The sequence below is a fragment of the Dermochelys coriacea genome, chromosome 24 (genome assembly GCF_009764565.3).
Source record: "Dermochelys coriacea isolate rDerCor1 chromosome 24, rDerCor1.pri.v4, whole genome shotgun sequence".
In the NCBI taxonomy this organism is placed as follows: domain Eukaryota; kingdom Metazoa; phylum Chordata; order Testudines; family Dermochelyidae; genus Dermochelys; species Dermochelys coriacea.
Genome location: NC_050091.1, coordinates 15,395,378 through 15,539,556, shown reverse-complemented (window position 1 = coordinate 15,539,556; position 144,179 = coordinate 15,395,378). Strand labels below are relative to the sequence as shown.

The 144,179-nt window shown below is 47.8% G+C and overlaps 2 protein-coding genes across 2 annotated transcripts; both read left to right on the top strand.

Moving 5' to 3' along the window:
* Positions 1-32,003: 32,003 nt before the first annotated feature.
* Positions 32,004-51,153, top strand: LOC122457433 (IgGFc-binding protein-like). Its single transcript, XM_043502308.1, has 11 exons — positions 32,004-32,028; positions 32,415-33,686; positions 35,130-35,470; positions 37,673-38,246; positions 39,490-40,067; positions 40,527-41,094; positions 41,773-42,368; positions 47,789-48,362; positions 48,643-48,836; positions 50,522-50,663; positions 51,068-51,153. The coding sequence occupies exons 1-11, from the start codon at positions 32,004-32,006 to the stop codon at positions 51,151-51,153; spliced, it is 4,950 nt and encodes a 1,649-aa protein (XP_043358243.1).
* Positions 51,154-51,429: 276 nt separating this feature from the next.
* Positions 51,430-134,487, top strand: LOC119847874 (IgGFc-binding protein-like). The gene is made up of 40 exons (XM_043502307.1): positions 51,430-51,714; positions 53,219-53,792; positions 56,303-56,880; positions 57,349-57,919; positions 58,613-59,208; positions 59,588-59,650; positions 61,053-61,626; positions 61,878-62,071; positions 62,635-62,776; positions 64,394-64,734; positions 68,394-68,967; positions 69,439-70,016; positions 72,986-73,556; positions 74,277-74,872; positions 76,745-77,318; positions 78,374-78,567; positions 80,316-80,457; positions 81,125-81,465; positions 83,988-84,561; positions 89,839-90,416; positions 90,898-91,468; positions 92,188-92,783; positions 96,044-96,202; positions 96,517-97,090; positions 97,326-97,516; positions 97,959-98,100; positions 99,985-100,313; positions 100,766-101,339; positions 109,804-110,132; positions 111,301-111,955; positions 113,014-113,342; positions 119,756-120,329; positions 121,463-122,061; positions 124,070-124,634; positions 125,720-126,315; positions 126,866-127,436; positions 127,628-127,838; positions 129,576-129,939; positions 132,288-132,574; positions 134,187-134,487. Exons 1-40 carry the CDS (start codon positions 51,430-51,432, stop codon positions 134,194-134,196), a joined length of 16,866 nt encoding a protein of 5,621 aa, XP_043358242.1. The 3' UTR covers positions 134,197-134,487.
* The last annotated feature ends 9,692 nt before the right edge of the window (positions 134,488-144,179 follow it).

Here is a 144,179-nt window from a genome sequence, read left to right as displayed (position 1 = left end):
ATTCAAGCCTAAGTTAATTGTATCCAGTTTGCAAATTAATTCCAATTCAGCAGTCTCTCGTTGGAGTCTGTTTCTGAAGCTTTTTTGTTGAAGGATAGCCACCCTCAGGTCTGTAATCGAGTGACCGGAGAGATTGAAGGGTTCTCCGACTGGTTTTTGAATGTTATAATTCTTGATGTCTGATTTGTGTCCATTCATCCTTTTACGTAGAGACTGTCCAGTTGGACCAATGTACATGGCAGAGGGGCATTGCTGGCACATGATGGCATATATCACATTGGTAGATGCACAGGTGAACGAGCCTCTGATAGTGTGGCTGATGTGATTAGGCCCTATGATGGTATCCCCTGAATAGATATGTGGACAGAGTTGGCAACGGGCTTTGTTGCAAGGATAGGTTCCTGGGTTAGTGGTTCTGTTGTGTGGTGTGTGGTTGCTGGTGAGTATTTGCTCCAGATTGGGGGGCTGTCTGTAAGCAAGGACTGGTCTGTCTCCCAAGATCTGAGAGAGTGATGGGTTGTCCCTCAGAATAGGTTGTAGATCCTTGATGATGCGTTGGAGAGGTTTTAGTTGGGGGCTGAAGGTGATGGCTAGTGACGTTCCGTTATTTTCTTTGTTGGGCCTGTCCTGTAGTAGATGACTTCTGGGTGATCTTCCTAAAAACACCATCCTAGCCACTATGGATGTAGAAGCCCTCTACACCAACATTCCACACAAAGATGGACTACAAGCCGTCAGGAACAGTATCCCCGATAATGTCACGGCTAACCTGGTGGCTGAACTTTGTGACTTTGTCCTCACCCATAACTATTTCACATTTGGGGACAATGTATACCTTCAAATCAGCGGCACTGCGATGGGTACCCGCGTGGCCCCACAGTATGCCAACATTTTTATGGCTGACTTAGAACAACGCTTCCTCAGCTCTCGTCTCCTAATGCCTCTACTCTACTTGTGCTACATTGATGACATCTTCATCATCTGGACCCATGGAAAAGAAACCCTTGAGGAATTCCACCATGATTTCAACAATTTCCATCCCACCATCAACCTCAGCCTGGACCAGTCCACACAAGAGATCCACTTCCTGGACACTACGGTGCTAATAAGCGATGGTCACATAAACACCACCCTATATCGGAAACCTACTGACCGCTATTCCTACCTACATGCCTCTAGCTTTCATCCAGATCATACCACACGATCCATTGTCTACAGCCAAGCTCTACCATATAACCGCATTTGCTCCAACCCCTCAGACAGAGACAAACACCTACAAGATCTCTATCATGCATTCCTACAACTACAATACCCACCTGCTGAAGTGAAGAAACAGATTGACAGAGCCAGAAGAGTACCCAGAAGTCACCTACTACAGGACAGGCCCAACAAAGAAAATAACGGAACGCCACTAGCCATCACCTTCAGCCCCCTACTAAAACCTCTCCAACGCATCATCAAGGATCTACAACCTATCCTGAAGGACGACCCATCACTCTCACAGATCTTGGGAGACAGGCCAGTCTTTGCTTACAGACAGCCCCCCAACCTTAAGCAAATACTCACCAGCAACCACACACCAGAACCACTAACCCAGGAACCTATCCTTGCAACAAAGCCCGTTGCCAACTCTGTCCACATATCTATTCAGGGGACACCATCATAGGGCCTAATCACATCAGCCACGCTATCAGAGGCTCATTCACCTGCGCATCTACCAATGTGATATATGCCATCATGTGCCAGCAATGCCCCTCTGCCATGTACATTGGCCAAACTGGACTGGTCTCTACATAAAAGAATAAATGGACACAAATCAGACGTCAAGAATTATAACATTCAAAAACCAGTTGGAGAACACTTCAGTCTCTCCGGTCACTCGATTACAGACCTGAGGGTGGCTATCCTTCAGCAAAAAAACTTCAAAAACAGACTCCAAGGAGAGATTGCTGAATTGGAATTAATTTGCAAACTGGATACAATTAACTTAGGCTTGAGTAGAGACTGGGAATGGATGAGTCATTACACAAAGTAAAACTATTTCCCCATGTTATTTCTCCCCCCCAACCCCACCCCACCCCCCACTGTTCCTCAGATGTTCTTGTTAACTGCTGGAAATAGCCTACCTTGCTTGTTACCATGAGAGGTTTTCCTCCTTCCCCCCCTCCCCCCGCTGCTGGTGATGGCTCATCTTAAGTGATCACTCTCCTTACCGTGGGTATGATAAAACTCATTGTTTCATGTTCTCTGTGTGTGTATATAAATCTCCCCACTGTATTTTCCACCAAATGCATCCGATGAAGTGAGCTGTAGCTCACGAAAGCTTATGCTCAAATAAATGTTAGTCTCTAAGGTGCCACAAGTACTCCTTTTCTTTTTGCGAATACAGACTAACACGGCTGCTACTCTGAAAGATAACCCTAACAATCCTTACCCAACAATCCACAAATGGAGCGACTATGTCCACAGTATGATGAATCCAGTGATATTGCTGAATATTTTCTCACCTTTGAGAGACGGTGCACACTCCATAAAATTCCTCAAGCTCACAAGATGACCACATTGGTCGCAAAATTGACTGGAAGAGCTCTGGACATATTCAATAAGATGTCTATTGATGAGGCTTCTGACTATACAATAAATTCAAGGATTTGGTTTTAAAGCAATTTCAAGTTACACCTGAAACTTACAGAATAAAATTTAGAGCCCTTAAGAGAGGATTTGGACTAAGTAATATGGCTTATTAAACCAGATGACAGATCTGTTTGATAAATGGCTCAATGGACGGGATGTAACTAGCTTTGGAGGAATGTGGGATTTGATGATACGGGAGCAATTCCTAAATATGTCTAAGGATGATATAAAACAGTGTTTATGGGATAAGAAAATGGACTCGGCAGGAAGTCTTGCTTTTTATGCTGATCAATACGAGCAGTCCCAGACCACCAGAGAGGTGGGGCAAACTGGAACAAAATGGGTGGAGGGAGGAGAGAGGAACAACCCTGGTTGCAATTGGAGTGGATACCAGAAGGGACAACCTCAGACCACACTCTACTACTGGGGGGCAGCCCAAGGCCCCAACTACACCCCAAGGAACACTCCAGACACCTTATCATCCCGCCACACCGTTCTCCAGAAACCCACCTCACCCCAGTGACCCGTCATCTGGATGATGTTTTAAATGTAACGAGCCAGGGCATGTAAAGGCCAACTGCCCCAAGAACCCCAACGGATTACAAAAAGAAAAGGTGCCACAAGTACTCCTTTTCTTTTTGCGAATACAGACTAACACGTATGCTACTCTGAAACAGATTACGTTCATTGCACCGGAATCACACCAGAGGTCCTCAGGCTCAGATACCTCCCAGATACCCTCAGAGTGGAGGGAAACTGTGAGTGTGGGCGGGAAGAAGGTCACCATGTGGAGGGACACTGGAGCACAAGTGTCGGCTATCCATGCTTCCTTAGTTGACCCCAATTTAATCGACCCAGAGGACCAAGTGACAATTCAACCCTTCAAGTCAAACTCTTTTGACTTGCCTACAGCCAAGTTGCCGGTCCAGTACAAGGGCTGGTCAGGAATGTGGACTTTTGCAGTCTATTATGATTATCCCATCCCCATGCTGTTGCAGGAAGAGTTGGCCAATCATGTGAAGCTAGCCAAGAGGGTGGGAATGGTCACCCACAGCCAGGCTAAGCAAGCTGTCATGCCTAGCTCTGTTCTGGAAACTTCTACCAAGACCCAGTCAGAGATAATGGAACTGGATCCCATGCCAACGTCTGCAACAGCAATAGTGGATCCAGTCAGAGAGACCCAGACAGAGCCAGTCCCAGAACCAGTGCCAGCACTGAATCCAGTGCTTGCAACACCAGAAGGCCCCATCGAACCTGCACAGGCAGCAGCAGACAACTCTACACAAGAGGCTCAGCTTGAGCCTGAACCCCAACATAGTGCACCAGCAGAGAACAGTTCACAGTCAACGGAAACAGCCCCATCACCTACATTGCTTCCAGAGGGACCAAGCCTAGGTCCACAATCCAATGAGGAATTGATGTCTCCAGCATCAAGGGAACAGTTCCAGACCGAACAGGAAGCAGATGAAAGCCTCCAGAGAGCTTGGATGGCGGCATGGAGCAACCCACCACCTCTCAGCTCTTCTAATCAATCCAGGTTGTAGTAGAAAGAGGACTTTTATACAAGGAAAATCTTTCTGGTGGACACCAGGAAGACTGGCATCCTCAGAGACAGTTTGTCGTTCCAACTAAGTACTGGGTAAAGCTATTAAGCTTAGCCCACGATCATCCTAGTGGTCATGCTGGGGTGAACAGGACCAAAGACAGTTTGGGAAAGTTCTTCCACTGGGAGGGAATGGGCAAGGATGTCTCTACCTATGTCCGGTCTTGTGAGGTGTGCCAAAGAGTGAGAAAACCCCAAGACCAGGTCAAAGCCCCTCTCCAGCCACTCCCCATCATTGATGTTCCATTTCAGCGAGTAGCTGTGGATATTCTGGGTCTTTTTCTGAAAAAGACACCCAGAGGAAAGCAGTACATACTGACTTTCATGGATTTTGCCACCCGATGGCCGGAAGCAGTAGCTCTAAGCAACACTAGGGCTAAAAGTGTGTCAGGCACTAACAGACAATTTTGCCAGTGTAGGTTGGCCTTCCGACATCCTCACAGATGCAGGAACTAATTTCCTGGCAGGAATTATGGAAAGCCTTTGGGAGCTCATGGGGTAAATCACTTGGTTGCCACCCCTTACCATCATCAAACAAATGACATGGTGGAGAAATTCAATGGAACTTTGGGGGCCATGATACTTAAATTCGTAAATGAGCATTCCAATGATTGGGACCTAGTGTTGCAGCAGTTGCTCTTTGCCTACAGAGCTGTACCCCATCCCAGTTTAGGGTTTTCACCATTTGAACTTGTATAGGGCCACGAGGTTAAGGGGCAATTACAGATGGGGAAGCAGCAATGGGAAGGGTTTACACCTTCTCCAGGAAGTAACATTCTGGACTTTGTAACCAACCTACAAAACAGCCTCCGAACCTCTTTAGCCCTTGCTAAAGAAAACCTACAGGATGCTCAAAAAGAGCAAAAAGCCTGGTATGATAAAATGCCAGAGAGCGTTCCTTCAAAGTAGGGGACCAGGTCATGGTCTTAAAGGGGCTCCAGGCCCATAAAATGGAAGCGTTATGGGAAGGGCCATTCATGGTCCAAGAGTGCCAGAGAGCTGTTAAGTATCTCATAGCATTCCCCACCTCAAACCGAAAGCCTAAGGTGTAACGTATTAATTTTCTAAAGCCCTTTTATTCCAGAGAATTAAAGGTTTGTCAGTTTACAGCCCAAGGTGGAGATGATGCTGAGTGGCTTGAAGGTGTCTACTATGAAGGGAAAAGTGCTGGTGGCGTAGAAGAGGTGAACCTCTCCAGAACCCTTGGGCATAGGCAGCAACAGCAGATCAAAGAGATGTGCACTAGCTACACGCCGACATTCTCAGCTACCCCAAGATTGATTTAACGGGCATACTACTCCATTGACACAGGTAATGCTCACCCAGTTAAAGCCCAATCTTACCGGGTGTCTCCTCAAGCTAAAGCTCCTATAGAATGGGAGATCCAGGATATACTACATATAGGTGTAATCCACCCCTCTGGGAGTGCATGGGCATCTCCAGTGGTTCTAGTTCCCAAACCAGATGGGGAAATATGTTTTTGCATGGACTACAGTAAGCTAAATGCTGTAACTCACCCAGACAACTATCCAATGCCATGTACAGATGAACTATTGGAGAAACTGGGATGGGCCCAGTTCATCTCTACCTTGGACTTAATCAAGGGGCACTGGCAGGTACTGCTAGATGAATCCGCCAAGGAAAGGTGAGCCTTCATCACACATGTTGGGCTGTATGAATTTAATGTGCTCCCTTTCGGGCTGTGGAATGCACCTGCCACCTTCCAAAGACTTGTAGATGGTCTCCTAGCAGGATTAGGAGAAGATGCAGTCACCTACCTTGACGATGTGGCCATATTTTCAGATTCCTGGGCAGAACACCTGGAATGTCTACGAAAAGTCTTCGAGCGCGTAAGAGAGGAAGGACTAACTGTTAAGGCTAAGAAGTGTCAAATAGGCCTAAACAGAGTGACTTACCTTGGACACCAGGCGGGTCAAGGAACTATCAACCCCCTACAGGCCAAAGTGGATGCTATCCAAAAGTGGCCTGTCCCAATGTCAAAGAAACAGGTCCAGTCCTTCTTAGGCTTGGCCAGATATTACAGGTGATTTGTACCGCAATACAGCCAAATCGCCGCCCCACTGACAGACCTAACCAAAAAGAAACAGCCAAATGCAGTTCAGTGGACTGAAGAGTGTCAGAAGGCCTTTAACCAGCTTAAAGCGACACTCATGTCTGACCCTGTGTTAAGGGCCCCAGACTTTGACAACCCATTCCTAGTAACCACACATGCGTCCAAGCGTGGTGTGGGAGCAGTCTTAATGCAGAAAGGACTGAAATAAGAGTTCCATCCTGTCGTGTTTCTCAGCAAGAAGCTGTCTGAGAGGGAAAGCCACTGGTCAGTCAGTGAAAAGAAATGTTACTCCATGTCTACGCTCTGGAAAAGCTACGCCCATACATTTGGGGATGACGTTTCCACCTGCAAACCGACCATGCTGCGCTACAGTGGCTTCATACCTCCAAGAGAAACAACAAAAAGCTTATTTGGTGGAGTTTAGCTCTCCAAGATTTTGATTTTGACATTCAACACATTTCAGGAGTTTCTAACAAAGTGGCTGATGCACTCTCCCGTGAAAGGTTTCAGAGTAGCAGCCGTGTTAGTCTGTATTCGCAAAAAGAAAAGGAGTACTTGTGGCACCTTAGAGACTAACATTTATTTGAGCATAAGCTTTCGTGAGCTACAGCTCACTTCATCGGATGCATTTGGTGGAAAAAACAGAGGGGAGATTGATATACACACACAGAGAACATGAAACAATGGGTTTATCATACACACTGTAAGGAGAGTGATCACTTAAGATAAGCCATCACCAGCAGCGGCGGGGGCGGGGGGAAAGAAGGAAAACCTTTCATGGTGACAAGCAAGGTAGGCTATTTCCAGCAGTTAACAAGAATATCTGAGGAACAGTGGGGGGTGGGGTGGGGTTGGGGGGGAGAAATAACATGGGGAAATAGTTTTACTTTGTGTAATGACTCCTCCATTCCCAGTCTCTACTCAAGCCTAAGTTAATTGTATCCAGTTTACAAATTAATTCCAATTCAGCAGTCTCTCCTTGGAGTCTGTTTTTGAAGCTTTTTTGTTGAAGGATAGCCACTCTTAGGTCTGTAATCGAGTGACCAGAGAGATTGAAGTGTTCTCCAACTGGTTTTTGAATGTTATAATTCTTGACGTCTGATTTGTGTCCCTTCATTCTTTTACGTAGACACTGTCCAGTTTGACCAATGTACATGGCAGAGGGGCATTGCTGGCACATGATGGCTTATATCACATTGGTAGATGCGCAGGTGAACGAGCCTCTGATAGTGTGGCTGATGTGATTAGGCCCTATGATGGTGTCCCCTGAATAGATATGTGGACAGAGTTGGCAACTGGCTTTGTTGCAAGGATAGGTTCCTGAGTTGGTGGTTCTGTTGTGTGGTGTGTGGTTGCTGGTGAGTATTTGCTTCAGTTTGGGGGGCTGTCTGTAAGCAAGGACTGGGCTGTCTCCCAAGATCTGTGAGAGTGATGGCTCGTCCTTCAGGATAGGTTGTAGATCCTTGATGATGCGTTGGAGAGGTTTTAGTTGGGGGCTGAAGGTGATGGCTAGTGGCGTTCTGTTATTTTCTTTGTTGGGCCTGTCCTGTAGTAGGTGACTTCTGGGTACTCTTCTGGCTCTGTCAATCTGTTTCTTCACTTCAGCAGGTGGGTATTGTAGTTGTAGGAATGCATGATAGAGATCTTGTAGGTGTTTGTCTCTGTCTGAGGGGTTGGAGCAAATGCGGTTATATGGTAGAGCTTAGCTGTAGACAATGGATCGTGTGGTATGATCTGGATGAAAGCTAGAGGCATGTAGGTAGGAATAACGGTCAGTAGGTTTCCGATATAGGGTGGTGTTTATGTGACCATCGCTTATTAGCACCGTAGTGTCCAGGAAGTGGATCTCTTGTGTGGACTGGTCCAGGCTGAGGTTGATGGTGGGATGGAAATTGTTGAAATCATGGTGGAATTCCTCAAGGGCTTCTTTTCCATGGGTCCAGATGATGAAGATGTCATCAATGTAGCGCAAGTAGAGTAGGGGCATTAGGGGACGAGAGCTGAGGAAGCGTTGTTCTAAGTCAGCCATAAAAATATTGGCATATTGTGGGGCCATGCAGGTACCCATCGCAGTGCCGCTGATTTGAAGGTATACATTGTCCCCAAATGTGAAATAGTTATGGGTGAGGACAAAGTCAAAGTTCAGCCACCAGGTTAGCCGTGACATTATCGGGGATACTGTTCCTGGCAGCTTGTAGCCCATCTTTGTGTGGAATGTTGGTGTAGCGGCTTCTACATCCATAGTGGCTAGGATGGTGTTTTTAGGAAGATCACCAATGGACTGTAGTTTCCTCAGGAAGTTAGTGGTGTCTCAAAGATAGCTGGGAGTGCTGGTAACGTAGGGCCTGAGGAGGGAGTCTACATAGCCAGACAATCCTGCTGTCAGGCTGCCAATGTCTGAGATGATGATGGGGCATCCAGGATTTCCAGGTTTATGGATCTTGGGTAGCAGATAGAATACCCCAGGTCGGGGCTCCACGGGTGTGTCTATGCGGATTTGTTCTTGTGCTTTTTCAGGGAGTTTCTTGAGCAAATGCTGTAGTTTCTTTTGGTAACTCTCAGTGGGATTAGAGGGTAATGGTTTGTAGAAAGTGGTGTTGGAGAGTTGCCTAGTAGCCTCTTGTTCATACTCCGACCTATTCATGATGACGACAGCACCTCCTTTGTCAGCCTTTTTGATTATGATGTCAGAGTTGTTTCTGAGGCTGTGGATGGCATTGTGTTCTGCATGGCTGAGGTTATGGGGCAAGCGATGCTGCTTTTCCACAATTTCAGCTCATGCACGTCGGCGGAAGCACTCTATGTAGAAGTCCAGGCTGCTGTTTTGACCTTCAGGAGGAATCCACCCAGAATTCTTCTTTTTGTAGTGTTGGTAGTAAGGTCTCTGTGGGTTAATATGTTGGTCAGAGGTGTGTTGGAAATATTCCTTGAGTCGGAGACGTCGAAAATGGGATTCTAGGTCACCACAGAACTGTATCATGTTCGTGGGGGTGGAGGGGCAAAAGGAGAGGTCCCGAGATAGGACAGATTCTTCTGCTGGGCTAAGAGTATAGTTGGATAGATTAACAATATTGCTGGGTGGGTTACGGGAACCACTATTGTGGCCTCTTGTGGCATGTAGTAGTTTAGATAGCTTAGTGTCCTTTTTCTTTTGTAGAGAAACAAAGTGTGTGTTGTAAAAGGCTTGTCTAGTTTTTGTAAAGTCCAGCCACGAGGAAGTTTGTGTGGAAGGTTGGCTCTTTATGAGAGTATCCAGTTTTGAGAGCTCATTCTTAATCTTTCCCTGTTTGCTGTAGAGGATGTTGATCAGGTGGTTCTGCAGTTTCTTTGAGAGCGTGTGGCACAAGCTGTCAGCATAGTCTGTGTGGTATGTAGATTGTAATGGATTTTTTACCTTCAGTCCTTTCGGTATGATGTCCATCTGTTTGCATTTGAAGAGGAAGATGATGTCTGTCTGTATCTGTACAAGTTTTTTCATGAAGTTGACAGATTTCCACTCTATATGGCTAAATTCAGTGCCTTGCATAATGACAGGTTTCAGAGTAGCAGCCGTGTTAGTCTGTATTCGCAAAAAGAAAAGTAGTACTTGTGGCACCTTAGAGACTAACAAATTTATTGGCTACAGCTCACTTCATCGGATGCGCCCGTTGCCAACTCTGTCCACATATCTATTCAGGGGACACCATCATAGGGCCTAATCACATAAGCCACACTATCAGAGGCTCGTTCACCTGTGCATCTACCAATGTGATATATGCCATCATGTGCCAGCAATGCCGCTCTGCCATGTACATTGGTCAAACTGGACAGTGTCTACGTAAAAGAATGAATGGACACAAATCAGACGTCAAGAACTATAACATTCAAAAACCAGTTGGAGAACACTTCAATCTCTCTGGTCACTCGATTACTGACCTAAGAGTGGCTATCCTTCAGCAAAAAAAGCTTCAAAAACAGACTCCAAGGAGAGATTGCTGAATTGGAATTAATTTGCAAACTGGATACAATTAACTTAGGCTTGAATAGACACTGGGAATGGATGAGTCATTACACAATGTAAAACTATTTCCCCATGTTATTTCTCCCCCCCAACCCCACCCCACCCCCCACTGTTCCTCAGATATTCTTGTTAACTGCTGGAAATAGCCTACCTTGCTTGTCACCATGAAAGGTTTTCCTTCTTTCCCCCCGCCCCCGCCGCTGCTGGTGATGGCTTATCTTAAGTGATCACTCTCCTTACAGTGTGTATGATAAACCCATTGTTTCATGTTCTCTGTGTGTGTATATCAATCTCCCCTCTGTTTTTTCCACCAAATGCATCCGATGAAGTGAGCTGTAGCTCACGAAAGCTTATGCTCTAATAAATTTGTTAGTCTCTAAGGTGCCACAAGTACTCCTTTTCTTCTCCCGTGAAAGTTTCCCAGAATCAACTGGTTAAAATAGTCCTTCAGATGTGGAAAATATTGTTAGTCTTTATATACTTGGTAGTATATTTAGAGATGCATGTGTCTTATTAAATCTGTTTTCTCCTAGAGCTCCAGGAAGAAATCACAGCCAGTGTTTTCACCCTATCTGTGATTTGCGGGGCATGCCATAAAAATAAAGGGAAAGGAAGGGTAACCATCCTTCTGTATACAGTGCTATAAAATGCCTCCTGGTCAGAGGCAAAACCCTTTCACCTGTAAAGGTTTAAGATGCTAAGATAACCTCACTGGCACCTGACCAAAATGACCAATGGGGAGACAAGATACTTTCAAATCTGGAAGGGGGGGGGAACAAAGGGTTTGTCTGTCTGTGTAATGCTTTTGCCAGGAACAGATCAGGAATGCAGACTCAGAACTTCTGTTAAGTTAGTAAGTAATCTGGTTAGAAATGCGTTACATTTCCTTTTTTTAATGGCTGGTAAAAAAGGTTGTGCTGGATGGAATGTATACTCCTGTTTTTGTGTCTTTTGTAATTTAAGGTTTTGCCTAGAGGGATTCTCTATGTTTTTTGAATCTGATTACCCTGTAAGGTATTTACCATCCTGATTTTACAGAGGTGATTCTTTTACCTTTTCTTTAATTTAAATTCTTCTTTTAAGAACCTGATTGATTTTTTCATTGTTCTTAAGATCCAAGGGTTTGGGTCTGTGTTCACCTGTACAAATTGGTGAGGATTTTTATCAAGCCTTCCCCAGGAAAGGGGGTGTAGGGCTTGGAGGGGATATTTTGGGGAAGATGTCTCCAAGTGGTCTCTTTCCCTGTTCTTTGTTTAACACGCTTGGTGGTGGCAGCATACGGTTCAAGGACAAGGCAAAGTTTGTACCTTGGGGAAGTTTTTAACCTAAGCTGGTAAGAATAAGCTTAGGGGGTCTTTCATGCAGGTCTCCACATCTGTACCCTAGAGTTCAGAGTAGGGAAGGAACCTTGACAACACAGGAAGCCAAAAGTAGCGGTGTGGTCATGGTCTAGGTGCCCACGTCCAATCCTGCCCAACCCCCCGGGTCAGTACTCTGGCAGCTAGCTCACTCCAGCACCCACCATGGCCATGCTGCTATTTTAGCAGAGCTAGCGTGTGCCCGTCTATCAGTGCCAGGAGTTGCATCTCTCTGTTGCTGTGTGGACATATCCTAAGTGACTTGCCTAAGGTCACAGAGGAAGTCTGTGGGAGGGCTGGTACATGAGTGTACTAAGACCCAGGCTAATACCCTAAGCACTGGAGCATCCTTCCTCTCAATAACCATGAAAAAAAATGTATTTCTTTTTATCACTCGTCAGTCTGTTGGTATTTGATTTCAAGGGTGTCCCCTTGTTACATTGGAAGGAGGAATAAATGGGAGCTACCAACAGACCCATGCATTATTTTATAGTTTTTCTGAAAGCTAAGGGTCTCTCAGTGATTAATATAACTCTCATACCTGCTGTGTAACAAGAGTAGCCACCTGAAAGCATCCCATGACCAGCATTCCCAAAGTTTTCCTAGATGCATTGGCTGACACTCAGCTAGACAGAGGCATGGTGGGTGAGGTGATATATTTTATTGGACCAACTTCTGTTGCTGGAAGGAACTAGCCTTACAGGAAGTGTAACCAGAGTATCCAAGCTAAATACAAGGAGGGAGAGACGGATAAGCATAAGGGGTTAACATGTGTTGCAAGAAACCACTTGAAATCAAGTAGACAATTACCACCTGGCAGGCATGGAACAAAGGAGAGTTGGTAAATTACAAATTGTTGTAATGAGCCATAAAACCAGTGTCTCTGAGTGTCTAGCGCAGGTATGGACTTAAATCCCCAGGCTCATTTTTTGAAGACGTTGTGCGGGTTTGCTTTGAGGACGAGGCCTGAGAGCTCAGTTTGGAGAAATCTTTCATGAATGGCCTCTTCTGGCCTTCAACCAACTCCCCAGCCTTGTCCAGTTCATCATCAGAAGCAAACTCCCCACGGAGCTGGACACTCCAACTCAACGTGGCACCAGCCTCTGCCAGAATAACAGATGCAAAACCTGCAGACATATCTCCACTACTATAATGATCAATAGAGCCCTGAAAATCTGTGGATATCATAGAATCATAGAATATTAGGGTTGGAAGAGACCTCAGGAGTCATCTAGTCCAATCCCCTGCTCAAAGCAGGACCAACACCAGTTAAATCATCCCAGTCAGGGCTTTGTCAAGCCGGGCCCTAAAAACCTCTATGGATGGGGATTCCACCACCTCCCTAGGTAACCCATTCCAGTGCTTCACCACCCTCCTGTTGAAATAGTATTTCCTAATATCCAACCTAGACCTCCCTCACTGCAACTTGAGACCATTGCTTCTTGTTCTGTCATCTGCCACCACTGAGAACAGCCTAGGTCCATCCTCTTTGGAACCCACCTTCAGGTTATTGAAAGCTGCTATCAAATTCCCCCCCCTCTTCTCTTCTGCAGACTAAATAACCCAAGTTCTTTCAGCCTCTCCTCGTAAGTCATGTGCTCCAGCCCCCTAATCATTTTCGTTTCCCTCAGCTGGACTCTCTCCAATTTGTCCACATATCTTCTGTAGTGGGGGGGATCAAAACTGGACACAATACTCCAGGTGTGGCCTCACTAGTGCCGAATAGAGGAGAATAATCACTTCCCTCAATCTGCTGGCAATGCTCCTACTAATACAGCCCAATATGCCATTGGGAACAAGGGCACACTGCTGACTCATATCCAGCTTCTTGTCCACTGTAATCCCCAGTCCTTTTCTTCAGAACGACTGCTTAGCCAATTGGTCCCCAGCCTGTAGCGGTGCATAGCATTCTTCCTTCCTAAGTGCAGGACTCTGCACTTGTCCTTGTTGAACCTCATCAGTTTTCTTTTGGCCCAATCCTCCAATTTTTCTAGGTCAGTGGGGACCCTATCCCAACCTTCCAGCATATCTACCTCTCCCCACAGCTTAGTGTCATCTGCGAACTTGCTCAGGGTACAACCTATCCCATCATCCGGATCATTGATAAAGATATTGAACAAAAGCGGCCCCAGGACCGACCCCTGGGGCACTTCACTTGATACTGGCTACCAAATAGACATCGAGCAGTTGATCACTACCTGTTGAGCCCAACAAGCTAGACAGCTTTCTATCCACCTTGTAGTCCATTCATCCAATGCATACTTTTTCAACTTGCTGGCAAGAATACTGTGGGAGACCGTATCAAAAGCTTTGCTAAAGTCAAGATATATCACATCCACTGCTTTCCCCATATCCACAGAGCTAGTTATCTCATCATAGAAGGCAATCAGGTTGGTCAGGCATGTCTTGCCCTTGGTGAATCCATGTTGACTGTTCCTGATCACCTTCCTCTCTTCCAAGTGCTTCAAAATGGATTCCTTGAGGACCTGCTCCATGATTTTGCTGGGGACTGAAGTGAGGCTGACCAGTCTGTAGTTCCCCGGGTTCTCTTTCTTCCCTTTTTAAAATATGGACACTATATTTGCTTTTTCCCAATCATCCGGGATCTCCCCCGATCGCCACAAATTTTCAAAGATAATGGCCAATGGCTCTGCAATCACATCGACCAACTCCCTCAGCACCCTTGGATGCATTAGATCTGGACCCATGGACTTGTGCACATCCAGCTTTTCTAAATAGTTCTTAATAGTAGTTAATATTAATAGTTCATTAACTATTAATACTTAATAGTTCTGTAGTTCTTAATAGTTCTTAACCACACTCTTTCACCACTGAGGGCTGCTCACCTCCTCCCCATACTGTGTTGCCCAGTGCAGCAGTCTGGAAGCTGACCTTATCTGTACTTCAGCTTTTTCCACAGCTTCTGTCACTGTGTTGCCTCCCCCATTCAGTAAGGGTTAGGGTTAGGGTTCAGTAAGGGTCCTACACTTTCCCTGACCACCTTCTTGTTGCTAACATACCTGTAGAAACCCTTCGTATTACCCATCACATCCCTTGCTAGCTGCAACTCCAATTTTTCCTTGGCCATCCTGATTACACTCCTGCATGCTCGAGCAATATTTTTATACTCCTCCCTAGTCATCTGTCCAAATTTCCACTTCTTGTAAGCTTCCTTTTTGAGTTTAAGCTTACCGAAGATTTCACTGTTAAGCCAAGCTGGTCGCCTGCCTTATTTGCTATTCTTTCTGCACTTCGGGATGGTTTGTTCCTGTACCCTCAGTAAGGCTTCTTTAAAATACAGCCAACTCTCCTGGACTCCTTGCCCCCTCATATTAGCTTCCCAAGGGATCCTGCCCATCAGTTCCCTAAGGGAGTCTAAGTCTGCTTTTCTGAAGTCCAGGGACTGTATTTTGCTACTCTCCTTTCTTCCTTTTGTGAGGATCCTGAACTCAACCATCTCATGGTCACTGCTGCCTAGGTTGCTACACACTTCTACTTCCCCTACCAATTCTTCCCTGTTTGTAAGCAGCAGGTCAAGAGGAGCATGGCCCCTAGTCGGTTGCTCCAGCACTTGTACCAGGAAGTTGTCCCAACACTCTCCAAAAACATCCTGGATTGTCTGTGCATTGCTGTATTGCTCTCCCACCAGATGTCAGGGTGATGGAAGTCCCCCATTAGTACTAGGTCCTGTGATCTGGAAACTTCAGTTAGTTGTCCGAAGAAAGCCTCGTCTACCTCATCCTTCTGATCCGGTGGTCTATAGCACACGCCCACCACAACATCACCCTTGTTGTTCTCGCTTCTAAACTTAACCCATATATCATCAATAGGCTTTTCTCCAGTTTCAAACTGGAGCTCTGAGCAATCATACTGTTCTCTTACATACAGTGCAACTCCTCCACCTTTCCTCCTATACCTGTCTTTCCTGAACAGTTTATACCCATCCATGACAGTGCTCCAGTCATGTGAACTGGCCCACCAAGTTTCTGTTAATCCAATTATGTCATAGTTCCTCGATTGTGCCAGGACTTCCACTTCTTCCTGCTTGTTTCCCAGGCTTCTTGCCTTTGTGTACATCCACCTAAGATAACTCGCCTATTGCCCTTCTCTCTCAGTATGAATCAGGAGGCTTTCCATCTTGTACCCTCCTCCTTGTGTTTCCTCCTGGTATCCCACTCCCCCACTTACCTCTGGGTTTAGGTCACCATTCCCCGGTGAACCTAGTTTAAAGCCCTGCTCACTAGGTTAGCCAGCCTGCCTGCAAAGATGCTTTTCCCTCTCTTCGTTAGGTGGATCCCGTCTCTGCCTAGCAATCCTTCTTCCCGGAACAACATCCCATGGTCGAAGAATCCAAAGCCCTCTCTCCAACACCACCTGTGTAGCCATGCATTTACTTCCACAATTTGACAGTCCCTTCCTGGGCCTTTTCCTTTACCAGGGAGGATGTACGAGAACACGACTTGCACCTCAAAGACCTTTATCCTTCTCCCTAGAGCCACGTAGTCTGCAGTGGGTGTGGATAACCACGGACCATTTTTGTGGTTAGTAGATCATAGAATCTCAGGGCTGAAGGGACCTCAGGAGGTCATCTAGTCCAATCCCCTGCTCAAAGCAGGACCAATCCCAACTAAATCCTGACCTTAAAAACCTCTAAGGAAGGTTCCACCACCACCCTAGGGAACCCATTCCAGTGTTTCACCACCCTCCTAGTGAAATTTTTTTCCCTAATATCCAACCTAAATCTCCCCCATTGCAACTTGAGACCATTACTCCTTGTTCTGTCATCTGTTACCACTGAGAGCAGTCTAGATCCATCCTCTTTGGAACCCCCTTTCAGGGTGTTGAAAGCAGCTATCAAATCCCCCCCATTCTTCTCTTCTGCAGACTAAACAATCCCAGTTCCCTCGGCCTCTCTGCATAAGTCATGTGCTCCAGCCCCCTAATCATTTTTGTTGCACTCCTCTGGACTCTTTCCAATTTTTCCACATCCTTCTTGTAGTGTGGGCCCCAAAACTGGACAAGGTACTCCAGATGAGGCCTCACCAGTGCCAAATAAAGGGGAATGATCACGTCCCTTGATCTACTGGCAATGCCCCTACTTATACAGCCCCAAATGCTGTTAGCCTTCTTGGCAACAAGGGCACACTGTTGACTCATATCCAGCTTCTCGTCCACTGTAACCCCTAGGTCCTTTTCTGCAAAGCTGCTGCCTAGCCGCTCAGTCCCTATTCTATAGTAATGCATGGGATTCTTCCGTCCTAAGTGCAGGACTCTACTCACTAGTAGTATATATTGGATATATATACACCCCTGTGCAGGGCTCTACTGACCAGCAGTGCCTGGCTCACAGCGTCCAGCTCGGGCAGCCTTTGGGGGGGTGCAATACGCTCAGGGCCAGCAGCAGCAGCCAGTGGCTGGGGCTGGGTGGCAGGTCAGAGTTGGGGCTGTCCAGCATCCGCTTGCCGCACTGCTTCCTGTCCAGCAGCTCGGGCCCTTGGGCAGCACCAGCATCCCCACCATGGCCCGGCTGTCAGCACTAGCCTCACTCCCAGTCCCGGATCTGGCCCGCCAGCTCCTGGGCAGTAGGGCCTGCCCCCAGACATGGGGCTTGGAGTGGGCAGGCCCCTGGCGCCCCACCCCTCTGCCCCACTGTGATGCAACACACACAGCTGCTGCCGTGTGCCTTCGCTTGCGAGACCCCGGGAACAGCATATGATATAACACCCCTTCTCCCCCAATTCCCCCTCCACGCTGCCCCTTCTCCTCAAGACCTTGACCCTGCACTGCCCCTTATCCCCAATCCCTACCCTCACGCTGCCTCTTCCCTGCAAGACCCCATCCTCCACTTGCTCTCTTCCCTCCTCTCCCCACTCTCCTCCCGTCGCTCACCCTTGTGAGATGGCTTGCTGCTGCAGGTGTGGATGCGCATACAGGTAAAAGATGGCTAGCAGATAGCAGGTCAGATTGTGGGCTGATCCTGGTGGATGCAATCCACATTTTTGTACCTGTGCAGGGCTCAAATGATCAACAGCCCGCACAACACACCTTTCAATTTTCATGGATCCTACACATGCCTATCACAACTGGTGGTGTACCAGAGGTGGATTAAGATTTATTGGGGCCCTGGGCACAAAGAACATTTTGACCCCCCACCCCACCCCCACACCAGGAGGCCCTACTCCTTGTCATAGATTCATAGATACTAAGGTCAGAAGGGACCATTCTGATCATCTAGTCCGACCTCCTGCACAGCGCAGGCCACAGAATCTCACCCACCCACTCCTACAAAAACCTCACCTATGTCTGAGCTATTGAAGTCCTTAAATCCAGGTTTAAAGACTTCAAGGAGCAGAGAAGCCTCCCTCAAGTCACCCATGCCCCATGCTACAGAGGAAGGCGAAAAACCTCCAGGGCCTCTCCAATCTGCCCTGGTTGAAAATTCCTTCCCGACCCCAAATATGGCGATCAGCTAAACCCTGAGCATATGGGCAAGATTCACCAGCCAGATACCCAGGAAAGAATTTTCTATAGTAACTCAGATCCCATCCATCTAATATCCCATCTCAGGGGATTAGTCCTATTTACCCTGAATATTAAAAAGATCAATTACTTACCAAAATCCCATTATTCCATCATACCATCTCCTCCAAAAACTTATCGAGTAGAATCTTAAAACTAGATAGATCTTTTGCCCCCACTGCTTCCCTTGGAAGGCTATTCCAAAACTTCACTCCTCTGATGGTTAGAAACCTTCATCTAGTTTCAAGTCTAAACTTCCTGGTGGCCAGTTTATACCCATTTGTTCTTGTGTCCACATTGGTGCTGAGCTTAAATAATTCCTCTCCCTCTCCTGTATTTATCCCTCTGATATATTTATAGAGAGCAATCCTATCTCCCCTCAACCTTCTTTTAGTTAGGCTAAACAAGCCAAGCTCCTTAAGTCTCCTTTCATAAGACAAGTTTTCCATTCCTCGGATCATCCTAGTAGCCCTTCTCTGTACCTGCTCCAGTTTGAATTCATCCTTTTTGAACATGGGAGACCAGAACTGCACACAGTATTCTAGGTGAGGTCTCACCAGTGCCTTGTATAACGGTACTAAAACCTCCTTATCCCTACTGGAAATGCTTCTCCTGATGCATCCCAAAACCGCATTAGCTTTTTTCACAGCCATATCACATTGGCAGCTCATAGTCATCCTATGATCAACCAATACTCCAAGGTCTTTCTCCTCTTCCGTTACTTCTAATTGATGCGTCCCCAACTTATAACTAAAATTCTTGTTATTAATCCCTAAATGCATAACCTTACACTTCTCACTATTAAATTTCATCCTATTACTATTACTCCAGTTTACAAGGTCATCCAGATCCTCCTGTATAATATCCCGATCCTTCTCTGAATTGGCAATACCTCCCAGCTTTGTATCATCTGCAAACTTTATTAGCACACTCCCACTTTTTGTGCCAAGGTCTGTAATAAAAAGATTAAATAAGATTGGTCCCAAAACCGATCCCTGAGGAACTCCACTGGTAACCTCCCTCCAACCTGACAGTTCGCCTTTCAGTAGGACCCGTTGCAGTCTCCCCTTTAACCAATTCCTTATCCACCTTTTGATGTTCATATTGATCCCCATCTTCTCCAATTTAACTAATAATTCCCCATGTGGCACGGTATCAAATGCCTTACTGAAATCTAGGTAAATTAGATCCACTGCATTTCCTTTATCTAAATAATCTGTTACTTTCTCAAAAAAGGAGATTAGGTTGGTTTGGCATGATCTATCTTTTGTAAAACCATGTTGTATTTTGTCCTATTTACCATTGACTTCAATGTCCTTAACTAATTTCTCCTTCAAAATTTTTTTCCAGGACCTTGCATACTACAGATGTCAAACTAACTGGCCTGTAGTTACCCAAATCACTTTTTTTCCCTTTCTTAAAAATAGGAACTATGTTAACAATTCTCCAATCATTCGGTACTACTCCTGAGTTTACAGATTCATTAAAAATTCTTGCTAATGGGCTTGCAATTTCAGGTGCCAATTCCTTTAATATTCTTAGATGAAGGTTATTTGGGCCCCCTGATTTAGTCCCATTAAGCTGTTTGAGTTTTGCTTCTACCTCAGATATGGTAATATCTACCTCCATATCCTCATTCCCATTTGTCATGCTACCATTATCCCTAAGATCCTCTTTAGCCTTATTAAAGCCTGAGGCAAAGTATTTGTTTAGATATTGGGCCATGCCTAGATTATCTTTAACCTCCACTCCATCCTCAGTGTTTAGTGGCCCCACTTCTTCTTTCTTAGTTTTCTTCTTATTTATATGGCTATAGAACCTTTTACTATTGGTTTTAATTCCCTTTGCAAGGTCCAACTCTACTCGACTTTTAGCCTGTCTCACTTTATCCCTCCATGTTCTGACCTCAATTAGGTAGCTTTCCTTGCTGATCTCTCCAATCTTCCACTCCCTGTATGCTTTCTGCTTCTTCTTAATCACCTCTCTAAGATGCTTGCTCATCCAACTTGGTCTACAACCCCTTCCTATGAATTTTTTCCCCTTTCTTGGGATCCAGGCTTCCGATAGCTTCTGCAGCTTTGATTTAAAGGAATGCCAGGCCTCCTGTAACTTTAGATCCATAAGTTCTTCAGTCCAATCCACTTCCCTAACTAATTTCCTTAATTTTTGAAAGTCAGCCCTTTTGAAATCAAAAACCCTAGTTGCAGATTTATTTTTGTTAATCCTTCCATTTAGTTTGAACTGAATTAGATCATGATCACTTGAGCCAAGATTGTCCCCTACAACCATTTCTTCTATGAGGTCCTCACTACTCACCAAAATTAAATCTAAAATGGCATCCCCTCTAGTCAGTTCAGCAACTACCTGATAAAGGAATCCATCAGCTATTGCATCTAGGAAAATCTGAGCCCTATTATTATTACTAGCACTGGTCCTCCAGTCTATATCTGGGAAGTTAAAGTCTCCCATGATCACGCAGTTTCCATTAGTATTTACTTTATTAAAAACATTAAAAAGGGCTTTATCCATATCCAAATTAGATCCCAGAGGTCTATAGCACACCCCAAGCACTATCGTAGGAGAGGCTTTACTAGTTATCTTCCCCAATGTAATTTTTGCCTAGACGGACTCTGTCTTATCCATTGCATCGCTTCTTATTTCTTTACATTCTACCTCATCATTGATATACAATGCTACTCCACCACCTTTACCTTTGTTTCTGTCTTTCCTAAACCGCACATACCCTTCAATACCTGTAGTCCAGTCATGACGACTATTCCACCATGTTTCTGTTATCCCTATGATATCTGGTTTCACTTCCTGCACCAGTAGCTCTAGTTCCTCCATTTTGTTACCTAGGATCCTCGCATTGGTGTACAAACATCTTAATTTTTGCTGTTTGGCCTCGCTCACATTTTGTACCCTATTAGGCACAGTCATTCTACAGCCAGTATAACCTATTAGACTAGTATCCACACCGCCCTCACTCCTTATATACATTCTCCTACCCACGGCTGTATCCTTTCTTACTTCGTCTTCTTCCCTCTCAATGCAAAAATCTGGCGTGGAGATTTTCTGGACATCTCCCAACCATCTCCCCCTAATTCCTAATTTAAAGCTCTCTTTATCAGTTGTGCCAGCCTCCATCCTAGAAGTCTATTTCCTTCCCTACTCAGATGAAGTCCATCCCGAGAGAACTGTCCTCTGTCCGTGAATGCCTCCCAGTGGCCATACATCCCAAAGCCCTCCTTATAGCACCACTGCCTAAGCCATCTGTTGACAGTCATAATCTTTTCACACCTTTGTTGCCCTTCTCTAGGAACAGGAAGGATCCCACTAAAGATCACCTGAGCCTCAATTTCCTTAAGCGTCTTCCCCAGCCTAGCATAGTCTCCCTGAATACTTTCCAGTGAGAATCTAGCCGTATCATTTGTTCCCACATGAAGGATAATTAGGGGATTCTTTCCTGCTCCCTTTAGGATCCTTTTCAACCTCAGATCTACATCCCGTATCTTAGCACCCGGAAGACAGCACACCCTTCTATTCTCTGGATCAGCTCTAGTTACAGGCCTGTCTATTCTTCTCAATAAAGAGTCCCCGATCACATAGACCTGCCTTTTCCTGGTGACAGTGCTATTCTCCAGTCTCTTCCCTATTCCCTCTGGCTGCAAGTTCTTTCCATTCCTATTTTCCCTTATAATGCTCTTCACCACATCCTGTATCCTCCTGGGGCTCATATTTGGTGTAGTCTCCATTGACTCTTCCACTTTTCCTATAGGACTAGCCGCTCTTCTCTTCTTCCTTGCCCTTCCACCTTCAACAAGTACCTGCTGAGCCCCTTCTTCATTTTCCAACTCTGCAAACGTGTTCCTAAGCTTCATTTCTCGTTCACTAGCCCGTCTTTTCCTCTGCCTGGTTCTTTTAGTCACATGCTTCCACTGACCACTTTCCTCACCCAGTCTCCCCTCAAAATTCCCCAGCCCTGCTTCCATCCATGAGTCTGAGCTTTTCCCTTCAGATACCTCATGTCTTTGCTCCATCGTCTGCTCAAACCCCTTCCTAAACTCAACCAGACTTTCCACCTGCATCTCCAACCCTCGGATCTTTTCCTCCATCAGCTCTATCAGACGGCATTTCATGCAGACAAAACTCTTACCGGTTCCCCCCTCCAGGATCATGTACATACCACAGCTTCCACATCCGTCATCCTCAATGTGTCTTCCACTACAGGAGTCACTCCCACAGCTGCCTCCGTATCTGTCATCGCCTTCCCACCTCAGTCCTTTTAATCTGGGAAACACAAACTACACAAAAAGACCACCCCCCACAGCAAAAGCAAACCCCAAACAAACACCACCATACAAATGCCCCTTGCAAACTCCCACTCAAGCTCCCCTGTTTACAGCTCTGTTTGCTAGCTCCTGTGCCACTGCAGCTGTCTGTGCCGCTGCCTGACTGGCTGGCTACCTTTATAGGACTTCTAGTCAGAAGCCCCACACCCTAAGCAGGGCTCAGCTGCTCTCCCAGCACAAAGCCCCTACACACACACACACACACACACACACACACACACACACACACACACACACTAAAAAATACAAAACCAAGTACAACTACCTTCTCCTCCAACAGAACTCCCACTCAAACTCCCCTGTTTACTCCTTGTCCATCCCTTACTCCCCCAAAGCCCCATCCCCTGGCCTGGCTGGAAGCCGGGCACTCTGGGGAGTCTGGGACCCTCCACTTGCCCTGGGTGGCACACTCTGGAGGGCAGGGACATGGGCTGGGGGCTGCTCTTGGACACTCCCGCCCCTCACCGAGGGCAGATGGTGGGTCCGGGGCTCTCCACAGCTGCAGGCTCCCAGAGTGGCTCTTACTACAGCCTAGAGTGACTATACATCTGGTTTTGGCTGGGACAGTACCCTTTTTAAGCCCTTCCCCGGATATCCTCTTTTTTTTTGGCAAACTGGGCATTTGTCCCATTTGCTCTTGCCAATTGATCATCAGTTGGCAAGAGCAAATGGCACAAATGCCCAGTTTTGCCAAAGGGGGCTGGTGGGGTGAGCAGGGGATGGGCCTGGGGCTTGGGCAAGCAGCTGAGCCTTGGTCAGTCCCACGCGGGGGCAGAGGGGGGCTCGGGGCAGCTCTGCATGGGAGAGAGGAGAGGGAAGAGGCGCTCAGGCCAGCTCCATGTGGTGGGGGAGAGGGACTTGGTCCAGCTCCGTGTGTGTGGGGGGAAGGAGGCTCGGTCCAGCTCCATGGGGGCAAGAGGGGCTCGGACTAGCTCCAAGGGGGGGAGAGGGCTTGGGCCAGTGGCTTGGCCACCTCCATACAGGGGGACAGTGGGGGAATATAGTCACAGGGCTCCAGCTTTCAGACTGGCCAAGACGTGGGGCCTCATGGGGAAGAGGAGGATCAGGGCGGCAGGGCCCCAGGGGAAGAGGAGGAGCAGGGGGTGGAGCCCCCTAAACCTAGTATGGTATTGTTATAAGCGCCTTGATTATAAAGTACTTGTAGATGTATCTTAATATTCAGTAAAGGTGCAAACAACCTAATAAAACAGTTATAAGAATTTTATGAATATCTGTTTGTATCTCAATGTTGAGGTCTCTCCTCTACACCACTAACCTACACTATTGCTGTGTGATATAATTGTTGGAACACTTCTGTCAACATTTCACAAATGTGACACAAAATGTGTTTGTGTTCTAAATTAATTGCTTTAAAAAATACCTAAGGTAATTCCCACCAAAATCTTTGTTAAGCTATTTCAGTGGTGACAGACAGATAACAAACATATTTAACCAACATTATTGGTGGAGCTGGTTATAATTGTTTTTAAATTCCAAATGTTTATGTATTTCATGATTTTTTTTCAACCAACTTCAGTGATTAGAATGTTATAGTTATGAATGAGCCGGTGAAAGATTTACTCACTCAGAGAGTCACTATGCTGCACTCTTTGTATATAATGCACAGGCCTGGAAGCTTCTGTTCACATTTCACAACAGTACACAAAATGTAGCTGTGTTCTTAATTAATTTCTGATGTATTTTCATTCTGTTTTTAGCCATGGGGGTCGCAAATATCATCCTGCACCTCTGGGCCTGGATATTCATGCTATGGAGTGAGTATTCAACAATATCACAGATATTTGTACGTCTTTCCATATAAATTATCTCTGCATGAAGCTCAGCCTTTTCATGTCATTTATCCCTCCTGAGTTTTGCGATGAAGCAACTGGAACTTACAATTAACCCAAATCTTAAAGCAAAGCTCACCCAGAGCCATAGATTTTGCCTTGCCACTTTCCACATGATATCACAAATTGGCTAAAACTCATAGAAATTCATCACAGATAGGACTAGACATAAGAACAGCCATACTGGGTTAGATCAGTGGTCCCTCTAGCTCAGTATCCTCTCTTCTGACAGTAGCCGGTGCCAGATACTTCAGAGGGAGTAACAGAACAGGATGATTCATGAGTGATCCATCCCCTGCCATTCAATCCCAGCTTCTGGCAGTCAGAGGTTTAGGGACACCCAGAGCACAGGGTTGAGTCCCTGACTATCTTGGCTAGTAGCCACTGAGGGACCTCTGACATTGCACCCCATAATGCTTTATAGAAATATGCTTATAAGTGTAAATATGACATAACTGGAATGTTTTATGCTAGATATGCCATGTAATATATCTTTGCAAAAGTTATGTTCTACTGCATGTATTCATCCTATTCGTGTGCATGTTTCTTTTTTATATCTGAAGTTATGAGCATTGGCTTTATGCTTGTATTTAAAGTGTTTGCTGTAGAAAGCACCTAAGACAGATTTGGTCAACATAGTGTGAAAGGGCTATTCAAATAAATGGAAGTACTTGGCTAACAATGGACCTTGATCGATGCCAGTCCACATCTGAGTTTTCCTGGAAATGTTCTTGTAGAGAACTGAGTCATGCATGGACATGTGACTTGCCCATGTAACTCCAAAACTCCATCTTGTAGCTGTGATTCTACACAGGGGGAGAGAGGGGTTTCCACCCACAAGAGAGAGACTTCAGAGTAGCAGCCTGTATCAGACTCTGGGAAACCCCTCCATTTTGTCTTCAGCTGGCACAAAAGATAGCCTCTCCACCCCAAGGAGATGCTTGAAAGAACTGGAACAAAGGACAGTAACTACAGGGGTGTGAGTGATTGCTGGACCCAGAGTAGGAGGAAGTCTAGTCTGTAAAAGAGTCTTGGAACATCTCTGAGGGTGAGATTTTAACTGTAATCAGTTTTCTTACTGTATTATCCTTATGCTTGTGTGATTTATTTTATTTTGCTTGGTAACTCACTTTGTTCTGTCTGTCATTACTTGGAGCCATTTAAATCCTACTTTTTATATTCAATAAAATCACTTTTTACATATTGATTAACCCAGAGCAAGTATTAATACCTGGGGGAGCAGACAGTTGTGCATATCTCTCTATCAGCGTTATAGAGGATGAACAATTTATGAGTTTACCCTGTATAAACTTTATACAGAGTAAAATGGATTTATTTGGGGTTTGGATCCCATTGGGAACTGGGTATCTGGGTGTTGGAGACAGGAGCACTTCTTAATCTGTTTTCAGTTAAGCCTGCAGCTTTTGGGGGACGTGGTAGAAGTAGATATAAGAGTCATCAACACAGCAGGGACAGAAAAGACCCTGGGAGCAGAGGATATCACCCAAGGGTGTGCCTATTTTCTCAGACACCATGGCAGTGCTCTGAGGCCTTGGTGACAGGCATTCGTATAGTCATCTTGACCCATATTTGCAACACCTAACTTTTTTAGGAGCCTAAATCTCATTTTCCAAAGCAATTTAGGCACTGAGGGGGCCGAAATCCCATTGACAGTTGATGAGTTCCTAAGTCCTTAGATCTCTAGGCAATGCTTAAATTTCACATGTAAAAACCTGAACCTTAGAGAGCGGAGGGGGAAAATGAAGGTGACCAAAGACACACCCCTGTGGAGCAGCAACAGAGAAGTGGAGGGAAGTGGCAAATAATCCATTGAAGATAATGCCTGATGGAGTGGCCCACAAGGGAGCAAACAAAGAAAGGGTAAAATCATGAATAAGAAGGTCTCAGGAAGAACCTGTCCCTTGGGTCCTGGTTTCTTTCCAAGGTGGCACTCCTCTCATTGGAGATGTTGTCAGCTGCTGATTAAAGAACTGCTGTGTACATTTCCTTTTGTTACATGTAGAGGGGATTTGACCGAACCCTTAGACTAGCCTTGCTGCCGAGAGAAGGAAGAGTGATTGTAGATGATTTGATGGAGGATGCTTGTGAAAGAGGCAAAATTGAGAAAACAGGGACAGTGACTCTGATGGGGGTGGGGAAAAATGGGACCCAGTTGGGGCCACCACTCTGCACAGCACCCCATGGGTCCAGAACTGTGCAGAAGAGAAACCCCTCCCATTCTGGGGGCAGTAGATGGTGCCTCCTTTCCCCCCTTGTCCCAATTGCCAGAGACTCCAGTTGGTAGGAGCAGCTGCAGAAGTAGATAAAGGAACCTTGGGCCAGTAGCTTTGCAGGTGATCTGGTCTCTATTTCCAGAGTTGTCATTGACTGTCTGAGTGATCATAGATAAGATACTGAGGTCAACATTTCAGGGGCTAAGGGAATGGGATACTGGGCCTCTCGCTTCTAGGGTGCTGGTTCCAACTTGGCCCCAGATTGGTGGGTTGGATTGGCTGGCTCAGGGAATGGAATATGGGGACTTTCACCTTGAGGGCAACATTTTCAGTCTGGCCCCAGGCTCAGGGAACTGGCTGGATCGGAGACAAGATAAAGGGCCTTTCACCTTTCTTGGGCATGATTTCAAATCTAGCCGTGTGTGTGTGTGTGTGTGTGTGTGTGTGTGTGTGTGTGTGTAGGGGGCTGACTGGCTCAGAGGGGTAGGGGAATGGGATTTGCACAAATAACAGCAGCCATATATGCAGGTAGTTGATGGAGGGGGTCAAACCTTAGACCTTCAGCTAGGGTAGCCACTGAGCATCCCCAGAAATGACATGGGCTGCTCCTGCTGCCATGACCTGTCATGCATGGTGCATGCGAGTTCATGCTGGCAGGGATGGACTGGTGTGCTCTTCAAAATGGCATCCCCAGTCCGTCATACTGGAGAAAACCATATTCGGTTTTGCCTCAGTACCGGACAGAGGACAAGCCCCAGAGAAACAGAACTGTCTGGCTTAAAACTGGACAATGGCCTGTTTACCTTCCGTATCAAGACCATAGGCCTGTACCACTTGAACTCCTTTAGCTGTGAGACAGTAACAGGTCCTGTAGCCTCTGTGACACTAGACAGAGTAATGAGCATGCATGTTAGGCTAGTCTTATTCTACTCAACTTTGTGAGACATTGGAAATTTGTGAACATTCTCATGAATGCGAGGCAGTCGTCTGAATACTCCAGGAAAAAGAACAATGTTAATGGACTGATTAGGGCAGAGTGAATGTGATACTTTTAATCATGGAAATATCCAAGAGTCAAATGGTTTCATTTTTAACCCGCTCTAGCCTCTATCAACACACCCATGCAGAAGAGTATTTGACAGGTTTCTTAAGACCCAGCTACTGAAATCAATGAATTATAGGAGAATCTCAGCTTCCATTTAAAAAAAGTGGTTGTGAATAAAACATTGGAAAAAGTGTGACCTCAGGTTCAGAAAACAGAAGGCAGAGAAACAGAGCACTAAAATTATTTAAAAACAAACCAACTAAGGATTTGAAGCCAAATCTCATGATTTTTTTGGCAGATGACTCCATGATTTTTGCATATTTAGGGTTGGAATACTGCTGTAATAAAGTCTCCATAATAAAATTGATACTGAATAAAAACAGAGTGTCTCATAAGGTGGGAGTGGACAGAATTGGGAAAGGGTTTTATGCCTATCTCCTCCATCTTTCTGTCTCTACAGGTGTTTCTAATATCTCCATCACAGTATCATTTGTAGAAATTCCAGATCCCTCTTGTTCAGGCCCCCAAGGGACAGAATTTATCACAGTGTTCATGCAGAACCACTTACCAAGTTATGGCAGTAAAGACTTCAGGTTGTTCATCACTGGTTACACTCCTGGGACGTTCGTCACCATTTCCGTGAACAAAGCAGGTGTTAGGTTCAATGTCCGGGCAAATCTGGGAGAGACAACATGGATACAAATCCCAGAATTTGTAGAGCTGGCAGGAAGCAACATATTTGACCACACAGTCATCGTCCGGGCTGACCATGAGATCGCCATCCTTGCTCTGAACTATAAGACTTATACGGCTGATACCACTGTAGTGTACCCTGTGGAGAAGCTCGGGACAGAGTACTATGTGGTGACTCCAATGGGGAACAGAGATGGTCTCAATAAGCAATTTGCTGTAGTAGCCTGGAAGGATCCCACCATTGTTGAAGTTTACCTCAAAGGGGCTGTCACTTTCCAAGGAGAAACCTACAGAGCAGGGACAAAACTGGTCATCCCACTTGGAGCTTACCAGGCCGTCCAGCTGCAAAGCCGTGATGACTTATCTGGCACCAGGATCGTGTCCCAGAATCCCGTTGCCGTCTATAGCGGACACGTATGTGTTGCAAAGCACACCAAATGTGACTACGTGAGTGACCAGCTCCTGCCGGTGTCTGGCTGGGGCACCTCGTTCATTGTACCGCCCTTATTCTTCCAGCCAAAATTTGACCTGGTGTATGTGGCTGCTTCCCAACACACACACCTTGATTATCAGTCTGGGAGGGTGAGAGCCTCTAAGGACCTGGTTGCTGGGCAAGTTGTGACATTTGAAATCAAATTCCCTAGTCCCTTGTACATCTCTGCTAGTGCTGGGATCCAAGTCGCCTTCTTCTGCACTGGTGGGAGCAAAGGGAAAATCGTGTACGATCCCTTCTTCCTGATGATCCCAGATGTCTCTGGCTATTGCCAGACCTATAACATCCATGGACAGGACCTGTTTGAGAACTATGCCGTGATTGTAGCCAAGACGGCCGAGACTGCTGCTGTTACCATTGATGTGGAACCACTACGTGTTACTCTGTGGAGGCCTATTCCAGGCACAGCATATTCTTGGACTACATACAACTTGAGAAGTGGGTTTAGCAACCACAACATAGAGAACCCCAGTTCCCCATTTGGTGTCCTGAGTGTTGGGATTACAGACAAGGCTGGATATGGCTCGGCAGCTATTGGTGGTAAGTACGGTATATTTGATAGTCTTTCTCACCCTCCCAGCCTGCCTTCCACCATCTTTCCCTGTTCCCTTCCTTCCCAGCCCCTCCATTGGACAACACTCCCACTCGGAGTCAAAGGACAGAACCCAAGAGACCTGCCTTTCAGTCCTCATGCTCTGAGCACTAGATCACTAAAAAATAGATATCAAATGTATATTTTGATACGTAACTGAAATATGATTTCTCTGTCCTCTGCTCCAAGTGTATTTTGAACCTGCAGGGGGTGTCTGGTAAACAAATTCCCTGTAAAGCAGGAGGGAACTGATCCCTCTTCTCTGCCATGGAGATGCATCAATAAGGATCACAAATAAGAATCATTAAAAGGATATGGACCGAACCGCCCAGACAGTAGCTCCAACCATTCACCTAGATTGCCCAAACTGGTTGTACCACTTTATACCGGTATAGCTAAAGAAACAAAACCTCCCTAGTGCGGATACAGTATCATAGAATATCAGGGTTGGAAGGGACCTCAGGAGGTCATCTAGTCCAACCCCTTGCTCAAAGCAGGGCCAATCCCCAATTTTTGCACCAGATCCCTAAATGGCCCCCTCAAGGATTGAACTCACAACCCTGGGTTTAGCAAAACAAATGCTCAAACCACCGAGCTATCCCTCCCTGCATAAAGGTGCTTATCCTAGTTTCTTGTCAGGGACAGGGAATAAGTGCATGAACTTGTCTACATTACAGCGCCTTGACGAGTATAGCTGTGTTGGAAGAGCCCCCTAGTGGTAACGCAACAGAAAGATCTGTTTTACCACTTTTCTGAATAACATTAGCTATGCAAACAGAAGCACAACTCTATTGGCATAGTTGTAACTCTACACCAGGCGTTTTGTTAGCATAGGTCGGATAAGTGGTATGATTTTTTTTCACACTTCTCACTGACAGCTATGCTGGCAAAACTTTGTAATATAGACGAGGAGTAAGATACCTTCACGTTGAAAGAACTGTGTCCACGTTAGGGGTTGGTATGACTAATTTGGCATAACAACTCTAATCAACATAGTTATCAGTACAAAATCTGTGTGTAGAACAGGGCTTGGATGAAAAGTGGTATTCTGGTGTGTACATTCATCATCAAAACATTCAATGACCAATCTATGAAGGGGGCAGAGTTTAGGGCATACACATGATGCCACATGATGCAGGAATTATTGTGTGGATATTTCTGGCCTGTAGTATTCTGCTATTTCTATACAGGAAAGGGAATAAGCTATACTGGTCTGAAGCAACTTTTTACAGCTATAACAGTGACGCACACAAAGGGCTGTACGTATCTGGGCAAAAAATAAGCTTTACTAGCATAAGGATTTGTCTACACAGGATTTTTTTGGTATAATCTGAGGTTTGAATATAAACCAATAAAGTTATACTAATATAATCCCCTGAATAGACACTCTTAGGCAAGGTCCACACTAGGGGCACTTTGCTGGTATAGCTGTACCAATATGCTATACTAGTGAAGAACTCCTTGGATGGACCTGGATTATACCAACAAAACAGTGCTTTTGCCAATATAGCTTGTTGCAGACTAGCCTTCGGGCTACTGGACAACAAAAGATTTTTCGGTGCAGTTTTGCCAGTATAGACAGACTGGCAAACCCTCTAGTGGTGATGCCATTTATATTGGCATCAGTAGTTCTTTTGTTGGTTTAGTTAAACCACCTTCCTGAGCAACATAAGCTATTCAGGCAAAAGGAGTCTTGCCAGTAAAAAGTGTGTCTACATCAGGGTTTTTGCTGGCATAGCTAGATCAATTAGGAGTGTTATTTTTGTACACTTGAAGCTGATACACTTATACCAGCAATACTCTACACTTTAAACTCTGATCTCCACACTACACTCAGCTATGTGGCACAGTGTAGATCAACAACAATGGGAGGGGTTCTCCCACTGTTATCAACCTAGCACTGCCTACACAGGGACTTAGGTTGGCTTAAGTATGTTGCTCAGGGGTGTGGATTTTTCATACCCCTGAGACACATAGCTGGGTCAATCTAATTTTCTAGTGTAGACCAACCATAGTAGTGTAAATCAGGCCCAAGTGAAATAGCCTGTACCAGCAAAAGTGCAGTTTTGTTGGCATAAACTGTATCTATACTAGAGGCTTTTTCTGGCATAACTATATTCGTCAAGTATGACACCTCTTCCTACTCCTGACTAACACAGCTATGCAGGCTGAAATCTGTATTGTAGACATGGCCTTATATAGCACCCTTTTTTGGATTATCTAATGTTGCTTGGGAATGGGTGCAAATGAAACTGAAAGAAGACACTTATTTTAGAATACAGGTGTCCACACTGGCAGGTTACACCAGTAAAATAATACTCGTATAACTATCTTGTACAACTGGTAAAACTTTCTCATGTAGACAGGACCTTAGTCATCTTTATATAAATATAACTGGCTCCAAACAGGGATTATATGCATATAACTCTATTTGTATAAAATCACCCCCCTAACCAAAATAGTTATACTGGGACAACCACTGTGTGTAGACTCGGTTGAAGTCTGGTTGCCCAGGAAAATCAGTTGAGGTTGGGGGAAATGCACTTCTCAGGAGAAATGTGGATGGACCCCGAGACAAAAGGTAAGACACGCCCAGGCCTGGTCTATGCTAGAGAGTTAGGCCAGTTTAACTATGTGAGTCAGGGTTGTGAAAAATCCTCCCTCCTGAGTCTCATAGGTAAGCTGACCTAAATCCCCGTGTAGACAGCGCTAGGTCTCATATTCATCTGGGGGGTGAATATGAGAGAAGAGAGGAAGAGATGGAGGTACAGTTGACCTTGTAAAATGTACCAATGACATTCACTCCCAGAGCCAGGGTTAGAAGCCAGGAGTCCCGACTCCCATTCCTGTGTCCGTGCTCCTTGTTATCAGTTCTAGGAAGGCTGGCACCAAACGACAAGAGCAGCTCTCATAAAATGTTGGTGTCCTGGTTTGTGATGCTCTCTTGTATTTGTCTCCTCTATCTAGGCATTTCTAGGGCTGCCCCTACTATTCAACCTCCAGATCTTCCCAGTACCTCTTGCTCAGGCCCCCAAGGGACAGAATTTATCACAGTCTTCATGCAGAATCACTTACCAAATTATGACAGTAAAGACTTCAAGTTATTCATCACTGGCTACATCCCTGAGACGTTTGTCACCATCTCAATAAATAAAGCAGATTTTTTGGTCACTATCACTGCAAATCCCGAACAGACAGTATCTGTGATGATCCCAGCGTTTGTGGAGCTGGCTGGAAGCAACAAATTTGACCACACGGTCATCATCCGTGCTGATCATGAGATCTCCATCCTCGCTCTGAACTATAAGACCTATACGGCTGATACCACTGTAGTGTACCCCGTGCAGAGGCTCGGGACAGAGTACTATGTGGTGACTCCACTGGGCAAGCCTGATGGTCTCGATAAGCAATTTGCTGTAGTAGCCTGGAAGGATCCCACCATTGTTGAAGTTTACCTCAAAGGGGCTGTCACTTTCCAAAGAAAAGCCTACATAGCAGGGACAAAACTGGTCATCCCACTTGGAGCTTACCAGGCCGTCCAGCTGCAAAGCCGTGATGACTTATCTGGCACCAGGATCGTGTCCCAGAATCCCGTGGCCGTCTATAGTGGACATGTATGTGTTGCAAAGCACACCAAATGTGACTACGTGAGTGAGCAGCTCCTGCCAGTGTCTGTCTGGGGCACCACATTCATTGTACCACCCTTATCCTTCCAGCCAAAATTTGACCTGGTGTATGTGGCTGCTTCCCAACACACACACCTTGATTATCAGTCTGGGAGGTCGAGAGCCTCTAAGGACCTGGTTGCTGGGCAAGTTGTGACATTTGAAATCAAATTCCCTAGTCCCTTGTACATCTCTGCTAGTGCTGGGATCCAAGTCGCCTTCTTCTGCGCTGGTGGAAGCAAAGGAAAAATCATGTATGATCCCTTCTTCCTGATCATCCCAGATGTCTCTGGCTACTGCCAGACCTATAACATCCATGGACAGGACCTGTTTGAGAACTACGCAATGATAACAGCCAAAACATCAGAATCTGGTGGTATCACCATTGATAAGGAACCCTTGGGAAACATTGCATGGAGGCCAATTCCAGGCACAGGGTTCTCTTGGGCTGAATACAAACTTGGCAACGGGTTTAAGAGAGAAACCATGGAGCACTCCAGATCTCCTTTTGGGCTTCTGAGCATTGGGATTGCATCCAAATCTGGGTATGGCTCACCGGCTATTGGTGCAAGCAGTGAGTAAAGTAGTTTTTGTTATGTCTTTTCCCACTTCTCACTCTCTTGCCACTTTTATTTAGCCTTGAACCCCAACCCATAATATTACAGAATCTCAGCTTGAAAGATGGAAAGACTTGTTGAGTCAGCGTCTCGGCACTGTTGAGCTTCAGATGTGCATAGCTGCATAAGGTGGGCAGCTTACAGGGAGCTGATCACACTCCGACATCTTCTCCTGGGTGTAGCCTGGGGCTGCTCTAAATTGAGTCCACTGACTGTGGTCCCCTATGGGTCATAAGTCTGCTGAGCACTGTCAGAGCCCATCACATCCCAGCCACTCTCCTTGCCTGCTCTGTGCTGCCCGTGACATGCCCCTCTCTGCTCCACCACCTGCATTGGGTGTTGCGGGGACAGAGATGTAGGAACTTGTTCTGCTGGCTGTAAGCCTGCTATTGTCCCACCCATGCCAGTGATTTCCTAGCAGGGGACTAGTCAGAGGTTTCTGTTTCCTTCATGCCACCCGTGAAGGATGGTCTAGATAATATGTAGTCCTGTCTTGAGTGCAGGGGGCTGAACTAGAAGACCTCTCGAGGTCCCTTCCAGTCCTACAATTCTATGATTCTATGAATGGTGCAAAGGGCGTATGGGGCTAGATAGATGTTTGTGTGTTGATAGATCAATATAGAGGGTGTGGTAGGTGATCAGTGGATAGACAGATATAAAGGCAGTTGGCAGATAGATATAGATGGACAGATACAGAGAGGGTGACAGAAAGATATAGTAAGTGATGTGGGGGGACAGATGGACAGATAGTTATAGAGGGGACACTAGATATTTAGATAGGTGTGAGGGGATAGATAGATGTGTGGTGGGGAATAGATACATAGATATAGAGGGAAGATGTGGGGATAGATAGGCAGTATAGAGGGGATTGTGAGGGACAGATAGATTGCATCTTCACTCCACAACTACCCATCTTACCTTCTTCATCCCAGCCCTGTCCCCCTCATCGCTTTCTCTTCACTTTTCATACAGCTGATCCCTCCTGTAAACCCACTGAAATAAAATAATAATTAATATCAATAATAAAAATCATGGCACTGACATGCTGTTATTCACTCTGCTTGTACATTATCCCTCATTCCTCTCCCAGTGTCTGTCTTGTCTATTTCAATTGTAAGCCCTTTGGGGCAGGGACTGTGTGCTGCTCTGGGTTTGCACAGCACCTAGCACAGTGGGGTCCAATTCTCAGTTGGGCCTTAGGCACTACCCTAATAACCATGATTTAAAAAAAGGAAAGGAAAGTATGATCGATTATCTCGTCCGTTTCACAGGCAGGCTGTGGGATTCTGTTGAGACTCCATTTCATTCCAATTTTTTCCACTGTCCCTCAGCCCTTTTCTGCTTGTAAATGTAACTGATTAATCTGGTGTTTCTTGTCTTTCAATTGTCTTTCCGGCTAGATATTCCGACACCATCCTGCAGTGTGGTCCTCTGCAAGGAAGGAACCGTTTGTAAGATGATAGATGGGGAGCCAGAGTGTTTGCCAGTTTCTGCGGCCACGTGCTGGGCTGGGGGTTACTTGCATTACCACACCTTCGATGACCGGCTGTATGACATCCATGGAACCTGCACTTACACCGTGGCCAAGACCTGTGGGTGTGACTGCGGCCCGCACTCCTTTGACATCACGGCTGAGAGTGGGAACAGGGGGAACACACAGGTCTCATACATTGCGTTGGTGACCATCCAGGTAGATGGAATTACCATCACAGTGGCCAGGGCAGAAGTCGGCTTTGTGAGGGTAAGTGCTGGGCGCACATCTCTACCCCGCTACTACTCACAATTGCCCAGTTTGGCGCTAGCGGGTGCTGTGTTGCAGGGAGTGGCGTGGGGGGGGGTCAGTCGGGGGCGCTGTCCCCTCAGAGTTGCACTGAGCCCAATCCCTCAGTATGGCGCCTCAAGCTCCTGCACTGAGGGGAGAGAAGTGGGTGACTCGGTGTGGGGAGCTGTCTGCTCTGTCAGAAGCACACGGGATCTGCTGTACAACTCCAGATAAATTGTAGACCCGAGGACTTTGGGCATTACGTCTCCCTTGGCGCATCATAGAGGAGCAGGGCCGGTACCCCAGCTATTGTGGGCAAATCCCAGCTCCGCTGAGTCCATCCTTCTGTAAGTTCCCTGGTAATTTCTAATGTAACAGGGATCACTGAGACCCCACCTGAGGAGAATCCCCACTCCTGAATCCAGAAAGATGTTGACTCAGCTCTAAGATATGGGGAAACTGAGGCACATCTAGGCAGGTCAGGACTCTGCTTTACAGAGCCTGCTCTAACTGAGGTGCCTCAGGGGCCCCGGAACATTTTAGACATCTCCTTGAGTCCTCTTGCCCCTCAAGTGCTGCTCCTAACGGCTCTAACTGACATGGCCCCCTCCTCACGGGAGCTGCTCCCCAATGCCGTTAACTAGCGCGGCCCCCTCCCCCACAGGAGCTGCTCCCTAACGGCTCTAGCTGACACAGGCCCAGCATTGCCAGTCTTGTGGCTTTTTCACAAGTGCCAGGGTTTTGCGGGGGCTGGGGTTCGTCTGGTGATGGCGTGAGAAGCTCCAGCCTCATGGTGAAGTCCAGCCCCGCTGGTAGCCAGCAAAGTCGCTCCTCTCCACCCACCACTATGATTTGCGGGGGGGGGGGACGGGAAGTAAAGATCCCAGCTGCCCAGGGTGACTCCACTCCTTCCCTTCCCCTGTCCCATGAGCAACGTGACGGGACAGCTCCTATGCCCTTCCGCCCTGCAGCACCCACCCTGGGAAGGGACAAATGGGGGTGAAGAGCCTCAGGAGCTGCCCCCATCCCTTTGCAGCCCTCTCTGGGACTTGGGGTGTGTGTGTGAAGAATCCCAGAGGAGAGGCTGTGGGGGGCTGAATTGAGTAGGTGGGGGCAGGGGCTGGGACTGAACTGAGAGGGGATTGATTGATGGAGGTGAGGGCTGGGGTGCTGAACTGAGGGGAGCTGTACTGATAGGGTGGAGAATGGGGAGCTGAACTGGGGGAGTGGGCTGGGGGCTGGACCGATGGAGGGTGGGCAATGCGGGGGTTACTGAGGTGGCTGAACTGATGGGGTGGGTGGGAAATGAGTGCAGAGAGAATAGAAGGGGGGACTGGGAGACAAGATTAATTACTGCACAGTGGTCAGGCAAATGTGGGGGTGACAGCTCCTGCAACAGGGACCAAAATCCTCTTCCCCTATAAATTTAGGAGAGTGAGCAACACGAATTGTCACAGACACTCACTGAAATGGGCAGGGAGAGTTCTAACATCAAAAGACAATCCGAAAATCACAGTGTAGTCCTTCTTAAAAAAGCTCTTTATGTCTAGGGACCGATCTCATGAGTTTTCGAGTCTGACTCCTGATTTTTGACCTCTTGAAATTGGCAATACGGTAGACCCACGGGGCGGCTCCTAAAAGTTCTAACCCGCGCCGTCCCCCTCCCCCATGGTTGGCCTCACCAATTCCTAGCCTTAGTCCTTCCGAAATCCCAATGAAATCAGTTTTCTTCAGTAGTTGCCAATTTGTCACAATCAAAAGGCTTTGAAGAGATGGTCCAACTTCAATGATGTTCTGATGGAAACCATACAAATTCCAAAACCCACCTGCTCTTCTCCCAGATTGCCGGCCTGGATCTTTGGCATCTTGCCAAGAGGACTGCCTCAGAGCTGGGTCTCCGTTTCCCTTCGGAGACAATTTTGCAATTGATTAGATTTATTCTAAATTGTGACGGAACCAATTTCTGAAATATTGAAATCCTCCACCATAAAGAATTACTTTTCTCCAGCCAGTTCTATCCAACATGATGCTATAAACTATTTCTGGCTCCGATTTGGGACCAGATTCACTGAAAATTTTGGATGGGGCCCATTGCTAATCTGAGCAGAGGTCAGAATGAAATGTAAATGACAGACTAGTGCCATCAATTGTGACCTGTGCCCTTTCTTTCTCACCATGAAGGTGAATAACACCAGGGCCCACTTACCCATCTCCTTGAACAATGGGGCCCTTCGGCTCTATCAGAGCGGCACCTCCCTTGTCCTCCGCACCGACTTCAACCTCAGGGTGTCCTATGACTGGAACAACCACCTGAGGGTCACCGTCCCTAATGACTTCTCCAACAGCCTGTGCGGCCTGTGCGGCAACTATAATGGGGACCCCTCCGATGACTTCTGGACCCCAGCCGAGGATCCGGATCCCAGTGTCATTCTTCAGGAGCAAAGCTGGGCAGTGGAAGATGAGGATCAGTTTTGCTGGCACGATTGCATTGGAGGTTGCAAGCCCTGTGCTACCAGCATAGCCACAAAGTACAAGGAGGAGGCCTCGTGTGGCCTGATAGCCAAGGTCTCAGATGGGCCCTTCAGCCAGTGCCACACCAAGGTGGATCCTACAGTCTACTTGGACAATTGCGTGTACGATCTGTGCCACAACGACGGCTACAGGACAGCCCTGTGTGAGGCCCTGAAGGCCTACGCAGATGCCTGCCAGCTGGAGGGGGTCAGGATTGGGGAATGGAGGCAGCTGGCCAGATGCCGTGAGTACAGATTTGAACGCCAACATTATATAAACGGGTCTGGGGGTCAGCACTCCTGCATTCTATTCTTCTCCTTAGGCGGGAGTGTGGCCTAGTGCTTTGAGCAGTGGTTGGAATATGAGGACTCTTGGTGTACTGTACCTACAATGTCTCTGCCTCTGTCTATGGTATTTCTACGGAGGCTCTCACTTATTGTGAGATGTGAATTATATAACATCTGCTGATGATGCCAAATTTTAAGTCAATCCCTTTATGGGCCTGATCCTTTAAGGTGCTAGGCACCTCCTGCAATGTGATGATCATCATTGACTCTTCTTGAGGTGAGTTGTCAGGGTTCCCTCTCCACTCTGAACTCTGGGGTACAGATGTGGGGACCCACAAGAAAGAGCCCCTAAGCTTATATTCCACCAGCTTAGGTTAAAAACTTCCCCAAGGCACAAATTCCTTTCCTTGGATGGTATTGCTGCCACCACCAAGTGATTTAAACAAATATTCAGGGAGGGGCCACTTGCAGCTCTATTCCTCCTCCCCCCCCCGAAATATCCCCTCAAGCCCCTTCACCTCCTTTCCTGGGGAGGCTTGAGAATAATATACCAACCAAATAGGTAAACAAGGTGAGCACAAACCAGACCCTTGGGTTTTTAGGACACTAAAAACCAATCAAGTTTTTAAAAGCAGAACTTTATTAGAAAGAAAAAAAGTAAAAGAAGCACCTCTGTAAAATCAAGATTGAAGGTAATTTTACAGGGTAATAAAAAGATTTAAAACAAGAGGACTCCCCTCTGGACTTAACTTTACAGTTACAAAAAACAGGAATAAAACTCCCTCTTAGCACAGGGAAAATTCACAAGCTAAAACAAAAGATAATTAACACATTTCCTTGCTATTACTTACAATTTCTGGAGCTGGTTTCTTACTTGCTTGGTCTCTCTCTCTTTGTCTCAAGAGGGAACACACAAAGAGCACAAACAAAACCTTCCACATCCACCCCCGCAGATTTGAAAATATCTTCTTTCCCCATTGGTCCTTCTGGTCAGGTGCCAACTAGATTAATTGAATTGATTAACCCCTTACAGGTAAGAGATTCTGTACCTCTGGCCAGGAGGGATTTGATGTTACTGCATACAGAAAGATGTTACCCTTCCCTTTATATTTATGACATGAGTGGGATTGGATATATATTAAATACTGCTTTTTCATGGAGAGGGTTTGCTACTAAATCTGTGAGTCCTTCACTCCCCAGCCATGGAGTGCTCCCTGGAGAACAGCCAGTACCAGCTCTGTGGAACAGCCTGCCCAGCCACATGTGTGGACCAGTCAGCCCCCAGCAACTGCCAAGACCTCTGTGTGGAAAGCTGCCAATGCAAGGATGGTTTTGTGCTGAGCCAGGGCAAATGCATCCCCAAGGGTGGCTGTGGGTGCGTGTTCGAGGGCCGCCCCTTTGCCCCCAACGAGAGCTTCTGGGTCGACGAGGCATGTGGGACACGGTGCATGTGCAATGCAGCCACTAGAGAAGTCGAATGCGTGGCTGCTACGTGCAAACACTCGGAGAGGTGCGGGCTAGTGAATGACATGCGGGATTGTTACCCCTCCAGCTATGCCACCTGCTCTGTGACACAGAATCTGCACTACACCACCTTTGATGGACAGAGATACAACTTCAAAGGCACCTGCCGCTATCAGCTTACAGCCCTGTGGAAGAAGGCAGAGGGACTGGTGGACTTTGAAGTCTATTTCCAGGAGAACAGTACTGCTCCTGTACAGACCAAGGTTTATGAGACCGACATCAGGGTCAGCAATCAATTCCCTGGCAAAATCATGGTGAGTTTCAGAAATCACATCTAGTCTCTAAAACATTTCTGGAAAGTCGCCTTTGTGATCAGAACTCGGTTGCAGAAAGGGCATAGAAGGATTTTGAAAAACAGGTGAAATATTAACTGGATTCTGATGTGAATGGACAGTAAGTGGAGAAGATAGAGGGTTGCAGTGATGTGGTTACACTTCATCTGTGTGAGAAGGTGTCAATAGCATCCAGTATGTGTGGGAACCTCGGGAGCTGGGGCTCAGATAACACAGAGAGGAGGGAACTGCAACAGCCAATGCCAGAGGAAATGAAAGTCTGGTGGGAGGATCCTTCCTAATCTGGAGAGCAGGGATTCAGGCAGGCCTGATTCAAGAGGTAGATTATTATTATAGCCATGGGCTGTAGCTCTGTGCTGGGGTGAGAGGTTTCACCACAGGCGAGCGATTTTTCATATCCCATATGTCTTGCTTTTACAGGTGAATGGTTTCCTGATTAATCTTCCCTTCAACCTTGATAAGAAAATCACTGTGTATAGAAAGAGCTGGGCCACAGTGATCCAGACAGACTTTGGCTTCAGCGTTACCTATGCCAGGTGGTCAGGACGCACCACAGTGACTCTGCCAGTTACCTACGCGGGAGCCATGTGTGGTCTGTGTGGCAATTTTAACATGGACAGGGAGGACGACATGCTCATGAGGGATGGCACGCTGGCACCAAACCCCATCAGCTTTGGCCAGAGCTGGAAGGTGGGAGACCTCCCAGGATGCTCTGCAGTAACGATACCACCATGCGCAAGTGTAGAGGCTATTGAAAAACAACAACGAGGTAGCAGAGGGCAGTGTGGGCTCATCTTATATAAGAGTGGCCCTTTCAGAGGATGTCACAGCAAAGTGGACCCCCATGGATACTTTGTAGACTGTGTGTACGGCTATTGTGTCCTCAGTGGGCGGGAGAGTAACATTTGTCATGCTGTTGCTGCGTATGCTGAGGCATGTCAGGAAGCTGGAGCTATACTGCATCCCTGGAGGACTACGAAATTCTGCTGTGAGTCCCCCGTGTTCACTACTGATTGCCCCATGGGGATTGTTAATTCTTGTTGGCTGGTAAATGTTGATTGAAACACTAGCTTATCCTGTTCTGCAGAACATTTTTTTAAAGATGTCCTCTCTGCAAAGGATGGGTACAACACAGGTAGTGGCCACTGGAGCTGTCCCCACTACATGCGCCATCAGTGTGGTGTACCTGGGAGAAATACTGTCTAGCGATGTAGTGTACTTCATGGCCTGTCTAGTCCCGGGCTTCCCTGCTGAGACTGGGACTTCATAAGAGCCTGGACTGGGTGGCTTGGAATTGTGACGTTTTTCCATTAGGAACTGGGCTGGGAACCCACCAACTCATCCCACACAAGCCATCTGTTGGGAATGAATTTTAACCACTACTGACCTGGATTCAAAACAAAAAGCTAGTAGTGAAACCATGAATCCAAGACCCAAACTAGAACCTTAGGCCTTCGAGAGAGATTGTCTGTATCCCATCATCTGATCTCTTGGAGGCAACCAGTCCTTCAGAACTGGGGCTGCACTGCAGATGGTGCCTTCAATTATTTCACTAAACCAAGGAAATAGAATATTAGGAGCCGGAATGAAGTTGCATTTCCTCATGATGGTTCATTGTGCACAATGCTAATGCGCTATGTGAGCTAACTCTTTTTTCTAATTACAGATCTGTCCTGTCCCCTGAACAGTCACTACGAATTATGCAGCAGCAGCTGCGATCTGACATGCAGCAACCTCTATGCCCCGGTGCAATGCACGACCCAGTGTAAGGAAGGCTGCGTGTGTGATGAGGGCTTTGTTCTCAGTGGTGACCACTGCGTCCCCATTTCCCAGTGTGGATGCCTCCACAGAGGACTTTACTACCAGGCCTTGGAGACGTTCCACCCAAGCGATTCATGCAAAGAGCAGTGCATGTGTCAGGCTGGTGGGGAGGTTGTGTGTAAGGCATTCTCCTGCGGCGCTGGTGAGCAATGCAGAGTGGTGGACGGTGTCCAGAAATGTCACCCATTTGGATCTGCGACCTGTTCTGCCTCTGGCCATCCCCACTACCTCTCTTTCGATGGGGTCTCCTTTGACTTCCAAGGCACCTGCACCTACATCCTGGCCAAGACCTGCACCGATGTCAGCCACTTGACACCATTCACTATCAGTGTAGAGAAAGAATCCTGGGGTAGTGGGAATGTCTCCATGGCCAAGTTGGTGTCCATTCAGGTGTATGGGATCACAGTTACCCTGCTGCCGAACAAACAGGGGCTCATCATGGTAAGGCCTTCTCCAGATCCTGTCTTTTACTTCATGGGGGTAAGGCCAAATGGCTAGTGTCGACATAATTGTCTTTGCCTCTGGGACAGTGTTGCCTAGTGGTCAGAGTGAATTTGGCTGCCCTTGCCTTTGGGGCTAGAAGACCTGATGGTAAGGGTTGATACGGATGCCCTCTCTCTCAATGGCCAGAGTCAATAGGACTGCCATGCCTCTCAGGGCTGTGCCACCCAATGGCCAGAGTCAGAGACGTGCCCTCACTTGCGGGGCAATAAGGCCTTGTGGCTAGAGTCGGTAATGTTGTTCTTACCCATAGGATGGTAAGGCCTTGTGGCCAGAGCCAATGGGGTTGCCCTTATCCACAGGGAAGTAAGGACTAGTGGCCAGAGCCAATGGGGTTGCCCTTATCCACAGGGCAGTGAGGCCTAGCAGCCAGATCCACTGGGCAACCATCTGTGGGGTGGAGTACCAGGGTAGGAGGACCCAGGCCCACCCTGCTCCACCGGGTCCCGGCCCAGGGCCCTAACAGGGCCATTGAGTCAGTGGGGCTCCAACTGAAACATGCCAACTTCCCACAGGACTACAGCTAGTCCTCCCTGGGCCACTTCCTTCAGTGTTTCTCGGAGCAGTAGTCAGGGTGTTGTCCGGGTTTCTGGGCTTTTCGGCACATGCAGTTCCAGTGACTCCGATCCCTCTTGGGCGTTGGTAGGTATCCAGGCATCTGTCTGGGTCTTGGCGCCTCTGGCTTCCACGGCCAGGGGCTCCAGCTGCTCCCAGACTGGAACCTGAGAGGTGTGTCCTTCCCTGTCAGCGATCAGCCCCGACTGAGCTGCTCTCTTTTATACTAGTGCTGCACTTGGAGCATGCCCAGCAGGGACATGGGATCCTGGTTTCTTTAGCCCACAATGAGGAGTTAACCCTTCCCCATCCAGTGCGGGGTGAGTGCACTCCATCACACAAGGTCATAGAAATGCACTTTGAGCAGAAGGTTGTGGTGTCAGTGATGGTCCTTAATTCCTGTGGGTGTTCATTCTCCAGGCTTGGGCTGGCCTCCAAGAAAGCTCTGTTTCCTGCACAGACAAGCCTTACCCTTAATCATAGATGTGTGGAACTGAAAGAGACTTCAATAGGTCATCTGGTCCAGTCCCCTGCACTCAGGCCAGACTATGTAATAACTAGATCATTCCTGACAAGCATATGTCTAACCTGTTCTTAAAAACCTCCAGTGCTGGAGATTTCATTACCTCCCTAGGCAATTTATTCCAGTGCTTAACCACCCTGAGAGTTAGGAAGTTTTTCCTTAATGTCCAACCTAAACCTCCCTTACTGCAATTTAAGCCCATTGCTTTTTGTCCTATCCTCAGAGGTTAATGAGAACAATTTGTCACCCTCCTCCTTGTAACAACCTTTTATGTTCTTGAAAACTGTTACCATGTCCCCTCTCAGTCTTCTCTTCTCCAGACTAAACAAACCCAATTTTTTCAATCTTTCCTCATAGGTCATGTTTTCTAGACCTATATTTGTTGTTATTGCTCTCCTCTGGGCTTTTTCCAGTTATTCACATTTTTCTTGAAATGTGGCCCCCCAGAACTGGACAAAATATGCCACTTGAGGCCTTTTCAGCATGGAATAGAGCGTAAGAATTACTTCTCATATCTTGCTTACAACACTCCTGCTAATATATCCCAGAGTGATGTTTGCTTTTTTTGCAACAGTGATACACTGTTGACTCATATTTAGCTTGTGATCCACCATAGCCCCCAGATCCCTTTCCACAGTACTCCTTCCTCGGCAGTCATTTCCCATTTGTAGAAAGTGAAAGTCCAGTTGTGCCAGAGGAGCAAAGCTGTTGATCACAGACGTCATCCTGAAGCTTTTATCAATCTTTAATATATCCTCTACTTCAAGGATCAGCAACACTTGAGTGTGATTTTAGATGATGGTGGGGACTTGACCACTCTGGCTTGTACCAAATATCCATATCTCCTCAAATTAAAGGCATCTCAGAGGAAATGACTAGTTGTATAAGATAAAGGCCAACTGGACCCCTAACTATCAACATAAATGACTGTCACCAAGAATAAATTTGATAACCTTTATGGCCGCTGAGAGTTTCTATTGATGGCATTAACCTTGTCACGGATGTCATGATCGCTGGAGAAGTGGCCATTGTGGCAGTGTCACAGGGTGCTCTACTCACTGCAGTTGGTGCCTCCTTCTGACTGTTCTGGGAATTAGCTCTCTTCCATGTCTAATGTCTCCCCTTGTGGTCTCTCCTTGTCTCTCACTCCGGGGCCCCTCTCTTGCTCCAGGAGCTGCAGCTTCCTCTTTGTGACTCATCCTCTGGCCAGGTCACTATGTGGTTTCTCCTTCCAGGGTATAGGGTCTCCCTGGACCCGCTGTCCAGGCAATGCCACTCTGTCAGTGGCTGGTAGGAGAACCTGGGCCTTCCCACTACTCTGGGTTCTGGCTCATGGACTCTACAACATGCAGCCATAGTCTAATCAGTCCCCAGCCTTGCTGCTGTCTCCCTGGGCTGTTTCCTCCTCTGCCTCCCACAATCTTTCTTCTCCATCCTTCTCTCTTCCCTCAGGGCCAGGCTCCCAGGGTTCAACTCCTTCCCTGGGTTCCCTCCTTCCCTCTCTAATGCACAAACTTTCTCACTGCCACTCTTTCTGTTGCCAGCTTCCTGGTTTTATACTAGCCCAGGTCACACCCACTCATCTGAATTTCATCCTCCAGTCAGAGGTTGCTCCTCCAGCTTAATCCTCTCAAGTGTGGCCTATCACACTAATTGGTTCCTTACTCAGCTTTCTTTGCCCTTTTGGGGCTGGTGTGGCTAGAGCACCCCATCACAGGCAGGCTATGGTGATGGTGGCAAAGGTTATGCTCAAGCCTTGAGGAGCTTTGGAACAAGGGTCTTTGTCATGGAAATTGATCCAATTAATTAAGTAGTATTGCCCCTTGTTGGAAGGCAGTTGAATATATTGAAGATAAGGACTGAGACCTTGAATGGGATTTGATGTTCTGCGGGGGGCCAATGTAGCGAGTGGAGGAGAGGTGTGATGTGTTCACAGTGGACAGTGCTTCTGAGGAGATAAACTCCAGCATTCTTCACCAGCTGGAGTGGGAGCTGAAGGCTCTTTCCACACCTATATCACTTGTTGCAGTCCAGCCGAGAGGCGACAAAGGCGTAAATAACTGAAGCCAGGTCATCCTCTGCCAGGATGGGATGGAATCTCACAGCCAACTGGTACTGTAGGCGAATTCTGCAGTGTAGTGGCTCGGTGCGGGGGGTCCTCCCACTCTGGGTCCTCGAGATGCCACTCCGCCTCACTACTTTACTGATATGTTGGCCGCTGTGGGGAATGAAGCGGTCTCCGCTTGCAGCTGGGGCCCAGGCCTGTGCTCAGGCTGGGCAAGAAACAAACAGTCAGGTAGCCCAGGCCCTGGATCAAGGCGGGGCAGCAAAGAGTCTGAAGCTCAGACTTTTGGTCTGAAGAAGGGGAGACTGCCCCCCCCGGCTTGGGGTGGCAGGGGGGACACAGGCCCACCTGCTCCACTGAGTCCCAGTCCAGGGCCCTGACAGTGACAAAGCGCCTTGTCACTGGGTCAGCGAGGATCCACGCAGCAACATGCTGACTCACCCTCTGTCAGCGTTGCAGCCAGACAGGGGTCTACTACTGCTGGGCCACTTCCATATCCCCTTCTTGGTGTACCTGTTGCTGTGAGGAGGGGTTGAGGTCGATGGCGGTTTCCGGGACCACGAGCAAGTCCTCGGGGATCTGGTCCATCGGTGGTCCGGGCCAGTCGTCCTCTCCTTCCAGGGTCAGGGCTGACAGTGGTCTGGGTGGTCGGGGCAGTTGTCTGCTTCCTCCAGGTCTGAATCAGCTAGCAGCCCCAGTGGCCCAGGCCAGTCCTCTGCTCCTTCGGCACCCTCTGCTGCTTCCCAGCTCAGGAGGCCACAGGAAGCATCTGGTCTCTCAGGTGGTTGCCTCCCCACTAAGCTTTCTGGGCCACCTTTTAACCTTCCTGCTCCTTGCATACGCTTCCTGGAGGAGGGGCAACTAGGCCTTGGTTCCACCCACCAGGGCTCAATGCAGGGGTCCTCCCACTCTGGGTCCTCGGGAGGCCATCCCACCTCACTACATGTGCCAAAAAATTAAAAATTGTGAACACAATATTTTATAATCTTGCAAAATTCTGCATATTTATTTGTCAAAATAACACTATATACTCATGCCAATTTCAATTATTTTGGTGGTTTATTTCAAAATACCGGTCAGCAAGTATGTCTGTAACCCCACACACATACAAATTCCACCAGGAGTACAGAGTTAAAAAAACCCCTACGACAATCCAGTATCCTGTTTCTCTCCCCCAACCCAGACACCCGCTCCTCTTAGCCCTTAGAGCCCAGGGATCCAGAGGGAGAACCAGCCTGATGCTGGGTTCCGGACTTGTATGGAGTTTCCTGCACACCTCCTTCCTCCAGGGCCTGCTGAGAACTGGGAACCCTGCAGCTCCCTTCCTCTCCCGCTGGTCTTCTTCTTTTTGTGAGCTGGGCTCTGCTGGGTCCAGTGGTCCCTAGTGGCAGCCAGCAGCTCTGCAGCCCATTTCGGGGGGAGGAAGGAAATTCTGCGCGCACATTAATTTCTGCAGAAATTCTGCAGTGCGAGTGGCGCAGAATTCCCGCAGCAGTAAACCGGAGATGGTAGAAAGCATTACTCATGGATGTTGCTATGTGAGAGCTTCTGTTCGGCAAGCTCAGCGTCCTGCAGCTCAGATGCATCTTCTTAGCCTCTCTTCTTGATTCATACCGCATATTTATTAATATTAATTATTTGGGAACCCCCTCTACATACCTTATATTTTGCAAACATGGGATGAAATTCCTCCCCATGGGAACTCCATTGGCCCCTCTGTTGAAGAATCTATCTCAGGATCAGTTCCCCTGAGAGACCTGTAGTTTACCTTGGAACAAATAGAACTTGACATACAGGAAATTGGTCCAGACAGGAGAGGGAGGGAAGTGATGAATGGAGACGGATTCATGAGAAAAGTGGGGTTTAGGAGAGAAGGGGAGATGGAAAAGAAGTGAGAAACTATTCTGAGTGCAGGAGTTGTCATGATAAGGAGGTGTGGGCCAAACATGGATGGAGGAGATAGGGATGGAAAAGAGAGAGGATCAGGAGGGAGGCAGGTGGGTGGATAGGGAGGTGAGAGAAGAGATGTAGGCCAGGGTAATAAAGTCAAAAGCTTGGAAGATGAGGATAAGTCATTCCAAAATGAAATCTGGAGTCATGGGTCATTCTGGGTTTACTCCATGGTGTAAGCGAGAGCAGAATCTGAAAACGCGTTGTCCCCGCCCCTGCCCAGTATCCACTCCCCCTTCTCACAGGGGCATGCTCTGTCTTGGACAGGTGAATGGGGTGTTCCACAACCTCCCGGTGATCACGGCCAACAGGCGGCTCCAAGCATATCAGCATGGTACTAACATCCTGGTGCAAACTGACTTTGGCCTCATTGTGAGTTACGACCTGGTTTACCAGGCCAGAGTCACCGTTCCACAGCGATACCAGGGCCACATGTGTGGCCTGTGCGGGAACTACAATGGATGGCAGGACAGCAAGTTCCTGCTCCCCAATGGCAGGACAGCCTCTGATGTGGCAGTATTTGGCTCTGCTTGGGAAGTCCAGGTCCCAGGAGCATCATGTGCAGACAGATGCCATGGGAACAGCTGTCCAGTTTGTGAGGAGAGGAAGAAGGATGTCTTCAAACAGCACCACTACTGCGGGTTGCTCACAGACCCCGATGGCCCCTTCACTTCCTGCCATGGCATGGTCAGCCCCAGTGTGTATCTGAGCAACTGCTTGTACGATATGTGCCTGGGAAACGGGGACTCCCAGGTCCTGTGCCAGAGCATCCACAGTTACGTGACATCCTGCCAAGAGGCCAAGGTTACCATCCCGCCCTGGAGGAGCCCCTCCTTCTGCCGTAAGTCCATGATATTGGTAGAGCTCAGGGAACAAAGGTGTGCTGGGTGTGGGACAAAAGTGGAGAGGGAGACAGCATTTATGGGAACAAAATTGCAGACTTCTGGGATTCTTCATAGACTCTTTCAGTGTGAACCAACAACCTCAGGTGTCCTTGTCCTCTCCTTCCTGTGCTGTTCTCCTCTCCTTTATGTCTCCTCCCTCTAGCCTGTGATATGAGATCTGACCAGCCAGTGGTATGAGATTTGTCCAGCCAATAATTATTCCTCTCTCCATTTAAGCTGTGAGCTGCCCTGCCAACAGCCACTATGAGGTCTGTGCTGACCTCTGCACTATCACCTGTGCTGGCAACATCATTAACTGCCCGGAGACCTGTGCCGAAGGCTGCCAATGTGACGATGGCTTCTTCTTTGACGGCCAGGGCTGTGTGACTCAGGAGAGCTGTGGATGCTTCGAACAGGGGAGATACTACAAGGTACAGCCTCAAGTGATCTGGGTCTGATTTAATTTTTGCTTTATACACATTTTAAATCCTACACTAGTCAGGGATAGGGTTTTCTATAATGGATCAGAGCACTGTCCCATCCAACCTCGCATCCCAGCTCTGCTAGTACTCAGTTCCCAAAGTTCCAGAAAAGGCAAGAAGATTAAACACACTTTGCTTGTTATGGAGCAACTGAGGTACCGCAAGGGGCAATCACTTGCTCATGGCCACACACTGAGCCACGAGCAAATGGCAGGATAGAACCTAGACTTTGTTTGTAGCCCTCAGACCAGCACTTAACCCATTAGAACAATAGAATCATAGGGCTAGAAGGGACCTTCAGAGGTCATCTAGTCCAGTCCCTTGCACTTATGGAAGGACTAAGTATTATCTAGGCCATCCCTGACAGTAGTTTGTCTAACCTGTTCTTAAAAATCTCAAATGATGGAGATTCCACAATCTCCCTAGGCAATTTATTCCACCATGACAGTTAGGAAGTTTTTCTTAATATCCAACCTAAACCTCTCTGGCTGCAATTTACGCCCATTGCTTCTTGTCCTATCCTCAGAGGTTAAGAAGAACATTTTTTCCCTTCCTCCTTGTAACAACCTTTTTTATGTACTTGAAAACTGTTATCTTGTCCCCTCTCAGTCATCTCTTTTCCAGACTAAACAAACCCAGTTTTTTGAATCATCCCTCATAGGTCATTTTTTCTAGACCTTTAATAATTTTTGTTGCTCTTCTCTAAACTTTTTCCAATTTGTCCACATCTTTCCTGAAATGTGGTGCCCAGAACTGGACACAATACTCCAGTTGAGGCCTAATGAGTGTGGAGTAGAGTGGAAGTATTACTTCTCGTGTCTTACTTACAACACTCCTACTAATGAATCCCAGAATGGTGTTAGCTCATTTTGTTACAGTGTTACACTGTTGACTCATATTTAGCTTTTGGTCCAGATCCCACCAGATCCCTAACCACCAGATCCCTTTCCATAGTACTCCTTCCTAGGCAGTCATTTCCCATTTTGTATGTGTGCAGTTGATTGTTCCTTCCTAAGTGGAGTAGTTTGCATTTGTTCTTATTGAATTTCATCCTATTTACCTCATACCATTTCTCCAGTTTGTCCAGATCATTTTGAATTACAATCCTATCCTCCAAAGCATTTTCAACCCTTCCCAGCCTGGTATTGTCCGTAAACTTTATAAGTATACTCTCTATGCCATTATCTAAATCATTGATGAAGACATTGAACAGAACCGGACCCAGAACTGATCCCTGTGGAACCCCACTCATTATGCCCTTCCAGCATGACTGTGAACCATTGATAACTACACTTTGGGAACGATTTTCTGACCAGTAATGCACCCTCCTTATTGTAGCTCCACCTAGGTTGTGTTTCCCTAGTTTGTCTATGAGAAGGTCATGCTAGACGGTATCAAAAGCCTTACTAAAGTCAAGATATACCACATCTACTGCTTCCTGGCTATCCACAAGTCTTGTTACCCTGTCAAAGAAAGCGATCAGACAGCCTTTAGACAGAGAAATAATATTATGACACAATATGCACATTCACACACCTCACCACATAGCTCTGGGTTTAGCACTGCCAGAAATATTATAAATAGTTGTTTTCAGTTCCATTGCATTATTTCCCTTTTTCCAAACATCCCCTTAGCCCAGTGAGGTGGTCCTGATGAACGAGTGCCAGCAAAGATGCACCTGTATTCCCACCCGAGGGGTGACCTGCGAAGCCCACAGCTGCTCCATAGGAAAAACCTGCCAGATCAGAGATGGCGTCATGGACTGCATCAGCCAAGGTAAAGGACAGTCACTGATTACAACATGCCTGAGGGGTGATTGCTCAAGCAATGAATAAAGTAGTTGTGATTATGTCTCCTCACCCTTTTCCTTTATTTAACAATGAACCCTGAGCCATAATATTACACAATTTCGACTTGAAAGATGAAAAGCCTTGTTAGGTCAGAGTGTCTGCTGTGTCCTGCTTCTGGCATACACAGTGGGAGTAGGGTGGGCAGCTGTCAAGGAGCTGATTAAAACCTGGGGGCTGCTCAAAATGGAGCCTATTGACTATAGCACCATAGGGCCATCAGTCAGCTGGACACTGTCAGAGCCCATCACATCCCAGGCACTCTATTTTGCTTGCTCAGTGCTGCCCACAACAAGTCCCTCTGAGTTGTACCACCTCTGCCGGGCATTGCAGGGAGGGAGACACAGGAGACCACTTTGCTGGCTGTACACCAGGAAAGTCTCACCCACACAGGGATTTCCCCAGTAAAGGACTGCTGAGAGATTTGTGAAGGGTGCATGGGAGTAAATAGATAGATAGATAGATAGATAGACCAATTGATCATTTGGTCCATTTCACAAACAGGCTATATTAAGCAGTAGGATTCCAAGGACACTAAATTTCATCCTGGTTTTCACACCACCCTCAGCCCCCTCTCTGCTCTCATATATAACTGATTAGTCTGGTGTTTCTTGTCTTTCTATTGTCTTTCCCCATTAGTTATTCCAAAGCCATCCTGCAGTGTGGTCCGCTGCAGAGAAGGAACTATTTGCAAAATGATAAATGGGCAGCCAGAGTGTGTGCCTGTCTCTCGGGGCACATGCTGGGCTGGAGGATACTTTCATTACCACACCTTCGATGGACGGGTGTATGGTTTCCATGGCACCTGCAACTACACGGTGGCTAAGACCTGCAGGGATGACTCTGTCCTGCCCTCCTTCCACGTCTTGGCCAAGAGCGAGAACAGTGGGAACACACAGGTTTTCTACATTGCGTCGGTGACTGTCCAGGTGGATGGAGTCACTGTCACAGCAGCCAGGGCTGAGGTCGGCTTTGTGTGGGTGAGTGCTTGGCACACATGTCACCTTGCTCCTCTACTCACCCTGTAGGCTTTACTAAATAGAGGGCAGGAAACTACACTCCCAACCTCCGCGTAGAATTGCAAGCTAGACAATATCTGGCATGGTCGGTACATAAATAGGCTACCTTGAAAAAAATACCCCAAGGTGTTGATTTAATAGGTGCTCTGCCACTGTATCTGTGCTGTCACCCACATACCAGCACTTTGATAGGGGACACTGTACTATTTAGATATGTAGGTGTCAGTAGCAGGACCTTTCTCCCGAGTTAATATTAAGCCCAATGCTCAGCAGGGCATTGGTGAGAGTTCTGCGGTAGGGAGCGGTCTGGGTACCAAGTACAGAGCACTCTCCCCTTGCAGTTAGTGCTGACCCCAATGCCCATCATGGCTCTAGCGGGTGCTGTGTGGCAGGAAGTGGTGTGGGGGGTCAGTTGGGGGTGCTGTCCCGTCAGAGTTGCACTGATCCCAATCTGGCGCTAGGCGATGCTGTGCTGAGGGGAGCAGATTGGGTGGCTCAGTGTAGGGAGCTGTCAGCTCTCTCACAAGCACATAGGATCTATACACCAGATAAAGTGTAGATGTGAACATTTGGTCATTACATATCCCACAGCATGTCGTGCAGGAGCAGGGCAAATCCCAGCTCCACTGAGTCCATCCTTCCGCAAATTCCCCAGCAGTTTCTAATATAACAGGGATTCCTCTGAGAGCCCACCTGAGGAGAATCCCCACTATTGGATCCAGGAGGACATGCCTGAGCTCTAAGATATGGGGAAACTCTGAGGCACATCTAGGCAGCTCAGGGCCTTTGAACTACAGAGCCCTCTCCAGCCTGAGGTACCTCAGGAGCCCCGGAACATTGTAGTCAGCTCCTAGAGACCTCTCGTCCCTCAAGTGATGCTGCTAATAGCTGTCACCAACGCAGCCCCTTCTTTCAGTGGAACCGCTACTTAACTGCTCTAACTAATGCAGTCCCTGTCTTTTACAGCAGCTGCCAGCAATTCTTGTCGCCAGCCCTTTCATCTACAATGGGCTATATTGAAATTACGGGTCCAATATTGGAATTGTTTGGAAAAATTCCAATCAATAGCAATGGAACCAACTCATAATTTTCAATGAATCTGGACCCAAATCTGACCCAAATTATAGCATCATACTAGATAGAGGTGGCTAGAAAAAGTTAATGCCATTTGGGAGAGGATTTCAATCATTTGAAAATTAGTTTCATTCCAATATGGAATGAAAACCAAAAATTACTAAATTTTCTGGGAAGGGGAATGGAGTCCTGGCTCCAGGTCAGTCTTTGAAATCTGTTTGGTTTCCATCAAAAAGTCATTGAAAAGGAACTATTTCCTGAAAATGTTTGGATTTTGAAGAATAGGCAAATAAATACTAGTGAAAAATTGTATCTGAGAAGAGGTCACTTTGTATATGAAAGACCCTGTGCACTCAATTGTGACCTTTGCCCTTTCTTTCTCACTGGGAAGGTGAATAACACCAGGGCCCACTTACCCATCTCCCTGAACAATGGGACTCTTCGGCTCTATCAGAGCGGCACCTCCCTCGTCCTCCGCACTGACTTCAACCTCAGGGTGTCCTATGACTGGAACAACCACCTGAGGGTCACCGTCCCTAATGACTTCTCCAACAGCCTGTGTGGCCTGTGCGGCAACTATAATGGGGACCCCTCCGATGACTTCCGGACCCCAGACGGGGACCTGGCTCCCAGTGTCGCTGCCCTGGGGAAAAGCTGGGCAGTGGAAGATGAGGATCAGTTTTGCTGGCACGATTGCATTGGAGGTTGCAGGCCCTGTGCCGCCAGCATAGCCAGAAAGTACAAGGAGGAGGCCTTGTGTGGCCTGATAGCCAAGGTCTCAGATGGGCCCTTCAGCCAGTGCCACACCAAGGTGGATCCTACAGTCTACTTGGACAACTGCGTGTACGATCTATGCCACAACGACGGCTACAGGACAGCCCTGTGTGAGGCCCTGAAGGCCTATGCAGATGCCTGCCAGCTGGAGGGGGTCAGGATTGGGGAATGGAGGCAGCTGGCCAGATGCCGTGAGTACAGATTTGAATGCCAAGGTCTATGGTCTGCTGGTTAGATCAGGGAGCCTGGGGCTCAGCACTCTTGAGATGTACCCCTGTTGTTGGGAGTAGGGTTGCCAACTTTCTAATCACAGAAAACCGAACACCCTTGCCCCGCCTCCTGCCCTACCCCTTCTCCGAGGCCCCACCCTCTGCTCACTCCATTCCCCCCACCAACGTCACTTGTTCTCCCCAACCCTTGCTCACTCGCTCATTTTCACCAGCCTGGGGCGGGGGTTGGAGTGCAGGAGCGGGAGGGGGTAAGAGCTCTGGAGTGGGTCCAGAAATTAAGTTTTCAGAGGGCGGGAGGGGGCTCTGTGCTGGGGCGGGGGTTGGGGTGCAGGAGGGGGCTCTGGGCTGGAGCAGGGAGTGTGGGTGTGGGATGGAGTGCATGGTGCAGGCTCTGGGAGGGAGTTTGGGTGAGGGAGGAGGTTCAGGGCTGGGGCATGGGGTTGGGGCACGGGAGGGGATGCAGGGTGCAGCCTCTGGGTAGTGCTTACCTCAGGCAGCTACTTGAATCGAAAAGGGACCCTGGCAGCTCTGGTCAGCACCACTGACTGAACCATTATAATTCTGGTTGGTGGCACAATGGGGCTGGCAGGCTCTCTACTTGGCTCCATATGACTCCTGGGAAGTAGCAATATGTCCCTTTTGCTCGGAGGTGGCCACAGGGCTCTGCACACTGCTCCTGCCCCCACGTGCTGCCCCTGTAGCTCCCATTTGCCATTCCTGGCCAGTGGGAGGTGTGGAGCCGGCACTCGGGGTGGGGGCATTGCATTGAGCCCCTGTGGCCGCCCCTGAGCCAGAGGGACAGCTGCTTCCCAGGATCCGCATGGAGCCGGGTAGAGAGCCTGCCAGCCCCACTGTGCCAGCAATCAGAATTTTAACGGGTCAGTCAGCAGTGCTGACTGGAGATGCCAGGGTCCCTTTTCCACTGGGTGTTCTTGTCGAAAACCAAACACCCAGACACCCTATTTGGGAGGGAGTGTGCTCAAGTGATTTGGAATTGAGCAATGATTGAGAAATCAGAGCTTCTGGATTCTATTGTACCTACAGTACTTGTCTGTCCACGGTATTGCTAAGGAGCCCGTGTAGATTTGTGTGTAGATTTGCCCTAATTATGTGATGTACAGCCACAGCAGTAACTGAATTGGTTTTACATGTCTACACTCTACTCCTTGTGTCAGCGGTGCACATCCTCATCAGGAGCGCTTGCACCAATTTAACTGTCAGTGTGGGGCATTGTGGGAAGGCTTCTGAAAAACAGCAACAGTCGGTGTAATCAATGCACCGTCTACACAGATTCTGCATCAACCTAATTACATCGACCTAAGTGCTATGTCTTCCGCGGAGGTGGAGTTATTAAGTCAGTGCAGTAGGTGAGTTACAGAGGTGGGAGCTAAATTTTAGTGTAGACTCCTACAGAATTAGGTTGACATAAGCTGCCCTACATCCATCTAACTCTATAGTGTAGACCAGGTCTCTGTCTGAGCTCTTTGGTCAGACTCCAGGTGAGAGCCCCGACTCCTGCCAGCAGCCAACCCTTATTTCCCCACATTACGTTTCCCAGTCCTTTCTTCTTGAGCTGGGGGATTTTTGCTCCACCTCTCTGCTGAGAGGCAAGGAAATCCATCACCTCAGAGTCGTTTATTGCTAAGTGTCAGTGTCCTTGTGACTGCATTTGCCATGATCTTCTGGATTCTCCACTGATATGGGGTCCCTCTCAGCCAGTCCTTTTTAATGACCCATCCAGCTGAGACAGCTCGGCAACATTCATACCGATGTTTCTTACATGTCTACACTAGCAAGCTTAGAGCGGCACAGCTGCACCGATACACCTGTGCTGCTGTAAGATCGCTCGTGTAGCTGCGTTATGCTGATGGGAGAGAGCTCTCCCATCAGCATAATAAAACCAGCTCAACGAGTGGCAGTAGCTCTGCTGGCAGGAGAGCATCGCCCGTCAACATAGCGCTCTGCACACAAGTGCTTATGCCAGCAAAACTTGTGTTGCTCGGGGGAGGTGTTGTTTTTCACACCCCTGAGTGACAAAATTTTTGCTGATATAAGTGCTCGTGTAGACATGGCCTTAGCTTGCCCTGGGAGCAAACAGTCATTTTGGACACACTGGGTAACACAGAAGGCATATGGGAAAACTGAGGCACACATAGAGATTATAAAAATAGTACATACAATCCCCACTTCATCACAGCCTGTCACTTTGAGTATCTAACATCGACTGATAACACATGGATGGTTGAGGTGAAATGATGGCTGTTTTTAAGTGACTCTTCCTACTATGGGCCTGATCCTGTAAGGGGCTAAGCACCTTCTACAACATACTGAGCACCCTCAGCCAATGTTGAGGTCACTGGGATTTGAGGTCTCTCAGAGCCCCACAAGATACATCCCTTTCTGTCTATTTTAAATATTGCTTTTGCGTGGAGAGGGTTTGCTGTTAAATCTGTGGGTCCTTCACTCCCCAGTCATGGAGTGCTCCCTGGAGAACAGCCAGTACCAGCTGTGTGGAACAGCCTGCCCAGCCACGTGCGTGGACCAGTCAGCCCCCAGCAGCTGCCAAGACCCCTGCGTGGAAAGCTGCCAGTGCAAAGATGGTTTTGTGCTGAGCCAGGGCAAATGCATCCCCAAGGGCAGCTGTGGGTGCCTCTTTGAGGGACGCCCCTATGCCCCCAATGAGAGTTTCTGGGTTGATGAGGCATGTGGGACACGGTGCATGTGCAACGCAGCCACTAGACAAGTTGAATGCGTGGCCGCTACATGCAAACACTCGGAGAGGTGCGGGCTAGTGAACGGCATACGGGGCTGTTACCCCTCCAGCTATGCCACTTGCTCTGTGACACGGAATCTGCACTACACCACCTTTGATGGACAGAGATACGACTTCCAAGGCACCTGCCGCTACCAGCTAACTATCCTATGCAAGAAGGGAGAGGGACTGGTGGACTTTGAAGTCTACTTCCAGGAAAGCAATGCTGCTCCTGTGCAGATCAAGGTCTATGAGACCGACATCAGGGTCAGCAATCAATTCCCTGGGAAAATCATGGTGAGTTTCAGAAATCACATCTAGTCTCTAAAACCTTTCTTGAAAGTCGCCTGTGAAATCAGAAGTCGGTTGCAGAAAGTGCATGGAAGGATTTTAGAAAACAGATTAAATATTAACTGGACTCTGATGTGAATGGGAAGCCAGTGGAGAAGTTAGAGGGTTGGGATGATGTGGTTACACTTCATCTGTGTGAGAAGGTGTCAATAGCCCCCAGCATATGTGGGAACTTGGAGAGCTGGGGATCACAGAGGAGGGAATAGCAATAACCAATGTCAGAGAAAAGGAAAATCTGGTTGGAGGATCCTGCCCAGTCTGGGAAGCTGGGACTCAGGCAGGCTGTAGAGGAGGGAGCAGGTCAACCTGGATGAAGATTTCAGCAGCAGTAGATGGGCCAGAGCTCTGTGCTGGAGACAGAGGTTCCACCACGAGCGAGCAATGTTTCATATCCCATATGTCTTGCTTTTACAGGTGAACAGTTTCCTGATTACCCTTCCCTTCAACCTCAATGATAAGAAAATCACTATGTATAAAAAGGGTTGGGCCACAATGATCCAGACAGACTTTGGTCTCACCGTTACCTATGCCAGGTGGTCAGGACGTACCACAATCACTCTGCCAGTCACCTATGCGGGAGCTGTGTGTGGTCTGTGTGGCAGTTTCAACAGGGACAGGGAGGACGACATGCTCATGAGGGATGGTACACTGGCACCAAACCCCATCAGCTTTGGCCAGAGCTGGAAGGTGGGAGACCTCCCAGGATGCACTGCAGTAACGATACCACCATGCACAAGTATAGAGGCTATTGAAAAACAACAACGAGGTAGCAGAGGGCAGTGTGGGCTCATCTTATACAAGAGTGGCCCTTTCAGAGGATGTCACAGCAAGGTGGACCCCCATGGATACTTCGTAGACTGCGTGTACGGCTATTGCGTCCTTAATGGGCAGGAGAGTAACGTCTGCCAGGCCGTTGCTGGCTATTCTGAGGCATGTCAGGAAGCTGGAGCTATGGTGCGTCCCTGGAGGACTCCGAAATTCTGCTGTGAGTCCCCCGTGTTCACCGCTGCCTGCCCCTTGGGGATCGTTAATTCTTGTTGGCTGGTAGATGTGGATCTAAACACTGCAGAACATTTTTAACAGACAATGGTCTCTCTCAGCAGGCAGCTGCACCCTAGCCCAGGGTGCAGCAGCCAAGGCCACTATGAGTGCTGAACCCACAGCACTCGTAGTGGCCTTGGCAGCTGCACCCTGGGCTAGGGAAACACTGCTAGGAATGTAGTGTGCTCTCCATGGCCAGTCCAGTCCTTGCCTTCCCTTCTGAGACTGGGACATAATCAGAGCTGGGACTCAAGGTGGCTACTAATTGGGGTGTTTGTCCATTAGAAACTGGGCTGGGAACCCACCAACTCATCCCATACAAGCCATCAGTTGGGAATGAATTTTAACCGCTATTGACCTGCATTCAAAACAAAAAGCTAGAAGTGAAACCATGAAACAATAAACCAAATTAGAAGCCTCATTGTAGGAGAGAGATTGTCTGTATCCTATCTCCTGGCCTCTGTGAAGCAGCCAGTTCATCAGACCTGGGACCCCATTACAGATGGTGCCTTTCGTTAATTAACCAAACCAAGGAAATAGAAAATTAGGAGCTTAAATGAAATTGCATCTTCTAGTAATGTTCCTTTTTACACATTGCTAACGCACTATATGAGCTAACTCTTTGTTCTAATTACAGCTCCGTCCTGTCCCGCGAACAGTCACTATGAATTCTGCAGCAGCAGCTGCGATCTGACATGCAGCAACCTCTATGCCCCGGTGCAATGCACAACCCAGTGTAAGGAAGGCTGCGTGTGTGATGAGGGCTTTGTTCTCAGTGATGACTGCTGCGTCCCCATTTCCCAGTGCGGATGCCTCCACAGGAGACTTTACTACCAGGCCGGGGAGACCTTCCACCCGAGCGGTTCATGCAAGGAGCAGTGCGTGTGTCAGGCTGGTGGGGAGGTTGTGTGTAAGGCATTCTCCTGTGGTGCTGGTGAGGAATGTGGGGTGGTGGACGGTGTCCAAAAATGCCACCCATTTGGATCTGCAACCTGTTCTGCCTCTGGTCATTCCCACTACCTCTCTTTCGATGGAGTCTCCTTTGACTTCCAAGGCACCTGCACCTACCTCCTGGCCAAGACCTCCACCAATGCCAGTCATCTTACACCATTTACTATCAGCATAGAGAAAGAAGATTGGGGCCCAAGGAACATGTCTGTGGCCAAACTGTTATCCATTAAGGTGTATGGGATCACACTCACCCTGCTGCAAAACAAACAAGGGCTCATCATGGTAAGTACTCCACAGTCTCATGGACAGAGATTTTATTCTATTCTACACAGGTTTGTTTGCAGTTTGCCCATCTCTCTAATGCCCCCTCGGGGCAAAGGTTGCGCTGCAGGTAGTCTGCCTCAGCTTCCCGTCTTGGGCTCCTCAGTAGCTCAGAAGACAAGCTAAATAACAACTGCCCTCCTTAAGGTCTGGATTATTAAATTAGCAAACATGAAAAATAAAGTTTTCAAGTCCATCCATTTTTCTCCATACCAGGTCACTCTGAGTTCTTTCCTGTCTGTATTCGTGCTCTCCAAATTTCAAGTTTCCCTGCTAGAGTCTATTTGCTCCCATCAACCTCTTGATTCTCTTCTGTTCTCCCTGAGAACTCTCTCTGCAGGGCCAGCCTCCCATCTTCCTCCTGCTGCTCTTGCAGGGGAATCAGGTGATTCGTGCTCCTCAGGTATGCCTCCTTAGTAATCAGGGTTGGCTGGCCCACTGGCCTTAAATGACAAGCCACCCTCTTACTAATTCTTATAACGTGCGCATCCATGTAGTATTTCCCAGCAACACACTAAGTAACTTAACCAACTCCCTCATCCTATCCCCAGGAGGATATGTGCGTGCAGGGGATAGTTTTGTATTTGATTTACTTTTAAAAGATATAAATGTGCACACATCTTGCCTTCTATATATGTGGCTGTGTGTGTTTGAGACAGCAGGTCAGAGAAATGCACCTTGCACTTGGGGCGGAAGTGGTGAGGTTTGTCAGGGTCCTTTGTTCCTGAGTCATTCCCCAGTCTCGAACTGGTCACCAGTAAAGCTCCATCTCCTGCACAGGCAAACTTTACCCTTATTGTTCCAGAAGAAGGAAATGGTCAGCTATGATCTTCATCCTGGAGGTTTAATTGATCTTTTAGATACCCAGGGCCCAGGCCATTGAGCGCCTTGAAGATAAGGTCTGAGAACTTGAACTGGATTCAGTGTTCTCTTTGGAAGGCAGAAGAGGGAGCAGAGGACAGTTTTGATGTGTTCTCAGTAGCCAGTGCTGGTGAGGAGACGCTTCTGTACCTGATAGAGATTCTGGAGTGCTGAAGGGTTCATGGTATATCACATTACTGAAGTCCAGAAGAGAGGTGACGAAGGCATGAAATAATTGATGCCAGATCATCATCCATCAGGATGGAAAAGAGTCTCCTGGCCAACTGGAGATGGTAGGAAGTATTGCTCATGGATGCTGCTATGTCAGAGCTTCGTTTGGGCAAGTTGAGCATCTTCCTAGCTCAACTCAATCTTCTTTGCCTCCCTTCTTGGTTTATACACCATGTTTCTGGGAATTAATGATTTGGGGAACTCTCTACACCTAATTCATATTTTTGCAAACATGGAATAAACTTCCTCCCCATTTTAACTCCATTGGTTCTTTGTTGAAGAATTTCTCCCATGATGCATTCCCCTGAGAAGTCTTCAGTCTAACTTGGGACAAATACAACATGTGGTAAATTGGTGGAGATAGGAGAAGAAGGCAAGGGGTGAAGGAAAGAGGGTCTTTAGGGGAGAAGGGGAGATAGACAAGAAGTAGGAGAATGTTCTGTGTGCAGGACTTTGCATGAAAAGGAAGTGCAAGCCAAACATGGTTGGAGAAAATAGCAATGGTAAAGAGAGAGAACTGGGAGGGAGCTGAGGTGATGTGGAGAGGAGAGAAGAGATGTAGGGCGGCAATGTGAAGACCTTGGAAGGTGAGAACAAGTCATCCCAAAGTGAAATCTGGAGTCATTCTGATTTATGCCATGTGTCAGTGAGAGCAGAATCTTGTCTATGTCCCTGCTTCCCCGTGCTCACAGGGAATGTTCTCTCTCTTCCAGGTGAACGGGGTGTCCCACAACCTGCCAGTAATCATGGCTGATGGGCAACTTAGAGCATATCAACATGGCAGAAACATTCTGGTGCAAACCAACTTCGGCCTCATTGTGAGCTATGACCTGGTTTACCAGGCCAGGGTCACCGTCCCAGAAAGCTACGAGGGCCAGACGTGTGGCCTGTGCGGGAACTACAATGGACAGGAAGACGAGGAGTTTCTGCTCCCCGATGGCAGGACAGCCCCTGATGAGGCAGCATTTGGGTCTGCTTGGGAAGTCCAGATCCCAGGAGCATCCTGTATAGACAGATGTGCTGGAAACAGCTGTCCAGTTTGTGAAGAGAAGAAGAAGGATGTCTTCAAAGGGCACAACTACTGTGGGCTGCTCACAGACCCCGACGGCCCCTTCGCGGCCTGCCACGGCGCAGTCAGCCCCAGCGTGTATCAGAGGAACTGCCTGTATGATCTGTGCCTGGGCAACAGGGACTCCCAGGTCCTGTGCCAGAGCATCCATAGCTATGTAACGGCCTGCCAAGAGGCCGGGGCCCCCATCCAGCCATGGAGGAGCGCCTCCTTTTGCCGTAAGTGCGCGGACAGTGTAGGAACTCTGAGATGCACAGGGGGTGGGGTCAATATTGCTGAGCATCTTGTTCCAGGCCTCTGGGCTTCTTCTGAAACTCTTCTCAGTAGGAACCAACAATCTCATGTTCCTTTCTAAAGGTGCCCTGTTCCTCTCCTCCCTGTCCTGCTCTCCTCTCCTTTTGTGTCTGTCTCTCTGTGCTGTGGTGTGAGATCTTTCCAGGCAACATTTATTTCTCTCTCTCTATTTAAGCTGTGAGCTGCCCAGCCAACAGCCACTACGAAGTCTGCGCTGACCTCTGTACCACCACCTGCTCTGGAGACATCATGGACTGCCCAGAGACCTGTGCTGAAGGCTGCCAGTGTGACGACGGCTTCTTCTTCGATGGCCAGGGCTGTGTGACTCTGCAGAGCTGTGGGTGCTTTGAGCATGGGAGATATTACAAGGTACCACCCCCTGCTGGAGCATCTGGGTCTGATCTAATTTTTGCTCTGTCCCCATCTTAATCCCTACACAGGTCAAGAATATAGGGTTTGCTATATTGGATCAGAACACTAATCCATCCAGGCTGGCTTCCCTCTCTGCTAGTATCTAATGCTCAAAGCGCCAAAAAAGGCCAGAAGATTTAATGCCCAGATGGGCGCAGTGACTTGCTCAAGGCCACCTAGGGAATGAGTAGCAGATGGGAGGTTAAAACCTAGGAGTTGTTCCTGGCTTTAAGCCCAGTCCTTAGCCTATTAGACAGCCTTTATCTCTAAAGGCAAGAGGAAATAATATTATGACACAATGGACATTTTTATAGATACATAGATTCTAAGGCCAGAAGGGTCCATTGTGATCATCTAGTCTGCCCTCCTGTATAACACAGGCCAGAGAGCTGCCCCAATATCATTCTGAGAGCACATCTGTTAGAAAAACACATCCACAGCTCTGGGTTTAGCGCTATCAAAATTATTTTAAATAATCCAGTTACATTCTGTTGTTTCCTGTTTTCGAAATGTTCCATCAGCCCAATGAGACAGTCCTGATGAACGAATGCCAGCAAAGCTGCACATGTGTTCCTGCCCGAGGGGTGACCTGTAAAGGCCATGGCTGCTCCCGAGAAGAAATCTGCCAGATTAGAGATGGCGTCAGGGCCTGCATCAGCATAGGTACAGGACAGTCACTGTTTGAAATGTACCCTTAAGGGTTATTGTACAGGAGCAAGTAAGTAGCTGGGGTTATGTCTCCTCACCCTTCTCACTCTCCCCCTTCATTTAGCCTGGAACTTTGACCCATAATATTGCAGAATTTCGACTGGAAGGATGGGAAGACTTGTTGGGTCTCTCCAGCAGAGCTGGGTGGGCAGCTGTCAGGGATCTATGCACATTCCATGATTCTCTCCTTGGGCGCAGCCTGGGGGCTGCTATAAACAGAAAACCCTGGCTACAGACCCATAGGGGCCATCAGTCATCTGGGTAGTGTCGGAGCCCATCACCTCTCACCACTCTCCTTGTCTGCTCCACGCTAGAGGTCTGCTTGGGCCTAATTTCTGAGGAGCCCAAGCCCAAGAAGGTCAGGTCATTTTCCGACCCAGCCTGACTCTTCCAATGAAAGTGAATGAGTGCTATGGCCACCTCCCGCCCATGGGGTTGGCACGACCATGGCTATGTACCCTGTTCCTGCCATCCGCCATCCCTGGCAGCAGTGTGTGCGCTCTGGGGCAGCTCCCTCACTCCACAGGACACATAAGGCAGCCAGGTGGCAGTGCTAGTAGGAGCTGCGCATGCACCCACCTCCGCGCTCATCCCACAGGTAGGGTGGCCAACTGTCCCATTTGTGAAAACTGAACACTGAGCACAGGAACCTCCCCTGCTCCACTTCTTCCCCCAAGGCCCTGTCCCCTGTTCCTCTTTCCCCATCCACTGTCACTCACTGCTCTCTCCACCACCGTGCCCCTGATAGCTGAGCAGGGCTCTAGGGGTGGAAGGGTGACTGGGGTAGGATGTTGGAGAGAGAGCAGGGCTCTGAGGGTGATGGGGTGACTGAGGCAGGGTGGGGGAGGGAGAGGCATGCTCAAGGCAGGATGGGGAGCTGCTGGTATGCCGGTACCTTTCTCCGCCGGAGCTGTTGCTGAGTGCTTCTCCAGGCTCCAGCAGCAGCTTTTGCTCTCCCCCTTCCCTGGGTGGCGGAGGCCGGTTACTGTAGGTAACTGGACTTTTAATGTTTGGTCAGCAGTGATGACCGGACACTGCCAAGTTCCCTTTTCGACCAGACTTTCCAGGCAAAAAATGGACACCTGGCAACCCTACCCACAGGCAGAAGGAGAACAGCTTACTTGACCCAAGCCCAAGAGGGTCCCGTTGATTTCCTACTCAACCTGACCCAGACCTGACACTTGCTGTCAGCTCCCGTCAGGTTTGGGTTGCATTGCAGGGCTCTGCTCCATATTACCTGTCATGTGGCCCTCTGTGTTCACCAGCTGCACTAGAGGCTGTGGGGAGGGTGATATAGGAGGTGGCTCTGCTGGCTCAAAGACTGCTGTGGTCTCACCCCAGCAGAGGACTTGTGGGAGCTTTGGGAACTGTCCAAGGGAAATATGTATGGGGATGGATGGCTAGATAGATTGATCATTTGCTCCATTTCACAAACAGGCTAGATTAAGAAGTAGGATTACAATGACACTAAATATCATCCCAATTTTCACACCACCCTCAGCCCCCTCTCCACTCTCATATATAACTGATTAGTCTGGTGTCTCTTGTCTTTCTATTGTCTTTCCCCATTAGTTATTCCAAAGCCATCCTGCAGTGTGGTCCGCTGCAGAGAAGGAACTATTTGCAAGATGATAAATGGGCAGCCAGAGTGTGTGCCAGTCTCCCAGGCCACGTGCTGGGCTGGGGGTTATTTGCATTACCACACCTTCGATGGACGGGTGTATGATTTCCACGGCACCTGCAACTACACAATGGCCAAGACCTGCAGGGATGCCTCCAGCCTGCCCTCCTTCCATGTCATAGCCAAGAGCGAGAACAGTGGGAACACACAGGTCTTCTACATTGGGTCGGTGACTGTCCAGGTGGATGGAGTCACCGTCACAGCAGCCAGGGCTGAGGTCGGCTTTGTGGGGGTAAGTGCTGGGCATGGTCAGTACGTTGATAGGATACTTTGAAAATATTTACCCAAGGTGTTGCAGGGGGTAGAATTGTTTAAGTAGTAGAGGGTGCTCTCCTCCTGAATTGGTGCTGTCCTGAAGCCATGGCACTGTACTACGTTCAGATGTACAGATATGCCAGTAGGGCGCACTCTCCCCTTGGAGTCAGTGCTGACCTCAATTCCCATCATGGCAATACCAGTCATGAATAAGGCAAGCGGCCAGCAGGGGGCACTGACACAATTCCAAAGCTCTGTGCTTGGGGCTACTGTCAGCAACTGAGACATGGGCGGTCAGACCTCCTGGCTGGAGTAGTGGCAGTCAGGGCTAGTAGCCAGATCTGGAGTCAGGAACCAGGAGTCAGAGACAAGGGTCTAAACTAGGGTGACCAGATGAAACAGACAAAATATTGGAACACATGGGGGGGAGGGAGAAAAAGCGGCCGAAGTGGCCAAAGCCGCAATATCGGGACAAATGTCCCACGCATCGGTCGGGATGCAGGACAAAGAACTAAAAACCGGGACAGTCCCGATTTTATCGGGACATCTGGTCACCCTAATCAAAACAACCGCCCGTCACTCGCCAATGGCTCTAATTGACACAGCCCCTCCCCTGCAGGAGCCGCTCCCTGACGGCTCTAACTGACGCGCTCTGGGTGCCAGGCGTCCGGTTTTCAATCTGAACACCCAGTCGAAAAGGGACTCTGGCGGCTCCAGTCAGCACAGCTGACTGGACTGCTAAAAGTCTGGTTGGCCGCAGAGGGGCAGGCAGGCACCGTGCCCAGCTCAGCTCAGCACAGCTCCCGGGAAGCAGCCCAGCATGTCCCTCGAGCTCCTATGCGGAGGGGCAGCAAGGGGGCTCCGCGCACTGCCCCTGCCTGCAGGCGCCGCCCTGAACACTGGCTCTGCAGCTCCCTTTGACAGAGAACTGTGGCCAATGGGAGCTGCGGGGGCAGCGCCTGCAGGTGGGGGCAGCACACAGAGCCCGTGACATGCCACCATTTCCCGGGAGTCACGCGGACTTCCTCCATCCCTGGGAAATGCCAGGGCCGCCTGAGGTCAGCACCGCCCGGAGCCCACACCCCGAACTCCCTCCCCCACTCCAATCCCCTGCCCTGGCCCTGAGCCCCATCCCACACCCAAATTCCCTCCTGGTACCCGTACCCCACAACCCCTCCTGCATCCCAACCCCCTGCCCCATCCCTGAGCCCCCTCCTGCACCAAACTGCCTCTCTGTGCCTGCACCCTGCACCCCCTCCCACACCCCAATCCCCTGCCCCAGCCTGAAGCCCCATCCTGCACCCTGAACCCCTCATTTCTGACCCCATCCCAAAGCCTACACCTGAGACCAGAGCCCGTACCTCCTCCAACACCCCAACCCCCTGCCCCAGCCCGGAGCCCCCTTCCACACTCCAGACCCCCGGCCCCACCCCCAGCCCAGAGCCACCTCCTGCAGCCTAAACCTCTCATCCCTGGCCCCACCCCAGAATACTCACTCCCAGCTGGAGTCCTCACCCTCTCCTGCACCCCAACCTCCTGCCCCAGCCCAGAGCCCCCTCCCACACTCCAAAACCTTTGGCCCCAGCCCAGAGCCCCTCCTGCATCCCAAATCCCTCATCCCCAGATCCACCCCAGAATCCTCCCCCCAGCCGGAGCTCTCACCCCCTCTGCATCCCAACCCCCTTCTGCAGCCCTGAGCCCCCTCCCACACTCCAAACCCCTTGGCCCCAACCTGGAGCCCGCTCCTACCCCCAAACCCGCAGCCCACAGCCTTCACCACCTCCTGCACCCTAACCCCCTGCCCCAGCCGGATGAAAATGAGTGAGTGAGCGAGGATGGGAGAGAGCGAGCAACAGAGGGAGGGGGGATGGAGTGAATGGAGGCGGGGCCTCTGAGAAGGGGTGGGGCCACAGGGCAGGGAGCAGAGCAAGGGTGTTTGGTTTTCTGCAATTTAGAAAGTTGACAACCCTAGACGTGGCCCTCTCCCCTGCAGGAGCCGCTCCCTAATGGCTCTAGGTGACACAGCTTCCTCCCTGTAGCCACTTCCTAATGGCTTTAACTGATGCAGCCCCCTCGCCCTCAAAATTCCAACTTTTGAACGGTTTGCTCTGTCATGGTGGCCGTGCTGGTCCCAGGGACAAGGTGGGAGAGATAATGTCTTTTTTTATTGGACCAGCTTCTGTTGGTGAAAGGGACAAGTCATCCAGCTACCCAGAGCTCTTCTTCAGGTCTGGGAATGGTACTCAGGGCTGGTCTATGCGAGAGAATTAGATTGACTCGGGGGGTGCCCCAACCCCTCTCCACCTCTTTCCACCCCCCTCTCCACCACTTTCCCCAAGCCCCTGTCCCCTCTGCACCCCTTCTTGCCCCCGCTCCTCTCCCTCACCCCAGCACCCCCTGCACACTGCAGAACAGCTGATGGCACTGGGCAGGAGGCACTGGGAGGGAGGTGGAGGAGTTGATCCATAGGGCTTCCAGAGGGTGCTCAGCACCCACTATTTGTTTTTTGTGTGTGCTCCAGCCTATTCGGGGGTGTGAAAAGTCCATACTCCAAGCAATGTAATTAAGTCATCGTAAGGGCTTGTCTACCCTTACAGAGCTGCACCAGTGCAGCTGCCGAGCTGTAGCACCTAGTGAAGATGTTACCTAGGCTGACAGAACACCTTCTCTTGTTGGCATAGGTACTCCACGCAGTCCACACTACAGTGCTAGGTCAATGCAAAGCAGTTGACCTTGACCAAGTGTCTACAGTAAAATTTCGCTCTTGAACATAATAGTCCCTGCTACATCGAGAGGTTGTCCCTGCTCATCCCTCCATGAGAGGTTTAGAGTCAATGTCAATGTAGTTAGGTCAATGCAATATCAATGTAGATATTGTGTTGATTACTGTTACTGGCTTTCAGAAGCCATCCCACAATGCCCCACACTGACAATACAATCGGTACAAGCGCTCCTGGTGATGATGCACATCGCACAGACACAAGGAGCAAAGAGTAGACATGCACAAGTGATGTAATCACTGAAGTGGCTTTATCCTGATGTAAATCAGGTCAACTTAATTGTGTAGTGTGGCCATGCCCTGATGGGTGGTACCTATGTCAACAGGTGATGCCCTCCTGTCAACATAGCGCTACTTGCACCGGGGAGTAGGTCAGTATAACTGTGTTGCTCAGGGGTTTGGATTTTCCACAGCTGTAGATTTCCAAATATAGACAAGCCCAGAGCATCATAGCTAAATAGAAGGTGGAAGAGATTGTTTAGCATAAGTGGTTAAACCCACTGACATCATAGGACAAAAAGGGTGGGTTATTGAGTTACAGATTGCTGTAATAATCTATAACTCCAGTGTCTTTATAAAACCATGATTTTTACTGTGCAGCAAAGTTAAGAATTTAGGATCCCAGTCTCGACTTTTGAAAGTGTGGTTCCATTATTAAACAACTTTCAAAACATTGAAATCCTCCAAAAACAATTACATTTCTCCACCTAGCTCTATTTAATATGATGTTTTAAAGTAATTCTGGTTCAGATTTGGGTCCAGGTTGCACTGCTTGTTAATCTGAATAGGGGCCTCTTTGCAAATGACAGACTAGTGCACTCAATTGTGACCTTTGCCCTTTCTTTCTCACCATGAAGGTGAATAACACCAGGGCCCACTTACCCATCTCACTGAACAATGGGACTCTTCGGCTCTATCAGAGCGGCACCTCCCTCGTCCTCCACACCGACTTCAACCTCAGGGTGTCCTATGACTGGAATAACCACCTGAGGGTCACTGTTCCTAGAGTCTTTTTGAACAGCCTGTGTGGCCTGTGTGGCAACTATAATGGGGACCCCTCCGATGACTTCCGGACCCCAGACGGGGACCTGGCTCCCAGTGTCGCCGCCCTGGGGAAAAGCTGGGCAGTGGAAGATGAAGATCAGTTTTGCTGGCACGATTGCATTGGAGGTTGTAGGCCCTGTGCCGCCAGCATAGTCAGAAAGTGCAAGGAGGAGGCCTCGTGTGGCCTGATAGCCAAGGTCTCAGATGGGCCCTTCAGCCAGTGCCACACCAAGGTGGATCCGACAGTCTACTTGGACAACTGTGTGTACGATCTATGCCACAACGACGGCTACAGGACGGCCCTGTGTGAGGCCCTGAAGGCCTATGCAGATGCCTGCCAGCTGGAGGGGGTCAGGATTGGGGAATGGAGGCAGCTGGCCAGATGCCGTGAGTACAGATTTGAATGCCAAGGTCTATGGTCTGCTAGTTAGACTGGGGAGCCTGGGGCTCAGCACTCTTGAATTGTAACCCTGGTGTTGGGAGGGGGCGTGATCGAGTGGTTTGGGATTGAGCAGTGATTGGGACATCAGGACTCCTGGGTTCTATTGTACTCACAGTATTTCTCACTGGAATTGCTAAGGTGTCTGTCACTTGGAGTATCTAACATCAACTAATAACACATGGATAGTTGGGGTAAAATGATGCCTGTTTTTAAGTCACTCTTCCCACCATGAACCTGATCCTGTAAGGTGCAAATCACCTTCGGCAGTGTGCTGAGCACCCTAACCTCCTGTTCAGGTCACTGGGGTTTGAGGGCTCTCAGACCCCACAAGATACATCCCCTCTGTCTATTTTTTAAATACGGTTTTTGCATGGAGAGAGACTTGCTGCTAAATCTGTGCGTCCTTCACTCCCCAGCCATGGAGTGCCCCCTGGAGAACAGCCAGTACCAGCTGTGTGGAACAGCCTGCCCAGCCACGTGTGTGGACCAGTCAGCCCCCAGCAGCTGCAAAGACCCCTGCGTGGAAAGTTGCCAGTGTACGGATGGTTTTGTGCTGAGCCAGGCCAAATGCATCCCTAAGGGGGGCTGTGGGTGCCAGTTTGAGGGGCGCCCCTATGCCCCCAATGAGAGTTTCTGGGTCGACGAGGAATGTGGGACACAGTGCATGTGCAATGCAGCCACTAGACAAGTCAAATGCGTGGCTGCTACGTGCAAACACTTGGAGAGGTGCGGGCTAGTGAACGGCATACGGGGCTGTTACCCCTCCAGCTATGCCACCTGCTCTTTGACAAGGAATCTGCACTATACCACCTTTGATGGACAGAGATATGACTTCCAAGGCACCTGCCGCTACCAGTTCACAGCCCTGTGCGAGAAGGCAGAGGGGCTGGTGGACTTTGAAGTTAACTTCCAGGCAAACAATACTGCTCCTCTACAGATCAAGGTTTATCAGACCAACCTCAGGATCAGCAATCAGTTCCCTGGGAAAGTCCTGGTGAGTTTCTCAAATTGTCTCTAATCTCTCTAAAATATTTGTGGAAAGTCACCTGCATGATCCAGAAAAGTTGCAGACAGTGCATGGAAGGATTTTGAAATATAGGGTGAATTGTAACCACATTCTTCCATAAACAGGGAGCCAATGGAGATATTTAAGGATTGGGGTGATGTGGTTACACTTCGGATGTGTGAGAAGGTGTCTGAATCATAGAATCGTAGGGCTGGAAAGTACCTTGAGAGGTCATCTAGTCAAGTCCCCTGCTCTCATGGCAAGATTAAGTATTACCTAGACCATCCCTGACAGGTTTTTGTCTAACCTGCTCTTAAAAATCTCCAATGATGGATATTCCACAACCTTCCTAGGCAATTTATTCCAGTGATTAACTCACCTGACAATTAGGAAGTTTTTTCCTAACGTCCAACCTAAACCTCCCTTGCTGCAATTTAAGCCCATCGCTTTTTGTACTATCCTCGGAGGTTAAGGAGAATTTTTTTTCACCCTCCTCCTTGTAACTACCTTTTATATACTTGGAAATTGTCATCATGTCCCCTCTCAGTCTTCTCTTCTCCATCCTAAAAAAGCCCATTTTTTCAGGCTTTCCTCATAGGTCATGTTTTCTAGACCTTTAATTATGTTTGTTGCTCCTCTCTGGACTTTCTCCAATTTGACCACATCTTTCCTGAAATGTGGCACCCAGAACTGCACAAAATACTCCAACTGAGTGCTAATCAGCACAGAGAAGAGCAGAAGAATTACTTCTTGTGCCTTGCTTACAACACTCCTGATAATACATCCCAGAGTGATGTTTGCTTTTTTTGCAACAGTGTTACACTGTTCAGTCATATTTAGCTTGTGATCCATTATGACCCCCAAATCCCTTTGTACAGGACTCCTTCCTAGGCAGTCATTTCCCATTTTCTATGTGTGCAACTGATTGTTCTTTCCTAAATGGAGCACTTTGCATTTGTTACTCCTGGGGAAATTCTCTCATAATTAGAAAAGGAGGACTTGTGGCACCTTAGAGACTAACACATTTATTTGAGCATAAGCTTTCATGAGCTACAGCTCACTTCATCGTATTTTATCAATGTATTTTATGGGGGAAAATACTAAATTCTAAGCCCAGTGCTTCAGAATTGCCCCATGAGCAGCACCTTTCCCATGGAGCCAATTTAGGACAGAGTGGGGCACACAGGGCTGCTGGGGCGGGTCACAGGCTGGGGTTCAGAATTACTTGTGGGGGAGACAGACTGGAGCATGGGCTCAGGAGCTAGTTGAGTGACAGAGTTGAGCCTGGGGATGTGGGAGAGAGGCAGCAGAGACCCATGGGGATGAGGAGTGTGGGGACAGGGGCAGACATGCCTGGCTGAATGGGAGAGGCTTGGGGTCATCCAGGATCTTCATGGGAGAGGCTTCCCAATACCCTAATAAACTCACCCCCCACAAAGAAAAACTTCCCACCCACACCCAACACCCTCCAGGGTCACTCCTAGGCTCCTTCTCTCTCCCTGAGGTCCTCCATTACCCCTGACTCCCCCAAGTCTTTGCATTGCTTCTGACAGGTGCAGAAAATACAGTTCTGTATTGTAATTTAAATGAATTACACAGAGTTCTGTACGAATATGCCTAGTAAGGAATCTATTTGTCAAAAAATAATTTACCAGAATCCTTTTTTAGCACTTTCAATCCCTCCCAACTTGGTATCATCCGAAACTTTATACGTGTATTCTCTATGCCATTATCTAAATCACTGACGAAGATATTGAATAGAACCAGACCAAAAACTGATCCTTGAAGGATCCCTCTTGATATGCCCTTCCAGCTTGACAGTGATCCACTGTTATCTATTCTCTGGGAATGGTTTTCCAACCAGTTATGCACCCACCTTTTAGTAGCTCCATCTAGGTAGTATTTTCCTAGTTTGTTTGAGAAGGTCATGTGAGACAGTATCAAAAGTCTTACTAATGTCAAGATATACCACATCTACCTCTTCCCTCCCATCCACAAGTGTCCACACTTTCACAGTGTGCTCTCATCCCCAATGGGGCACCTCCTTGTGGCCGCAGCTTGGAATTAGCTCTGCCTTTCTGAAGCCCCACTTGTGAGTGCTCACTCTGATACTCACTCTCTCTCTACCCGGACTCGATGGCGCCCTCCTTTGGCTTGGCCCTCCGGCTGGGTCACAGTAGTTTCTCCTTTCTGGGAGGTCTGTGTACCAAGTGTCACCAACTCTCCCAGGCAGTCTTCCAATTCACTGCCCCTCAATGGTGCCACATACCCAGTGGCTGGTAGAGGTACATGGGCTCACCCTCATCTTTGGGTTCCAGCCCAGGGACCCTAAAACCAGCAGCTAAGGTCTACCCTGTCCCATGCCTTGTTTCTGTTTCCTTGGATTGCTTTCTACATTGCCTCTATCAGTCTCCTTCTCTATCCTTCTCCGGGTACACCCTTTCCTCCTGGCCAAGTCCCCTCTCTCCCTAGCCTCAGAGAGTGACTGAAGACCTCCTCCCTGCCGCACCCTTCTGCCCTCAGCTACCTTGCTTTATACCAGCCCACCTGTTCCTGTTCAGGTGAGCTTCAGCCTTTAGTTAGTTCTCATTGCTCCCTGGCTCCTCCTCTAGATGCATCTTAGATGCTTAATTGGCCTGTCTAGCCACCTTAACCCTTTCAAGGGCAGGTGTGGGGTGAGCACTCCTTCACAGTGACAATAGCATCCAGCAGAGGTGTGAACCTGGGGCACTGGGGGACAGAGAGGAGGGAACTGCAATAGCTAATGCCAGGGGAAATACAAGTGTGGTTAAAGCTTGGATTCAGGCAAGCTGTAGGGAAGGAAGCAGGCCAGACTGAATGAAGGTTTGAACATAGATGGATTATTATTGTAATCATGGGTCAGAGCTCTGTGCTGGGGTGAGAGGTTCCACCACAGGCGAGCAATGTTTCATATCTCATGTGTCTTGCTTTAACAGGTGAACAGTTTTCTGATGAATCTTCCCTTCAACCTCATTGATAAGAAAATCACTGTGTATAGAAAGGGCTGGGCCACAGTGATCCAGGCAGACTTTGGTCTCACCGTTACCTATGCCGGGTGGTCAGGACGCATCACGGTGACTCTGCCCGTTACCTACGCAGGAGCCGTGTGTGGTCTGTGTGGCAACTTCAACAGTGACAGGGATGATGACATGCTCATGAGGGATGGCATGCTGGCACCAAGCCCCATCAGCTTTGGCCAGAGCTGGAAGGTGGGCAACCTCCCAGGATGCTCTGCAGTAATGATACTACCATGTGCAAGTGTAGATGCTATTGAAAAACAGCAACGAGGTAGCAGAGGGCAGTGTGGGCTCATCCTCCATAAGAGTGGCCCTTTCAGAGGATGTCACAGCAAAGTGGACCCCCATGGATACTTCGTAGACTGCGTGTATGGCTATTGCGTCCTTAGTGGGCAGGAAAGTAACGTCTGCCAGGCTGTTGCTGGCTATTCCGAGGCATGTCAGGAAGCTGGAGCTGTGGTGCATCCCTGGAGGACTACGAAATTCTGCTGTGAGTCCCCCGTGTTCATCGCTGCCTGCCCCTTGGGGATCACTGTTCCAAGTTGTCTGGTAGATGTTGGTTTAAATGCTGAGCTCATCAAGTGATGTAGAACATTTCTTAATTATCAAAGGAGCCCAAACTATGGGTACAGCACAGGCAGTGGCCATAGAAGCTGCCCCCTCACCGTGCCCTATTAATGTGCTGCACCCCAGGCCAGAGAGGCACTGGTGGTGCCCTTCATAGCCCATCTAGTTCTTGGCTTATGTGCTGAGACTGGGACATAATTAGAGCTGGGACATGGTAGTGACTCACTAATTGAGATGTCTGTCCACTAGGAACAGGTCGGGAACCCACCAACTCATCTCCCATAAACCATCATCTGGGAATGAGTTTTAGGCACTACTGACCTATATTCTAAACAAAAAGCTAGTGGTGAAAAGCTTTGCAGAACACTCCCAGGTCCATGGGCCCTCCACTTCCCACACCTTGACGTTGATCCAAATTGGAAGCCTAGCTTTAGGAAAGAGATTATCTGTATCCCACTGCCTGGTTTCTTTGGAGCAACCAGTTAACCAGACCTGGAACTGGATTACACATGCTGCCTTTTATTAATTAACCAAACCAAGGAAATAGAAAATTAGGAGCTTAAATGAAATTGCATGTTCTGTGATGGTTCGTTGTGCACATTGCTAATGCACTATGTGAGTTAACTCTTTGTTCTAATTACAGCTCCGTCCTGTCCCCTGAACAGTCACTATGAATTCTGCAGCAGCAGCTGCGATCTGACATGCAGCAACCTCTATGCCCCGGTGCAATGTACGACCCAGTGTAAGGAAGGCTGCGTGTGTGACAAGGGCTTTGTTCTCAGTGGCGAGCGCTGTGTCCCCATTTCCCAGTGCGGATGCCTCCATAAGGGATTTTACTACCAGCCCTGGGAGACCTTCCACCTGAGTGGCTCATGTAAGGAGCAGTGTGTATGTCAGGCTGGTGGGGAAGTTGTATGTAAGGCTTTCTCCTGCGGCGCTGGTGAGGAATGCAGGGTGGTGGACGGCATCCAGAAATGCCACCCATTTGGATTTGTGACCTGTTCTGCCTCTGGCCATCCCCACTACGTCTCTTTCGATGGGGTCCCCTTTGACTTCCAAGGCACCTGCACCTACATCCTGGCCAAGACCTGCACCGATTCCAGCCACCTTACACCATTCACTATCAGCATAGAGAAAGAATCCTGGGGCAGTGAGAATGTGTCCATGGCCAAGCTGGTATCCATCCAGGTGTATGGGATCACACTCACGCTGCTGCAGAGCAAACAGGGGCTCATCATGGTAAGTCCTTCTCCGGATCCTCATTTAGATCATTCTGAGTGTCCCTTTGTGGCCAGAGGTTTCTGCATGTGGCCTGCCTCAGCTTCCGCTCTTGGACTCAACAACTCACAAAAGGTTTTTAGAAGTCCAATGGCAACAGCCCTCCTAAGGGTCTCATTCAAATAGGAGTTTTCACATACAGCCAATCACCGCCTTATCTGGTCATTCCCAGGCATTGCCTGAGTGCCGTCTCACTCCCCTACTTTCAGGTTTCTCTGAAGGAGCCTACTCACTGCAATAGCCTCTCTATTCCCCTCTTTCTTCCTGACAACTCTTTGCTGGACCAGGAGCCTGGCTTCTTCCTGCTTTTCTTTCAGGGGACACATATGATTCCTGCTCAGATGTGCCTACGTAGTAATAAGGGTTGGCTGGCCCCAGGCGGCGAGTCACTGAGAGGCAGGCCACGATGCTACAAGGTTCATATACCAGGCTCATTCACGTGGTATTTGAGCCTCTCCCAGAAATACATTAAGCAACGTGACTAACATCTGCCACGTTTGTTCTCTCCTCCTCTCCCCAGGAAAGATGTGTGTGCAATGGGGTGTTTTGTTGTGGATTTTTTTATAATGATAAATGTATACGCATGTTGCCATATATATGTTGGAGAAAGGTGGTCGAAGAACGCATCTTGCACCTGGAAAGGAGGATGGCCAGGTTTGTGAGAGTCCTTAGTTCCTGAGACGGTTCATTCCCCAGACTTGGACCAAACTCCTAATAAAGCTTTGTCTCTGGCAGAGACAAAGGTTATCCTTATTGATGTGATTTATATTGTGCCAATGGAAGAAAGTTGTCAACCACAGTCTTCAATCTGGGGGTTTAATTCATCTTTTAGATAGCCTGGGCCCAGGCCATTGAGCGCCTTGGGATAAGGACTGAGAACTGGAACTGGATTCCTTGTTCTGTGGGAAGCCAGGGTGGGGAGCAGAGGACAGGTTTGATGTGTACAGCAGCCAGTGTTGCTGATGAGGCATGCTGCAGAGTTGTTAGCACTTGACTATTCCTAAGTGCTGAATGCTTCATGCCCGGGTATGCTACCTTGGAATATAGTCCAGCTGGGAAACGACAAAGCCACGAATGGTTGAAGCCAGGTCATCTTCTGTCAGAATGGGATGGAGTCTCCTACCCAGCTAGAAATGGTAGAAAGTGCTACTCATGGATGCTGCTATGCCAAAGTTTCTCTTGGGTGAGATGAGCATCCTCCAGCTCAGCTCCATCTTTGCCTCCCTTGTTGGTTATACCCATATTTATGAGTATTAATTATTTGGTGAACCCCTTTCCCATTTTCCAAACATGGGGTAAAATTCCTCCCCATTATATCTCCATTGGCCTCTGTGTTGAAGAATCTGTCCCATGGCATAGTGCCCTGTGAAGACTGCAGTCTAATTTGGGGCAAATTGAACACAACGCATAGGAAATTGTTTGAGATAGGAGCGGGAGAGAAGGGCTGAAGGAAGGAGGTGTCACCAGGGAAGTGGGTTTTTAGGGGCCAGGGGTGGGAGATGGAGAAGAAGTAGGAGACTGTTCTGAGTCCAGGAGTTGGCATGAGAAGGAGCAGGCCAAACATGGGTTGAGGAGTTGGGGAAGATAGAGAGAGAGGATCAGGAGGGAGGGAGGTGCCTGGGAGATGAGATCAGAAGTGTAGGTCAGGGTGACAATATCAAGAGCTTGAAAGGTGAGGATAAACCATTTCAAAGTGAAATCAGGAGTCATGAGTCATTCTGGATTTAACCCATGGTGTCAGTGAGAACTGAATCTCAAAACTTGTCCATAGCCCCTACCCACGATGCAGTGTCCATCCTACCTGCTCATAGGGGAATGTGCTGTCTTTTCCAGGTGGACGGGGTATCCCACAATCTCCCCGTGATAATGGTCAATGGGCAGCTCCGAGCATATCAGCATGGCACTAATGTCCTGGTTCAAGCCGACTTTGGCCTCACTGTGAGCTATGACCTGGTTTACCAGGCCAGAGTCACCATCCCAGGGACCTACCAGGGCCAGATGTGTGGCCTGTGCGGGAACTACAATGGACAGCAGGACGAGGAGTTCGTGCTCCCCAGTGGCAGGACAGCCCCTAATGTGGCAGCATTTGGCTCTGCTTGGGAAGTCGAGATCCCAGGAGCATCCTGTACAGACAGATGTGCTGGAAACAGCTGTCCAGTTTGTGAAGAGAAGAAGAAGGACGTCTTCAAAGGGCGCAACTATTGTGGGCTGCTCACAGACCCCGACGGCCCCTTTGTGGCCTGCCACAATGTGGTCAGCCCCAGCGTATATCAGAGCAACTGCCTGTATGATCTGTGCCTGGGCAACGGGGATGCACAGGTCCTGTGCCAGAACATCCACAGCTACGTGACAGCCTGCCAAGAGGCTAAGGTCTTCATCCAGCCCTGGAGGAGCGCATCCTTCTGCGGTAAATGCACTGACAGTTGTCAAGGTTCCTTCCCCACTCTGAACTCTAGGGTACAGACAAGGGGACCTGCATGAAAGCCTCCTAAGCTTACTTTTACCAGCTTAGGTTAAAACTTCCGCAAGGTACAAACTCTTTTACCCTTTGCCCTTGGACTTCCACTGCCACCACCAAACATTTGACTGGGTTTACTGGGAAAACGTTGTTTGGGAACGTCTTTCCCCCCAAAATCCTCACCAAAACCTTGCACCCCCCTGCTTGGGGAAGGTTTGATAAAAATCCTCATCAATTTGCATAGGTGATGACAGACCCAAACCCTTGGATCTTAAGAACAATGAAAAAAAGCATTCAGTTTCTTACAAGAAGAATTTTAATAGAAGAAAAGGTAAAAAGAATCACCTCTGTAAAATCAGGATGGTAAATACCTTACAGGGTAATTAGATTCAAAACATAGAGAATCCCTCTAGGCAAAACCTTAAGTTACAAGAAAGACACAAAGACAAGAATATTTATTCTATTCAGCATAGTCTAATTTCTGAGCCATTTAAAGAAACCATAATCTAACGCATCTCTAGCTAGATTACTTACTAAATTCTAAGACTCCATTCCTGTTCTGTCCCCAGCAAAAGCATCACCCAGACAGACCCAGACCCTTTTTTTCTCCCTCCTTCCAGCTTTGAAAGTATCTTGTCTCCTCATTGTGGTCAGGTGCCAGCGAGGTTATCCTAGCTTTTTAACCCTTTACAGGTGAAAGCATTTTTCCTCTGGCCAGGAGGGATTTTAAAGGTGTTTATCCTTCCCTTTATATTTATGACAACAGTGTAGGAGTTCTGGGACGCACTGGGAAAGGGAGAGGGTCAGTGTTACTGGGCATCTTGTTCCAGGCCTCTGGGCTGCTTCTGGAACTCTTCTGGGTGGGAGCCAACAATCTCATGTTCCCTTTACAAAGGTGCCCTGTTCCTCTCCTCCCTGTCCTGCTCTCCTCTCCTTCATGTCTGTCCCTCTAGGCCATGGAGTGAGATCTTTTCATCCATCTGTTATTTCTCTCTCTATTTAAGCTGTGAGCTGCCCGGTTAACAGCCATTACGGGGTCTGCGCTGACCTCTGTACCACCACCTGCACTGGAGACATCATGGACTGCCCAGAGACCTGTGCTGAAGGCTGCCAGTGTGACGACGGCTTCTTCTTCGATGGCCAGGGCTGTGTAACTCTGCAGAGCTGTGGGTGCTTCGAACAGGGGAGATACTACAAGGTACCACCTCAAGCAGTCTGGGTCTGATCTAAATTTTTTTCTCACATATCTTAATCCCTACACTAGTCAGGAATAGGGTTTGCTATAGTGGATCAGAATATTGGCCTATCCTGCCTGGCATCCCCACTCTGTTAATGCCCAAAGCACCAAGAAAAGCAAGAAGATTTGATTCCCTTTGTCCGTTGTGGGGAAACTGAGGCACAGAGAGGGGCTGCTCATTAGATAGCCTCTCTCTTTCATGTTAAGAGAAATAATATTATGAAACAATAGTTTTTCACACACCTCACCACACAGCTATGAGTTCAGCACTGCCAGAAATTATTATAAAAACATTTCCAGTTATATTTCCAGTCAGTCTCACTTCAGTCTCTGGAAAAATCAAGGAGCAGGTCCTCAAGGATTCAATTTTGAAGCACTTAGAGGAGAGGAAAGTGATCAGGAACAGACAGCATGGATTCACCAAGGGCAAGTCATGCTTGACTAACCTAATTGACTTCTATGATGAGATAACTGGCTCTGTGGATAAGGGGAAAGCAGTGGACATGTTATTCCTTGATTTTAGCAAAGTTTTTGATACAGTCTCCCAGAGTAGACTTGCCAGCAAGTTAAAGTAGTATGGGCTGGAAGAATGGACTATTAGGTGGACAGAAAGCTGGCTAGATCATCAGGCTCAATGGGTAGTGATCAATGGCTCCATCTCTAGTTAGCAGCTGGTATCAAGCAGAGTTCCCCAAGGGTTGGTCCTGGGGTTGGTTTTGTTCAGTATCTTCATTAATGATCTGGAAGATGGCGTGGATTGCACCTTCAGCAAGCTTGCAGATGACACTAAACTGGGAGGAGTAGTAGATACACTGGAGGGTACGGATAGGATACAGAGGGGCCTAGACAAATTAGAGGATTGGGCCAAAAGAAATCTGATGAGGTTCAACAAGGACAAGTGCAGAGTCCTGCATTTAGGATGGAAGAATCCCATGCACTGCTACAGACTAGGGGCCAACTGGGTAGGCAGCAGTTTTGCAGAAAAGGACCTAGGGGTTACAGTGGACGAGAAGCTGGATTTGAGTCAGCAGTGTGCCCTTGTTGCCAAGAAGGCTAACAGCATTTTGGGCCGTATAAATAGGAGCATTGCCAGCAGATCGAGGGACGTGATCATTCCCCTCTATTCGGCATTAGTGAGGCCTCATCTGGAGTATTGTGTCCAGTTTTGGGCCCCACATTACAAGAAGGATGTGTAAAAATTTGGAAAGAGTCCAGTGGAGGGCAACAAAAATGATTAGGGGACTGGAGCACATAATTTATTAGGAGCGGCTGAGGGAACTGGGATTATTTAGTCCGCAGAAGAGAAGAATTGGGGGGGGGGAGGGGGATTTGATAGCTGCTTTCAACTACCTGAAAGGAGATTCCAAAGAGGATGGAGCTTAGCTGTTCTCAGTGGTAGCAGATGGCAGAACAAGGAGCAATGGTCTCAAGTTGCAGTGGAGGTGGTTTAGGTTGCATATTAGGAAAAACCTTTTCACTAGGAGGGTGGTGAAGCTCTGGAATGGTTTCCTAAGGAGGTGGTGGAATCTCCTTCCTTAGAGGTTTTTAAGGTCAGGCTTGACAAAGCCCTGGGTGGGATGATTTAGTTGGGGATTAGGTCCTGCTTTGAGCAGGGGGTTGGACTAGATGACCTCCTGAGCTCCATTCCAACTCTGATATTCTATCATTCTATGATTGCGTAATTTCTTCCTTCCCAAACATCCCGTCAGCCCAGTGAGACAGTCCTGAGAAATGAGTGCCAGCAAAACTGCACTTGCGTTCCTGCCCGAGGGGTGACTTGCAAAGCTCACAGCTGCACCAGTGGAGAAGAATGCCAGATCAGAGACGGCCTCATGGACTGCATCAGCCAAGGTAAAGGAGAGTCACTGATTGAAACATGACCCGAGGGGTTATTGCACAAGGGGTGAGTAAAGTCATTTCAATTATGTCTCCTCACCCTTCTCACTCTCTCTCTCCTCTTTTATTTAGCCCATAATATTACAGAATTTTGACGTGAAAGATAGAAACGCTTGTTGGAAACACTCATCTCTGCTGCATCCATCTTCTGATGTGCACAGCAGAGCCAAGTGGGCAGCTATCAGAGAGCTGATCACACTCTTAGATCTTCTCCCTGGCTGTAGCCTAGGAGCTGCTCTAAATTGGAGCCCACTGGCGGTGGGGGCCATCAGTCAGCTGGGCACTATCAGTGTCCATCACATCCCAGCCACAATCCTTTGCCTGATCAATGCTGGCAACATACACATAGGTGTTGCACCACCTCTGCCACGCACTGCGGGGAAGGAGACACAGGATCTGGTTTTGCTGTTGTCGCACACATGCAGAGATTCCTCAGCATGGGACTTGCGGGAGGTTTGTGAATGATGCAAAGGAAGTGTGTATGGGGATAGAATAAGAGAGACAGAGGAGTGCATGGTGATAGATAAATATAACAATGAGTGTGGGGGGAGAGATAGAAAGATAGACAGATGTTACTGATTAGTCTGCTGTTTCTTGTCTTTCTATTGTCTTTCCCCACTAGTTATTCCAAAGCCATCCTGCAGTGTGGTCTGCTGCAGCGAGGGAACTATTTGCAAGATGATAAATGAGCAGCCAAAGTGTGTGCCAGTCTCTCGGGGCACGTGCAGGGCCAGTGGATACTTTCATTACCACACCTTCGATGGACGGGTGTATGATTTCCATGGCAACTGCACCTACACAGTGGCCAAGACTTGCAGGGATGCCTCCGGCCTGCCCTTTTTCCATGTCACGGCCAAGAGCGAGAACAGTGGGAACACACAGGTCTTCTACATTGGGTCGGTGACCGTCCAGGTGGATGGAGTCACTGTCACAGCAGCCAGGGCTGAAGCCAGCTTTGTGTGGGTAAGTGCTGGGTGTGCACGTCCACCCTACTCCTATATCAACCCTGTAGGCTTTGTTAAATAGAGGGCAGGAAATTACAGCCCACATCACGGATGGGGCATGTTGTGGGTAGGACAGAACAGGCAAAGGAGAGTGGCTGGAAGTTGATGGACTCTCACAGTACCCAGCTAATGCCCCCTATGGGTCCACAGCCAGTGGGGTCCATTTAAAGCAGCCCCAGGCTACGCCCAATGTAGACAAGGCCCAGCGTGGTCAGTAGTTAGGCTGCCTTTCCAATGAAGTAATCCAAGGCATTGCAGTGGGGAGTCTTGTTGAAGTAGTAGAATGTGCTCTGCTGCTGAATCAGTGCTGTTCCTTAAGTCCCAACACTGTGCTAGTGGATGGGTAGGCTTCCTAATAGAGGGCACCCGCTGCTCAGAGTCAGTGCTGACACCAGTAACCAGCAGGCACTGTGGTGAGCTGCAGGGAGCGGGGTGGGCGACCTAAAAGGGAACATTCTCCTAGCAAGTCAGTGCTGACCCCAATGCCTGATTAGCACGTGCTGTGTGGCAGGGAGTGATGTGGGGGGGGGGGGTCAGTCGAGGGCACCCTCCCTCAGGGTTACAGCATGGCGCTACAGGGTGCTGTACTGAAGGGTTTGGGGTGCATGACTCGGTGTGGGGAGCTGTCAGCTCTGTCTCAAGCACATGGGATCTGCAGGCCAGATAAAGTGTAGCCCTGAGCATGTGGTCATTACCTATCCCTGGCGTATCATGCAGAAGCAGGGCCAGTATTTCAGCTATTGTGGGCAAATCCCAGCACCGCTAGGTCCATCCTACCACAAATTCCCCAGCAGTTTCTAATGTAACAGGGATCCCTCTGAGACCCCACTTGAGGAGAATCCCCACTCCTGGATCCGGGAGGACATTGCCTGAACTCTAAGATATGGGGAAACTGAGGCACATATAGGCAGCTCAGGGCTCTGCCTACAGAGCCTGCTCCAACCTGACATACCTCAGGGGCCCTGGAACATTGTAGACAGCTCCTTGAGACCTCTTGCCCCTCAAGTGCTCCTCCTAAGGGCTCTCACCCACTCAGCACTGTCCCCACATGATCTGCTCCCTAATGGTTCTAACCAATGCAGCCCCCATCCCCTAGAGTAGCTCCCACTTATTCTTGTCCTCAGTTCATTTGTCTAAAACAGGCTACACCACAATCATGGATATAATATATGACCTGGTTGGAAAAATCCTATGAATAGCAATGGGGCCTGTCATAAACATAGAGATAAGGGTAACATAAAATCCCTCCTGGGAAGCTGTACTAAATCGCTTTACCTGTAAGGGGTTAAAAAGCTCAAATAACCTGGTTTTCAGCTGACCAAAAGGACCAATAAGAAAAGAAGATACTTTCAAATCTGGGAGTGGGGGGATGTTGTTTGTGCTCTCTTTTTCTGTTCCCTCTCTGGACGGAGAGAGAGACCAGGCACATAAAACATCTCCTGAAAACGTACCTAAAATGATTCATCTAAGATTACAAAAATTGTAAGTAAGACAAGGAAATGCATTAGATTATTTTTTGTTTTAGCTTGTGAATTTTCCCTATGCTAAGAGGTAGTTTCATTCCTGTTTTGTAACTGTGAAGCAGTGTTAGAGGGGAATCCTCTGTATTTTAAATCTTTTTATTTACCCTGTAAAGTTACCTTCCATCCTGACTTTGCAGGTGTGATTCTTTTACTTTATATATAAATAAAATTCTTCTTCTAAGAACCTGATTGATTTCAGGGCCTGAAGTCAAGGGGTCTGGTCTGTGCTCACATTACTAAGGTAACTGGTTGGTATTTATTTCTCAGTCCTCCCCAGGAAAGGGGGTGAAGGGGCTTGGGGGGATATTTTGGGGGAATAGGCACTCCAAGTGACCCTTTCCTGACTTTCTGTGTAAATCACTTGGTGGTGGCAGCAATATCATCCAAGGACAAGGTAAGGAATTTGTGCCTTGGGGAAGTTTTTAACCTAAGGTGGTAGCATATAAGCTTAGAGGGTCTTTCATGCGGATCCCCACATCTGTATCCCAGAGTTCAGAGTGGGGAGGGAACCCTGACAGGGCCAAATCACAATTTCCGGTGAATCTGGACACAAACTGTAACCAAATTTGGATTAAAACATCACATTAGATAGAGCTGGCCTGACAAAGCTAATTCCATTGGCAGAAAGATTTCAATATTTTGAAAATTAGCTTCATTCCAATATGTAACAAAACTCATAAATTACTACATTTTCTATGAAGATGAATGGAGCTCCAGCTCCAGTTCAGTCCACCTGGCAGGCTGCCGAGGAGCTGGTGACAGGAAAAAGAGACAGGTTTGAAATTAGCCTTGTTTCCATTAGAACTCCTTGGAAAAGGAACAATATTCTCAACCCCCTTTTGATGTTGATGAATTGGAAAATACTAGTGGAAAAACTATATCAGAGTAGAGCTCAGTAGATAAATGACAGACCTGTGCACTCGATTGTGACCTTTGCCCTTTCTTTCTCACCATGAAGGTGAATAACACCAGGGCCCACTTACCCATCTCCCTGAACAATGGGGCCCTTCGGCTCTATCAGAGCGGCACCTCCCTCGTCCTCCGCACCGACTTCAACCTCAGAGTGTCCTATGACTGGAACAACCACCTGAGGGTCACTGTCCCTAATGACTTCTCCAACAGCCTGTGCGGCCTGTGCGGCAACTATAATGGGGACCCCTCCGATGACTTCTGGACCCCAGACAGGGACCTGGCTCCCAGTGTCGCTGCCCTGGGGAAAAGCTGGGCAGTAGAAGATAAGGATCAGTTTTGCTGGCACGATTGCATTGGAGGTTGCAGGCCCTGTGCCGCCAGCATAGCCAGAAAGTACAAGGAGGAGGCCTCATGTGGCCTGATAGCCAAGGTCTCAGATGGGCCCTTCAGCCAGTGCCATACCAAGGTGGATCCTACAGTCTACTTGGACAACTGTGTGTACGATCTGTGCCACAACGACAGCTACAGGACGGCCCTGTGTGAGGCCCTGAAGGCCTATGCAGATGCCTGCCAGCTGGAGGGGGTCAGGATTGGGGAATGGAGGCAGCTGGCCAGATGCCGTGAGTACAGATTTGAACGCCAAGGTCTATGGTCTGCTGGTTAGATCAGGGAGCCTGGGGCTCAGCACTCTTGAGTTCTAACCCTGGTGTTGGGAGGGGGTGTGATCAAGTGGTTTGGGATTGAGCAGTGATTGGGAAATCAGGACTCTGGGGTCTATTGTACCCACAGTACTTGTCTGTCTGGAATTGCTAAACTGCCTGTCACTTGGAGTATCTAACGTCCACTGATAACACATGGGAGCTGGGATAAGATGGTGACAGTTTAAGACATTCATAGAATCATAGATTCTAAGCCAGTGGTTCTCAACCTATTTACTATTGTGGGCCGCATATGCAGTTCTCTAGGTGTTATATGTGCTGCATCCACACAATATATATACTACCTGTATGGCCCACAGGATGTCCCATGGGTCACAGCAACCTGTGGACCTTGGGTTGAGAACCACTGCTCTAAGGTCCGAAGGGGCCATCGTGTTAATGTAGTCTGACCTCTTGCACATTGCAGCCCACAGAACCTTGCCCACCCACTCTTGTATCAGACCCCTAACCTCTGGCTGAGTTACTGATGTCCTCAAATCTTGATTTAAAGACTTCAAGTTATAGAATCTGCCATTTACACTTGTTTAAATCACCAAGTGACCTGTGGCTCAAGATGCAGCAGAAGGCAAATAATCCCTAGGGTCTCTGCCAATCTGACTGGGGGTGGAAATTCCTTCCTGACCTCAAATATGGCAATCAGCTGGACCCTGATCATGTGGGTGAGACCCACCAGTCAGACACCTGGGAAAGAATTCTCTGTTGTAACTCAGAACCCTCCTCATCTACGGTCCCATCACTGGCTGTCGGAGACATTGCTGCTACCACTCGCAGATCAGCTACATGCTATTGTGGGCAGTCTCATCATACCATCGCTCCATAAACTTATCAAGCTCAGTCTGGAAGCCAGTAAGGTGTTTTGCCCTTATTGCTCCCCTTGGAATGCTGTTCCAGAACTTCACTCCTGTGATGGGTATCATCTAATTTCAAGGCTAAACTTGTTGATGACCAGTTGATGTCCATTTGTTTTTGTGTCAACATTGGCGCTTAATTTAAGTAACTCCTCTCCCTCTCTGGTGTTTTTCCCTCTTATGTATTTATAGAGAGCAATTATATCTCCCTTCAGCCTTCTTTTGGTTAGGTTAAACAAGCCAAGCTCTTTGAGTCTTGTCTCATAAGGTAGGTTTTCCATTCCTTGGATCATCCTAGTCTCCCTTCTCTGCATGTGTTCTAGTTTTGTATTAATTTTTCTTAAACATGGGAGACCAGAATTGCACACACTATTCCAGATGAGGTCTCACTGGTGCCTTGTATAATGGTACTAACACTTCCCTGTCTCTGTTGGCAATACCTCTCCTGATGCATCCTAGGACTGCATAGCCTTTTTTTCACAGCTGCATCACACTGGTGGCTCTTAGCTGTCCTGTGATCAACCAATACACCCAGGTCTCTCTCCTCTGTCACTTCCAACTGATAGATCCCCAGCTTATAACAAAAATTCTTGTTGTTAGTTCCTAAATGCATGACCTTGCACTTTCCACTATTAAATTTCATCCTATTTCTATTACTCCAGTTTTCAAGGTCATCCAGATTTTCTCGTATGATATTCCGGTCCTCCTCCATATTGATAATACCTCCCAACTCTGTGTCATCTGCAAATTTTGTTAGCACACTCCTACTTTTTGTGCCAATGTCATTAATAAAAATGTTAAATAAGATTGATCTGAAGACCCGTCCCTGAGGAACTCCATTATTAACCTTCCTCCAGCCTGACAATTCACTTTTCAATATGGCCTGTTGAGTCTCTCCTTTAACCAGTTGCTTATCCACCTTAGAATTCTCATATTAATCCCCATCTTCTCCAATTTAACTAATAATTTCCCATGTGGAACTGTATCAAATGCCTTACTGAAATTCAGGTACGTAAGATCTCCTGCATTTCCTTAGTCTAAAAAATCAGTTCTCCTCAAAGAAGGAGATCAGGTTGGTTGGGCACGATCTACATTTTGTAAAACCATGTATTTTATCCCAATCACCATTTACCTCTGTTTCCTTAACTGCTTTCTCTTTCAAAGACCCACATACAACTGAGGTCAAACTAACAGGCCTGTGGTTTCCTAGATCACTTTTCTCCCTTTCTTAAAAATAGGACCAATATTAGAAATTCTCCCCCAAGTTTACGGATTCATTAAAAATCCTTGCTATTGGGCTTGCAATTTCATGTGCCAGTTGCCTTAATATTCTTCGATGGAGATTATCCAGGCCCCATGATTTAGTCCCATTAAGCTCTTTGAGGTGCTTTCCACCTCAGATACCATAATTTCTACTTCCATATACTTGTTCACATTAGCTACCCTGCCACTACCCCTAAACTCTTCATTACTCTTACTAAAAACTGAGGCAAAATATTCTTTTAGCTGTTGGGCCATACCTGGATTATCTTTAATCTCCACCCCATCCTCAGTGCTTAGTGGTCCCACTTTTGTGTCCAATTTTGGGCCCCCCACTACAGAAATGATGTGGGCAAATTGGAGAGTGTCCAGCAGAGGGCAATGAAAATGATCAGGGAGCTGGGGCACATGACTTATGAGGAGAGGCTGAGGGAACTGGCTTGTTTAGTCTGCAGAAGAAAACAGTGAGGGGGGATTTGATAGCAGCCTTCAACTACCTGAAGGAGGGTTCTAAAAAGGATGGAGCTTGGCTGTTCTCAGTGGTGGCAGATGACAGAACAGGGAGCAATGGTCTCAAGTTGCAGTGCAGGAAGTCTAGGTTGGATATTAGGAAACGCTTTCACTAGGAGGGTGGTGAAGCACTGGAATGGGTTCCCTAGGGAGGTGGTGGAATCTCCATCCCTGGAGGTTTTTAAGGCCCGGTTTGACAAAGTCCTGGCTGGGATGATTTAGTTGGTGTTGGTCCTGCGTGGAGCAGGGGATTAGACTAGATGACCTCCTGAGGTCTCTTTCAATGCTAATCTTCTATGAGTCTATTCTTCTTCTTTTCTTTTTATTTATATGGCTATAGAAAATTTTACTCTTGGTTTTAATTTCCTTTGCAAGGTCCAACTTTGCTTGGCTTTTGGCAATTCTCATTTTATCCCTACACCTTCTGACCTTCAAGAGGTAGCTTTCCTTCCTGATCCATCCCTTCTTCCATTCCTTGTCGGCTTTCCGCTTTCTCTTAATCACCTGTTTGAGATGTTTACTCATCCAGCTTGGTCTGTAACCCTTCCCTATGAATTTTTTCCCCCTTGCTTGGAATGCAGGCTTCAGATTGTTTCTGAAACTCCAAGCCTCCTCCACATTTAATCCTTGAGTTCTTCAGTCCAGTCTACTTCCTGGACCCTAACTAATTCCCTTATTTTTTTTTAAGGTTTGCCCTTTTGAAATCAAGGATCCTAGTTGCAGATCTATTTTTGTTTATTCTTCCACTTAAACTGAATTAGTTCATTATCACTTGAACCCAGGTTGTCTCCTACCACCAGTTCTTCTACAAGGTCCTCATTATTCACCACATCTAAAATGGCATCACATCTTGTTGGTTCACTGAGTATTTGGTGAAGAAATCTGTCAGCTATCCCATCCAGGAAAATCTGGGCCATACTGTTTTTGGTAGCATTTTTCCTCCAATCTATATCTGGGAAGTTAAAATCTCCCGTAATCACACAATTCCCAATAGTATTTGTGACAAGTTTAGTCACAGAGATCCCCTTGGGACTGTCACCTGATATGCTGAAATTACCTCTGAGTCCATTTTCCCTACCATCTTGGGACTCCATAACCCTGCCTTGTTGAGCCAGACATGCTAGCCTGCTGCAACACAGACCCAGGGTCTGGGCCATGCCCCCAAAGCTGCACACTTTAACTAAAAACAGCTCAACAGATTACCTGTCTCCAGCAGCCAAATACCCAGCTCCCAATGGGATCCAAACCCCAAATAAATCTGTTTTACTCTGTATACAACTTATACAGGGTAAATTTGTAAATTGTTCACTCTCTATATCACTGATAGAGAGATATGCACAGCTGTTTGCTCCCCCAGGTATTACTCACTCACTCTGGGTTTATTAATATACAAATATTATTTTTATTAGGAATAAAAAGTATGATTTAAGTGGTTTCAAGTAATAGACAGAACAAAGTAAGTGAGAAAGCAAATAAAACAAAAAAAACGCAAGCCTAAACCTAATACATTAAGAAACTGATTACTGGTAATCTCACTCTCAAAGATGTTCCAGCAAGCTTCTTTCACTGATTACACTCCTTCCTAGTATGGGCCCAATCCTTTCCACTGGTACAGTCTTTGTTAGATCCAGCAGACATCTCAGGTCATCAGCAGTGGTTTTCTCATGACTGGTACTCTTTGTCCTGCTCCACCCCCGTTTATAGCTTTGGCACAAGGCAGGAATCTTTTGTCTCTCTGGGTCCCCACCCCTCGTTCTAAATGGAAAAGTACCAGATTTAAGATGGATTTCATTATCAGGTGACATGGTCACAAGTCACTGTAAGACCCCTAGTACCCATTCCCCATGGGCTGGCTCACAGATACACAAGAAGGCTTTCAAGTAACTAAGGTCATTTACAACTGATTGTTTCTGGAGCACCCTTAATGGCCTCCACTTAATATGTTTACATCAGGTTTCAGAGTAGCAGCCATGTTAGTCTGTATTTGCAAAAAGAAAAGGAGTACTTGTGGCACCTTAGAGACTAACAAATTTATTAGAGCATAAGCTTTCGTGAGCTACAGCTAAATTTGTTAGTCTCTAAGGTGCCACAAGTACTCCTTTTCTTTTTATGTTTACATCAGTGACACAAGTTTATATTTTATTCTCCTAACTCCAGATATAGAAATAATACAGGCAAACAATTAGGATGAACACACTTAGTAGATTACAAGCATTCTAATGATACCATACAAGGGGCATTTAGCATACAGCATATTCCAGTTATGTCATATTCATAAGCACACTTCCATAAAGCATACAGAGTGTAACGTCACAGTATTTATTTAAATAAACACATTAAAGAGGTCTCTGTCCAATAGACACTCTTCTTAAAATGGACCTGACCCTGCAAGGTGCTAAGCACCTCCTGCAACGTGCTGAGCACCCTCTGTTCCTGTTGAAGTCACTGGAATTCAAGGGCTCTCACAGCCCCACAAGATGCATCCCCCTCTGTCTATTTTAAATACTGTTTTTGCTTGGAGAGAATTTGCTGCTAAATCTGTGGGTCCTTCACTCCCCAGCCATGGAGTGCCCCCTGGAGAACAGCCAGTACCAGCTGTGTGGAACAGCCTGCCCAGCCACGTGTGTGGATCAGTCAGCCCCCAGCAGCTGCCAAGACCCCTGTGTGGAAAGCTGCCAGTGCAAGGACGGTTTTGTGCTGAGCCAGGGCAAATGCATCCCCAGGAGCAGCTGTGGGTGCCAGTTTGAAGGGCGCCCCTATGCCCCAAATGAGAGTTTCTGGGTCGATGAGGATTGTGGGACACAGTGCATGTGCAATGCAGCCACTAGACAAGTCGAATGCATGGCCTCTACATGCAAACACTTGGAGAGGTGCGGGCTAGTGAACGGCGTACGGGGCTGTTACCCCTCCAGTTATGCCACCTGCTCTGTCACAAGGAATCTGCACTACACCACCCTTGATGGACAGAGATATGACTTCCAAGGCACCTGCCGCTACCAGCTCATGGCCCTGTGCAAGAAGGCGGAGGGACTGGTGGACTTTGAGGTCTACTTCCAGGAGAACAATACCGCTCCTCTACAGATCAAGGTTTATCAGACCAACCTCAGGGTCAGCAATCAATTCCCTGAGAAAGTGCTGGTGAGTGTCTCAAATTATCTCTAATCTCTCTAAAATATTTCTAAAAAGTCAGCTGTGTCATCAATACAGGTTACAGACAGTGCATGGAAGGATTGTGAAATATAGAATAAATGGGAACTGGATTCTTCTATGAATAGGGAGCCGATGGAGATATTTAAAGATCGGGGCGCTGCCATTTCACTTGAGATGGGTCAGAAAGTGTCAGCAGCATCCAGCGTATGTGGGAACCTGGGGAGCTGAGGCTCAGGTAGAACAGAGAGGAGGGAACTGCAATAGCCAAAGCCAGAGGTAATGAAAGTCTGGTTGGAGGATCCTGCCCAGTCTGGAGAGCTGAGATTCAGGCAGGTTGTAGGGAAGGGAGCAGGGCAGACTGGAGAAAGAGTTGAACTGAGTTGGATTTTTATTATAATTATGTGCTGGAGCGAGAGGCTGGAGCCATGAGTGAGCAATGTTTCATATACTGAATGATTTGCTCTTACAGATGAACGGTTTCCTGATTAACCTTCCTGTCAACCTCATTGATAAGAAAATCACTGTGTATAGAAAGGGCTGGGCCACAATGATCCAGACAGACTTTGGTCTCACTGTTAGCTTTGCCAGGTGGTCAGGACGCATCACTGTCACTCTGCCAATCACCTACACGGGAGCTGTGTGTGGTCTGTGTGGCAACTTCAACAGGGACAGGGAGGACGACTTGCTCATGAGGGATGGAACGCTGGCACGAAGCCCAGTCAGCTTTGGCCAGAGCTGGAAGGTGGGCGACCTCACAGGATGCTCTGCAGTAACAATACCACCATGTGCAAGTGTAGAGGCTATTGAAAAACAACAAAAAGGTAGCAGAGGGCAGTGTGGGATCATCCTAGACAAGGGTGGCCCCTTCAGAGGATGTCACAGCAAAGTCGACCCCCGTGGATACTTCGTAGACTGTGTGTACGGCTATTGCATCCTCAGTGGGCAGGAAAGTAACATCTGTCAGGCTGTTGCTGGCTATTCCGAGGCATGTCAGGAAGCTGGTGCTACGGTGCATCCCTGGAGGACAACAAAATTCTGCTGTGAGTCGCCTCTGTTCACTACTGATTGCCCCATGGGGCTTGTTAATTTTTGTTGGCTGGTAGATGTTGATCTAAATGCTCAGCATATCCTATTCTGCAGAATGTTTCTTAAGTGACAAAGAAGCCCTCTCTCCAAACTATGGGTGCAGTCATTGGAGCTGGCCCCTCACCGTGCCCTATCAATGTGCTGCACCCCAGGCCAAGAGGCACTGTCTGGGGATGTAGTAGTTCCCTCCATGGTCCATCCAGTCCTTGGCTTCCCTGCTGAGACTGGACATAATCAGAGCTGGGAGTCAGTGGAGTCTTAGTAATTGAGATGTCTGTCCATTAGGAACTGGTGTGGGAAGCCACCAACTCATTTCCCATAAGCCATCATCTGGGAATGAGTTTTAGGCACTAGTGTCCTGGACTCAAAGCAAAAAGCTAGCGGTGAAAAACTCTACAGAACAATTCCAGGCCCATGAGCCCTCCACTCCCTAATCTTGGACCAGATTAGAAGCCTAATCCTTGGAGAGAGATTGTCTATATCCCATTACCTGGTGTCTCTGGGGCACCCAGTCCCCAGACCTGGGACCAAATTAGAGAGGTTGCCCTTATATTAATTAACCAAACTAAGGAAATAGAAAATTAGGAGATTGAATGAAATTGCATGTTCTGTGATGGTTCATTGTGCACATTGCTAATGCACTACGTGAGCTAACTCTTTGTTCTAATTACAGCTCCATCCTGTCCCCTGAACAGTCACTACGAATTATGCAGCAGCAGTTGCGATCTGACATGCAGCAATCTCTATGCCCCGGTGCAATGCACGAGCCAGTGTAAGGAAGGCTGCATGTGTGATGAGGGCTTTGTTCTCAGTGGTGACCACTGCGTCCCCTTTTCCCAGTGTGGATGCCTCCACTGGGGACTTTACTACCAGGCTGGGGAGACCTTCCACCCAAATGGTTCATGTGAGGAGCAGTGCGTGTGTCAGGCTGGTGGGGAGATTGTGTGTAAGGCATTCTCCTGCAGTTCTGGTGAGGAATGCAGGATAGTGGATGGCATCCAGAAATGCCACCCATTTGGATCTGCGACCTGTTCTGCCTCTGGCCATCCCCACTACCTCTCTTTCGACGGGGTCTCCTTTGACTTCCAAGGCACCTGCACCTACATCCTGGCCAAGACCTGCACTGATGCCAGTCACCTTACACCATTCACTGTCAGCTTAGAGAAAGAAGATTGGGGCACCAGGAATGTGTCCATGGCCAAGCTGGTGTCCATTCAGGTGTATGGCATCACCCTCACCCTGCTGCAGAGCAAACAGGGACTCATCATGGTAAGTCCTTCTTCAGATCCTCATTTAGATCATTTTTTATTCCTTTTGACCAGGAGAGATTCTCTTCTGTTCTATACTGGTTTGTCCCCTCATGGCCAGAGGTCACTCTACAGGTGAGCTGCCTCAGTTTACCCTCTTGGACCTCTGAATATAGCTTACAAATTCTAATAATAGCAGCCCTCCTAGGGGTCTGGTTTATTAAATTAACACATATTATGAATAAAGTTTTCACATCCACCCATTTACCTCTTTATCTGGTCACTCCCAGGCTTTTCCTGCCTGTCTTCTCACTTCCCAAGTTCCAGGTTTCCCTGCTGGAGCGTAGTGGTCTGCAGCAGCCTCTGGACTCCCTTCTTTTTTCCCTGAGAACTCTTTGTGCTGGGCCATCAGCCTGGCCTCCACCAGCTGCTCTTTTAGGAGAATCATGTGATTGGTGGTCAGGTGTGCATACTTAGTAATAAGGGTTGGCTGGCCTCAAGCCACTAGCCCTTAAGAGGCAAGCCACTCTGTTACAAGGTTCTTATTCCATGCTCATCACTGGAGTATTTGAGCTTCTTCCAGTAATACACTAAGCAATGTGACTCACTTCTGTCTCCTATTTGTTGTCTTCTTCTCCTCTCCCCAGGGGAAGTTCTGTGTTCAATGGGGTGTTTTGTTGTGGATTTTTCTTAATAATGATAAATGTACACTTATGTTGCTATATATACATGTTGGAGAAGGCAGGACAAAGAAATGCATCTTGCATTTGGAGCAGAAGGTGGGGAGATTTACAATGGTTCTTAGTTCCAGGTGCAGTCCATTCCCCAGTCTTGGACAAGCTCCTAATAATGCTCTGTCATGTGCAGAGACAAAGTTTAACCTTATTGCAGAGATTTCCATCGTCCCTTAGGAACGAAGTTGTCAGCCATGTTTAGCCCTTCTGCCAGATGGAGTGGGCAGCAGTAAGGGCCAGGTTCAATATCTAGGGGTTTCTCCTAACAATACAAAACAGAACCTGCTTGAGCCCCTGCCCAGTGACCAGGGAAAATTAAACCCCACCCCTGAGTACATCTAAGAGGCAATACTTCCCCTCTGACAAATAAAAAGGGAAAAGGACCCAGCATGTATTTGGAAAACACACAAGCACTATTTGAAAGCATGTGACCATGAGCAAACACCCATCCCAAAGTACATTGGGCAGTGCATTTTGCCTCAGTTTTTCACCTTTTAGTGTTTAAGTAAGACAACAAATGTTCCTTTTTTAACACATCACTCCCTTGTCCCTCCACTGTGCCCCACTCACAGTCGCTGTCCTTGGTCAGTGAAGACCCAGAGTTCAGAGGTGTGTCCACATGAGTTCACCTCCCCCTGAGGGGGGAAAGTGCCCATCAATACCTCCACTGCTGCAGCCGCTGTGGCTCACAGTTGCTGCCATTCACTGTGCCACCATTGGCTGCTGCTGCCACCGCACCCTGTACCTGCTGCGAAAGCACATTCTGAGCTCCCACCACTGGACCCAGCTCTCCGTGATTTCAGAGGATACCAGGGAACCTCACTGCTAGGGCAGGATGTACAGTCTCCTACACTGCAACACTGTCTGACGCACAGGGGCCAATTTTTCAAAGTGCCCCAGGCTCCGCCCCCACTCCACCTCTTCCCAAAGGCCCCACCCCCACCCCACCTCTTTGCACCCAGATCCACTCCCTCCCCCCAAGCATTCTGCATCCTCTCTCCTCCCTCCCAGCCTCCTGCACACCACACAACAGCTGTTCGCGGCGGGCGGCTGGCACGTGGAGAGAGGGGGAGGCACTGATCTGTGGGGCCTGCCAATGGAAGGGAGGCACTGGGGGAGAGAGGGAATTTGGCTGCCAGTGGGTCCTAAGCACCCACCATTTTTTTCCCATGGGCACTCCAGCCTCGGAGCACCCACGGAGTCGGCACCTATGGTCCCACACTAGAGCTAAGGCTCAGCTTCTGGTTACCAGTGATTTCAGCTCTAGCTATTATTGAACAATACAGCGGAGAGTCAAATGCTGTCTAGGACTCCCTATTCAGCACCACCATCATTATTCTTTCATTTGGATCTGGCCTCTCTACCCCCTGCTTAGCAAGTGAGTTTCAGTTTAGGGGAAACTCCTCAATCAGTCAGGCCTGGGTAAGTACCGTTCTGCTCATACAATCAGGATAACATTTCATTACCCCTCCACTCAAATTTAAAAAATAATATTATTAAAGCAGATGTTAAAAATATATATATAATACACTGGTTAAGAAAAGAGCGTCTGTACAAGTGATTTGTAACCCAACAACAGCCAAAATTGAGCACTATGGCAAAGCAGCCCCCACTGCTGAATACCTAGGCAAAGTAGGTGTGTTTATGCAAATACCATGTGTTCCTGGAGATCTTTTCCCCAAGCTCATTCAGACCCTGCTTACACATGGTTTTCATCCCTGAAGTGTAGCTGATCTTTTAGATACCCTGGGCTCAGGCCATTGAGCACTTTAAAGATAAGGACAGAGAACTTCAGTGCTCTCTGGAAAGCCAGTGTAGGGACAGGTTTGATATCTTCACAGCAGCCGGTATTGCTGAGGAGATGTGTTGCAGAGGAGTGTACCAGCAGAAATGCCAAGGGCTTCATGTCTGGTTATAGCCTACTGCTGTAATCCTGTCAAGTGTTGACAAAAGCATGAGTAACTGAGGACAAGTCACCATCCAGGCCGATGGGACTGGTCTCATAGCCAACAGGAGATGGTAGAAAGCATTACCCATAGATGCTGCTATGTGAGAGCTTCTCGTGGGCACAGGGAGCTTCCTCCAGCTCAGCTCCATCTTCTCTGCTTCCATTCCTGGTTCATAACTCATGGGTTTTTAGGGGAGGGAGGACATGGACAAGAAGTAGGAGATAGTTCTGAGTGTACGTGTGGGTATGAAGCAGAGCTGCAGGCCAAATGTGGGTGGAGGAGATGGAGATGGTAAAGAGAGGATCAGGGAGGACCTGGGTGGTTAGCAAAAGGGGAGCAGAGAGGTAGGTCAGGGTGACGAGCTTGGAACATATGGACAAGAAGTTTCCCCTTGAAGATTTGCCTTCATTTTTTCTAACCTGGGTATTGACTTTGAACCTGAACTCTCCTCCTCCTCCTCCTAAACCTCCTCTTGCTGCAAATCTGCCTGTCGGCAATGGCATCATTATCCTTTTCTGCCACTGTTTGTACTCAGCCTGTGCTGAAACCCTCCCTCGGGCCTCCATCTCCTCTCCCCTTGACTCTGTGGGTCTCATCAGCGCAGCAGGATGGGAACAGATCGGTGGGGAGTGATTCGAGTGGGAATAGCGGTGCTGATGATCTCTGAGGACCTAACAAAAATCACATTACATTTGCCCAAGGGGAACAGCTGGGATGTGGTGAAGTCAGCTCCCAAACAGGTGCAGACGAAGAGCCGGGTAAGGAAATGGAGGGAGTGGGAAAGAGAAAGGATCAGGAGGGAGGTGAGGGCCAGAGGGAGATGTGGGCCAGAATCATCATGTGATACAGTGATCAGGGCTTTTACTGCCTAATTTATTGCAGGCCTGGAACCAGATTCTGATCTCAGTGGCACAGGCATAAATCTGGAGTTATTCTAAAGTGAGATCTGGAGTCATACTGGATTTACGCTACAAGTGTCAGTGAGAACAGAATCTCAAAACTCACTGCACATAACCCAAACCCTACAGTTTCCACTCCCCACAGCTCACACAGGATGCTCTGTCTCTCCCAGGTGGATGGGGTGTCCCACAACCTGCCTGTGATCGTGGCCGATGGGCGACTCTGGGCATATCAGCACGGCAGGAACGTCTTGGTGCAAACTGACTTTGGCCTCACTGTGATCTACGACCTGGTTTACCATGCCAGAGTCACTGTCCCAGGGAGCTACCATGGCCGGATGTGCGGCCTATGCGGGAACTACAAAGGGCAGCAGGATGACAAGTTCCTGCTCCCTGATGGCAGGGTGGCCCCCGACACTGCATCCTTCGGGTCTGCCTGGGAAGTTCAGACCCCAGAGGCATCCTGTACAGACAAATGTGCTGGGAACAGCTGTCCGGTCTGTGAGGAGGAGAGGAAAGATGTCTTCAAAGAGCACAACTACTGCGGACTGCTCATAGCCCTTGACGGCCCTTTTGCCACCTGCCATGGCACGGTCAGCCCCAGCGTGTATTTCAACAACTGCCTGTATGATTTGTGCCTGGGCAACGGGAACTCCCAGGTCCTGTGCCAGAGCATCCACAGCTACGTGACGGCCTGCCAAGAGGCCAAGGTCACCATCCAGCCCTGGAGGAGCGCCTCCTTCTGCCGTAAGTTCTGTGATGCTGATGGAGCTCTGGGATGCACTGGGGAGGGTCATAATTTCAAGGCATCTCATTCCAAACCTCTGGGTTTCTTCAGAAACTCTTCTAGATGGAAACCAACCTTAAATAAGTGTCCTGGTCCTCTCCTCCCAGCCCAGCTCTCCTCCCCTTCATGTCTCTGTACCTCTGGTTCATGGTGTGAGATCTTTTCTGCCCTAAATTAATCCTCTCTCTATTTAAGCTCTGACCTGCCCAGCCAACAGCCACTATGAGGTCTGTGCTGACCTCTGCACCACCTGCACTGGAGACATCATGGACTGCCCGGAGACCTGTGCTGAAGGCTGCCAGTGTGACGAGGGCTTCTTCTTCAACGGCCAGGGCTGCGTGACTTTGGAGAGCTGTGGGTGCTTTGAGCATGGAAGATACTACAAGGTACCACCACATCTTAATCCCTGCATGAGCCAGGAATAAGGTTAGCTACAGTGGATCAGAGCTTTGGCCCATCCACCCTGGCATCCCCACTCTGCTAGTACCCAATACCCAAAGCTCCAAGAAAGGCAAGATTATTTAATTCCCTTTGTCCGTTGTAGGGAAACTGAGGCACAGAGAGGGGCAGTGACTTGCTCATGGACACATAGTGAGTCAGGAGCAGATGGGAGGTTAAAACCTAGATGCTATTTCTGGCCCTTGGCCCAGTGCTGAGCGCACAAGACAGCCTTTCTCTTTAACATTAAGAGCAAATAATAATATAACAGAACAGATATTTTAACACACATCACCCCACATCTCTAGGCTAAGCACTGCCAGAAGTTATTATAAATAATATTTTCCCCATTACATTGTTTTATTTCCCCTTTTCCAAATGTCCCTTCAGCCCAGCGAGACGATGCTGACGAATGAGTGCCAGCAGAGCTGCACCTGCGTTCCTGCCCGAGGGGTGACCTGCAAAGCCCACAATTGCACCAGAGAAGAAACCTGTCAGATCAGAGACGGTATCATGGGCTGCATCAGCAAAGGTGAAGGAGAGTCACTGAGGGGTTACTGTGGGTGGAATAACTGAGGTAGGGATGGGAGAAACCAGTTTATAACAGATTATTTATTAAGCTTATTTTTCCTCAAGAAATACCCTTCTGCTAACTAATCAGCCTGATTCTGCTTAGCTAATCATAGACAGAGATAGCCAATTTGCAATTCAGCAAGAAGTATGATTGTTCCAGAGCTTCCCAGGGTGCAGCCTGGACTGTGGGACTGCTGAGCCCTCTGTCCAACCTGGGGTATCCCTCTCACTGTGTTGTTGGCAAGCTACAAACCTCTGGCAGGTACTACACTTGCACAGACATCCACAGGTAGGTGCACACCCAACCGAGTTACATGAATGCTTCTCCGAGCCTTTCATGAACCAACAATAGGGAGGCTCCAGCCTATTCCCCCCAGATCCCCAGAACTGTGCCATCTTGCCTTGGTCAGAAATCTGACCAGTGTAAGTTCATTACTCTGTCTGCCCCTCCTTCGACGTGGAGAGGACACACACTCTCCTTTATAAACTGAGCTGGTGGACTTCAGCGTGAAGCAGCACAAGAACTTAGTTGTGGGGAGTTAGGGGGGAGGGAAATCTCTGAGATGAACTTTTCCTCCCATGGGAGTCACAGGCGCTTAGCACCACTTAGCATTTGACCATTAGCACCTGCAGATCTCACTGATTTATGGACTGAATTCCCTCTCCCGGTGGAATCACTGGGAGTTAGCCAATGACAGGGGTGCTGGAACAGTTTTTACAGTGGGGATGCTGAGAGCCATTGAACCAAACTGTAAACGTTACATACACTGGAATTCACTTCAAGCCAGGAGGTGCAGCAGTACCCCCAGCACTCCTAGTTCCAGTACCTACAGCTAATGACTTCAGTGCCATAGCAATGCGTTATTGAGGGTGCTCAGCATTTTGCTGGATCAGAGCCATAGGCATTTGTGCATATGCATAACTTTAAGCATGTGTGTAGCCTCATTGATTTCAACTGAACTCACTTGATTAAGTGTTTCGATAGAGTGGAACCATAGCTTCCAGCAAACCAAGTGCCGTTGAGTATCCCAGGCTTCCCAACTTCTCAATGTCCTCTGGCTAGTGTGACAAAGTTCCTCCTCTACCTTGGTGGGTCTTGCGCTTATTGGCGGATTTGCTTGCCTTGGAGCTTCACGGCAGCCCTTAGTTTGGCCGTTTTCATGAACCCACAGTCCAGGTCAGCTCCTCATGGAGTCTGACCAGGAGTTGGGAGGTTTGGGGGGAACCCAGGCCTGCCCTCTACTCTGGGTTCCAGCCCAGGGCCCTGTGGAATGCAGCTGTCCAGAGTGCCTCCTGGAACAGCTGTGCGACAACTACAACTCCCTGGGCTACTTCTCCATGGCTTTCTCCCAACACCTTCTTTATCCTCACCATAGGACCTTCCTTCTGGTGTCTGATAATGCTTGTACTCCTCAGTCCTCCAACAGTATGCTGTTCTCACTCTCAGCTCCTAGCACCTCTTGCTCCCAGCTCCTTACACGCGCACCACAAACTGAAGTGAGCTCCCTTTTAAACCCAGGTGCCCTGATTAGCCTGCCTTAATTGATTCTAGCAGCTTCTTGATTGGCTGCAGGTGTTCTAATAAGTCTTAATTGTCTCCAGAAGGTTTCTGATTATTCTGGAACCTTCCCTGTTACCTTACCCAGGGAAAAGGGACCTACTTAACCTGGGGCTAATATATCTGTCTTCTATTACTCTCCTGTAGCCATCTGTTCCAACCGTGTCACACTAGCTCAGCTGGTTCTGCATGAATGCTGTGCCCATGACAGGGCTGGATCTCCCAGCCTAGACACTGGACTTGAGTTCCCTACCCTGTTGATATGACTGGGTTTTCTCCTTTCAGATCCCTGCAAAACCCTAGAATGCCGGATCAAGGAGACATGCAAAATTGACGATGGCCAAGAGGCATGTGTTCCTGACCTCACTGGAATTTGCCTGGGTGCAGGGGATGCACAGTACCAAACCTTTGATGGCCTGAAGTTTGACTTGCAGGGCACCTGCAAGTACACCATCGCTAAGTACTGTGGCAGCGACCCTACCCTGGAGCCCTTCACCATTAATGAGAAGAACAACGACAGGGGGAACCAGGATATCTCCTTTTGGCAGGTGACGAATATTTACGTCTATGGGTACAACATCTCCATCTACAAGAGGGAAGTTGGCAAAGTCCGGGTGAGTTTCCCAGCTCAGGACTCTGTGCCTTTTCTACTTATAACAAACAGTATTTTTTGTCATGTATCAGTGGGTAGACGTGTTAGTCTGTATCCACAAAAGCAACGAGGAGTGTAGTGTCTCTCACACAAATGGAATCCTAGATAAAGGCGACATAAGCTGAATATATCATATGGGCAATACAAGTACATAAATGCAATTCGTCTTGTGTGTTTAACATGGTTGTGATAGATAGATAGAGAATTTTGCAGACAAATAGAAACTGGTAGATAAATACTGTGTTTATTCAGGGAAAGTCACATTGATTTCAGTGATTCTTTTACATGCCACTGGTTACAAGTGACAATGATTTACAGTCGAAATGAGTGACAAGGTGACAGTTGCAATAAGAACAAGTGAGGATGAAAGAGCAATAACACCTATCATACCTCCCCCGTCCTCTCTGTCTCTAGCTGAACAGTGTGATCACCAGTCTCCCAGTGACACTGAAAGACGGTAAAATCAGACTGTACCAGAAAGACCTCAGTACCGTCCTGCAGACGGACTTCGGCCTCCAGATTACATATGACAAAAATTGGCATGTAGTGATCACCCTCCCCAGCAGCTATTATGGGGCCACGTGCGGCCTATGTGGGAACTTCAACCAGAATCCAGAAGATGACATGACATCATCCAATGGCACCAGAGTCTCCTCCATTGTGGGCTGGGCTGCCAGTTGGAAAGTCCAAGACCGGGATCCCATTTGCTGGGATTATTGCCAAGACACTTGTCCAATGTGTGATGAGAGCAAGAGAGATCTGTATGGGGATGACAGTCACTGTGGGTTGATCAGTAAAGCACCGGGAGGGCCCTTCAGAGAGTGTCACTCCAGGGTGAGCGCCGATGACTTCTTTGACAGCTGCGTTTATGACATGTGTCTGAATGAGGGGGACAAGAGCATTCTGTGTGAGGCGCTGGAGTCCTATGCGAATGCCTGCAGGAAGCATGGGGTCACTGTCGATGACTGGAGGATGCCGTCCAGTTGTGGTGAGTCTGGAAGCTTGGTTTCTTATTGACCACGGTAATGGTAGTCAATTTGTTTATCTTGTTGATGAGCATGGGGATGAAATATCCAGGATCCCTCGGGTACTGGGGTCAGCACTGACTCTTAGGGTAGAGCTCCCTCTAGCAGTCATTCAGCCAAGAGCTAACCCGCCTGGCCCTGTTAGTTAATGAGATCTAAACCAATCACCTATTCAGGTGCCTAGGGTACATGTACACAGCAGTTGGGAGGCATAATTCTCAGCCCAGGTGGACATTCACACACTCACTCGGCTTGAGATAGATATCTAAAAATATCAGTGTGGATGCAATATCACAGGTGACAGTGTAGGCTAGCTGCCCAAGTCTCCTATATACATATACCCTATAAGTGTGATGTATCTGGCAAGCCGACTGTGACGGTTTGGGTCACAGAGATCCCTTGGGGCTGTCACCTGATGTGCTGAGACTAGCTTTGAGCCTGTTTTTCCTGCCAGCTTGGGACTTCAGTACCCTGTCTTGTTGAGCCAGACATGCTAGCCTGCTGCAAACACAGACCCAGGTCTCAAACACATCCCCTAAAAGCTGCAGGCTTAGCTGAAAACAGCTTAAGTCGTGCTCCTGTCTCTAGCACCCAGACATCTAGTTTCCAATGGGATCCAAACCCCAAATAAATCAGTTTTACTCTGTATAAAGCTTTTACGGGGTAAACTCATAAATTGTCCGCCCTCTATAATACTGATAGAGATGCACAGCTGTTTGCTTCCCCAGGAATTACTTCTCTGGGTTAATGAATAAGCAGAAGTGACTTTATTAAGTACAAAAAGTAGGATTTAAATGATTCCAAGTAATAGCAGACAGAACAAAGTAAATTACCTAGCAAAATAAAACAAAAACACGCAAATCTAAGCCTAATACAGTAAGAAACTGAATACAGGTAAATCTCACCCTCAGAGGTGTTTCAATAAGCTTCTTTCACAGACTAGACTCCTTTCTAAACTTGGCCCAATCCTTTCCCCTGGTACAGTCCTTGTCCCAGCTCAGGTGGTAGCTAAGGGATTTCTCATGACTGCAACCTCCTTTGTTCTGTTCTACCCCCTTATATACCTTTGGCACAAGGCGGAAATCTTTTGTCTGTTTGGGTCCCCACCCCACCTTGTAAATGGAAGAGCACCAGGTTTAAGATGAATTCCGGTACCAGGTGACAAGGTCACATGTCCTATGAGATCCCCCCCCCCAAGCCTTCATTCTTCCCAGCCTGACTCACAGGAAGGCTCTCAAGTAAACAGAGCCATCTACAGTCAATTGTCCTAGCTGATGGGAGCCATCAAGATTCTAAACCACCATTAATGACCTACACTTTACATAACTACAATAGGACCTCAGAGTTGTATTCTATATTCCTAGTTTCAGATACAAGAATGATACAAATAGGATGACCACACTCAGTAGATTATAAACTTAGTAGTAATACCTTACAAGAGACCTTTAGCATGAAGCATATTCCAGTTACATTATATTCACGCTCATTAGCATATTTTCATAAAATCATATGGAGTGCAATGTCACATAGACAATGATGGAGTTCAGTGTTTCTCAGTGTCCGTGGAGCATAGGGGGCTGTGGAACCTTTTTGGCGGTCTTCAGAGTGAAGCAGCTATAGACAATTGTGGAGTTAAGAGGGGAGGCAGCTCCATGAGATGTTGTTCTCCCATAGAAAGGCATGGGATCTGTAGGTGCTTAAACCTCTCAGAATTTGACTCTTAGCACCTGCAGCCCTTCCTGACTTATGGACTGAAATCCTATTCGCACTGGAGTCAATGGGGATTCACCAATGAATTCAGTGCCACAGAAACAGCTAATTGAGGGTGCTTAGCATGTTGCTGGATCAGAAACTTAGCCCTGGTCTACACTAGGAGTTGAGGTCAAATTTAGCAGCGTTAAATCGATTTAACCCTGTACCCATCCACACGATGAAGCCCTTTTTTTCGACTTAAAGGGCTCTTCAAATCTATTTCCTTACTCCACCCCTGACAAGGGGATTAGCGCTGAAATCGGCCTTGCTGGGTCGAATTTGGGGTACTGTGGACACAATTAGACAGTATTGGCCTCCAGGAGCTATCCCAGAGTGCTCCATTGTGACCGCTCTGGACAGCACTCTCAACTCAGATGCACTGGTCAGGTAGACAGGAAAAGGCACGCGAACTTTTGAATTTCAATTTCCTGTTTGGCCCGCGTGGCAAGCTGCAGGTGGGGTGCAGAGCTCATCAGCAGAGGTGACCTTGATGAAGTCCCAGAATCGCAAAAGAGCTCCAGCATGGACCGAATGGGAGGTACGGGATCTGATCGCTGTTTGGGGAGAGGAATCCATGCTATCAGAACTACGTTCCAGTTTTCGAAATGCCAAAACATTTGTCAAAATCTCCCAGGGCATGAAGGACAGAGGCCATAAAAGGGACCCGAAGCAGTGCCGCGTGAAACTTAAGGAGCTGAGGCGAGCCTCAGCCGTGTTGTTTGACTCCTTCAATGGAGATGGAGGCAACACGGAAGCAGGTTTTGGGGATGAGGATGATGATGATGATAATGATGATGAAGTTGTAGATAGCTCACAGCAAGCAAGCAGAGAAACTGGTTTTCCCAACAGCCAGGAACTGTTTCTCACCCTGGACCTGGAGCCAGTACCCCCCGAACCCACCCAAGGCTGCCACTCCACCCCAGAGGATTGCCCAAGCAACAGAAGGCTGGCATTCAATAAGTTTTAAAGTTTTAAACTTTTAAAGTGCAGTGTGGCCTTGTCCTTCCCTCCTCCACCACCCCTCCCAGTGCTTCTCTCCTTCACCACCCCTCCCGGGCTACCTTGGCAGTTATCCCCCTATTGGTGTGATGAATTAATAAAGAATGCCTGAATGTGAAGCAACAATGCCTTTATTGCCTCTGCAAACGGTGATTGAAGGGAGGAGGGGAGGGTGGTTAGCTTACAAGGAAATAGAGTGAACCAAGGGGTGGGGGGTTTCATCAAGGAGAAACAAACAGAACTTTCACACCATAATTTGGCCAGTCATGAAACTGGTTTTCAAAGCTTCTCTGATGCATACCACGCCCTCCTGTGCTCTTCTAACCGCCCTGGTGTCTGGCTGCGCGTAACCAGCGGCCAGGCGATTTGCCTCAACCTTCCACCCCGCCATAAACGTCTCCCCCTTACTCTCACAGATATTGTGGAGCACACAGCAAGCAGTAATAACAGTGGGAATATTGGTTTCACTGAGGTCTAACCGAGTCAGTAAACTGCACAAGCGTGCTTTTAAACGTCCAAATGCATATTCTACCACCATTCTGCTGCACTTGCTCAGCCTGTAGTTGACAGCTCCTGACTACTGTCCAGGGTGCCTGTGTATGGCTTCATGAGCCATGGCATTAAGGGGTAGGCTGGGTCCCCAAGGATAACTATAGGCATTTCAACATCCCCAACAGTTATTCTCTGGTCTGGGAATAAAGTCCCTTCCTGCAGCTTTTGAAACAGACCAGAGTTCCTGAAGATGCGAGCATCATCTACCTTTCATCAACATCAACGTAGGATGGCCGGGAAACGTCCCTTGTGATTCATCAGTGCTTGCAGCACTACTGAAAATACCCCTTGCAGTTTATGTACTCGCCGGCTTGGTGCTCCGGTGCCAAGATAGGGATATGGGTTCCGTCTATCGCCCCACAACAGTTGGGGAATCCCATTGCAGCAAAGCCATCCATTATGACCTGCACATTTCCCAGGGTCACTACCCTTGATATCAGCAGATCTTTGATTGCGTTGGCTACTTGCATCATAGCAGCCCACACAGTAGATTTGACTACTCCAAATTGATTTCCCAACTGACCGGTAGCTGTCTGGCGTTGCAAGCTTCCACAGGGCTATTGCCACTCGCTTCTCAACTGTGAGGGCTGCTCTCATCTTGATATTCATGCGCTTCAGGGCAGGGGAAAGCAAGTCACAAAGTTCCATGAAAGTGCCCTTATGCATGCGTTGGATATCACACAATCATATTATAAGGATGAGCATGGGGGTGTGGGGTGCAAGAGGATTAGTCACTGGCTATCTCGAAGGCAGTTTGTGTTACAGTTCCCTTGGCATCCAGCCATTAAGGCCATGAGGCAGCGTGTCTCAGTTTCCCCATCACCCAGCAAACCAGGTTTTTATGGTTTCTCTGCTGTGGTAAGTTTTAAGTCTGTTTACAGGTATTAATTGAAAAGTAGCATTATCATAAGGTTTAACATCCATGTCAAAATTCTTATCCCTAAAACTTAACATTAATACCAAAATTGTTATTACAGATATGCAATTACAAGCATCTTTATGATACCACGCCCTCTGTTCAGATATTCTAGTTTGAGGTTAGTTTGTTCATTATCCCTGGTGTCCTTTGACTCTCTCCCAAGTCACTGGCTTTTCTTCCCCTCCAGTTGTTCCACTCTGTGTGGGTTCTTAATTTAATCATGTTTCTGGAATTTTGGTGCCTCTAGGTCTGGCAGGATAGGTGTCCAGGGGGATTCTGCACATTGACTGGCCCTTTGGGGAGCGGTTTCCCATCCCCAGGACTGTACATATGCAGAAAATCCAGCTCCCCTTTTGGGGTTACCCTGTGTTTCCCCCTCCCAGCACTGAGTCCTTCCCTGCCCCCTAGAGGGCTGTGATCTGTGTTCTCTGGACTAGGTGTGTTTACCCTTCGATCAGGTTTTCCTTTTCCCAGCAGCTTTCCCATAACTGCTCTCTGTCTCACCAGCCTGGAGGAACCCCCCCCCCTCCCCGCCTGCCAGTTGGGTCATTTGTGTTCTCACAAACTGCCACCTGGCAATTTCCTGGTCTCAACAATTCTGCTGTCACAGGCATTGGAGCTGCATTTTGATGTAAAGAGACACAGTTACTTTCCAAAAATGTATCAGAAATAGCATCCTGAAAAACTGGGACCTGGATTGCGGTACCCTCCATCTCTGGTTCAGCTGCAACCTGCTGGCAGCTAACAACCTGGACAATTCTCTCCCTGTCAGTCATTACACCTCCATCCCTTCCTGATGTGGTGTTGTCTCCAGCTGCAGTGCAGGAGTTGGTCTCAATCACCCTCCCACCTGGAAGCATGTGGCTTCCCCCAGCAGCAGAAGAATCAAGGAGAGTCTCTCCCATTCTCTCAACAGTTCCTGAGACCTTACCCTTTCCCTTGGGGTCCCAGCATAAAACTCCTTCCTGCTGCAGGCAAGTACTTTAACCTGAACTACATGGAAAAAATCATTAGCAAGAAGCAGGTTGACTAGGAGGTGTTCTATTACCCCCACAGTCAAAACACTTTCCTAACCTCGCCAGACCACATGGATTTTAGCTAGTGGTACAAGAAATCTGCTTTTGCCCACCCCCACAGTCTTTGCCATTTGGCCAGGCAACATACTGTCTTTGGGACCACACTCTGCTTAACCAGAGAGATCTGGGCCCCTGTATCCCTCTGCCCCAAGTATTCCCTGCCATCAATTTGGACAGCCTTAACAAGCTCCATATCTGATTCTGGAGAGGCTAATCTCACAAAACCAATATGATAGGTTTCCATTGCTTGGGGGTTTCTGTGTTGAGGACAGAAGAACTAAAATGAGCTACTGGTTGCCTTCTTCCTCGTAGCACAGGGCATTTATTCCTCAGGTGATCAGTGGAATTACACTAATAGAACCTTTTGGGCTCTTCTGCTTTTACAGGAGATTTGGGATGAGGGTTGCAGTACAGGGATGTTTTGGGTAAGAGAATGTTTAGGCTCCCAGCTCCCTTCTCTCTTTCCAGAGGCAAAATGGGATCCTCCCTCCCCACAAGTTTTAAACCCCTCTTTCTGGGGCCTGCCCTCAATAGATGCCTGAATCTGCTCAAAGGCATCAGCTAAAAGAGCCATCTCATCCACAGACTTTACATCTTTGTCCCACAGACATCAGCCTGACATATGCTTAGGAAATGCTCTTGAGCAACAAGATCCAACATTCCCTCAAAACTTGCCACCTCCTTACCCCTCACCCATTTTCACAACAAATCTTTCATTTTGTTTACATACTCCCCATTACTCATACCAATATCCCTTTTAAGATTCCTAAATTTCACTCTATATGTTTCAGGCGTAATCTGAAAATTTTGCAAAACAGTATCTTTAAATTTACAGTAGTCTAAAGCATCTTCAATAGGCATTCCATTGAAAATATTTTGAGCTTTACCAGTTAATTTCGCAATCAGGGTAGGAACTCTCTTATCATCAAGGATTTCATGTATTACACACAACCTTTCAAAGGTAGTCAGATATTCAGCAATATCATTGTCCTCACGGTATGGAGGACATAAGTGTTCCCACTTGTGGATTTTTGGAGTGATGGGAGCCGTGGGGGTCGGGGGCTCTGGTTCTGCTTCTCTAGCAAGTCCAGCTGGTGTGTTCTCTCTCTCTCTCTCTCTCTCTCTTTTTTTTTTTCTTCTTTCTTTCTTTTTCTTTTATCTCCAGTTGTTTCAGTTGCAATAATCTCTGGTGCTCCCTCTCCTTTTCTGCAACCTGCAGCCTAAAAAGATCCAACTTCTCAATTGCTTCATTGCTTTCACTCATTTTCCTGCTTTTTTGTTTCTACTTCCCTTTTCCGAAATAAGCAAACAGAAAATAACAAAACTGTGACCTCCTCCTGAGTGTTCTTAGCCACTGCACTTAAGACTTGTTTAAAATCACAAATACCAGTGCTTCAAGTGTGAACTTCACTTGAAGTAACCAGCTGCACATACACCCTGCTCTGCTGTGCCACTGTGAGGTTCCCCTGGTGTTATCTGGACCAGTGATCTGCTAGGTCACTCCAATCCTGGACTCTGGGAGCCAGCCTTACCCTGCTCTGCTGTGAGAATCCCCACTCCTGGGCTGTTCACGCACAGCTGCTGGCATGTAAGCTGCTCCTTGGATTGGGCAACCGAATGACACTAGCCAATATCTCCGGTCCCAGACACAACCCTAGGAACCTCCATCTTGCAGTGTCCAGTTATGCCCGCCGGACACCGCAAGCTAAAATGAGTTCCTCAAAGAAATTTATATGTACCAGGCTTGTTATCCCAAGGGGATTCTCTGACACACTTCAAACCAAATGCACTGCTTCAGGTAAAATAAACAAACAAATTTATTAACTACAAAAGATAGATTTTAAGTGATTATAAGTCAAAGCATAACAAGTCAGATTTGGTCAAATGAAATAAAAGCAAAATGCATTCTAAGCTGATCTTAACACTTTCAGTGCCCTGACAAACTTAGACGCTTCTCACCACAGGCTGGCTGGTTGCACTTCAGCCTGGTTCTCCCCTTTGATCCGCACTTCAGTTGTTTGGTGGTGATGCCTGTAGATGGAGGTGGAAGAGAGAGGAAGAACATGGCAAATGTCTCTCCCTTTTATCATGTTCTTTCTTCCCTCTTGGCTTTGCCCTGCCCCCCTTCTGGGTCAGGTGAGCATTACCTCATCATAGTCCCTGACTGACCAAGGGAAGGGGGATGACTTACTCAAGAGTCCAACAGATCTTTTGTTGTTGCCTAGGCCAGTGTCCTTTGTTCCTGTGAGGCTGGGTTGGGTTTGTCCCATACATGCTCTGATGAGGTGTGAATTGCCCCTTTGTTCCTGGAGAGTTTTGCCTGGGCTTGTTTTAAGCCATGAGGACACATTTTCAGCCTCATAACTATATACATGAAATTACAATCTATAACATTACTATAACAATGATTACTATAACAATGATTACTATAACATTATTATAACAACAATGCTAAGTGCATCATGAGCCTTCCGAAGACATCCGACATGACAAATTTTGCATTGGATACCACACAATCATATTATAAGGATGAACATGGGGGTGCAGAGTGTTCCCCTGAGATACAGAGTGTCACGGTTGTGTTGAGAAATTTTGGAAGGTGGTGAAAGAGGAGTGTATGCTGTGATGAGGAGCTGTGTGTTTGGGGTTATCATGTATTGGCTGTGTTGTCATGTTGGTGGTTGTGTTGATTTGTATCGGGGACTGGGTTGAAGAATTTTGTGTTGAATTGTGTGGGTGACAAATGAGGGGTGTGTGTCTGGGGGATCATGCTTGGGGACTTTGTGTTGATATGTTTGGGCATGTGGTCTACGTTGGAAAGTTTGTGTTAAGTTTCATGAGTGGTGAATCAATCTTTAAAGAACTGTGGAGCAGTCTCCCTTATATCACTGACTCATTACAACCAATGAAATTGTTGAAGACAAACTAGGTGTAGCATAAGGGTGGTGGTTGGTTGAGATACATCTAAATCACAATGGTCTAGGACTTTTGACATGGCATAGCTACACGCCTTACTGCTTTATTATATATAGATTATTATTATTATTTATACTACTGTAGCACTTAGGAGCCTAGATACTGGACTTGAGTTCCCTGCCATGTTGATATGATCAAAATTTTTTCTTTCAGATGCCTGCAAAGCTCTGAAATGCTGGAACAAAGAGACATGCCGGACTGAGGATAGCCACACAGCATGTATTCCTGACTACATGGCAACCTGCTTGGGCTCAGGGGACATGCACTACCAAACTTTTGATGGTCTGAAGTTTGACTTCCAGGGCACCTGCACCTACATCCTGGCCAAATACTGTGGGAACAATGCCACCCTGGAGCCTTTCACCATTGATGAGAAGAATGACAATAGGGGAAGCCAGGATATCTCCTTTCTGCGGGTGACCAACATCTACATCTATGGGTACAACATCTCCATCTACAAGAGGGAAGTTGGCAAAGTCCGAGTGAGTCTCCCAGCTCAGGGCTCTGGCACTTTTCAACTTACAAGGCACAGTACTTTTGTGTAGTGTCTCACACAAACAGAATCCCAAACAGATGCCATCAGCTGAATATGTCATGTGGGCAATACAAGTACATAAATATATCTGATCTGTTTGATCTGTATGTTTGAAAAACTTAGATAGCAAAAACAAGACTTTGTGGCTAGATCAGAGGTGGGCAAACTGTGGCCCTCAGGCCACATCTGGCCCGTGGGACAATCCTGCCCAGCCCTTGAGCTCCCGGCCGGGGAGACTAGTCCCTGGCCTCTCCACCACTGTTCCCCCTCCCCCGTAGTTATATTGCCACATAGGCAGCGGGGCTGTGAGTTCCTACCGCTCTGAGCAGCATGGTAAGGGGGCAGCGGTGGCGCGTGCTTACGCAGCGGTGGGGGGGTTGGGTAGGGAGTCCCGGGGGGCAGTCAGGGGACAGGGAGCAATTGGATGGGGCGGAGGATCTGGGGCAGTCAGGGACTGGGGAACCGGGGGGGTTGGATAGGGCATGGGAGTCCTGGGGGGCCTGTTGGGGGGGGTGGATAGGGGCCGGGGGGCAGTCAGGGGACAGGGAGAAGGGGGGTTGGATTGGGGGTGGGATCCTGGGGGGGCAGTTTGCGGCAGGAGGTCCTGGGAGGGGGCGGTCAGGGGAGAAGGAGCGGGGGAGTTGGATGGGTCAGGGGTTCTGAGGGGGGCAGTCAGGGGGCGGGAAGAGGGCAAATAGGGGGCAGGGTCCAGGCTGTTTGGGAGGCACAGCCTTCCCTACCCGGCCCTCCATACAGTTTCGCATCCCGATGTGGCCCTCAGGCCAAAAAGTTTGACCACCCCAGGGATAGATCGATAGCTATTTCAGATAGGTAGAATCTATATAGAGATATAGGGAATTCTGGAAACAGATACCTTAGGTAGATAGTGAAGCTAGATAAATACTGTGTTTATTCTGGGACTTTGGATTGATTTCAGTTGTTCTTCTTGAACAGTGATTTAGGATTTGACCATTATTTTACTTGCTGCTGGTTAGAGTGACAATGAATAATAGCCAAAATGAATAGTGAGGCTACATTTGGAGTAAGAGTAAGAGCAAGTGAGGATGAAAGAAGAATAATGCCCATCGTGTTCCTCCCCTCCTGTCTGTCTCTAGCTAAATGGTGTGATCACCAGTCTCCCGGTGATGCTGAAAGATGGTAAAATCAGACTGTACCAGAAAGGCCTCAGCACTGTTATGCAGACAGACGTTGGTCTCCGGGTGGGGTACAACAAGAACTGGCATCTGGAAATCACCCTCCCCAGCAGCTATTATGGTGCCATGTGTGGTCTTTGTGGGAACTTCAACCAGAACCCAGAAGACGACCTGATGTCCTCCAACAGCATCAAAGTCTCCTCCATCGTGGGCTGGGCTGCCAGTTGGAAAGTCCAAGACCGGGACCCCTTTTGCTGGGATTATTGCCAAGAGACTTGCCCAATGTGTGATGAGATCAAGAGAGATCTGTATGGGGATGACAGTCACTGTGGGGTGATCAGTAAAGCACTGGGAGGGCCCTTCAGAGAGTGTCATTCCAGGGTGAGCCCCGACGACGTCTTTGACAACTGTATCTATGACGTGTGTCTGAATGAGGGGAACAAGATCATTCTATGTGAGGCGCTGGAGGCCTACGCGGACTCCTGCAGGGACCATGGAGTCACTGTCTATGACTGGAGGACTCCATCCAGCTGTGATGAATTTGGAGATTGGAATTCTGTCCAAACAGGTGGCAATGGAACTAATTCGACAGTTTACCCTGTTGATAGAGGGGACGGTGAGTGACCTGAGCATGGGGATGGGAATATCCATGTTCGTGGGGCATTGGGGTCTGCAGTGAGTCTTAGGGTAGAGCTCCCCCTATTCTGCAGAATTTCCTTTGTTTGGTTAGTAGTCTCCTAGTAGTCTCCCCTTGAAGAAATTGCAAGCCTGAGAGAATGACAGATACAGGTAGCTTATCTGCAATCTGGCTATCAGTGCAATGTATTTAGCAAGTAGGCAATGGTGTAGTTCAGTGTCTATGGGCCATAGGAGTCTGTGGAACATTTCTAATTGTGTTCAGAATGAAACAGCATAAGAACAAAGCAGTGGGCGATCCAGGAGATGAACTTTTTCTCCCATTGAAATATGTGGGTGTCAAAGGTGATTACAACTCTCAGAATTTAGCCCCTAACATGTGTGGCTCTCACTGACAGGCCCACAGACAGCAATTCTAGGCCCCAGGGCAGCTGCGCTGCTGGGTGCATTCTTCCGGCACAGCCAGGGCTTCCACATGCCCACCTGGCTGCTTTCACTGCCGCTGGTACCACCCCCCACGTGCCTAGGAGCCCTGTGGCCCACCTGGATGATTTAAAAGAGCCTGGGGCTCCTGGTTGCTACCATGGCAGTGGTGGCAGCCGGTGGCTCCCGGGCGATTTTAAATTGCCCGGGCCCAGGGCAATGCCTCCTTCTCCCCCATGCTGTCGGCGGGCCTGCTCACTGATGTATGGACTGAAATGCCACTCACAAAGGAGTCAGTGGGAATTAGCCAGTTACTTTAGTGCCACAGCAAAGGGTTATTGAGGGTGTGCTGGATCAGAATCAGGGGTATTTAAGAACATGCATAACTTTAAATGTGTGAGTAACCTCATTGATTTCAATGGAACTGCTCACACGGTTGCATGTTTAGTTGGACTGGAACCAGAGCAGCAAGCCAAGTTCTGTTAAGTATCCTCAGCACGCCTTGGTTGGTTCAGTTGGTTCTGCATGAATGCTGTGCTCATGGCAAATTTTGCTTCCCCAGCTAGGCACTTGAGTCCCCCACTCTGTTGATGTGACTGGGCTTTCTCCTTTCAGAAATATGCAAAGCCCTGCAATGCCGGACCAAGGAGTTATGCAAGACAGAGGATGGCCACACAACATGTGTTCCCGACTATGTGGGAACTTGCTGGGGCTGGGGGGACCCACATTATCACACCTTTGATGGCCTGAAGTTTGACTTGCAGGGCACCTGCACCTACACCATCGCCAATTACTGTGGCCATGACCCCTCCCTGGAGACTTTTACCATTGAGGAGAAGAATGATAACAGGGGGAGCCAGGCCATCTCCTTTCTACGTGTGACCAACATCTATGTCTATGGGTACAACATCTCCATCTACAAGAGGGAAGTTGGCAAAGTCCGGGTAAGTCTCTGATTTCAGGACTGCACCTTTTGGACTTATAACACACAGTGATTTGGCATAGTGTCTATCCCACACAAATGGTATCCTAGAATCAGGGGATGTGAGAGAGAAAGACACAGGCAAATGGGAAGAAAGATGTTTTCAGTTGATGTTTCTAACCTTGGACAAGGTGGGGCTGCTGTTTCAGGTGTTAGAAGATGCATGGGAGAAGGCTCTCCCTCTTATACAAGAGACAGAGAAAGAAACGAGTGTTCGATAGGTAGATACTAAAGATGAAATCATGACTCCATTGAAATCAATGGGAGTAGGTGTCATAGATCACACGTCTCAGTAGAGGACTGAATTCTACATTTAGTTATGGTGCATGTGTCACAGTGCAAATTCAGGACTATATACTCCTCAATATGCACAGCAGAATGGCCTGTCAGAAGTTTGCACAGAGATCAAAGGGAGAATATAGTCTCCACACCTGGAATACTGTGTGCAGTTCTGAACGCCCCATCTCAAAGAGTTATATTAGAATTGGAAGAGGTACAGAGAAGGACAACAAAAATTATTAGAAGTATGGAACAGCTTCCAAATGAGAAGCGATTAAAAAGACTGGGACTTTTCAGTGTGGAAAAGAGACGACTAAGGGGGTATATGATGGAGGTCTATAAATTATGACTAGTGTGGGGAAAGTGAATAAGGAAGTATTATTTATTCCTTCACATAACACAAGTACCAGAGGTCACCCAATGAAATTAATAGGCAGCAGGTTTAAAACAAACAAAGGGAAATACTTCTTCACACAGCGCACAGTCAACCTGTAGAACTCATTGCCAGAGGATGTTGTGATGGCCAAAACTATAATGGGGTTCAAAAAAGAGATAAATAAGTTCCTGGCGTATAGATCCATTAATGGCTATTAGCCAAGATGGTCAGGAATGCAACCCCATGCTCTAGGTGTCCCTAGCCTCTGACTACCAGAAGCTGGGAGTGAACAATGGGATGGATCGCTCAATGATTGCCCTTTTCTTTTCATTCACTCTGAAGCACCTGGCATTGGCCACTTTGGGAAGACAGAATATCTGGCTAGATGGACCATTGATCTGATTGAGTATGTCTATTATGTTCTTAATGAGAGCTGGGCAAAATTTTTCATCCAAAACATTTGTTGGCGAAAAATGCAGCTTCTGTGCACTGAAACCTTTCATGATTTGCATCAGTTTTGACAACTTATTTTGGCTGAGAAAAAAAATCTAAAAAAACTGAAAGGTTTTGTTTCAACATTTTTAAAATAAAATGTTTCAATTTTTTAATTTGAAATGTCATTTTGTTTCTAAGCTTCCTTTTTTTTTCAAATTTCAAATGTTTTAAAGAATGCTTGAAATTGGACTGAAACAGTTTGTTTCACCTGAAACAATTTTCTTTCCACTTTTCACCAAAAAAATTGATTTTTTTTCAGTTCAACTGAAACAATTTTTTCCCAATTTTTTCATAATTACTAATCTATTATTTGCACATCTCTAGAAGGAACTAAATTTTTATTTATGTATTTATTATCCATTTCCTTCTTCTTCCATTCACTGTACAGTAAGAAAGTCTGCACTATTTGAGGCTCAGATATATTTCTGCCCTTTTTTTCCTTTATTTTCAGCATTTTCCTTTTTCTGATTCTCTTTTCCAGACCTGTCTGTGTGAATATCCTTCATCCTTTTCTTTGTATCTTATTCCCTGTAGCAACCCCTAATTCTCTACACAAGATGCTTCGGCCCCAGTCCTTGCCCAGTCCTTCTGCCTTTAACAATAACATCTTCTGCCAAGATGCTTCTGCCCCACAAGATGCTTCTGCCTCAGTCCTTCTGCCTTTAAAATGACCAGGGTGTGATGGGATGCTTATCCCACACATAGAATCATAGAACCATAAAGTTAGAAGGGACCTCAAGGGTCATCTAGTCTAACCCCCTGCCATGATGCAGGATTTGTTGTGCCTAAACCATCCAAAACAGAGGAAAACTTCCTTTGAAGGTGCTTCCACTATCTTTGCTAGATAGTCTGTTCCATTGTCCTGCTCTTCTTTTGGTTAGGGAGTTCTTCCTGATTTAAATTAAATATGCTCTGCTGTAGTTTGAACCTATTGCCTCTTGTCCTGCCCTCTATGGCAAGAACAACTTTCCTCCATCTTTTTTATGGCAGCTTTTCAAGTATTTGAAGACTGCTATCATATCCCCCCTTATCTCCTCTTTTGCAAACTAAACATACCCAGTTCCTTCAGTCTTTGCTCATATGTAAGGCTGCAAATCATTCACAGAAATCATGGAAGTCATGGCTTTCCATGACCTTCCTGAATTTTGCAGCACTAATGCAGCTGATCCCAGGACCACCCAGCAGCTGGAGAAGTCCTGGGGTCAGCTGCACTGGGCGCTGCTCTGGCAGCCCCAGGCAGCTGGTCCCCAGGTTGCCCCGCCCGGACCAGCTGCAGTGCGGCCATGGGCCATCCCCCACCCGGACCAGCGGTGGTGGCTGGGGGGCCCTGGGCTGCCCCCATCCTGGAGCAGCAGCGGGGCTATGGGCCTCCCGCCTGGACCAGCGGTGGTGGCGGCCCTGGACACCTTCCACCCGGAGGGACAGCTCCCAGGGCCGCCACACCCTCCAGCGTCAGAGGGCCCTGGGCCGCCCCTAGCTGCAGCAGGGCCTGGGCTGCCCCACCCCAGCCGAAAGCAGTCTTCAGGAGTGTCCCCCTCCCAGCAGGTAAGATTTAGTCAGAGGTATTTTTAGTAAAAGTCATGGACAGGTCAGGATGCCGTGACTTTTTGTTTATTGCCTGTGACCTGTCCATGATTTTTACTAAAAATACCCGAGACTAAAACGTAGCCTTACTCATAAGATTTGCATTCCATCCCTTTGATTATCTTTGTCGTTCGCCTCTGGATCCTTTCCAGTTTCTCTACATCCTTCCTATATAGCAGTGACCAAAACTGGATGCAGTACACCAGCTAAGGCGTAACTAGTGCCAAATAGAGCGATACTGTCCCCTCCCTTGACTTGCACGCTATGCCTCTGTTAATGCAACCCAAAATTGCATTCGTACATGTCACGATTCACTGTTGCAAAAAAAGCAAACATTCTAGCATGTATTAGCAGAAGCATTGTAAGCAAGACACAAGAAGTAATTCTTTGGCCTTGTCTACTCTGGCAAGTTACTGTGCAGTAAAGCAGCTTTCTGCGATGTAACTCCTGAGGTGTACACACTGCCAAGCCACTTAGTGCGCAGAAACTCCTCAGTTGCAGCACTGCAAAAAAAACACCTTGACAAGAGTCGTAAGTGTTAAAGCACAGTGACTTCAGTGCTATATTGGCAGTATAAACACTTTACAGTGCAGAAAACAATCGATTGGCCTCTGGAAGTGTCCCATAATCCCTCAAGTGGCCGCTCTCCTCATTGTTTTGAACTCGGCTGCCCTGGAGACATGCACCCCTCCCCTTACAAAGCTCCATTTCTGACAGCCCTTCCTGCTGTGCTGATATACTCAGACACACACACAGAGCAAACCATTAATATGGAATGCTCCTGCTGTTGAACACAGAGGCACGTGTGTGTGTGTGTGTGTGTGTGTGTGTGTGTGTGTGAGAGAGAGAGAGAGAGAGAGAGAGAGAGAGACAGATTGCTGTGCAGAGAGCTGGGGAGGGAGATGGGGGCTAATGTCGGGGTTTCCCCCTGCCTCAGGACTGGTTGCTTCCAGCTGCTGTCTGAACTTACAAGACAGCATGCTGACACACTGTCTGTCCCCCAAAACACACTGTCCCCCCTCCATACACATGCAAACACACAGTCTCTGAAACACACTCTGACCCGCCCCCTTTCAGTTAGAAAGCCACTGGCAATGTAGTAGGATACCCATGGAACAATGGGATTGGGAAACCTGCATCATGTGATGCTGTGCCTGCCGCATGAGGCATTGCAAACCCTTCCCAAAGCACCCTCCAGCAGTTGCACAGTGGGATAGCTACCACAATGCACTGCTCTCTTTGCCATTGCAAGAGCTGCTAATGTGGAAGCACTCCAACGTCACAAGGAGCACAGTGTGGACACGCAACAGCGGTTTAATTACAGCACTTTAATAAAAGTGGTATAACTCGTTGCGCAGAAACCTGTCAGTGTAGACATTCCCTTACACTCTACTCCACACTGATTAGGCCTCAACTGGAGTATTGTATCCAGTTCTGGGCACCACATTTCAGGAAAGATGTGGACAAATTGGAGAAAGTCCAGAGAAGAGCAACAAACATGATTAAAGGTCTAGAAAACATGACCTGTGAGGGAAAATTTAAAAAATTGGATTCGTTTAGTCTGGAGAAGAGAAGACTTGGGGGTGGTGGGCGGAGCAGCATGGTAACAGTTTTCAAGTACATAAAAGGTTGTTAGAAGGAGGAGGGAGATAAATTGTTCTCATCAACATCTGAAGACAGGACAAGAAACAATGGGTTTAAACAAGGGTGGTTTAGGTTGGACATTAGGAAAAATTTCCTAACTGTCAGGGTGGTTAAATACCGGAATAAATTGCTTAGGGAGGTTGTGGAATCTCCGTCATTAGAGATTTTTAAGAGCAGGTTAAACAAACACCTCTCAGGGATGGTGTAGATAATACTTAGTCCTGCCATGAATGCAGGGTACGGGATTAGATGATCTTTGAGGTCCCTTCTAGTCCTGTGATTCTATAATACTATGTGGGGGAAGCACTTTTGCCACACAGGACTTAAATAGCTAGTGTTGTCTCTGAAGTGTTATCCATGGGCTTACAGTTGATGCTCTTGTCGGGGACTCAAACCCCAGACGGCACAATTCGTTGTCTGACCGTAGAGAGACAGGCAACACCAGCAAGGTCCAAATATAAGTTCTTTATTGAAGAGTGCACACAACAATAAAGAGCAGCCCATCTCCCAAGAGAATCAGCTTGCTCCTAGGCAAAACTAATAGGTTTTTATAGACAGGTCCATCGCGTCACAGATTATTGATGAAATAGCCCAAGCCCCCCTCCCCCTTTGCTAGTTAAAAGTCTTTTATCATGCATGCATACCTATCTCCCATTGTATATAGCTTTTGCAAGTCGTTATGCCTCCCCAACTTTTTTATCAATCCAGTTGTCAAACCGGAGGCGAGGAGTTAAGAACATACATGAAACAGAAACAGGGAATGGAGACAGTGTGTCTCCTTCTCATTCTCGGAACATCTGGTACAATAATGCAGGAATGCAGGTCTCCTCCTTAATTCACTCCTTGCACTTAACAAGCATTCTTTCATCCTACCTATTTCAGTCAGGAACCTTCCCAACATTCCTGCATTGGCCTAACTTTGGTTCGGTTGACATAGCTACTTCATTGTTAAAATTTTCCTAACACTCTGATCCATTTAGTAGGGGCAGTGAAGTTTATACCATTGTGGGTCATCTTTTCAGGCTCTGCAGACTCAGGCAGATGTTGTCGAACTAGTCACACTTGGGCACATTTGGAAGGTTTTCCTTGCAGCCATAAGGCCAAAAAATTATTTTAAACAAACAAACAAACAATTCAATAAATAAATAAGTAAATAAATAAAATAAAAGTAAAAGCTTAGATTCTGGAGATTCCCAGTGTGTCATGTGGGCCATACAAATATATCAGATGGGTTGTATATTAGACACTTCTAGATAATTAGATATTGTAGATAGATACTGTGGGTGGGTAAATAATATAGCTAGATAATGAGGACAGAGAGATCGGTGGGTGGATGGATGGATGGATGCTTAGATTCTTTAGGTGACTAGTCATATAGGTAGGTAGTGTGAATGGGTAGATAGACATAGAGAATTCTGCAGACAGACAGATACTGTAGGTAGATTTTGTAGATAGCTAAGTGCTCTATACAGAATTCTAAAAATGTAGGGCTGGAAGGTACCTCAAGAGGTCATCTAAGTCCATCTCCCTCGGCCGAGGCAATATTAAGTATAGCTAGACCATCCTTGACAGGTGTTTGTCTAACCTGTTCTTAATATATTCAGGCCAACTCGCATTGATTTAATTGGTTCTTTCTGAGTAAGGAATGGGTAAAAAGTGATGGCTATTAGTCAGGATGAACAGAGATGGTGTCCCTAGCCTCTGTTTGCCAGAAGCTGGGAATGGGCTACAGGGGATGGAGTACTTGATGATTCCCTGTCCTGTTCATTCCCTCTGGGACATCTGGCATTTGGCCACTGTCAGAAGACGGGATACTGGGCTGACCCAGTATGGCCATTCTTATCTTCTTTTGATGAAGGATTTGGCCCCCCGTATTGTATATGCCACTGCTTAGAGTGACAATGAGGTACAGTCGAAATGATTGGTGAGGCGACATACGCAATAAGAACAAATTAGGATGAAAGAGCAATAACATCCCATCCTTTCCTTGTCTCTAGCTAAACGGCGTGATCACCAGTCTCCCAGTGACACTGTCAGACGGTAAAATCAGAATGTACCAGAGCGGCTTCCGCGCCATCCTGCAGACGGACTTTGGTCTCCGGGTGGCATACAACTGGGACTGGCATCTGATGATCACCCTCCCCAGCAGTTACTATGGGGCCACGTGTGGCCTATGTGGCAACTTCAACCAGAACCCTGAAGATGACATGATGTCAGCCAGCGGAACCAGAGTCTCCTCCATCGTGGGCTGGGCTGCCAGTTGGAAAGTCCAAGATCGGGATCCGTTTTGCTTGGATTCCTGCCAAGAGAACTGCCTGAGATGTGATGAGAGCACAAGGGAGCTGTACGGGGGCGACAGTCACTGTGGGTTGATCAGCAAAGCACTGGGAGGGCCCTTCAGAGAGTGTCACTCCAGAGTGAACTCCAGTGAATTCTTCGATATCTGCATCTATGACGTGTGTCTGAACAGGGGCGCTATGAGAATCTTGTGCCAGGCGCTGGAGGCCTATGCAGCAACCTGCAGAGACCACGGGGTCACTGTCTATGACTGGAGGATGCCATCTGGCTGTGGTGAGTCTGACAGCTTGGTGTCCTTACTGTGACGGGCATAATCAGGCTAGTCAGTAGAGAAGCCTGGATGTTTTTCATTCCACCAGAGTTTCAAGGAAAAATGCCATTCTTGTCAAAGTCCAAATGTTTAGAAAAAAGTTCGGATTTTGAAAAAAGTAATTTCAAAAAGTGAGACAAAGCGTGTCAATAACATTTCAGAATGGAGCATTTTGATTTTTCATTTTGAAACAACTTTTGACAACAAAATTAATTATTTTTAGATTTATAAAACATTTTTTAAAAGTTTTATAAGGTTGAAATGAGACATTAGTGTTTTGATTTTATCAAAATAAAACACTTTGATCGACCTCCAACAAGGTCTGGGACAGGAATTTCATTTCCATTCCCTTTTGGAACAGAAGAAAATCCAAAATCTTGGTATTTCCCATGAAATGGTAAATCTGGTTTCAGCTCAGTTCCAGTAGCCCATCTGTTCCCTCTGTCGGTGGAGGGGATGGGGAATGACCTGAGCATAGAGTTGGGAATGACTGGGTTTCTTGGGCATAGGGATCAACACTGACTCTGAGCACCATCTATTGAGCTCCCTACTCTGCTCCTTGCAGTACAATGCCCCCTAGTGTCACCCTTGGGAATTGGGGTCAGCACTGATTCCAAGGACTGAGCATCCCCTACTGAGCCTTCCACCCCACTCCCTGAAGCACAGTGCCCCCCAGCGCAACACTGGGGCATTGGAGTCAGCATGGACTCAAGTGGAGAGCACCTCCTAATCAGACCCAGCTCCTTTGTTTGCAGAACAGCGCCCCTTCGCTCCACACTGTGCCATTGAGATCAGCACTAACTCCAAAGGAGAGTACTCTTACTGAGCACTCCCTGCAGACCCTAAGTGTTCTTTATACCCAAGAGCTGACCCTGATGATTCACTCATGGCCTGTGAGATTTGGCTGCAGACATATATGGCCTTTTGGTTTCTGAATGCAGAAGTTAATTCCACCGTCCTTTTCCTTATGGCTGTTTCATGCAGGGTGGATAATGCACTGCGTGTAAGAATTTGTCTGTAGCTCTCACTGCGTCTAGGCAGGTTGTTTCATTCATTTCCTGTATTTTTAAATCTCCCCTTTCCAATCCTGTCCCAGCCCTGCCCTGCCCTGAGAACAGCCACTATGAGGCCTGTGGGAATGCCTGCCCCGCCAGCTGCTCTGACCGAACTGCCCCCTCCTCCTGCCAGGAGCCCTGCGTGGAGACCTGCCAGTGTAATGACGGTTACGTCCTCAGTACTGACAAGTGCGTACCCCTGGAGAGTTGCGGCTGTGACTACAATGGCTACTACTACAAACCCAGTGAGGAGTTCTGGGCCGATGAGAACTGCCACTCTCGGTGCAGTTGTGACTCCAGCCTGGGCACAGTGGTTTGCAGAAAGACCACTTGCAAGCCCAAAGAAAGATGCTCTGTGGTCAATGGGGTCCGTGGCTGCCATACAATCAGCTACTCTACCTGCATAGGTACTGGAGACCCTCACTACACCACCTTTGATGGGAAAAAGTATGATTTCATGGGCACCTGCATCTACCAGTTCGTGGCTCTCTGCTCCGAGGACCCCACACTTACTCCGTTCAATGTCAAAGTGGAAAACAACAACCGAGGCAGTAAGGCTGTGTCCTTCACCAAAAGGGTGACCTTAGAGGTCTACAACGCGACCATCAGTCTGAGCCAGGAGTATCCACGCAAGATCCAGGTTGGGACACAGGATCACTGGGGAACGCAGGAAGTCATTTAAATGATCTCTTGTCTGGAATCTTTATCTTCTTAGCTCTGGGAGGGAGTGGGGTCTAGTGGTTGGAGTAGGGGGTGAGAACCAGGACTCCTGGATTCCATCCCTGGTTCTGTGAGGGAAGTGGGGTCCAGTGGTTGGTGCGGGGGGCTGGGAGCGAGGACTCTGAGGTTATATCACAGCTGTGGGGACTAGAAGGTTAGAGCAGACGGTGCTAAGAACTAGAGCTCCAGCATTCTGCTCCTGGGAAGTAGGGGAAGTGGTTTGAGCTGGGATTCAGACATTTAGGATTTTATTCCTCTCTCTGCCCCTGACTGGCTTAATAACCTAGGGCAAGTCGCTTCCTATCTTTGTACCTCTATGAGCAAGTCTACTCTTAAAACACTGCACCAATGCAGCTGCACCGCTGTAGTGCTTCATGAAAATGCTACTACGTTGATGGGAGGGCTTCTCCTGTCGGCGTAGTTAATCTACCTCCTCAAGAGGCAGTGGCTATGTTGACAGGAGAAGTCCTCCGATCGACATAGCACTATCTACACCGGGGGTTAGGTCAGTGTAATAGGGGATGGATTTTTCACACACCAGAGCAACGTAGTTATACTGATGTAAGATTATAGGGTAGACCTGGCTTATTTCCCCAACTCTAAAGGGGGTAATAAGACCTTTTCACTTCACAGGGCTGTTGTGAGTAGAGCTAGGCAAATAATTGTTTTTTTTTTGATACACTTCCAGTCCTGAAAATATTGACAAAAATTCTGTTCAGCCTGAAACGAAACTTTTTGTTTTGTTTCCGGGCAACAAAAAGCCAAGGAAATGACGGGCTAGGTTCATGCAGTCACCAGCAGTGATAATGACTCCCTTTAGCACTCACCTGGAATGTGGAAGACCTGGATTCCATTCCTCCTTCTGCCTGATGGGGAGAAGGAATTCGAATTTGCTGGACAGTTCCCTAGCTACTGGACTATAGGATATTCTGGGGCAGGGCTACACTTAAAATTTAGATCAATCTAAGCTATATCTTTCAGGGGTGTGAAAAATCCACCCCCTCCCCTCCAAGCACTGTAGTTAAGCCAACCTAACCCTTGGTGTAGACACAGCTAGGCTGATAGAAGAATTCTTCCATCAACGTAGCTACCGCTGGCCAGGGAGGTGGATTATCTACCTACATTGGAAAAAACCCTTCCATCAACGTAGGATGTGTTTGGACCTTGACACGACAGTGGCACGTAGAATCCATAGTGTAGAAATATGCCCTCAGTCTCTCCTCTTGAAGCTGTTCCACTTTGTATGAAATACTTGACTAGTCTCTGGCCCAGAGAGCAAGAATAAGATTGATTCTATACCCGTCTGTTAAGCACTCAACTGGGGCAGGGGGAGACCCACATTCAAATTCCTGCTCCATTGACTAGTTAGTTATACGAAGTAGAACAGCTTCAACAGGAGAGACTGAGAATACCTTTTCCCTAGAGTAGCCTAGTAGGTGCTAAATGTGAGACCAAAATTCAATCCAGCAGTGGGGGGAATTGAAGCCACATCCTGGGTGAGTGCCCTAATGACTGGGTAACTGTTATAAAGGAAACTGCTCGTGCATATGGCCCCTTGGGCATCCAGCCTGAATTTTTTTTTCCACCACAGCTATCCCTCCAATTTTTATCAAATATGGAAATAGTTTCTGGTCAACGAAAACTGCATTTATGAGCAAGTACATTATTTGTGTGAGATTTTTCACCCAGCTCTAGTCTTTAATGCTTCAACTGCCTAGCACTCCTTGGATAGAAGGAGCTCTAGAAAAGGAAAGGGCAATAGTAAGGGGCAATGGGATGAAATATTAATGCACTGGGTTACCCTCCACCCAATTCAGAAATAGAAATTCTGGAGCCAGACCATCCATGGCAGCTCCATGGAAATGGAATTATTTCATGTTGAGTGCACTGCGTGAAATCCTTGACAATCTCTACTGTATGTTTTCCAGGTCAATAGTGTCTTTGTGGACCTGCCCTTCTCCTACCAGCACAAGTTCAAGGCCTACATCAGTGGAGTCCACGGCTTTATCCAGACTGATTTCGACCTGAGAGTGAGCTTTGACTGGTACAGCTATGCCAGAGTCATCATACCCAATACGTACGCCAATGCCGTCTGCGGCCTCTGTGGCAATGCCAATCAGGACCCCAGCGATGATCTGACCATGAAGGATGGAACTCAGACATCTGATGAGATTCAGTTCGCAGAGAGCTGGAAGGTGGGGGAGGTGCCAGGGTGCTCGTCTAGCTGCACCGGGGATTGCTCAGTCTGCAGTGAGGCTCAGAAACAACCCTACAAGGGAGACCAGTACTGCGGGGTCCTCACCCGACAGAACGGGCCATTCAGGCACTGCCACGGGGCCATCAACCCAGCTCCCTTCTTTGATGATTGTCTCTATGACACTTGCCAGTACAAGGGTCACCAGGACACTCTGTGCAGCGCAATCAGCGCCTACGTCACATCCTGCCAGGCCAGGGGCATCCGGATAGGGCAGTGGAGATCGGCCTCGTTCTGCAGTGAGTGTCGCCTGGGGGACTCTGCTTTAGGGACTGGCGACTGCACATGTGCAGCGGCACCCTCTGCAGGGTGGGCTCAGAATTGTTCACCCACCCAGTTCTGAGTTTTAATTTACAGTGTGCGATATCTTTGTTACAGATTCTAGACCTGGACATTTCCACCATGCAATTAAAATGTTAGTCCCTGAAATATTTTTTTCACTCTGTGTCATGTTACTTAATGTCTAGATGTCCTGTAAACTTTCTCTTAGAGCTCATCTTTTCTGTTCCTGGTGTTTTCATGCCTTGTCTATAGTTACAGAGCTGCAGCTTCACAGATGCAGCTGTGCTGCTGTAGCACTTAGTGAAGACGCTACCTATTCCGATAGGAGAGCTTCTCCCATTCGTGTAGTTAATCCACCTCCTTAATAGACGGTAGCTATGGCAACGGGAGAAGATCTCCTGTCGCCATAGCACTGTCTACACCAGGAGTTCCATCAGTATAACTGTGTGGATGTGGATTTTCCACAATCCTGAGCGATGTACTTATACTGACATAAGTCTGTAGTGTAGACCAAGCCGTACACTTCGCCTTTCCAGAGTAAATTGAATTAATACTTTGGCATTTGGAGAAGTAGAAACATTTTATAACGTTCATTAAGTCTTGTAAGTCACTTCGAGGTAGGTAAGTATTGTTATCCCCATTTGATTGGTTGGGAAAATTAGGAAAAGAGCTGTCAAATTATTTGGCCAAAGGTGTCCTCCATAAATAAGTAGCAGAGCTAGGAAAAGAACCCAGGAGTTCTGAGCCACCCTGCTTGCAACATAATGCAGGAATGCCGACTCCCGCTATTCTAGTCAAGAGGTGACCCTTCATCCCACAGATGGGGATAAAACCCAAGAGTCCTGATGGCCACTCCCCTAATTTAATCACTAGACTATACTTTTCCCAGAGATGAAGCTAGGACCAGGAGTCCTGATTCCCAGTCCCCTGCTCTAATCATATCCTAACAGATGTGAAAAGAACATTGACCAAGATGATCTGTTAGTTCAACCACATTTCTCCTCACACAGAAATTCAAATTCTCTCTGATCTTTTTCTTCAGGACCCACCTGCCCGCTTAACTCTCACTACGAACTCTGTGGAATCAGCTGCCCTTCCAACTGCAACGACCTGTGGGCTCTAGATCAGTGTGAGAAGTCCTGTGCTGAAGGGTGTTTCTGTGATGCTGGATTCACCCTGAGTGGTGACAAGTGCATCCCTGTCACACAGTGTGGCTGTGTGCACAAGGCCGTGTATTACAGGAAGGGAGAGGAGTTCTACCCCAGCGCCTCCTGCCAGGAGCGCTGCCTGTGCAAAGACAATGGGGTCGTCGAGTGCCAGGAGGCCTCCTGTGGACCCAGTGAGGAGTGTAGGGTGGAGAACGGAGCCCTGGGCTGCCACGCCACGGGATATGGAACCTGCGTTGCATCTGGTGGACCTCACTACATCTCCTTTGATGGACGGGCCTTCGACTTCCAGGGCTCCTGCGCTTACACCTTAACCAAGGTCTGCAGCAGAGACTCTGGATTGGGGAACTTCTCTGTGGTGATGGAGAATGAGAGCCCTGGTGGTGGCCACATGGCTGTGATGAGGACAGTGGTGGTGTCCCTGCATGGTTACACCATCGCCATGGAGAGGGGGAGGAAGTGGAAGATTGCGGTAAGTCAGTGGTGGATTAATGATTTTGCCGCCATTAGGCCCTGAAATAATTGCCCCCCCCCGCAGCTCCCGGCCCCCCCACTGCAGCTCACCTCCGTTCCGACTCCGCCTCCTCCCCTGACCGCACCAGCGGGTTCTGCTTCTCCCCGCTCCCTGCCAGTGCATGTCCACGAAACAGCTTCGCGAAGGAGCGGGGAAGAGGGGGGAACGTGGCACGTTCAGGAGAGGAGGCGGGGCTGGGGTGGGGATTTGGGGAAGGGGACCAATAGGGGCGGGGGGGGTGGGGAATGGGGCAGGGAAGAGGTGAAGTTGGGGCAGGGCCGGGGCGAAGGGCACGAACTGGCGCCAGGGGAAGCAGCCTCTGTCTGCTATTATAAATTTGCCGCCCTCGGCCTCAGCCTTGTCGGCCTAGGTGTTAATACGCCACTGCGGTAAGTCCCTGTTTGCGATTAGTCTTACATAGCACTGATGGGGTGTGGATGTGTGTAAAACACCAGGACACTGCTGAGTCTCCACCAGTGATGGGTGAATTTCTCTCTCATTGGCACAGGTGGGTGGTGAGCTCTACACCCTCCCACTGGCTACGGACGATAGGAAACTTTGGATTGACCAAAAGGGGAACAACATCATTGTCCAGTCAGCCTCTGGCCTCAAAGTCTTTTACGACACTGCCTCCTACCTCCTAGTGTCCGTCCCCAGCACCTATAAGGGACATGTGTGCGGCTTGTGTGGCAACTTTAATGATGACAAGAACGATGATCTCCTGCTGCCCGGTATGAAGAGTACCCAGAATGTGGATGAATTTGTCGCCTCCTGGAAGGTGCCTGTTGATGGTGCCACATGCTCTGATGGCTGTGGTGAGAAGTGCCCCGTCTGTGATGCAGCCCAGACAGCACCGTACCAGACTGAGAGCTCCTGTGGGCTGATCACAGCCACCTCGGGTCCCTTCAGACACTGTCACTCAATAATCAGTCCTGTTGAGTACTTCAACCACTGTCTTTATGACTTGTGTGCCACCAACGGAAGGGGAGAGACCCTCTGCCAGAGCCTGCAGGCCTATGTGGCTGCATGCCAAGCAGCTGGGGCCAAGATCGAGACCTGGAGAACAGCCTCCTTCTGCCGTAAGTCTACAGGACAATCTACAGTCTGTACTTCATTAACCCATAGCTGCTGTAGTTCTTGTGCGATCCAACCTCCACAATGCCTCTCAGACTTCTAGGCTAAGTAGGAGCCTCTGTTTATTTAGGTTGGAGACCTCAGCTTAACTTGGCTTTTTGTCTGTGATGGTCATAATTTTTCTTCTGTCCCTCAGCCCTCGCCTGCCCAGCTAACAGCCACTACGAGCTGTGTACCAGATCCTGCAATTTCACCTGTGCCAGTTTGTTTGCCCCTGCCCAATGCACCGGGAAGTGCTTTGAAGGCTGCTGGTGTGATCCAGAATACGTGTCCGATGGGGAGGCATGTGTCTCCATGGATAGGTGTGGCTGTGTGCACAATGGACGCTACATCGAGGTGGGTGCTGGGTTATTGGTCCGTCTGTTCTCCCCGATTCTGCCATTCTCCTCTGGCAATGGGATTCCCAATGGGAATTAGAGTGACTGTAGAGTGGCATGTCCTGTGTCTTACTATGCGGATATACCTAAAACCTAGAGCCAAATCCTGCCCTCAGGGTCACCAATGTGGCTTCCACTCCAGTCAATGGCAGTTGTGCATACAAAACGTGGGGCCCATCATTTCTATTACAGGGATCATAGAATCATAGAAGATCAGGGTTGGAAGAGACGTCAGGAGGTCATCTAGTCCAATTCCCTACTCAAAGCAGGACCAATCCCCAACTAAATCATCCCAGTCAGGGCTTTGTCAAGCCAGGCCTTAAAAACCTCTAAGGATGGAGATTCCACCACCTCCCTAGGTAACCCATTCCAGTGCTTCACCACCCTCCTAGTGTAATAGTTTTTCCTAATATCCAACCTAAACCTCCCCCACTGCAATTTGAGACCATTGCTCCTTCTTCTGTCATCTGCCACCACTGAGAACAGGGATAATCTTCTATATTCCAGAACAGGCCTTTGGAATAACCAAAGCAAAGGCTGCTCCCAGAAGATCCTTTCCCAGTTTTACACTAAGCTCAGAGCATCCCATGGGGGTATCAGTCTTTGGGAGTTTCACTGGTTCTGTGTAATTGCCCATGCAGAGCAGACTTGATCAACGATGCTCACAGTTTATGGATCTCACTAAGCAGCCTTGATGGCTTGATATAAGGAATTTATCAGTAATCTGGCATTTAATGTGACTCCCAGGAGGTTCTGAGCATGGGCTCAAATCAGACAGGTATCCAGATAGGCAAGTATTGAGATGAAGCTTCTTTGCAGGAGATTGTAAAACAGAGCTGGAAGGAAATACAACAACGGAATGAAACTGTTCAGCAGGTTGGAGTCTGAACAAGTGTTAAGTGGGGAAGTATCTAGGGAATGGGAAACGGGCCTTTCCCCTTCAAGGGATCTAACTCTGATCCAGGCCCAGGCTAGGGGGACTGGCTGGCTTAGGGGGGCAGGGGATGGGACACAGGGCCTCGCTCTTCTAGGGGTGCCAGCTCTGAGCCAGCCCCAGGTCAGAGGGACTGCCTGGCTTAGTGGGTTGGGGAAATGGGACACAGGGCCTTTCTCCTCTAGGGGCCTCTGACTCTGATCCAGCCCAGGGTGGGGGGATTGGTTGGCTTAGGTGACTGGGCCATGCGAGATGGGGCCTTTCCCCTCCAGGGGACTAGCTCCAATCCAGCCTTAATTCAGGGGGGCAGCGAGTGGAATATGAGACTCTTCCCCTCCAGTCTGGCTCCTGGGAAACAAGAGCATTGACTGTGTGTAAAGAAGAGTATTGGTGGGACTCAGCCTAATTTCTGGTTGGCAAATCTGCCTTTCACATGAAAATCAACACTGCAGCCACCTCCCTTGTTGTCAGACCTTGGGCAGGGGATGTTGGGTCTTGATGTTATTAGACCTCAGGGTGGAGACCGGTCAATTCCGCACCTTGCTTTCTTTATCTCTGCTGTATCCACCTGCTCTTCCTCTCTGTCATCAGCTTTGCTAAGCTATTGCTTCTGGAAGGTCCTTGACGCCTTCTCTCTATTGACCCTCTCACAGCGGGGCTTTTCCATAGCTCTATATATTGCTGCTTCCAGTCCCTCCTGCCGAGGTGCAATTCCCTTTGCATTCACTTAACAAAGTTGTTTGTCTGGGTATTTCCCTGCAGGCCAGGGAGAGCTTTGTCTCCAGCAACTGCTCCGAGAAATGCACCTGCCACGCTTCAGGCGAGGTCATCTGTGAGGAAACAAACTGTACCGGAGGGGAGAAATGCATACTCAGGAATGGGGTGCGCAGCTGTGTGGAGCAGATGGGCCAGTGCACGCTGGCCCCAGGAATATGGTTCACCTCCTTTGATGGTGCCACGAGCGAAGTCCTCCTTGACGGGGCCTATGAGGTGACTTCCCTCTGTGAAGGGATCAACCTCCCCTTGTTCCGGATGGTGGTCAGTGTGTTCAGAGAAGGTGGCTTGGTCATTCCTGAAGGCATCTCCGTTTTCTTTGATGAGGGTCTTATCCATGTCAATAAGAAAAAGGAGATTTGGGTAAGAGGAGGCTGGGTTAGCAAACCCTAAACCAAGGGAGAGGGGGTGAGTCACTATTAAGATTCCTGCTTTACTGAAGGGATGTAATTTGCCCAAAGTCATATGGTGAGTCAGTGGCTTAGCTGGGAATAAAGTGCAGGACTCCTGTTAGGACCCTGCTCTAACCACTAGACCCAGGAATAGAACCCAGGAGTCCTTTCTTCCAGTTCACCACTATTAGACCCCACTTCTCTCTCAGAGCCACAGATAGAACCCAGGAGTCCTGGCTCCCAGCCCCCCACTCAAACCCACTAGACCCTATTCTCTTCCATGAGCAAGAACCCAGGAGTCTTGACTCCCATCTCACTCCTGCTCTAACCCCACTAGAGCCCACTCCCCTCCCAGGGGTGGGACTAGAACCCATAAGTTCTGAATCTTAGCCCACTCCTCTAACCAGGGAATTAAGCACCACATGGAGCTGGGAGTCCCTAACCTCCTCCTCTAATGGTGAGCTTACGCTGCTCCAATAGCAAGGCTGTTCCTGACATGCCAGCAGTCTCAGCTGCAGTAGTTGTAGGAAGCTGTGGTGAGCAAAAGACCTTCACCAGGGTATTTAACCATGCGATCACTGGGAAGAATGTTGACAGAGGAGACCACTCACCTAGGTATAATATGTGAGATCTGTGGACCAGGATAATGATGATTTAAGTAGATCTAGTCCTGGTCCCAGCCGAAAACAAGGATGAAAAATGCATATCTGTGCTATGGGCAGGATTTTTGACAAATTGTTTTTGGGACAAAAAATGCCTGTTCGTTGAACCCAAAATGTTTTGTGATACAGGCTTGGGTTTGACGAAGCACCCAAGTGGAATAAAACTCTGAAAAAGGAGTTCCAAAATGCTCAAAATGAAACATTTCAATATTTTCAAAATGAAAAATTCTGGTTTTCCATTTCAGAATAACTTTGTGTTTCAAATTTTAAATAAATTAGTCTAAAAATAAAGTTAAAAGGAAAATGTCAAAATAGAAATGACACAATTTTACTGAAACTAAATATTTCAATTGACCCAAAACAAACAAACAAAAATTCAGATTTTTGCTTTGCAAAGTTTTTGAAGACTTTCTGTACTGATTCAGGATGAGAAAAAATGTCAAACTCTCAAAAACTTGTGGCAATACTGGAAAACCATTCCACCCCCTTCTAGCTCTAATCTGTATATTTACGGACCTTAAAACAAACCTGGTTTGAGTTTGGTTCTAATGACTGAAGAAATATGTTCCAAGGGAGCTTTATATTCTCTGTACCAGTTATTATTATTATTTCTATTAAAGTACAGGGGTGGGAAACTGGGACTCAGGACACCCAAGTGTGGCAGCACAACGGGCCCCAACTGTGATCAGGGCCATTGTGCCAGGTGCTGCCCAGACACACAGTGAAAGACAGTCCCTGCCTCCCTGAGATCAGGATCCCAGTGTGCCAGGCACTGCCCAGACACACAGTGAGAAACAATCCCTGCCTCCCTGAGATCAGGGCCCCATTGTGCCAGGCGCTGGCCAGACACGCAGTGAGAGACTGTCCCTGCCCCCCTGAGATCAGGAGCCCAGTGTGCCAGGACCTGCACAGGCACAGCAAGAGACAATCCCTGCCTACCTGAGATCAGGGTCTTTATCACACAGAGCATACAACTAAATAGACACAAAGGGAGATAGAAGGTACATGGACCAATGTCACACAGGAAGTCAGTAGCAGAGTCATGGATAGAACCCAGGTTTCCTGAGTACCAGTCAAATACTTGTTCTGGGCTGGATCTCCCTGCCTCAGTTGACTGGTGGCCCCCATTTATTGCCCTTCACAGTCAATATGATTAGATCTGACCACATTTCTTTTGGCTGAAAATGAAGCATTAGGCTGTAAGCTCGTTGGGGCGAAGACTGTGCTTTCGGTCTGTGTTTGTACAACACTTGGCACAAAGAGGTCCCGAACCACCTGGGGATTCCTGGGTGCTGTTGCAATAGAAATAATGCCACTAATTACGGAAACGTGAGCTAACGAAGACCATGTTAGCGTCAGAAAAAAAGGAGAACTGACTCCCATAGTCGCACCATGCAATGAGGAGAAGAACTGGAAAGAGATAGGCTCATCTCCCAGAGTGGAGGAGCAGATCCTGCTCTCAGTTACATCAGTCTCAATCCAGAGTTAGTCTCCTGACTGCAATGGATTTACTCAGGTTTTACACTTGTTTGAGAGCAAGATCTGACCTAGCAACTCCAGACCCCATTGCCTTGTACTGGGGTCCATAGACTAGCTCTGTCTCACTCCCTCCCATGGTGCCCAGCTTTTCTCTGACCTCCTTGTCTGTGTCTTCCAGGTGAGAGGGCACCAAAGGCAGCTCCCAGTAAAGGTATCCAAAACCTTGTCTGTAAGTGAGTCTCAGGGCACCATCATGATTGTCCAGGGCTCTAGAATAAAGATTCTGTTCAGCCTGAGTGGGGAGGTGACGGTGACAGTCAGTGAGAGCCTGGCTAACAATCTGTGTGCACCTTGCGGGAACTTCAACGGTGACATCTCCGATGACCTGCGGCTTCCCAGCGGGCAGGTTGTGGGGAACATCACGGACGTATTTGAAGCTTGGAGGGCGCAAAACCTCTCAAGAAGGTAAGGGGCTCTTCAAAGGGCTGCTTCTTCTAAGACAGCATGGCCATTCACTCTCCACAGGTGTGATCATGTGGTTGGCCTGGTTCATAGATTCCATATGTTCCAAGGCCAAGAGGGGCCATTGTGATCATCTAATCCTTCCCCGTGTGTAACACAGGCCTCAAAAGAATTCCTGTTAGAGCAGACTTTTTAGAAAAGCATCCAGGCTTGATTACAGAATGTTCAGTGCTGGATGGTCCACCATTGGTTTTTGGATGAAAAAAATCAAAAATGTTCAAGGAAAGCTGATGCTTTTCCTTGACAGTGATCATTTAAAGTGAAAATGTGGTTGGTTGTCTGTTGGCATGTCAGCTTTGATGGCAAAATTTCAACCAGCCCTACAAAATTGCAGTTCCTCCCGTTGACCCTGTAGATCCAATGCGGCAATGGAAGAGTGAGATGGTCCTGTTCTTGTTCCAACCACTTATGCCTGTGCAACCCAATAGGGTTGAACAGTTTCCCCGAAGATGAAGCCAGCCTTGATGAACCTATACTGCTGGTGCAACCCACACACCTCCAGGGTGTGGTGTTCTGTCCCATCTAGTGGCAACAAGACCACTTAGGGAGAGATTAATGAGTCTGCTCTACAGCCTTAGCTAAGGGCCATATGGCTTTTAGCTCATACACTAAGCTCCAGAGATCCCAGGTTTGATCCCGCCCACCAAGAACAGGGGGTCTGTCGGTGTTATGCTGGTATTGGTGCCCAAGAAGGAAAGACCCCAGCTTGACTCTCGGGTATGTCTACACAGCATTCAGGCGTGATTGCAGCTCGTTTACATGTACCTGAGCTGGCTTGGATCGACTTAGCTTGCTAAAAATAGCAGTGACTGTAAAAGTAGCCTGGACTAACTGCTCAAGCAACTGTCTAGGGTCAGAGATAGGCTAATGGTCAGGCAGCTATCCGGTGCCACCACCCCGCTCAAAGCTAGCTCAGATAGCCCTAGCCATGCTGGAGTCACCTCTCCCTATTGCAGTGTAGACGTACCCTTGAATCCCAGAAGGAACTTTCAGTTCCCACCCAGCATCTGTGATATGGAAACCACTGGCCATGGCTACCTGCAATACCACTTTTGTTGGAGTAAAGACAATGGCTCTGATTCTGTGCCACCTTTGCTCTGCTTCTGCTTCAGCCCCTGGCATAAATTTGAGCAGCCACGGGCTGCTTTGGTTTATAACAGGGCTGCTTCACAGCCTGGATCCGCCCAGTATTGCTGCAGGGCCGCAGACTGTGAAGACTACCCCCTCACCCTATCCCTGGCATGACCCATAAACTGGGGCTTATGAGGTGGACAGCACAGGTCTGTCCCTGCCAGCCCTACACTGCTCCTTCCCTGGGGCGATTCTTCTTATGTCACCTTTATGGCCCCAGAGCAAGGTGCAGGGCTGGGGCAGATGCTCTCAGTCATTGTAAGGACTCAGGTTCTCGCTGTCCCCAGTGTCACTGGAGTTCATTCCAGTTTGCTGGAGGGTGCCTCAATATTTTGAGGTGGTTGGATGAAAAGTGCTGTCGATCTCGATCTGCTCTGTGACGCAGCAGGAGGGACTAATTTTTGTCTTTCTCTTTCTCTCCTAGCGATGTTTAAAAGCCACCTAAGCTGCAGTGGACCCCCGCCCCCTTTCCCTTCCCTGAGTTGGACTGTGCTGGCTGGTTTCTCAGTAACAGGTCATAGCTTAGCACACAAATGTGTGTTCCTTCATGTAGGGCGCTCCCTGCAGCGCAGATGAGTTCAGTGGCGGCTGGTGTGTGACAGAAAAATCTCATCTGGACTTGTCAATAGAAAAGTTTGCAAGGTGCGTCTGAAGCAGCAGGCTCTGGCATGCCTCAAGAAATGGCTTTCACATTCTGCTTGGATCTGACTGTGCTAAGGTCCCTTCACAACACCCTTTAAGACCTCTTTATGCTGCCAAAGTGGAATAAAGGAGCCTCAGCATAATGCGACTCAGGCTATTTGTCTCTCTTCTCAGCATTACAATGGCGTAAAGAGGGCTGGGTAACTGGAATTCGGGCCTAGGCCTAGTGCTGATACACTGCTGGGACTATCGGCGAAGGGGCCTAACCACAATCTCCCTTTCCTAACCTGCTCTTCCCCCGAGACCCACATGCGGGTCATGCCCACAAATCATCCCCATCACCTCTGGCTTTCTTCACCAGAGAATTAACAACACAGTCACAGAAAGGTCAGACCGCGCCTTCTGATCGCTCACCGGGAGACCAACTGGGTGCTCCTTTACACTGGCATAATTCCAGGGTCATTCCTGATTTACACAGTGGTGAGGAGTGGAGAATCAGGCCAATTTTCCCCATGAAGGAAGATACCAGGAAGTCTTAGCTGTTACCCAGCAAAGAAGCATCCAGTTCACAGATTCAGCTCAATCTCTTGTCTGAAGTGGTATCAGCTTGTTGAGCTATTGTTCATGTTTAGGGTTAATCTCCTGCTACATCTCCTTCAAAGATGCAGTGGTACATTCTACACTCTGCTAAGTCCACCTTGTGCTACTTGGCTGGCCAGAGGTAGCTAGTGGAGAACTCTCCCCATCCAAGCGACCTATCCATGGGCAAATATCTAGCTACATCACTTCCTCCTCCAGCTACCCCTAGTGCCAACATAAGGGCAAGTGGGGCTGGGCAAGGAGGTAGCATTGTGTGCGTGGGCCAGGGAAGGGAGCAGGTGTGACAGGGTGGAGCTCCACCATTGGATGAACTGTACAGTGCATTTGAGAAATGTTAGCGATAAATACTAGAAATCCAGGGATGTGGAGGAGCTAAAGAATGTGATCTTACTCACAAACACATGCTACACACTAAGAATTGCCATGCTGGATCTGATCAGTGGTCCATCTAGTCTGATATCTCAGTCTCTGCCACCCTGGATCCAATCAATGGTCCATCTAACCTTATATCTAGAACTGATCGGAATTTTTTTTTCCCTTCCTGCAGACAATTGTAATGAAAATGAAGGGGAAAAATACCTTTCATTTCAGTTATCTGTGGAAAATTTCAACTTTTAATTGGAAAAACCCACTGAAAAACATTTTGGTTTTTGGTGTTTTTTCCACAGAAAGTCAGAGTTTTCTGCAGAAAGTGGACACTTTCCATGAAAAATGTCATTTAGTTGCAAACCCATTTTTCAGTCAAAAACCAGTGTAGACAGAAATTTTTGAACATGTAGCTCTTACCAGGTGCTTCAGAGAAAGGTGAAAGCAAAATGGGGGGGGACAACCGTTATACTGTCACATCTTCCTCATTCTTTCCGTTCCTACAGCTGAATGGCTTGTCCATGCCTTGGTCATCTCTTGCCTTGACTGCTGCACCCTCCCCTTCTCCTGTCTTCTGAAGAATCGTCGTGCTGCTTTCCAGTCCTTTAAAATCATGGCTTGGTCCCTTCTTTAAATCTCTCCATGGGCTCCCTACTGCACTTTGTATCAAGTTGGTTTCTGGTCCTTGTTTTCTGGGCCTTGTATTATGCAGCAACAACCCACAGCCCAGATTCTCAGCTGGTGTGAACTGACACAGCTCCATTGACTTCAGTGCAGCCCTGCCAATGTATACTAGATGAGTAGCTGGATCTGTATTTCCAACCTTGTCTGTTTTCCTGTGTTTTATCCCTTGGATCTGCCAATGATTCCAACCCAGATGTCTCCTCTGTTCTCTTCTCCAGTGATGAACTCCTTCACCAGTCTCTTCTAATCTCTCACCCCTTCTATGTCAAGTGAGCTATAACCTTGGTAAAAACAACAGAAACCTGTGTCACACTGTCTGGAGTGGCTCACGACCTCAGGGCTGACTGTCAAAAGCAGGGCAGACACTCCAAACTGGTGGTATGTTCTATCATTGGTTACTGGCTTGGTGAACTCTAATGTGAGGTCCTGAAGTACTACAGAAGTCTTAGAGTCACAGAAAGTCCCCTTAGACATTCCAGTCTAACTTGCCACCCAGACGAGCTAGACTGTGGGGAAAATGGTCACTTACACCAAAAATCACAAATATTCCATGTTACTCCCAGTCCTAAGAGATCAGTTACTTCCCCAGGTCGAGTTGCATCCTAGATCTCACACTCAAGACAATGACAGTAGTCAATTCTATAGTAACCCAAATAAAGGTTTATTAGGAAAAATAAATGAGAATTATTAAGAGATTAAAGCAGATAAAATATATGCACAGGTGAGTCACAGTCTATAAATCCAAATGGTAGCAGATGTGTAGTAATCTGCCAGTTCCCCACAAATCTCTCAGGACTACCCAGAAAAACTCTGGGGATCTCTATCTTCTCATTCACTTATTAGAATCCAAACAGTCCAGAGATGAAGAATTTTTCCTTGTGTCCATTCTTAGAGCTTCTTCTCACAGAAAACAAGCTGTCAGAGTCACTATCCAAGTGAGATCTTTCTGATGCCAAAGCGAGGGGAAAGCATTAGAGTCTTTGATCTCTGATCATCCCACACAATAACCACTTGCCTTCAAATGTGCACAAACGAGCACTTTCCTGTTCTCCATTTGAATTACCCAAGGCTTATCATAGAATCATAGGACTGGAAGGAACCTCAAGACGTCATGTAGTCCAGTCCCCTGCACTCATGGAAAAACTAAGTATTATCTAGACCATCCCTGACATGTGTCTGTCTAACCTGCTCTTAAAATTCTCCAATGATGGAGATTCCACAACCTCCCTAGGCAATTTGTTCGAGTGCTTACCCACCCTGACAGGTAGGAAGCTTTTCTAATGTCCAACCTAAACTCCGTTGCTTCAATTTAAGCCCATTGCTTTTTGTCCTATTCTCAGCGGTTAAGAAGAACAATTTTTCTTCCTCCTCCTTGTAACAACAACAACTGTTATCATGTCCCCCTCACTCTTCTCTTTTCCAGACTAAACAAAACCAATTTTTTCAATCTTCCCTCATAGGTCATGTTTTCTAGACCTTTAATCATTTTTGTTGCTTTTCTCTGGACTCTCACCAATTTGTCCACATCTTCCCTGAAATGTGGCATCCAGAACGGCACACAATACTTCTGTTGAGACCTTATCAGCGTGGAATAGAGTGGAAGAATTATTTCTCGTGCCTTGCTTACAACACTCCTGCTAATACATCCCAGAATGATGTTCACTTTTTTTGAAACAGTGTTACACTGTTAACACATATTTAGCTTGTGGTCCACTATGTCCCCCAGATCCCTTTTCACAGTACTCCTTCCTAGGCAGTCATTTTCCATTTTGTATGTGTGCAACTGATTGTTCCTTCCCAAGTGGAGTACTTTGCATTTATCCTTATTGAATTTCATTCTATTTAATTCAGATCATTTCTCCAGTTTGTCCAGATCATTTTGAATGTTAATCCTATCCTCCAAAGCACTTTCAACCCCTCCCAGCTTGGTTTCATCCTCAAGGGTTATAAATACTGGGAGGGGTTGAAAGTGCTTTGGATGATACTCTCCGTGTCATTATCTAAATCATTGATGAAGATTTTGAACAGAACCAGACCCAGAACCAATCCCTGCAGGACCCCACTTGTGATGCCCTTCCAGCATGACTGTGAACCACTGATAACTACTCTCTGGGAACAATTTTCCAGTTATGCACCCACCTTATTGTCGCTCCATCTATGTTGCATTTCCCTAGTTTTTTTATGAGAAGGTTATACAAGACAGTATCAAACGCTTTACTAAAGATAAAGACAAGATATACCAGTCTACCACTTCCCCTCTATCCACAAGGCTTGTTACCCTGTCAAAGAAAGCTATCAGGTTGGTTTGACACAATTTGTTATTGACAAATCCATACTGACTGTTACTTATCACCGCATTATCTTCTAGATGTTTGCAAATTGATTTCTTAATTATTTGCTACATTATCTTTCTGGGTACAGAAGTTAAGCTGACTGGTCTGTAATTCCCTGGGTTGTCCTTATTTCCCTTTTTATAGATGGGCACTATATTTACCCTTTTCCAGTCTTCTGGAATGTCTCCTGTCTTCCATGACTTTTCAAAGATGATTGCTAATGGCTCAGATATCTCCTCAGTCAGCTTCTTGAGTATTCTAGGATACATTTCATCAGGCCTTGGTGATCTGAATACCTCTAACTTGTCTAAGTAACGTGGTTGATAATCGCTAGCCCAGCTCCTGCTCCTCCACCTCACTGAGCCCCACATTACTCAGCTCTCCCCTGACCACCCCGTCTGGGCGTTCCGGGTTAACTGACACCCAGTGCAGCTCCCAGCTAAAGTCTCTGATGCTGTGTCTGTGAGCAAGTCTCGGGGTGGCATGGCTGTGTCCCAGGCCTCGTGGCTGCAGGTTCTGTTTGGCCGCAGTGGGGAGGTGATCAGATCCTGGCTAATAGGCTGTGCGCACCTTGTGGGAACTTCAATAGCAACATCTCTCATGAGCTGCGGCTGCCAAGCGGGTGGGTGTGGGGAACATTGTGGAGGTCATTGACTCCTGGAAATCCAGAGACTTCTCCAGTAGGTGAGTGGCTCTGCAGATGCTGTTTGTTCAGACAGAGCACAGCCAAGGCTCTCCATGGGTGGGATCCTGCACTGGGCTCATTTTATAAACCCTCAGTAGGGGACAATCCTGCCCTGGCCCCATGAGGACTAGAAGGCAATCAGTGTGGCTTCTTCATCTCCACCTTTATTAGTTTGAGCTGCAGAACAGATTCACGAAATGATTCATGTTCTCTCCTTTACCAAGAAAACTTTGCACTTGTAGCATTTTTTCCCCATTTTCTGCCTCTCACCTCATTTTCCGTCAGACTGAATCTAATCTAACTTTGTTCTGTATTTGTCATGCTCATGCTTGGAGGCCTCAGCTGAGATCAGGGCCCATCAGGCTGAACCCTGTAAACACACATAGTATGAGATGATCCTGCCCTGAAGAATTTACAGTGTGAGTCGACACAACAGTGGAAGGGAAAACAGAACAAAGTCACACAGTAGGGCAGTAAAGAACCATCAACAGAACCCAGGTCTTCTGGTTCCCACTCCCATTCCCTGCTACTAAGCTGTGGCTTGCAGATAGGTACTCTGAAATTGCAAAGGACTCTTATCTGCAGAAACATACACTGAGCCTGACTAACTGTTTTATTAATTGTTTCTCTTCTTGTGGGTTTAAAAGTCTTCAGAGCTGGTGCAGAATCCCTTTGCCCCAATCTCAGCTGGACTCAGCTGGGAGATCAGGCCATGACAAGTCATAGCTTAACCCTAATCAGAATCCTGGAATGTCGGGGTGTTACCGGCTATATCAGGAATGAGGTGGGCAAGAGAGTCTAACCCAATAAGGAAATTCAGGGGTCCACTTCTGCACCTGGCTCCTAATCCACTTGATTGTAGATCCTGGACTACACTCAACAGGCTCATCTGGCTATTCCAGCATTGCAGCAGCCATGCACCAGCTTGGCTGTGGGGCAGCATCGCAGATAATAACTCAAGTGATGGAAGAGTGACCAACTAAACATCTGGAGGGCAGTTTACAATGCCTAGCATCCCCAGATACAGAGGTCATCCTCTGGTTACAGAGCCTGAACGTTGAGCTCTGACATCTGCATTCAAGAAGAAGGAACAAGGTTCTCTTGTCTCCCACTATATGGAAACGTCTCTCAAACACGTGAACTACTGCACTTGGGCTGCAGGAAATAAAAATTATCTGAATCAGTGAGAGCTGGTCGAAAATTTTCCAATGCCACAGGTTTCCATTGGAAAATGCAGATTCGACTACATCAAACGGTTTTGCGGGAATGCACTGCTTGAGTTGAAATGTTCACAGGAACTCATCAAAATGTTTCAGTCAGATGTTTATGTTATATTTACATAAGCTGATGTGCTAAAGTCCAAACATTTTGATAAAGTCAGATTGGAATATTTTCAGAATATATATTTTGTTTCCAAAAAAATTCCGAGAGTCTGACTTTTCGTCTCCAGTTGGGATGAAACCAAATTTCAAAATCTCAGAATTCCCCTGGGAAAGAAATTCCAAATTGTTGACCCCCTTCAGAATTGGTCTGCGACCCAATAAACTCTTCCATTTCCAAGTCTTTGTGAGTGTTTTTACAACTTCAGCATGTGTCTCACTGTCAGTGCACTGGCTCAAGGTGTGTGACCATGTCGCCCCCACCCCAGAGGAAGTACGCTACAGAGAACCTTAGTTCCCTGCTCGCTCTCTCTGCAGCAGTTCTGCCGTAGCTCAAGGAATAAGGGCCCAAGTTTATGGAGTAAAAGGCTTTATAGAGTGTATCACTGCTTGAGGCAAGCTCCTCTGAATGCGTGCAGCATGCAGTCTCAGTCAAGAGACAGACAGTGCATGGACCCTGTACCATCCAAGTGACTGGGAGCAACATAGGGGTAATTTGGTCAAAATCTCTGTTCTGTATTATGCAGGAGGTCAGGTTAAATGATCTCCTGACCTTAAACTCCATGGAGCATGCCCTGGTCCTCTCTAGGAACCAAAGAACCAAGAACTCTGTGGCTGAAGTCCTGATTCCATTGCACCGATGACAATGACTTCTGATGAAGTGAGCTGTAGCTCACGAAAGCTTATGCTCAAATAAATTGGTTAGTCTCTAAGGTGCCACAAGTACTCCTTTTCTTTTTGCGAATACACACTAACACGGCTGCTACTCTGAAACCTTTAATAGGGCCAGGATCTCACCCAGAAGGTTTAACTTATCTCTGCAACTGCTTCACAGATTGGCATACAAACAGGGACCATTGTGGTTTCATTGTCCTTTCCACACCTGATGACATGGCTGTAAATGGGGTCAGGGAAGGAGATGTCAAAGTCTGAGCAGGAGGCCACAAGATTTACTAATGCCTATGATTTATTATCATTATTACGGGAGCTGCTGGGAGCCGAAACTGTGGACCGCACCCCCCTCTGTAGTAGGCCTGGTACAAACATTGAATAAAAAGGCTAGAATGGAGAGAGGCAGGGGGTTGGGAATTCACTCTCGCTGAGACAAAGGTGTGTGCATAAGTTAGGCCCCCTGCATCAGCCTGGCCTGTTGCACCATGTGGAGTGGGGAGGAGGGCAGGCAGTGAGCCCATCTCCTGCCCACATTTGGGGATTGTTTTGTCCTGGGGAGACAGCTCTTATCACCACTGGGCGGTCCATGACAGCAGAAACAAGCAGCCTGCTGGCCTTCCTGAACCACATCCTTGCCAGGAGTTACAAGGTCTGTAACTGTCATGTATATAGGAGGAAGGGTAGCAACCGTTATGTATCCTTTGCAGCTGTACTGGATTGCCTTACCTGTAAAGGGTTAAGCAGTTCACATAAGGTTTAAGGTCAGGCTTGACAAAGACCTGGCTGGGATGATTTAGTTGGGGTTGGTCCTGCTTTGAGCAGGGGGTTGGACTAGATACCTCCTGAAGTCCCTTCCAACCCTGGTATTCTATGATTCTATGATAACCTAGGTGGCACCTGACCAGAAGGACCAATGAGAAAAGAAGATGCTTTCAAATCCGGGGAGGGGGTGAGATTTGTTTGTTGTCCCAAAACCATACCTGGAATAATTCAACTAAAACCACAGAAACTGTAAGTAGGGCAAGGAAATTCATTAGGTTATGTTTTGTTTTGGCTTGTGACTTTTCCTATGCTACAGCGGTAGTTTCATTCCTGCTTTGTAATTATGAATCTGAGCCCAGAGGGGAATCCTCTGTGTTTTAAATCTTTTTATTAGCCTATAAAGGTTCCTTCCATTTTGATTTTGCAAGTGTGATTTTTTTTACTTTTTTCTTTATAAATGAAGTTCTTCTTTTAAGAACCTGATTGATTTCAGTGTCCTGAAGACAAAGGGTCTGGTCTGTGCTCACATTGCTAAGGCAACTGGTTGGTATTTATTTCTCAATCCTCCCCAGGAAAGGGGGTGAAGGGGCTTGGGGGATATTTTGGGGGATAAGGATTCCAAGTGACCTTCCCTGAATTTTGTGTAAATCACTTGGTGGAGGCAGCAATACCATCCAAGGACAAGGAAAGGCATTTGTGCCTTGGAGAAGTTTTAAAGTAAGCTGGTAGAATATAAGCATAGGGGGTCTTTCATGTGGGTCCCCGCATCTGTACCCCAGAGTTCAGAATGGCGGGGGGAGGAGGAACCCTGACATGGTGGCAGTACAGTGGGATCATTTTGAACCAGAAGCACAGACCTCAGGATTTTAAAAGGACACATTTTTCCTTTTGGCTGCTTCAAAAAACAGGTTTTTTTTTTTTAAGGGACACTTTTTTTTAAGTTCAGAGCAGCTGGAGATTTTTTTCTTTGCTTGAGGGTAGAGTAGTTAAGCTACAGCAAGGCAATTCACAAGCTGCATTCCGCCCCCCCTTTTCCCCCCCAGCTCTCAGGCTAGGCTACAGTAAGGGCAGGAAGGTTAGCAGAATGACTGAAAGTGAGGTCCAGAAGAAACTAGAACTAGCCAGATTTGAGGCTGAGGAGAAAAAGAAGGAACATGAAAGAGCCCTGGAATTAATGGAGAAAGAATGGGTAGCTCAAAGAGTTGCTCATGAGAGAGCCCTGGAGCTGAAACAGCTGGAACAAAACAATGCACTGGCTATACTGGAATGGAAGAAACAGAATCCCAATGTAGAAGGATCCAACTCTCCAAATAGCTATCAGTGGGAACGGTTGTGCCCAGCATATGAGGAGTCTACTGACATCGCCGAATATTTCAACACCTTTGAGAGACTGTGTACCATTCACTCTATTCCTGATAATCAGAAGATGACTACTTTGGTTGCAAAATTGACTGGAAGAGCTCTGGACATATTCAATAAGATGCCTGTTGGTGAAGCTTCTGACTAAGGTAAATTTAAGGATTTGGTTTTGAAACAACCTCAAATTACACCTGAAATTTACAGAGTAAAATTTAGAACCCTTGAGAGAGACTGGACTAAGTAATGTGGCTTATGTAAACCAGATGAAGGATCTGTTAGATAAATGGGTCAAAGGAAGAGGTGTAACTAGCTTTGAAGGGATGTGTTATTTGGTTGTACAGGAGCAGTTCCTGACTATGTCCAGTGATGATGTAAAACAGTGTTTATGGGACAAGAAAATGGACTCAGCAGAAAATCATGGACAAGTGTTGCAGCAGTTGCTCTTTGCCTACAGGGGGTTGCACCACATCCCCATTTGAACTTGTATATGGCCGAGAGGTTAAGGGGCCATTACAGTTGGTGAAGCAGCAATGGGAGGGGTTTACACCTTCTCCAGGAACTAACATTCTGGACTTTGTAAACAATCTACAAAACACCCTCAGAGACTCTTTAGCCCTTGCTAGAGAAAACCTAAAAGATGCTTAGGAAGAGCAAAAGGCCTGGTATAATAAACATGCCAGAGAGTGTTCTTTCAAAGTAGGAGACCAGGTCATAGTCTTGAAGGTGCTCCAGGCCCATAAAATGGGAGCATCTTGGGAAAGGCCATTTATGGTCCAAGAGCACCTTGGAGATGTCATCGCGTCCCCAACCTCAAACCTAAAGCCTAAAGTGTACCATATTAATTCTCTAAAGCCCTTTTATTCCAGAGAATTCAAAGTTTTTCAGTTGACAGCCCAGGGAGGAGATGACGCTGAATGGCCTGAAGGTGTCTACTA

Coding starts and splice junctions, on each gene's coding strand:
- LOC122457433 (XM_043502308.1), top strand. CDS start 32,004: ATGTGGATGGACCCCGAGACAAAAG. Junction 33,687..35,129: donor ACCGGCTATTGGTGCAAGCA/GTGAGTAAAGTA, acceptor CTTTCCGGCTAG/ATATTCCGACACCATCCTGC. Junction 42,369..47,788: donor ACAAACAGGGGCTCATCATG/GTAAGGCCTTCT, acceptor TGTCTTGGACAG/GTGAATGGGGTGTTCCACAA.
- LOC119847874 (XM_043502307.1), top strand. CDS start 51,430: ATGATAAATGGGCAGCCAGAGTGTGTGCCTGTCTCTCGGGGCACATGC. Junction 101,340..109,803: donor GAGGATGCCGTCCAGTTGTG/GTGAGTCTGGAA, acceptor TTTTTCTTTCAG/ATGCCTGCAAAGCTCTGAAA. Junction 113,343..119,755: donor GGGAAGTTGGCAAAGTCCGG/GTAAGTCTCTGA, acceptor CCTTGTCTCTAG/CTAAACGGCGTGATCACCAG.